The sequence below is a fragment of the Neolamprologus multifasciatus genome, chromosome 13, assembly GCF_963576455.1.
Source record: "Neolamprologus multifasciatus chromosome 13, fNeoMul1.2, whole genome shotgun sequence".
Lineage (NCBI taxonomy): Eukaryota > Metazoa > Chordata > Actinopteri > Cichliformes > Cichlidae > Neolamprologus > Neolamprologus multifasciatus.
In genome coordinates this window covers 26,171,449-26,284,719 of record NC_140451.1, presented here as the reverse complement: position 1 = coordinate 26,284,719, position 113,271 = coordinate 26,171,449, and the positions used below count along the sequence as shown (strand labels likewise).

Here is a 113,271-nt window from a genome sequence, read left to right as displayed (position 1 = left end):
CCAAACCAAATTTCATGCAAACCCATCCAATTCCCAAAGTTATGGAGACATTTTCCTCAAAGTTATAAATGAGAATGTCATATTGGCACTAGAGGAAAATTAATTTCACTACAGTTCAAAAATAAACCTTTAAGTGATATTAAACATGAAGTCGACTGAGCTTATCTTTTAGTGACCCTAAACAAAATCTATACAAATTTAAAGGGATTCCATCCTATACTGGATGAAATATAATAAAAATATTACAGTCTGCACTAAAGTACCAAACTGGTAGATAAGACTACAGCACTTAAATCGCTTTAGTCACTATGTCCCTAAGTCCCTACCAAATATTCTTCCCTGCACTACTCATTAGTTTATCCTCTGTTATCATACTTGACAACCATTTAGTGAAGCATGACAGCTGATTGAGATTTCATGTATAATTACAATAGAGATATTTTCCCCTTGGTCTGACCAGAATACATTCATTAGCAGCAATGAGCTCTCACATAGCTCCATGCTTACCACAGAAGTACTTACATGGCTTTATAGTATATGAAGACAAAATAGCGGTAGCAAACTGCAATAGATCACATAACCTAATCTTTCAGAATTACAGCATTTCTCAAGCTGTCATGATTAATAACCACTCAAAATTTCCTGGTTGTACAAAGTGAGATGATAAGTGATTCTACTGGCTATAAAGACTGACAGCAGATTTTCATCGGGGGGGTTTTTCTTCTTTTTTTGTCAGCACTTCTATCAGCATTCAAAGGACATCTAATCACAAACTGAAATAAATGTTCTGAAGTTGGCACAAAAAAAATAACGATATATGTATAGATACATTTCGAACTTTACATTTCATGACATTTCTCAGTATGTAACATATCTGAAAGCAGAAAGTAGTTAATATGCAAGATTATACAACAAATAAGCCAAATGTGTTCCACTGCCAGTCTGAAACCATTAGATAAGTAAGACAAATCCATGATCCTGTGTGCACAACCACACCTAAGAAAATAGATCATTAGCTTTTTATTCTGTAGCTGCAGTTAATTGTGTAATTTATATGGACCTGGGCTGGATGTATTTTCATAGAAAGAAAAGCTTTGATAGACACTAAATAGATCTTTCAGACTTACAATGAAAAGATCAGGTTTTAATATTACAAGGCTGCAAACATAATGTTCTTCCTCATTTGAAATAGTTCTGTATAAAAGCCACATATACTGTGCAGCACAGCCTACAATAGCTCCACTTATCATTGAGGTGACAGGCACATAATAACATGGCTGTATGGCTAATGGCTCCCACACACTCAGGGCTTAAAATGTATTTCTCTGACTATGTAACTCCTGCCCTCCTCCTTCTCAAACATGATGGGATAATACATCCAACAAAGGCAATGATTCAGGGGTAATGACTTGCGTCAGTGTAGATGGACTTTTTCTTACCCTCCAGCTAAAACCTTTACAAAATTCGTTTTATGCTTTTGTTTGCTGTCAGATATATTTTCATAAGCGCATAGATTTGTAATTTGTTGTGCAGGTAACAACTGTAATTTAAATCTAGCGTCTATACTGATTGTGTTGCTTTTTAAAAATTACATTTCATTTTATTCTGTTTATTTTATTTATTTATTTTCGTTTTTATTTTTCCCAGAGCTGTACCACTAATAATTCTAACACAAATAGATGATATAGATGGGGATTACAGAGTTTTGTTATATCCGATATACTTAATTGTATTTAAATTAAAAATAAATTGTTTGTAATACGTTATTATGTGTTGCTGCCAAAGATCTATAATGTTTGCAAGTGGACTGAAAAGCCACAGGCAGAAGTTCCAAATATCTAATAGCATTCAATTCAGGTTCATCAATATATAAGACCAAATCACAACAGCAGTTGCCACAAAGGGGCTTTAGACTTTAAGGTAAAGACGCTGCAGTATCCTGGAGAAAAAAAGGACAATCTGCCTTTGAACAGAAGAAAAACTCCAGGAAAACCAGGCATAGGAAGCAGCAGCCATCTATCCATTTGAGGTGGGGAGGGGCAAAGAGAAAAACAAATGTGTTTAGGTTTCTGCAGGTTATAGTTTTTGGTTTATTTTTGCACCTTATTTTTCACATTTCTGCATTCAGCCTAATAAAGCTTGCTTGTTGGTAAACTTATCCTGCCTCCACGCTTATGATACATCATCCTCATACCCTGAAGATGCTGATATATTTTTTTCAGGACATGTGTGCAGTTTAATTCACTGGTTTGTGTCATCCAACGTTATAGATAGATATAGTTGGGCATCATCTGCATATTGATAAAAATGTATGTATAAAATACAAAAATACTGGTCCCAGCACAGAACACTGTGGAAGTCTGTGGCTAACTTTCATGTGTGGAAAAAGACTCCCCATTTATATTCACAAAGTGCAGTCTATCAAAAAGATACATTTCAAACCACTGAGGTACATTTCCTTTAATAACAACAGTATTTTCTATTCTGTGTAGCAAAATATTGTAATGAATAGTATTGCAAGATGCACTGAGGTTTAGCAGGATGAATGCACTGTCATAGGCCATAAGAGCTTTCACTAATGCTGTTTCTGTGTTAAAATGCACTCTAATTCATGAAATGTTCAAATAGCTTTGTTTTTCTGTTTTTCAGTAAAAAACAGTAAAATGTCCAAACTTTGTAGATGGCTTATGAGTTCTCTGCCAGTAAGAAATGGTCAGGCAAAAGAGACTTTTCAGGAAGACTGTTATATGATCAGTTTCTTTGCTATATGTCAGGACAACATGCAGAGAGTGATTAAAACAGCAGACCAATAGAGTCTAATGATAAGGTAAATGCAGTGTTGAGGCTGTCATTTTTAACATATATGGTAAAATCACCCACTACAATTATTTTATCAGAACTGAACACTAAAGAAAATAAAGAACCTAAGAACTAGGTGATAGATAACAAAGAAAACACATTTTTTTCAGTTAAGGCGAACAAAGGTAAGAGTAAGGCTTTCAGATGAATTATAACTCTGTCTAGATCTGTTTTTATTACTAAGCTAGAATGAAAGATTACTACCATCCTCCTCGGCCTGTGCTATGAGCATTCTCACAGTTAGCACAGCTTGAGGGTGTTGATTCATTTAAATTAATGTATTAATTCTGTTGCAGCCAGATTTGTTAATGCAAAATGAATCAATACTTTTGATGAATTATTAAATTGTGTGCTAACCAGAGAGTCACCTAATGTTTAATAGTCCACATTTAATTATTTTGATCTTAGTTAAAACTGAAAAAGTTATTTTTTTCCCTATCTTTGTTTCCATAATTATTTTCCATAATTAAAATGTTTTTGATGATAATTCATTTATTTTTAGGCGGTCTTAGAGCAGATATAGTCTCTTGGGGGGTTGCGTTTTGGAGGTTATGGCGGCATTCTGTTGAAATATAAGGTTTTGCAATCTTAAAGACAGTCTTACAGTTGGGCCAGCTACTTGAAAAATGATTGTGTGTGTGCGTTTTGTGAAATTTTATTAATTATCTTGATAATTAATAAGACTGTAAGTCAAACTGTACTTAGAACTTATAAAAAACATATTGAACTCAATATTTTAGCAACTGATCTGGAAGCTTAAAAATTGGAACAAAAACAAATTGATTTATTTTTCAACACCTTTCAATGATTCCATATTCCCTCAACCTATCTTTTCATCAAGTCTAAAGCTTGTAACTCACTTTGTTCTCTAATTTACCCTCTGAAGACTTAATTCCAGGATTGATAATAGATTTTACCATTATTCCAAAGTGATTCCTTCAACTTTATCCACACACATGTGCAAAAGTCCTGAGTTACACCTAGTTACCTCCGCCAAGGAGTTTTGCTAGTGTTTGTGCGGTTGCATGCATGTATGTGTCATGTGTACCGTCAACATATATAAAGTACCATATAAGATTTTAAATATCATATCATTTATGAACTCTGACCTCTCCGCCAAGGTCATGAGATTGATCTTAAGGTTAAGGCTATAATAATGCTATGTGGACGTATTTAGAACAATGCTGCATCCAAATGTCATGTCACAATTGACATCTCTGATCTCATTTTACATTTAATATCTACCTGTCTTTCAAGTTAACTCCAATATGCAAAGGGAATGCAAATTCAAGAGAAAAAGAATGATCTGCCAGGATATTTAGAAAGATACTGCAGTATAATATTATACATTTATAAGTTCAATTTATGCATCAATCACTATCTCTTATCCATTACCTACTCCAAGATGATGTTTGTGTAACCAAAGTAAACATCTGCCGTGCTATCCTTGTCTGATTTTTACTGGTCTATAAAATTTATAACATACATTTAAACAGAATGAAGGAAAGGTAAGTAGGTTTGTGCTCTTAGTATGTGTGACAAAAACTGAATTTGTACATTTCTAAGGAGCCAGAAAGTCTTGGGGAATAGTTGCCCAAGCTTCTCGAAAAAAATTCCAAAGCTATTCTTTCAGTGTTGGCTGCCAGCTGCTACATGCTGATGATGATTTGAGCCAAACATTTGGTTTCATCACTACATAACACCTGTTGCCACTGATTTTCAGTCCAATTCTTTTGCAATTTGGCATGCCTTGGCCTTTCTTTCCTGTAGATGGATCAGCTGAGGGGTCAGATGCATCTTTCAGGTCCTGTGAAAGATATTTGCTCGATTTTTTTTCTGTTTCATAAAGATGTGACATTTATATACTGTTCCTCTGCTCTAAATACTTTTTTAGGCTTGTTTTGTCCACTACTTTTTAAGGACACACTGCACAATAAAAAGATTGGTGTTGAAGTCATTACGTCAAATAATGTATTACATATTGACCGTGCTTTTGTCCTGGCAGCCCCTAACAACAATCTTCCTGCTGCTATTCGCGCCTCTGATTCCATTCATTCATTTAAATCACGATTAAAAACGTACCATTTTTGGTTAATTAGTGCATATTCCCTATATTTTATCCCTATGTTATTTACCTTTTATTGATTTTACACTGTATAAATTCCCCCACCTTATAGGTATGAATACTGAGTGATTAGATCTCCCAATTACACTCAGATGTTTTATTTCGTTTTTTACCTCTATTGCTTGTCTTAATAGCGTTTCTTAATGTTAGTTTATTTATACTCTGTTATGGTCTTACATCTGTTATGTTTTAACCTGTTATTTTGATGTAAAGCACTTTGATGTACCTTTTGGTTTTATATGTGCTATATAAATAAAGCTGTATTGTATTGTATTGTATATTTCTCATTACTATTCTGAAAGGTAATGCAATAAATTAGCTAATTACTTATTGGAGAACATCATTTGTTACACTACTCATTACATTACTTTCATGTTGACTTGATACAAATAGAATGTCCTTAAAAGAAAAGATCAATAATTACTATATAAACATTTCGCTACAGTTCTGCACAACAACACAAATCCTATTCTAACACAAAAATCACCCCAAAGAGAAAAAATGATCACCACAGTCATTCTGCCCTGGTGGCATTTTACATGTTCTTTCTTGCTCATATCCACCACTCAGACGTTGTAGACCACTCCACAATTTTCCTCCTCCTCCTTCAAGCAAACTGAAATCACCAAAGTGCAAAATCCAGTGTCCAAAGACATAATTTGAAAGATCCAGGGTCCAAAGAAATAATTTGAAAGACCTTGAGAAAACCTAGATTCCACAAGACCACTTTAAAATGATATAAGAATTTCAGGATCTTTGGCAGCAATACATTAAGAAATGACGAGTAGTTAAAGAATTTTGCACACTGCTGTATGGTGGTGGCATCACTTCTTTGTCTTTAGTTATCGATTAAGCAGAAAGCTTTTCTGTGCTTGAGCTGCAGATATGCTCTTCACTGATCAAATGATTTTTAAAGCTTTGTTTATGAACATACTGCTTATAGTATGTTCATATGATGTATTTATGACTGTATTGTGTTTTTACCTTGTAAAGCACTTTGTGACACGTCTGTGAAATTTGCCATATAAATAAACTTTACTTACTACTTACTTACTATGCTGCTACCTAACAAAAGCAGCAAACTACAAGAACAAAAAACTTCTGAATCAATATTGTTCACATCAATGTGACAAACATTTTTCTAAAGAACTCAAAAGCTTCTTCCTCAAGTCAAAATTTCACACATTTTTATAACCTGTGAGGCATTAGGATCGAATGAGAAAATGAAAAGACTGTATTCAGACAGAACGGAAACTGTGCCTGAGGTTTATGAAAGTGACAGTGAGAGAAGGACAAAAAAGAGAAACTGCAGGGAAATTATTAAAAAAAACCTCGCATTTCTGGCAAGTTCTAAGGGGAGTCGGAGATTGAGCACAAAGCCCCTTTCTGCTAAGTATGAACAGACCCTGAATCTATCAATTCAGAAAGAATTTGCTGCTACTGAATACAAAGAGGGGAATAGAATACAATAGAAAGTACTGTCTGCCATGGAGGAAAATTAGCTTTATGCACCAATAAAGTGCACAAAGGGAAAAGAGCTGAAAATGCTACCAGTCACAACACCAACAAGGCAAAAGCTGCTGCATTACAGTCTAGAGCAAAAGAGATGACATGGAGAAAATAATTAACTGAAGCAAAGACTCTGAGCTACTTCATGGAGCTTGAACTACAGTTTCCAGGCACAGGTACTTAAATTGCATAGTTATCTTGTTGCAACACAGATCCAATGCACCCTTTCAATCATGGAAACTTATATAAGTTGTCAGTGACGTGTTCTCTTTGCACACTAACCAGAATGTCAGTGATTTAGTAGTTCATCTAGATCATGATACATCACACTTCACAAATTATTGCTCATAAAAAAACAAATGTGATTTGACTTGGACTTTTTGGGGTAAAAACCCATTACAAGATCGTCAGAACTGAGAGGTAACATAGCAGAAATACTTCACTGCAGTTCTTAAGTAGAATGTTTATTTTTCCTTTTATCTTACTTTACTCCCTAAATGTTAACACAAATGTTCTCTCTACTACTTTCTAATCTTACATTTTCAAAACAAGCTTCTAAGTTTTGGTTTAAGACATTTGAGGGGAGTTATTTCCTGGCACTGTAGCCCTTCAAACACCAAACCAACGCCAACCTAAACAAGGGAAAATAACAAATAAAAGACAATCCCATTGGTGTATCCATTGTTGGTGCTTATTGCACACAAAGAGATGAAAGAGGCAAAAACACATGACCTGTGTATTAATTGTACTATACTCAGGTTAAAGATGGGCAGAACTATCTGGAATACCATTTATGGTTCAAATGTCCTCAAGTTTTGGAATATAGTACTTCAACATCCAGCCAGAGCTGCAGAAGAGGAGCAAGGATAAAGGGAGAAATGTTTTTTAAGTGGACGGTAATTTAAAATAAGTCAGCTCAATAAATATCATCAAACACACAAATTATTTCTGTACAGTTTGTCACATAACATGTCTGCTAGCAAAACGTGCAGCTGCTTTATTTCCCAGAGGGAGAAGATAATGTGAGATCATTTAGATAACTCAGAGATGGAGACAGATGTAAGAAAGAAAGGAGAGGAAAGGGTTTACTGACTTTTTTGCTATCTAAAGGTTACATGATGTTGCAAAGTGTAGCGTTACATTAGTTAGTTTGCAACATAGTGCTGGACTGGAGCAAAGAGCTGTGGCAGTCAATGTTTGTAAGTTTGAATAAATTCCAACCGTACTGTAGGAATGGTGTTCTGAATGATGGATGAAGGGGCGGATGACAAACGTCCGCTACATGGTCCTTCAGTTGGATGGGCTAAAAATGCCTTTTATCAAAGGATTTGAATGTGAATGTGATGCATGTAAATGTACAATGCATAATGTGGCTTTTATCATTCATAAAGTCAATGTGCTCGATGGCATGGAAAGGAAAAAGGTCAGGCTACTTAGTGGTCTGTTGCTTGATATGCCTCTGGTTTTCTGAATTGTCAGGTAGTTAACTGCAATCAGATGTTTTCCACATAGAACCGAGTGTCTGAACACATCAATCACCATGCTGCATTTTAATGCCAGAACCCATTTATGAGCACTGGTACTTCCAAAAAGCAGCTGGGCTTGTTGTTGTCATGCAAAATTACTGGCTTCAAAGGTGGCACTGAACCCAGGACATGATGACACATTAGAAACGCTCTTGATTTGATTGCTGATTTCCATTTGGCTGCTGTTTTGAATACTGTTGCTGTGTCACACTGTCACAGCTCACTGGAGGTCTCTTGGAGGGAATTTTAAAATTTGATTCTTACTGTGAACCACAAAAATACTGAAAACTAAAGTTGTCATTATAAGTTGTATTATCTAATTTAAGATTTGACAATAAGCTCATTATACTTTACATACCATTAAGCTTGCACATATTTTTCTAAATCAACACAGTATGTATAAAAGACTCCTGTTGTCCTGTTGTACTGATGTGAATACAGCTGGTAGGTAAACAATACAACTAGTTATCCTACAAGATTTTCTACAGTATGATAGCTGGGATTGGTTCCAGCCCTCCAGCAACAAGTGGAATAAAATGAATAATTGGATGGATCGATGCTTTCTTATTATTAAATGACAAATAGATAGAAATGTTCATCCAGAATACAAGTGGTTTTAGAATCAGAATATCTCAGGTGGAATATGAGTCACAGAGGTGCCATTAATATTATTGCTATCACCTGTGGTTACTTTGGTATGATAAGCCAAATGACTAGAATAGAATAGAATATCCCTCTATTGTCATTGTACATGTACAATTAAATTACAAGCGATTTATGCTAATTGTGCAGGAACAAAATAAGACAGTAGGACTTTCTTGTTGGAGAAATATATAAAATCAAGAGTGATATATACAAAACAAGTGAAAGGCACAAAAGAGAGAACAAAGTGATAGAAAACAGTCCTATTCGGAGCTCTTTGTTAATGCAGACTCACCAGGAGTTCAAATATTTGATATTAGCATGTTGTCTAAATATTCATTAGAGGGAATTCTGTGACTGAACTAGACTTCAGGGGATAAAGTTGGAAGGAAGCAGCAGATCTCTATCAAAAGAGGAAAAACTGGCCTCTCTGTAAATTCAGAATTTTGCCATTTAGTTATCTTTTGTATATTTTTAAACTGGTTAGCAAGCCCATTTCTGCCCTTTTTGGGGGGTGGGGTGGTTGGTCATTTTTTTCATATTCTTTTGTCCTAGCAGCATGTCCACAGAGATGTTTCTAACATATTTCTAACATTTTATTAGTTTTATCATGCATATACTTCTATGAAAACATGTCTTTGTCTCTGTTACAATCTGTGTGTGTATGAGTGTCTGTGGATCCTCTTAGTGATAAACTGTATAAATCACTGTCCCCATTGATTGTCTGGATGTTTGCGTGATAACTCAGACATGCTACAGAGAGCCATAAGAGCCATAAAATCAAGGGGGAAAGATCGTGTATGCCATCAAAGGAACGAGATTTCAAAATGTTCAAATGCAAATGCAATGAATGTATACAAATGTATGTGTATCTAAATGTTTTTAGATTTAGAAAACCTTTGGGGGAAAAGAAAGGAGAGGGTTAAATTATAATGTGCATTTTATTAGGACATTAAAGGTTTGTAATTCTACACTTCTTCTAAATTTACCCATATATGGCAAGTACATACCCGTCATGCGCATATATAGAGCAACACGATGTGTTATGGTCATCTAAATCTTGATATTATTACGGTGTAGTGAACATGAATTTGTAGGTCTCGTATACATTGCTTACTATTTAAGTGTAGGTGTGTGTGTGTGTGTGTGTGTGTGTGTGTGTGTGTGTGTGTGTGTCTCCGTGTGTTAGATGAAAGTATAGGACATCTTGCACTGAACCGTGGCTGTGCCCAAAATGGCTCAAAGGTCAAATTAGTACCATTTGAAAATAATAAGAAATGAGAAAAGCTGTTTGAGCTGTTTGTTTGTGTGTGTGTGTGTGTGTGTGTGTATGTGTGTGTGTGTGTCTCCGTGTGTTAGATGAAAGTATAGGACATCTTGCACTGAACCGTGGCTGTGCCCAAAATGGCTCAAAGGTCAAATTAGTACCATTTGAAAATAATAAGAAATGAGAAAAGCTGTTTGAGCTGTTTGTTTGTGTGTGTGTGTGTGTGTGTGTGTGTGTGTGTGTGTGTGTGTGTGTGTGTGTGTGTGTGTGTGTGTGTATGTGTGTGCGTGTGCACGTGCATGTGCATGTGTGTGTGTGTTTGTAAGGGAACCAAGAAACGTTATCACCTCAGTGTTAATGCAAGATGTTTTATGGCATCCATAAAGCGTCAGCAGATGGCATGATGGCCTCCTCTCCGGCAGTTCACTGTTTACTGTCCTGATGGTTAAAATGGCTTAAACCATAAATGACTAATGATGATGGCTGCATATCTGTGTGTGTGCTTACATGTGTGGATATTTGCTTAGTTAAGTGAATGAGCTGCTGGGCACAGTTTCAGCATTATGACATCATTTGACCTCAGCTAGACAAGAACATCCAAAACTGATTCCCTGGACCGATGACGAAACATCATTTATACACAGCTATAGAAGACTGTGTTCCTCATCAAGAGACTGATGAGGCATGAATTTCAATATATATGTGTAGGTCTATATGGGATTAAAGTAAAATATGTTTCATTGTGTTTATACAGTTGTGGCTGTAGTTACATCCACCCTTACAAATGAGAGATGAAAGCATGTTTTTCAGTCTTTATACAGGGACTACAGCCCCAGTTGGAGACCACTTTGAAAGCTGATTTCGCTGTCTATCTGAATTATGGGTTTGGGTGAACAAAAAGCTTTAGTTGGTACAAATGCATTTCAGGATGTTTCCTTGACAACACAGTCAGAGTTCAGTACCTGTGAGAGGAGTTTAGAGAAGGTTATGCAAAGCAACAGCTTTAATTCAAAAATCAGTGCAGAAAGACAGTGAATCCAGCAGAAAGGCAATATGTAACAGTGTGGTTTGAAAATCAAGAGACAGTATTGACATTTTGGAGAAGTCAAAGGAATCTTAGCACCCCTAAAAGAGGCCTAAGCTTCCTTAGTAGTAACTTTAAGCGTTATTAAATACAATAATGATTATGCTGCATTGCATCATGCAAAATAATAATAATATTTGTAATTAATGATATTAAAGGTACATGAGAGAGCAGGCTCTCATCAGTACAACTGGTTCAATCCTATCTTTAATCTATAACAGATTGTATAAGATGATTGATGTGAACAGCCATTAATCACGGTTCATTGGTTGCTTCCGTGCACTGTGTTGGACACCTGTGTGTAATTACTGTGTGTGAATGTGGTGGCAAATCACTGAATTTCAAGAACTAGTCAGAATAATGTTTTAGCTGCTCTCTTATAATTTTAGCTCTGCATAAAGCTGAGCATCCCCTCTGTCTATTATTTATTCTATATGTTAAATCATTTACCATCCTTCCCAATCAGACACCCTTGTGAAGCAGACTGCCGCTTTGCCATCCACAAAAAAAGAAAAAGATTTCAGAATCGAATGCATATGACGAACATCTTCCCACTCACAAGGCTCTGATTTTTTCTTTGATTTGTTGAACAAGACAAACCCAACATATGAAAGATTATTTTCCTGTGTTCTGATTATTATCTTGAGAGATTATTTCTATATGTTGAACACCAGTGCTACAAAGTAGGACTCCACTTTATTCAGGCGACTTTAGGGTTAAAGGTGGTTCCCTCCTTGTCCTATAAAGGCACCATATTGCCATAATGTTTTATGCTGTAGGCTTTGTAGGTCTGGAGCAAGCTATGTTCCAGATTAGAGATCAGCTGGTATGAAATCACTCCCTGCTGGCCAATCAATTCTCCAAAGAGTAGTGTCACCATTCCTGGAAGAGCCCTCAGATCTCTCTAATACTAAACTACTTTACAGAAGTTACAGACAATCACACTGCTGCTTTACAGATGTGTTGCTTACGGTCTTTATATCTTCATATTATGTTTTTTATCTGCCTTTGTAAAATTAGACACTCTGCTGCCAATTGACATCAAAAATGTAATTAATCAGATGATGCTAACCAGTATTGGTAAAGTTACATGAAAAATGTATCCTGTTACTTTACTGATTACTTAATTAGATAATTTATTACTTAGTAACTTTTTAAAAACATGATACACAACTTGAATACGTAATAGAGCAATAGAGCTTTCAGCCCAATTGTATTTTTTCTGCATAATCCATCATATAAAATGTAATCAAATGAAAAAGTCTCTTTTTAAAAATTGTTTTATTAGTTTTAATCTTTTAACTTTATGCACATTGCATCTAGCAAAAATTAAATTATATGGAAGAAGAAATTTGTTTAACATTTAAACCTATTTTCTGCATATTCCAGCATATTCAATAAAATAATTTTTTGTGTTTACACTCGCTCTTTCAGATTGATGCAAGTAAAACACAGCAAAAAATAAATAAAATCAAACACTCAGCTGCACTGAGTCTTGTTGCTCTTAAATCTATTTTCACCTGTTTAACAGGAGTGGGGCAAGTGGAGGTTTGCCCGGTGCCGCAGCAGTCATGTCAGTGAATTTCACGGTTTGCTAGATGCTTGCTCAGATTTGAAGTATTTTTTTTTTGCTGTAGAAAGAAGCTTTCCTCCCACGCAGAGTACAGCGGACAGTAATGTTTTTGTAACTTTTTAGGGAATCAAACTCAAAGTAATTTCAGTATTTCAAAGCTTTAAACGCAGCATGGTTGCACTCCATATTATCCATATGATCCATTGTTGATCTACACACGTCTGTTGCTGGAATGGACGTCACACGCGCTTACATCATTGTCATGAGACTAACAAACAAAATAACGCAGTAGCACAGCGTGCTTATGGGAAAGCAACAGTAATTAAATTACTTTTTTCAAGTAACGAGTAAAGTAAGGGATTACTATTGCAAAAAAGTAATTGGATTACAGTAGTGCCCATCTCTCATGCTAACACAACTCCTTGCATGTGAATGTGTGGAGGAAGCCCTGGGCTAATTTAATTGATAACCAGCTTGGTGTGACCCTGACTGCTGATGGCAGGATCACTGAATGCAGATAATTGAAAGATACCCTTGCTATGTAAGCTTGTTTCATAGTGTAAGGCCTTGGCCACTAAGAAATCCAGAGCAAAAGATAAAGTAGACCTCTTAAACATTACATATATATGCTGAGTTGCTAGTTTTTGTAGCCTGAAACTTTGAAGAAGCTTAAGTGCTATAATCAAAAGCACCAATTCAGCAATTAATTTCACTATGTAGTCTTGTTTTTCAGTGTCTGTTTCAGGGATGAACTTTGTCAATCAGTCCAACTTCAGCCAATCAAAGTTAAACATAAAGCTCAGTTTAAGTAGGGAGCAGAAACGTCCCTCAGCAGTTGTCCCATTGTCAGTGCTAATTTCAAAGGTTGATAAAACTGTTGCTGTTAAAAGCCCGCCTGAAGCACCCCCTGTGCCAGTAACACACAGACGCTGACTTTCCCTGTGTAAATATAGTTTTGTAATGGGAATATATCACTACAAGCCAAATTCAAAACCGCAATGTCAGAAGTTACATGACACGTGCTCTCACTTGCTTTGTCCCCACCCCAGTGTCTGTTTTAATGATAGGCTGTGAAGCATTAGTGCCAAGGGTGTCAAAGTTCTGCTCGGCTGTCAGAGCTCCTCTGTGAAAGTGTAGATAGATACAAAATGTGGCTGTAATTACAACACTTGTCAATTATGTAGAACAAAGCAAACCCGGGAATGAGAAGAAAATTGAAACACAGAAAGAGGGAAACCCAGCTGAGATGGAAGAGATATTCAGGTAGAAGCTTATACTATTGCTCCTCTTTGTAAACAGCAAATAAGCATTAAATATGTTCCTAAATTAGCAGATAGATTTAAAATATGCACACACAATTTCTGGACTCATTTCTGGATTTACACAGCTTAGTTAAATTAGATGTAAGCAGATGTTTGTAAGTTGTCCAGATTGATTGATTTTGCAGCATGTTTCACAGTATGAAAAAAATGTAATGTCACATGTAAAGACCCAATATCTCATTTAAAAACATGAGGACTTACATGTAAACCCTTAAATATCCGGTTTATAAACACCACTGAGCAGTTCTCACCTTTAAATACAACCTGTCCTCTTCCTCCTTCTTTCTCCATCTCTGAGTGAAGTTAGTTGTTTTTTCTTTTCTCTCCCTGTGAAATACAGCAGCCAGACCTGTAAGCTAGTGACGCACTGTGCGACAAATTGTAGACATAGGCTGTGTGTTTGCTGATGTTTGTTGAGCTGAGAACAGAAATGCTGCATTTGAAATGACCTGCCACTTAATAAAAATTATTCCCTGGGCTCAAAGATTAGTGATGACTACAAGGAAAGTTTCTAAAATAAAATAAAATAAAAAACACGAATTTAAAACCATGGTAATGATAAGTGATTAAAACAAGCATCAGAATCTGGCATGAAAATGCTAATGAAGTTTAAAATAATAATATGGTAAAAATATGTCAGGTGGAATGGAACACATGTTTAAAATATCCAGTAAAAAAAACAAGATACCATCCATATTCTCCTGCTTGTCGACCATTATCCTGTGCTGCCTTCATCACTGATTGACCTCTAACCATCCAAAGATCCAGCCTCTCCTGCAGCAAGTAGCAAGCCTTGCATACTGAAAATGTTTAAAGTTTTTCAAAATAAAGTTTTAAAAGAAAAACAATGTTAAAGCCAGCATGATAACTGGAAGTTCTTTGAGCAACAATTTCACATTTACAAACTGTCCTATCAAAAATAAACAACATGCACTATTGTAATTTATGTATAAATTAAAAATAATTAATTCATCTTTTTCCATTTCTGCCCAAAATAACATATTGAAATATTTAATGTCTATCATTATCACTACAAAATTCACAGGGGGTCGTGTAGCTATATTCTGAGTACACCACATCTCCAACCCCCTCAGCTAAATTGTCAAAAGTAAAGTGCTTAATTTGGAGGCAAATACTTTAAATATCATTAGCCACATATCTTATTTCGAAGTATAACTAACTATATCTAGTTCTGTATCCATATTTACAATAATAATGGGCAGCTTATTTCAAGACAACCTTACTTTTATGCAACCCTAATTTTCATAACTACTGCGAGTATTATTAGCCAAGCTGACATTAGCTGCTAACCTACTGTTAGCTTCTCTTTTAGTGGTTTAAGTTAATAAGTAGAAGAGACACAGTCCTAAATGTACCTTAAGGATTAAAAAAAAAAAGGTTTTTACTTGCAGTCCTACAGTAGTAATGTATTTGATTCAAGATATAGTGTACAAGCATGGATCTGCAAGCCAAAAATGAGGCAAATGAAGGCTAAAATTAGCAGCTGGCGCCCCACTTCTTCTTTGTTGAGGGATAAAATTGAAAGTGCAGACTCCCAGCTTTTGATTCTGAATCATCAGAATCAACAGCATAGTCATATTTTTGGTGGAATCATTGAGACTTCTACCACTCACACACAATTTTCCTGCATGCTTGCATGCCTCTCAAAAGTGACTACACTATCATCAAGAATGTGTCAAAATCTCAGCAACCAAAGCTTAGATTTCTCTAAAATAAAAAAATAATGTCATAGAATAGGAAAATAACCTAAATTTTCATAAAATCTAAAAATCAAAACATTTATATGCTTTTTTAGACATACATGACTTTGGAGATCCACCCAGGGGTGCTGCAGAGCTCGAACCCTCAGCCTTCACTAGCTCACCCATGCGTCCTCCTAATCCAGTTTGTTTGAGGGCTTCTGTTCTTTTTAGATTGTCATAAATCAGATACAAGGGAAAATGTATGCTGAATAACACTATGATGTAGTATTCACTGCCAAATAAATAGGAATGATTTTTTTAGCACAGCGAGGTTATTCAGGCAACATGTGCAGTTTTTCACCATTATTAAACAAGCGAATCATTCACAGTATATTTATATAGTCTTTCTTCTTCGTAAGAACACAATCCTGGGATCTGATGTCTGAAAATGTTGCTGGTGGTCCATGACCTTTCACTGTCCCTGACCCTCAGTAGGGGAAACAAGCGCTTCCAGCCAGGCTAACAGACAGATGGACAGAGACAGCGTAACAGGATTATTTTATGGTGGATGTGGTTCACTGATCTTAATTGTAGTGTACATGGTGTGGCTCACAGCTACATTGCTCCATGTCAATGAGAATTAAAGTTACAGGAGTTCAAAGTAACTTTAATGTTCATCTGCAGTGCCCTCGGCTCCACATGGTTCCACTTTTATCTGCCTGCTAACTCTTCTCAGTCTGCATGGATTCCACTGCAGGCCACAGGTTACTCATTACACTGTTTACTGAGCAGGGCAAACATATTTAGAAAACATTTTCTTATGTTTAACGGCACTTGTGCCCATAAACATAGCACTGACCTTCCACCTGTTTCACTGGAAAAGCTCAATTAAAGGCTTGATGCAGAAAGGACTCAAATTAAAGAAAATCAGGAGAAAACAGAAACTCTGATAATGCATATGTACGTACATACATGTGCATGTGTGTATGTATGCGCCTCTGCATTAAACCTGTTACAAAGAGATACAATATGTCGCACAGCTCCCACTGCTCCGATATTACCTGAAATCACAGAACAACTGGCAATAACAATGGGAATAATTTGTGCATAATCATGCCCTTTGTGAGTTTTTTTAAAATAGGCTCTACTTAGAAACTCCTTTGTTCTGCCAATTTGCATGAAATTACCATGCAAGAATCACTCAGTAATTTGTTGACAACCATTTTGAAATCTCAAATTTGGTATTCTAGCCATCTGGGTTTGGAGCCAGAACCATACGGTGAGTTTTGTGTTTATCAAAGTAATTCATGGGGAGTTTCTTTATTCACAAAGCCCTGCATTTTGACTCTGGTGATTCTAGCTAACTCTCAAGTGGCCACATAAGGAATGTTTTTCACACTCCCACATTACCTTTGTTTTTTTGCCATGAGGGTTGCAACTTTGTTTTAAAGGTAGTTGCAGTATTAGATAAATGCTTGTGTTGAAGATAGTGCAGATGTGACTAAACAAAGAGCCACATCCAATTACGGATACATTTAGGGTACAAAAATTAATTTAGGTTTACATTTTACACTAGATCTGACTATGGATTAGAAACAACTATCCATATCTGACACTTAATCAGGAAAAAAAGGAATTGTTGTCCAGGTTTATCCCAAGACTCAAGTTTATCATATATCTATTAATCTATCTGCTATGGTTGAGATAGATCCTGATTTGCTGAATTGGCTATAATGTATAATGTAAAACTTAACAGAAACACAGCATCTTAGATTGACTGAGGCAGTAAAGCAATAGATTATAAAAGAAACAATTATAGTTTTCACTTCATACAAATACAAATTTAAATTGAAGCATCCTAAAATGGAAAAAGGTGGTAAGAATTGCTTAGCTCTCCAGCAAAACACTTGTGCATTAAAATTGGGCTTGGGATTGCACCCATGCATTTAGATGTGCTTGTGAGGGGCTGGAGAGTCAATCAAACATGACCAATTTATATTTGCCAATCAACCTCCATTTATAACTGTTTATTTCAATGTTATTATTGAAATACGAGCTTGATAAGTCCATTATTCGAGCTGCAGGTAGAAGTGTTTGGTTTTGAATACACAGAATTACAAACTGTAATGCTATAAAGATAATAATAATTTACATCCTCATCTTTGAAAGCCTATTTCCACTTTCAGAAAGTTCAAAATAGATGCTGTTACTGGAGAAAAAGATCATATTTTATCTGAAAGGATTGTGCTAAGAAGAAGTATGTCTTCAGAGGACAAAGCACTCGGACTGGATGTAGAAAGCGTTTCTACTTAAAGGAAATTATGACTGCTGTAAAACATCCTCTCCTGTAGCGCAGCGGCTATTAAGTGTTGGATTCAGTCCATGTTCTATGAAAAGGATGCTTGAAAAGACCGTTGGTGTATGCGGCATGACTCATTCTGGATGGATAGAGAAACATGATGCGAATTCTGTGTTTAGTATTGATCCGGTTTCACCGTGACCAGATTAAAAATATCTCTGGTTGCTGTGTGTTGATAGGGTTTGTATGCTTTTTTTCCCTCACCATTGCTGCTTTTTTGCTGTCGGATTTTAAAACGGTATTATACATGTAATCTGACGTTGGTACCATTTTTTGTGACCACGTTTGTTGTTTGTTCCTACTGACTGAAACGACAAATACAGTAGAGTGTCCACATTTAAAATCTGTTCTGGCCACTCCAACAAAACCGCTGAAAAAGCCTGAGACTGAGTTGCCCAAATAAATGTTCCTTTATACAATAACTGCCATTTTTAAGCACAATGTTTCTCTACGGCCATTCTTCCCACATGAACACATTTAAACAGGACAGCGACCGTTTTATAATTACACAATTAGCTTTACTGAAAAACACCAGCAAACATTTTCATGGACTTATTGCTACTAAAGCTCTTAATTTGAAATTTGACTATACGTTGTAAAAACAGGTTACACAAATTACCTACGGAGGCGATTGTTGTGAGGAGAAAATTTGCACAAGGGCACCAATAATCAAAGATGTTCTGGTGTATGGTAGCATTAATTAGCTAATGAAATGTGTTGCATTTAGAATATGAAATCACAAGCTTTAATGGTGGGGCTAATTAAAGATTTTACACACACTGCCGCGCTTAGTTTATCCTAAACAGCCACCGACTTCACAAAACAATTATGCTTGCAACAGCAAGACATGAAAGGCTATTAGCCCAAGTGACAGTATGTTTAAACATCGTTAGAATGTGAAGGGGTTAAGCTCATTCTAAAGTTAATTTCTTTCTCTTGTTGCTGTCCTCTCTGACTGTCAGCTAATTGTGAGCCAGCAATTATAACACGAGCCATTTTTATCTCATAGTAAATAATTCATCAGCTTACATTATTCAACGAGTCTAATAAGTGCAAAATACTGGTTAAATTAATAATTGAATGGCAATCATTAAAAAGAACACATCTCTCTCTCTCTTTCTCGTTTTTTTCCTGTCTAACTGGTCTAACTTTGCATGACTGCAGGGCATTTAGGCTGCCCGCTCGAGCCGTGCTGTTTGTGTTCTACTTGATGCTGCATTATTCACTATAATGATGTCGATGTATTCTCTGCAAAAGCTTACAATTAACTCCTTTGCACAAGTGCGGAGTACAGAATATGTACATTTTGGATCTTCTTCCTGTGTCATTTGAAAATAATGACAGACACATTCCCTGAGTTAAAATATTCACAAAAATGACACCACAGGTATTTTATTTGCCTGCTAAATATGAAACTATCAACTACCAGATGCCAGAAAATTGGTACATAATGTTTTAAGATAAAAAAGAAAGAAAAGAAAAACAGAGAGAAAGTTTATGTTTTAATATTCTGGGCATTTTTAGATACGCTTTAAAATAGCATCAGTTGGAGTGAGACATAGTTCTGTATGATGCTTTCAACGTTTCACCTGATCTTTTTCCCTTGTAAGGTAACTACTGTTATTCCATTGGCTTATCTCCATAATCTGCTTATTTTATATGTTTATGACAACAAAGGGTGCAGAATAGCCCAAAAACAATTACTTTACACAAAAATAATAAGCCTTTGTTCCTTTTCTGATCTGCAAGTAAGCTAAACTTAGCTGACTGTGATGTAACTGTAATAAGTAAGATCTTTTCTGATGAGCCCAAACAGTGTCTGGCTGTGTCATCCCAGTGTCAGACAGAATGAGTAATTATGAATAATCCTGGCCATGGCCAGCTCATCATCACTGCAGGTGAAAATGTGACGCTGTCTCCAGTTTTGGCTGCTTGGCCCTGCTCCTTTTACCACTCTGTGCGATGACACAGTGTGTCTGACATTAAGATAAGTCGGCAGAAAGAGACAAATAGTAGATGATGAACAGATGCCCACAGGGAGGGTACTGTGGCAGAGTGAGGTTCAGATTAGGTTAAACGTTGAATATATTTGGATGTCAAGCAGTAAGATGTCGTGCAGTAAATGAAAAGCGCTTATCTGAAGAACAGGACAACTGCAGCTAATATAAGCAAAGCCAAAGTACAATGTTAAGCTGTTCAAACTCTTCAAAATTTATCAGGATCTAGATGACATAAAGACCAATGCTTAAGTATACGGTGTGTAAGTAGTACAATTCTCAGCTGATGAGATGATCTTACTGAAGTTATACAGCAGTTAAATCATGCATTAGCTGCAGTATCCACAACACCAGACCAAAATAGGTAAAACAGCAGAGGTTTTCTGCTCCACAAAGAACCGCGCGAGATCGACTGTCAGCAGTGTGATGTAGAATCGAATGAGCTCCAGCACAGATGTTGCCAAAGCACTTGTTTCTCTTCAAAAAGAAAAGAAAAAAGAAGAGGATGGACCCTGAAAAGTGAACAAAACAAATTCAACAAGAGAAGGCTTGTACAGTACTAACTTTAAGTTCCCCTCTTTAGCATATTTTTGACAGAGGTGACACTCACTCTTGTCTCCTGTCTTCACCACCTTTTTTCAAATTTTTTGACTTAGCCTATGATTCATTCGTTCAGACGGGGATGAATGTTATATAACTGTAAGAGACACTATGACTCCTTGGGCTTTAAACAGGGGGACTCTTAACCATAAAACAACTGAAAACTAATACATCTCATCACACAAAAGTGGAGAGCCGCTGATGTGTGTGTTTACTGCTCTGTAGTTTCTCTTTCCTAAATGTTGTCTTTTGTTTCATGCATTTTAAAAACTGAATAATTCTCATTTATCTCTCATTCTTTACTCAGTATATGATTTTCAGCTTATATATTCAACCCCTTTGTCTTCAGCACTTTATGTCTCATTAACTTTGTGTTGCTTTTCTGCTTCTCTGGCTTTTCCTCTTCTTTTTTATGTGGTCTTAAATTACTTTCATTTTTTTAATCTCTCTGTTTTTTTTTCAGGTGTGCAGACCATATCTGCCTGAAAATATATGCTGGCTACCTTTCCAGCTAGCATGTGCTTGCAGTTCTCCTATGCCCTTTCCTTCTTTTCCTCCTCCTTCCTTCATTTCTGTTGCGCTTAAATTGTTCAACCTCTTTATTTCTTTTCTTTTTTGACATCGTCATCGTCATTTTATGAGTCACTACCTTCACCGCTGCCCCTCGCTTCCTTCGTTCTTACAAATTTCTTTTCATTTACTGTATTATCTGAAACTGCCCCCTCCTCTTTACTTCCTTTGATTCATCCTGTCTTTTATACTGCCCTTGCCATTTTGGTCATGACCATGGACTGGCTTTTATAGAGCTTTTCTGCCTTCACTCATGACTGCCACCTGCCTCCTTTTTTTCTTTTTTCAACATTTCCTCCCTATTTATGTCTTTATAATCCCTATGTTCTTTTATAAGTCTATTCATTTCTCCTGCATTATCTCTTCCCCGTGTTTGTGACTCCTTCCTTACAAATAAATAAACTCCTTTCCAGTTTATTTTGCTCACATTAATTTTCCTCCCACATTTTCTCTGCCTTTCAGTTCGCTTACTCTAACTTCTCACTTGGTAACTTTCTGCATTTTTCCCCATTTCCCACTCACTCTGTTTACTCCTTTGTATCTTTGCTCACTCCAACTCTCCAAAATTGAGTCTCCATTATAGTTTTTACAGTACATGTATCTTTTCCTTCTCCGCTCCTTGAAGACAAATGTTGAAGTGCAGTGAATTTCATCAGATTCCTCCTCTCCTCCACCACCTCTTACTAAGCCTCTCTTTTCCTCATTTCCTCTTTCTGGGAACAGTAATGCTTTTTCCTACTCACTGACTCTTCCAGTTCCAATCACCTCCTAAATAACAGCTTTATCAGAAAACCTGTCAAGCTTGTCAGCAGCAAGTAAGAATATTCACACCATTTACTTAAAAGATATCCTCTCTCCAGTTGTTTTTGAGTGCTAGATATCACTTGCTTTCACTGAGGGCTTTTCAGATGAAATGTTACATCTTGCAGGAGATGTCCTCTGTGAGCTTCTGATTGCCTTCATTTCACAAAATAGCTTCTGATATTAGAACAATTTAGCTCTGGGCCTATTAGGTTGAATCAGATAGTCATAATAGATTTGAGTCTGCAATACATTTTAGGATTCTTTTGGAAATAGAAGTTAGTTACTAAACAAAATCACCATGTTATGGATTTAGGAAAAACAAAGCTACAATTGTTGCTTCTGGAGATATCGGTAAAAGGCCAAGTTGCTTACATCAGGCCCTTTTAACTGCATTTAAAAAAAACACCATGGACCAAGCCAGTTGCCGGGCAGGATAAAGTAAAAACTATGAAAAACTGCAGATGTTAAAAAAAAAACAACATTCAGTTTTCACAGTAGGAATTATAGTAAATAATTATCAATTCAAATAAAATAAAATATGCAAAGCGACCCTGAAAGTAGCTTACTGTTAAATCTGCCATTCCAAAAATCACTTAGAGCACAATGCATTTATTTGCTCTTTAATTAACATAGTGTTAGGGTTTGGGGCAGGTCTGGGAAATCTTCGTCTGTTTACTTTTCCCCTCCCTTGTTCTCTCTCTCTCTCACACACACACACACACACACACACACACACACACACACTCTCTTTTCTTAGAGAGAGGTGGGCAGATTATCTGAGCCTCCATCCACAGGCAGAGCTGCCTAATCCTTGGTTGGCTCTCTCACACCTGTGACTCATTGCGCTCATCAGTAAAGTGTATTTAAGTACACACAAAGACTTACCTGAAACCGAATCTCTTTCTTTCACCTCTGAGCCCCAGCCTGCTCACTAGCTATCCCTCTCATCCTTCAACACACTTCACTGACAATTAAGGACTCAAAGTTTAAATTGACTGAGCAATTGCAGCCTTCCTCTGCACTGTCATTTGTTACCTCTCTCCCTCTTCGCAGACTCTCCTTGAACACTTCTTAGCAATCGTTAGGGTAACCACCTGTCCTCTATTCATCTTAATCCTGCGATTAAGATGAATAGAGGATGTGAGCCTGCTCCTTGGGTCTAGTCTCTTTAAAACCATAACACAGCATATGACTTTCTTAGAGGCAAACAAGCTCTAGGGGGAGTATATTCATTCAGTTTCTTACAACACATTGTTGGTGATTAAAAAAAAAATACTGTTAGTATTCACAAAGAGAGCACAGTGACAAGATTGAATGTAAAAGGTGGGACCTCAGAGATTTTTGCAACTGACCCTCCTGCATATGCATTTTTCGGATTTCCTCTCTAAAGGTGCAAAATATATCAATGTATAAGAAATAAAAATAAAATAAAGTACAATAGTATTGCATTTGAATAAAAGTATAGAAATATAGAATACAGAAAAGAATAAGAATCAATAGATGCAATGGTACACTTGTCAGTTTATTTGGGATATTACACTAAGATGTGTCGAAAACATACAAATTATCAAGGCACCTCATCTTAGATTTGCTTTACCTGGAACCAACCAAATGGAGTCACACAATATGAGCAGTAACAAGGTTTCTGTAACGCTTCACTTTTTGGTGTCAGGTTCTTTTCAACAACTGTGGCTGGAATTTCACAGCCTTCGCAGTGGGGTCCACAGTGAAATGGAGTGAAATGGCTGAAGAGCAGAGGGATGACAACACTGACTTTAGACCCTATCTGGAAAATAATCTGGCCTTTAATAGACATCAGGCACAGGTCTCAATATTAGCTCTTCATTCATCCTGACGTTTTAATTGGCTTGATAGCCGATAGCACATGCAGATCTCATGAGATGTGCTTTTCTGATTACAAGCTGCTCCTGTCGTGTTAATAAATTACCCGTAGTTGAATATATCCCTTAGTTTGCAACTTTATCCTACATAGATTTCCAAAGTCTAACCCAGTAAGACGAATGTGGCGGCAGAAATTAGTCTCCTATTGTCTGATTTTGATGTGCTCAAGTGAACTGTAGCCTTAGTTTACTGTTCTTAGCTGACCATTCTCGATAAATCCTATATGGTTGTTCAGGAAAATTCCAGTAGATCATCGGTTTCCTACAAAGCAGTGCCTAATAAAGAGGCTAGTGGATAATTATTTCCAGTTGCGGTTTAATTTTATACAAGTATAGCTTATTATGTCATGTACTGTAAGTGTGACATTTTCTGTACTAAGAATAAGAACTGAGGAGCAGTCTAACTATTCATTTACTTCTTTTCTAGCAAGGAAGGGAATGTTTCCATTACAGATGTTGTAATATTGTAACACTATTGCAGCAATAGTATAAAAAACTAACTTGCTGCTAGTCTGTCGGCAGGGGAAACAAAATATTTTAAGAATTCAGCAACTTGCTTCTTAGTTCACATATTTAAATTAAATAATTTAATTTAATTTAAAAATTAAATGTTCAGTCAAAGACTTTTGCTCACAACACTACTCCATGCTATTTATCTCTATTAGAGGCCTCTGGATTGCAGCCCATCTTGCATCCAAAGCTCAATTAAACCAAATGAGTGAACAAAAACATCTACAGCCAGATCTGAATCTAAGGTGCTTTTCATATGTTTTGTGAGAGATTCCCTGCACTAAGAAGAAGATTAGAAAAAAGCCAGGAAGGATTTGCTGAGAGTTGTTAATTGGTTTGTACTGTTAAAGCCAGGTGCGATGTCACCTCCTGTCTGTGAAAGGAAAGGAGCAGGAGGAGCGAAAGGCAAGGAAGAGGAGGTGTCAGAGAGGGGACAGCAGGGAGCTGGAGTATCGATCCACGTCACGTTAAGATGACCTATAGACAACTCCACTGGGAGAAGCTGTCAGCTCACTGTCTAAGTATATGCCTTCTCTTCCTGTTTGCTGCTAGTTTGGGCTTTTGCTCTCTCTGCCGGTCTCTGACTCCTTTCTTGGGGGTAAATTCAAGGCTCTTTTGAAATTCCTAAAGTGTGAGTCCAAACTATAAATAAATGTATTTGTTCAGCTATTCAAGACCTTCGCCGTTCGCAATGGTTTATTACTTCTGTACTATTGTAGAAACATGATTTTGCGACATAGCAAACTGTAGAATTTTTGCTAAATTGATCTTGACACTGACATGACTAACATATGAAGGGATCGCTAACACTAGCTGCTTGTTTCAAACAGGGCGTGGCATTAGGAGCACAAGGGCTGTGACATCCCAACTCCTCATGTCATGGTCTCAGAGTCCCAGCCATTGCTTTTGACTTTTGGGGGAGACGTATTATCCCGTTTTTGTCTGATATAGTATCCTAACTGTTCAGCAGTCTTGGCTCATCTTTGTTTTTATAATGTGTCAAATATTTATTAGTTGGAGAAAGGTCTGAACTGCATGCAGGCTAGTCCAGTACCTGGACTCTTCTACTACAATGCATATTGTTGTAATAGATGCAGTAGGTGGTTTAGCATTGTCTTGCTAAAATATGCAAGGCCTTCCCTGAAGAAGGCACTGCCTAGATGGGAGCAGATGTTACCATATATACCTTTCAGCACTGATTGTCCATTTCCACATGTGCAAGTGGCCAGTTCCACTGCACACCCATGCAATCACAGAACCAGTGCTGAGTACTGATAACAAGTCTAATGGCCCGTCTCCTCTTTAGTCCAGAGAACCATGTTTTCCAAAAATTCTGAATCATGTTCACTTTTCACTATGGAGCTTTAATTAACCTAAATTGGTTTGCATAATGTTCCTCCAGCTGTTTCTTTTCAGTACCACTGAATTTTCCAGCCTTTTGTGTTATCTTATATTTTTGTTGAAATGGTGGATTTTCTCATTTTAAACATTTGATGTGGTTTTTATGTTCTATTGTGAATAAAATGTGGGTTGCTGAGGTTTACAAGTCTTTGCATTCTGTTTTATTTGCGTTCTAAGTGTACACAGTGTTCCCATTTGAGATTGAGGGTCACTGAATATGAAAAACTCCATGCAATCACCAAGCAATCACCATTTTTTCCCCTTTTTTTTGTGGGATTGAGACTTGACAAGACAGCACTATGTAACATCCTGAGAGCACGCAGAACATTCAGCTGACATGAACCAGCCATCATTCTCATTGACTGCCCATCCTCACCTCATCTTCCTTATGCAGACTTTTCTTGGCTATCACTCTTTTAATCCAGATGAATTGGATTCTGGAACAATAGCCTTCATGTCAAAACAAAAAGTGCTTTAAATGTAACAGACCCTCACAAATCCTTTAAAGACTTTGGAATGAGACTGTGTTTGTTTTAGCTGCAGGATTATCAACCGCAGGACTCCCAGAGCAATGCTTAACTTTCAAACATTAACTTTGATATTGTTATATTTTTGCTTGCATTGTTTTATTTTGCAGTTAAGGATTTAATACTTGGCTGCAATACTGTTTCTTGTGTGTGTAAAAGGGGTTATAAATAAAGTTTTGTTGGGAATTTACTTTTTCTGACACACACAAGCAGACTAAAATCATTATTCTCACACACAGGCATCCAACTTCTGACTCCCTGCCTAGAGGGAGATGGGAGTCTTTGACAGGCAATGTTATACATGTCTAATCTCCAAAGCCAACCTGGGAAAGATGGATGATACTTTTTTTTTTTCCTCTCTCGCTGTGTGTCTTTGTGCTTCTGTCTTTGACCGCCATGCTCCTCCTTCCTCAGCCTGTTTGTACTCAGTGTTTCAAGTCAATGTGTGTGAGCATGTTGTGTGTGTCACCAGTACACCTTAGAGGTCTTTAGATGAAAGTCTGTTCATTGACATTTTAAAGGCCAATTGCCTACCAGTGAAAGAGCTTTCTAAAAAAAACAATTCTACTGTGCTTTGTATATATTAAAAGCATTGCAAACATGCTTTGTAGGCTAAATAGGTGTAATGTACTAATTGCTAAAGTAATGGCTAAGTTACAGTAACAGATTTCTAGATATAGCCAGTGCCAGTCAGTACTCTGTGTTCAAAGATAATATTTGTTGCCACACAGCTCAATACAGATTTTAATCGTCTCAAGAGGAAAAAATGACAGGAGCATTAAAGACTCCCAGTTAAAAAAACTAAGCCTAACTTAACAGTGCACAGACTCTGAAAACCCTTAAAGTTTTTCCTCTCGATTCTGTTTGTAAACAATATATTCTGAATTTTAAAAAATAGTAAAACTTGATTTGAATATTGATTTTCCTCTTAGGTAAAACCCATTTTAAAATGTTTTAAAGAAATTTGGTAGCCAGTACAAACAGGAGGCCATACACCACCAAATAATATACACAGTTACTAAATATTGTCTTCTTTTTTTTCTGCATGCGCTCTGAGATATTTTATACACACCCGCATATGTTTTCACTCGATTGGTTTGATTAGGCTCCTTTTAGAGGGTGTGTGGGCATGTACAAATTGGTCTTTCTCCTGTTGCACCTGTTTGCAATCTTAAGCTATAGACTGTGCCGAGTTCAAAATGACATATGCAAGGGTGGCTCATGACTATCTTGTACATTTTAAAGTCGTCTTAAGAAATAGTTCATAATGCTTTCTGGAGGCACCTAACTGAATGTACAAGCCAGTGTTGTGTTTACGCATATATTACGCATATATTACGCATATATTATTAAATATCCAATTTTAAATGGTATGTTTGGGCACTTTCTTTCTAACAGCCTGTTGCAAAAACATATCATTTGTTGCTATTTTTTTCCGTTGAATATGAAAAATGTCAAAGATACATTAGCACAGGGATAAAAGGGTAGTTTTGATCCAACAAGGTAATTTGCAAAGAGCTATCAGCCAAAAACTTAGTATGTCATGTGATGGCGTGCAGTTTGTCCTGTGTATCTGCAGCAGAGAATAGCATCTGAAATGAATGTCCTTAAATAATAGAAAAATAATCCACCAAAGACCTGGCACAAGTCCTGAGAGATACATCTTGCCCTTCAGTTGATCCATCAGCTGTTCAATGAAGCCTCATTAGGAATGGTCTCAGTGGAAGTATGGCTGTCAAGAAGCTATTCTTAAGGAAGGGAAAGAACAGAAACAATTTTGGGGGCTTGTTAAAATTGTACTGCTTTTGCTTTGTATACTGTATATCAATTCAGTTTAATTCGGTCTCAGTAAATAAAGGTAAACATGATGTAATATATAACCTGAAGAAGAAACGAATGAGAGGCTACATTCAGAGCTCTACTATATGAGCACCCTTTTCACCTAATTCCATTAAAAATGCTTCAAAACATTGTAGAGGTCCAGATGAGCCTTATTAGTTACCAGAAGTAAATCCTAGCAGACAAAGCTAGACTCTTTATGTGCCTGCATAACTGTCAGTCAAATGCAGGTGCACACGTCTTTAAGCTTTAACAGAATATAAATAGGTGTAATAGGTATAAAAAACTACAAGGCTATAAAATAATAATTTTATCTTTAATTTTGAACATGTTAACATAGAAACCTGTGAGGTTTGGCTTGTTTTTGCAGCCAGTTTGAAGTGACTGTTCAGTTCAGTTTAATAGCCTGCTCCGTATAGAAGACAAAATGCTGACCCTTCTGCTCTGACAGGAACCAAATTACCAACATTTACATAGTGAGCAGAGCTTGAGCACGACAAACTTCTCTTACTTTGACTAAAGTTGCGCTGAACTCCAGCAGCACTGTGTTTACCTCAAATATATATATATATATTTTCCCACTCTTCACTCCTCCGCTCTCTTGTACAAAGCCAAGAAAAGTGAGTCACTCTTTTACATAAAACCCTGGTTGAAGCTGTCATTATGGGGCAATTATTATAGAAAAACTTACTGTATGAAAGGCATTGATCCTTTCAACAGCAGGGAGCTCCCATCTCCTGCTGACACACAGCTGGACGGCTGTCCTTTCTTCAGCAGCTTTTTGATTGCAGATCTACGGGGAAAAGGGCTGTAATACTGAGGAAATTATCTTGAATAAGGTGAAATTGAGATGCACACAGGATAATTATCAGTCACTCTGCTGCATGGCAATCATGGCCAAAGGCACGAGGCACTGATTGGTGGCCTGCTGCACATGCTTAGCGACAGCTGTGTGTGTGTGTGTGTGTGTGTGTGTGTGTGTGTGTGTGTGTGTGTGTGTGTGTGTGTGTGTGTGTGTGTGTGCGCTGTAGGTGCTCGCCACATGCTTGCATCATTATACAAATGGCATGCCTGCATGTTCAAATGGATCGAGCATCACTGCTCAGTTTCTGTTTTTAGATGCTCACATACTTGTTGAATGATTTGCACAAACACACTTCAATGAAATGGGAAAGGTTTGGGTTAACAACAACAAAATTACAGTGCATACTGACATAATATGGGTATTAAGGTAAGATTTACAACCAACAGAGTCATGAAGTTTAGATATTCTTTTTCCAGTGACCAATATTTTTTAAACCATGTCTAGATATTTTCTGACTGTCAGAATGTTAAACTATGCATTTTTTCCCAGGAGAGTCCTTCAGATTGCCATTGCAATTCATGCTGTGTGCATCATCGACATCCACCTCCCTTTTCCTGTTCTGTAGACAGCATTTCATTCCTCCCTCTCATCACAGTTTGTTCTCATGCCTTCCTCCTGTCTTTCTACCCACAGCTACTTCAGCTCTCTCCTGCATCTTTTTCTCAGCTTCTCAACATTTTAATTACCGTGTTTTCTCTCCTCTCAATGTGATAATTAATATCAAAAGAGGAAAAACTAAGACTTTTTTGAGTTTTATGTGCAGCCAGCAGACATGCTCATTGGAAAAAAAAAATCTTGTTTGTTTTCTCCTTCTTCTTTCAGACATAAGAGCTTACCAGAAAGCCACAAACATATCATTCATGTTCAAACTCTTCACTGAGTGTCTTTTTGAAACTGAGTGAGATTGCTTGTTAGACTTACACACACAGTTATAAAGAGAGCATAGTCTTTTTGGTAAATAAAGGAATCAAAGATATGATTACGTTATTTACAAATAGAGAGCTGTGCAAAACTCGTGAGCCAACACGGTTTATATTTCGCTAAGAAAAATTGGTGCACCAATTCAATGAAAAATGCAATTATGGCAATTCAGTATACAAGGGAAAAACAGAATGTAGCGTTTGAACAAACCTCAAAGTCAATAACTGGTGTCATCATGTTTATTCTTTAACAACTTACGTCTCTTAGGGAAACTGTATTTAAATTCAAGCAGCCTTAAGGAATACTTCTTGAAGGACATTCCAGAATTCTTCTTTAGATTTTGGATGCCATTTCTTTGGCTCTCTACTAATACAATCCCGCACTGCTTCAATGGTGAACTCCAGGCTCTGGGGAGGCCAATTCATGAGTGATAGTATTTTTATATTTCAGTGTGTTTGGCTTTATTGTCGTGTTGAAAAATTAAGTTGTTGCCAATCAGATGCTTTCAAGATGGCACCCTATATTGCCAACTTGAGTGTGAACTTGAGTGTGACCCCATTCTTTATCCATAGGATTTAATATGATTCCAGCCCACCACTTGCAGCTATAACAGCTTCAAATCTTCTGGGAAGGCTTTCCACAAGTGTGTTTATGGGAATTTTTTTTACCATTCTTCCACAAGCACATTTGTGTGGTCAGAAAGTGACACTGGACAAGAAGCCCTGGTTTACAGTCTCTAATTTATCCCAAAGGTGTTCTATTGGGTTGAGGTCAGGACTGTATGCAGGCCAGTCAAGTTCTTCCACACCAAACTTGCTCGTCTATGTTTTTAAGGACCTTGCTTTGTGCACTGGTCATGCTGGAACAGGAAGAGGTGATCCCCAAATTGTTCCCACAATGTTGGGGACATGAAATTGCCCAAAATGTCTTGGTATGCTGAAACATTATGAGTACCTTTTCCTGGAACTAAGGGACTGAGCTCAACTCCTGAAAAAAAAACAAACAAACAAACCACACCATAATTCTCTTTTCCACCAAACTTTACACATGGCACAATAAAGACAGACAAGAACCATTTTCCAGACTTGTGTGGGAATTCAGATTGCCAGACTGTGAAGCATGATTCATCACTCCAGAAAACACGTCTCCACTGCTTTAGAGTCCAGAGTATTTTACACCACTTGATCCGGCATGTTTTATTATGCTTGGTGATGTAAGGCTAGGATGCTCAGCCATGGAAACCCATACTATGAATCTCTGTATGTACTGTTCTTGAGCGAATCTGAAGGTCACATAATTTGAAGGTCTCTAGTGATTGACTCTGCAAAAAGTTGGCAACCTCTGTGGACTATGTGCCTCATGTAACTAAAAGTTGACAGTGGAATATTTGTAGCAAGGACATTTCATAACTATTCTGAGCTTCATGCAGAGGTGATATCCCACTTTAAATTATTAAAAAGTCTGACTCCTTGTAAGCAAAATATAAAGAAACAAGATCAAAGATCATTACAGGAAGAAAATTAAACTCAATCACTATGAAATGGAAATTCGCTGTATTTTACGATTTTTCAACAGGCAGCGTAAGACACCCCAGTTGTCCTGTAAGAGGTCCTTCAGAATTCCAAGATGGCGGCATCCATCGGGGTGTGCTGTGCCCTCCGCATCACACTTGGAGGTGAATTATTTCGCCCTTTTTTCTGTTTCACAGCTTTTTAAACATAGCCCATTTTATAAAGTGCAGTGTATTTATCGTCTTGATGTTTTTGAATTGTTACTGTTTTGCTCCGGTTTGCTTAGTTGACCCGGAAGAGCCTGTCATCATCACTCACATCGTGAAAATTGCTCACTTCAGCCAAAAACCTGAACTGCATTCACTAACAGCAACATCCAGGGAGTTAAATTGAAGAAATATTCAGCAAATTGTGTTCATTTTTGGGTGGTACTGTGTCTGTGTTGCAAGTTTCGGGTTACGCGTACTTCACCATTGCTCCCTAATCGATTTTGCTATGCCCTAAATATTGATCAAGTAACAGAATGTAATGGTTTAAATGTGAAACTGGTTGTTCTGAGAATTATTTCTGCGAAATAGACTTGAAAGAATAGCTGTGTGCTTCATAAAGTGTCGCCTTTGTTAGGTACACCTTGCAGGTGTATAATCTAGTGTTTGTAGCCTTAAAGCACTTATTTCTAAGCCTGTTTGATTCTGCACTGCTTATTCTATAATTCTTCACCGTACGTTTAATTGTATGGTGTTTTCCAGCTGTTATTTTTATGCATACTTCAACTTTGGTATTTATACTGTTCTTGGGGGTCTTGAAAGGCGCCTACAAATAAAATTTTTATTGTTATTATTTATTATGATAATTTCTGACCATTAAAAAAGAACAAAATGTGATAAATAACGTTTTATCAGTGATTGCCATTGCTGTTTTAACAAGTGTCATTGATGACAAAAAAGAAAGAAAGTGTCAATCTCTTGCCACAAAGTGGCAGCAACATTATATCCAGTGACACAGCAGAGGACAAATATGAGCAGAAACGTAGCCCAGGTAGTGTTTTCTCTGGAAATCCGACGTGAAAGTAGAGTAACTGCTTAACACTTTAGCTTAACAATAACTAAAGTAACTTCACCTTGTAGCTCTTCAGGAGTCTGTACAGTATTGTCACATATAAATAGGGATGGGTATTGATAAGATTTTCACGATTCCGATTCCATTTTCGATTATGTTTAAGGATTCGATTCTTTATCGATTCTCTTATCGATTCTTTTTAAATAAAAGGAGAGCACTAACTTTGTTTTATATCTTCTCTTTGAACAAGATAGAAATTTAGGAGTAACCTGGCCTTACAAACCCAACAGTGAGATCTTAAGAGATCCAGCCTATGGCTCTTCCATGGGGTGTCACAAGGTCCCCAGGGAAAAAAATTGTAAATGTAAAATAATAAAATAAATATTATTCTGTAGCAATAACAAAGTATAACATAAATTATTCTGTAGCAATTACACAAGAATATCCAGTAATGTCCCTGCCTACAAGTAAAAATGTTCACTTACCGAAAATCGGGGGCATCTGCTGTGGCAAATGGGTGCAAGCCTTTTACCACCACAAACTTCGTCACGGCACGGTGACATTCGTCTATCCTGGCCTGGAAGGAGATGCTACCGGTAGACTGCAGCGACAACTGCCAGCGAGCGCCAGCCAGACTGTCTGTCTCTCTCATCATGGTCACCTAAATGCACAGTAATGGCAGGTTTTGTAATAAGGCAGATCGCGCTAACATAATATGCACTGTTAGTTGATTATTTACCTGCCGTATTAACGGGAGAGGACGTGCAAACGTTACCGCTGCTGCTGGGTTGAGATTCACGAGTCCGGAGCGGAATTAAAATCACGACATTCATTTAAGGTCATCGCGTGTTTTGTGAGCAAATGCTTTTGCATATTCGTAGTGTTTCGTCCCTTAAATTAAATATCTACTTTGCAAGTATTGCAAGTTGCCCTGTTGTCATCCGTTCTCGTAAAGTATAACCAAACTTTTGAGCGTTTGTGCCGCTTGTTTCCTGCCAGGTAAGCGACGCTCGGCAACGTGGTGACGTCATTCGGGGCGACTGGAATCGATAAGGGAATCGTTTGCAAAAATGGCAAACAATGCCAAGGAATTGAAACAGTGGGAACCGGGTCTCAGCAAGAACCGGTTTTCGATACCCATCCCTACATATAAAAACTGAAAAAAAAAAGTTTTCTGCATGAGATGATGTGTCCTGGTCAAGCTTTTTAACCATCTGCTTACAGTTCACCTTTTCCACCGTGTAACTGCATCGGTTACACCTTTTGCTCTTACTGTCATATGGCGTTTAACTAGCAAGTGCTCCAAAGATGTTTGAGTTGAGTCATTTGTTCATAACCTGATTGTGCTCAATGGTCTGCTTTTGCCACGAGTGGCAGAACATGTCTGCTGTTTTCACTTTCAGCAGGAACAGTTGTCTCATATGTTTGTAAAGTATTGTGTTTTGCTGAAGTAGCTCCCTTTTTACTAAAAAATTGTGGAGGCTGATGATCTAAGATATGCCTGGACTTGTGTCTTTGCTGTGTATGCTAGGGAAGTAAACCCTTAGCATCATATTATTTATATCATGTGATAATGTACCTAGTGAAATTCTACAACAACTTGGTGGTTTATATATCCTCATTGAATGTATTCTCTTTGGTTATTAGCCCAGCTGTTGACTTGAGTGGACATACTTTCATGACTTTATCTTTGCATGTTGTCATCATGCAAGTAATGCAGTTTTAATAAGATCTGCCTTTCCTTTGGTGTCTTTGGTCTACAGGTGCAGCATCTCTCCGTGCTGTAGGAGGAGTTGTACAGGCGTCTCTCTTGGCAAGTCGAGCCTCAGCTGCGTCTCTGCAAAGACACTCTGCACTTTCACCGCTCCCTCCAACAACATGGCAGCAAACAAGACACGGCAGCTTCTTCAACAAGTGTAAGTTTATAAAATGATGATTTTGTATATGTATACACTGTTTTTTATTTTATTCTATTTATTTATTTATTTATTTATTTTCCGCCTTCGTTGTATATTGGTTTCTCTTCTTCTTACTTTAGCACTTTTGTGGTTCAGCTACCCAATTTCGCTGTGCAAGAAACTGCACAATGACAATAAAAAGCTCTAAGTCTAATTTTGAAAACTCTTCTCCCCAGCCATCATCCTCCCACTATAATATTAAAAGTACACCATAGCATGACTTGCAAAAGCATAGCTGTTTAGAATGTTTTAAGTTGTCTTCTTATATAACACAGGTGATACCATCGGAGCAGAATTACCTTACCTTGCCTGTATCAGCTGAACCTACTTAAAGTTATGTCTAAAAAGATGATGGCCCTGAGTTTCAAAACTTATCAGCTACTCCATTTCAAAAATGAAAACAGTAGCAAAGCACAAGTATAACAAATCCCAAAACAGCAAAAATGAAAAACACAACAGTTCATAAAATGTTTTTCCTTAAGTGTTGTGAGTTAATTGGATCAGTGGAACATATTAACATTATTAACACTTACTCATGGTCAGTCTGAATGGGAGAAAATCTCAGCAGTGACGTTCTTCAGGCTTTGCTTAAAGCCTGTACAACTATCGAGACTGTTACAGGTGATTTCTTGAAACCAAATGTTAATGGGTGTAGGGCTGGGCCATATCATACCGTTCATGGTAATACCAGTATAATGTTGGGCAACGACAAGAAAATGAAATATTGCGATAGAATATGGGTAAAACGCGCATGTACAGTGCCTTTGTTTTCATACGCACATGGCGAAAAAGGCACGGCGGTGACGGAGAATGAGAAGGTTGAATGAAACGGATGAACCAGAATTGTTTTGTAAAAATGCTGCAACTTCAGTGGTGTGGCACTGGTTTGGCTTTTGTCCGTCAGATACACAGCAAAGCACTATTTTTAGTAGAGCATGCCAGCGGACCGTCGTTATTACCGTGTTGATCGGGCGATCGTGGCTCAAGAGTTGGGAGTTCGCCTTGTAATCGGAAGGTTGCCAGTTCGAGCCCTGGCTCGGACAGTCTCGGTCGTTGTGTCCTTGGGCAAGACACCCGTTGCCTACTGGTGGTGGTCAGAGGGCCCGGTGGCGCCAGTGTCCGGCAGCCTCGCCTCTGTCAGTGCGCCCCAGGGTGGCTGTGGCTACAATGTAGCTTGCCATCACCAGTGTGTGAATGGGTGGATGACTGGATATGTAAAGCGCTTTGGGGTCCTTAGGGACTAGTAAAGCGCTATATAAATACAGGCCATTTACCATTTGTTTGGAAAATACGGCACACTTAAAATCAATCCTTTGATCTTTTTGAAAATTGACAGTGTGCCTTATGTTTGGATTCTGGTTGTGTTTACTGACCTCGAAACGATTTTATGTGCTACACGGTGCATTATATATTACTGTATTGCGTGTGTATAAGCTCTTTTTAAGTTTTGTGGATATTATACATGGTTATGCTGAGGATACGTCGGCCAATTTCCACTGGAAATGCCTTTTAGTTAAACTGTCAGCAAGGAATTTGCATTTGCACTGTTACGTTTTTATACAACTTTAATGCAAAAAACTGCTGCTTGTTTAAGTGAAAATACATTAATGGTTTTTTTTGCACTAATAAAGTTGTGGAGTTGTAAAGTATTTTGTCTAGTGTCAATTATATCATCAGTTTTATCGTTAACGCAAATTTTCAAATGTATATCGTGATAAATATTTTTGGTCATATTGCCCTGCTCTAAATGGGTGCATATTATTATAGTGTCAGGATTCATCTGGCCATGTTCAAAGGGATGTTCTCACTGGTAAATGCACGTTAGCAGAGCTTGTTTGGAATTCATGTCAGGACTGATGACAGTGTTTGAAGTGGGCATATATGAAGCTGTCAAAACATCTCTTTTTATCTCCTGCTTTCTCTGCCATGCTTCATCACCCGCTTCATAACTACTCCTTTTTTCAGTCTTAATCATTTACAGTCAATGCCTCAGCATTTCTCGTGTAATTAAGAAAATGTTGTGCCTGTCAACATGTCACACTTTCAGTTTGAATTGTGATTACATGAAAAACACACTGCCAAACAGCCTGTCGCATTACATTGGCTCTGTCCCTGGCTTGTATTTCTCCAGGAAGACTCTTTAAGTATTCGCTTATAAATATTTAATTGGGCTATTTAACTTTTTATTGTGCATGTTGCTTGCTGATTTTCAGATATGTCTGAATCAGTGGATGTACTGCAGATCCTAACTTGGGCCTTGGGTGATGCATTACCACTTTACAGTGATTGCTGTATAGCCACTGCAAATTTATTGGCTTTTAGTTACGGTCCCTGGTGCTCCCTTATGTCACTTACTGGACATCCTTATTTGTGGCTTTTAAAGGGGCACAGCTCCAAGCATTCTCACATTACATTAGTTAGCTCTTACATTGTGAGATTACTGTTTAAAAATTTTATTTGTCAGCTCTGAGAGGACGGACCCAAATTCTGATATGTTTATGATCTTTTGACTCTTAAGTGTTTTGACTCGGTGAGTTGAGCTAAAGTCAAGGTGAAGGTGTGGCAGATGAGTAGTTAAATCTACTCTGCTGGCAGCATTTTTCCTGCTAGCAGAAGAGACACTTGTTTTAATAAGACTGTTTCAGGTGTGTCTTATATTTTAATCTGTTTCAAATTGTTGTCACTGCTAACAGTCCTCTGGTATTAGCTCACTCAGTGAGGTGCTGAAAATAACTATCGTCTTGTTTTGTCTGTCCAACAATTACAGGAAGCCCCAAATACAAATTTACCCCAATGTGAGACCAAGAAAAGCAGTGAATTCTCACATTTGAAAACGTATTTAATATTTTCATTTTTTAATCAAAAGTCATTTAAGTGATTTATCAGCTGTCAAATACTAATCATTTAGTTTTATCTTTCGTGTATGAATCGTTTTAGGTCTCAAGTAATCAGAAAAACAAATCTGTCATTTACTGACAGTGAAATTCTAAAACCTTTAATGCATTTGGAGAAAAAGGCTAGTTTCATACAGCTAATCTGTAGAAAACAAACATTTAAAGCATTTTTTTTACGTTTTCATGTAAGTAAAAGAAAACTTTTAAATATGTGAACCATAAAAGATGTTGATAAAAGACTTTGATAAGAGTGATAAGAACTAAACAAAGGTAAAATCACAGACAGTCTGAAAGATGGTTGTAACTACCGGGACTTCAACCATTGGTTTCTGAAGTCTCTAGATTTTCACCACCATGTTAGTCATAAAAAGACGGATGTGACAAGAGGTGTGGCTTGGACTGTGAAACCGCTTCTTCACTGGCTAACGGCTTGTCAGTCATAACTCAATAACCATCCACAACCATAGATAACCTTTATTCTCAAACATGGTATGACCATTTTTGTTTAATGTGTGTGTGTTTAACTGTGAGTGTGTGTGTGTGTGTTTACAGTAACGGCTGAAGAGCTATGGAGAGGTGTGTTGGCTGAGTCCGGTGCTGGAGCAAGAAAGGGTCGAGGGAAGCGTACCAAACGCAAACTAAGGAGAGATCTGAACCGAGGACAGACCATTGGAGAGGGTGAGACTTCCACTGCGTGCCTTTCTTTAATTCACTTCTTGACAGAAGAGTAAAGCTGGTAAAACACAGAAAATCTAATTCCTATAATTTTCTCTTTAAATAATACAATTGAATTGTCTAAATGATTTCCTTTGTTCTGAAGTGCATAAATTTCTCCTGCTCAGCTGTTAACACAAGCGCTGCCAATCACACGCTGACACTCACGCTGAAGCTAAGAAGCAGCTGATGAGGATGACAAACTAGAATATTCATTACTTAGTGTTAAATTATTAATGCTCTGCAAGAGAGCATCCATCATTTTGGAATCCCACAGAGTTCTCTCAGGTATCGAAGATAATGGGAACAACTATTTGTGCTCGGTGTCCACAGCTGTCAACAGCTGTTTGCATCCACACACTGCAAGTATCATGGCCTTAGATCCTTATATACAAAGAAAATACAAATGTTTGCAAAATAATTAGTACTAATTTCTCTTCCTCTCATTCTTTATTCCTGTAATTGATTTCTTTTTTTCTCTTTTTAACCTCCAGGTCGTGGCGGTTTTCTGTGGCCTGGACTCAACAGTCCAGTGTTGAAGGATGGTGCTTTGCAGAGCATGAGTCGAAGAGGCGAAGCTGAGCAGCAGGAGGTTCAAGCTGAACTAGGTGAAGACACACAAATATCCCATCACACGTCACCGTTATCTGCGCAGAAGCACAAAATGATCACAAACCTGTGCAACTTTATGAATGCACTGACATTTTGCCAGCTATGTTATCCAATATCACAGCTGTCCATCAGTTGTCAGCTTATATTCCACTTCTGAGCGTTAGAAAAGCCAAAGAAAAATCATTTTTCTGGAAAAATAAATTAACTTTTCACGAGCCACCAGGAAGGAGCGGTGGGGTAAATGAGGTCTTAATCTTGAAAAACAGAAGCGCCACTGTTGGGAAATAGAAGCCGCTAATTTGTCTCCGCTGTGATCTCATTTGTTAATAGTAATTACACAGTTAATTTGACATTGACAGATAGCACCTTTGATGTTTATCGTGTTGTGCTCCTTGTAGTCAGCTGTGACCTCTGCAAAAATTCGTCTGTTGTGTTTTTCTGCAGTGCGTCAGAGGGACGAGTGGGAGAGAAGGAGGAAGATGAAGGTGAAGAGGGAGAGAGGTTGGACAGGAAACTCCTGGGGGGGAATCAGCCTGGGGCCGCCTGACCCTGGACCTAATGGAGGTAAATCATACCTAAATGCTCACAAAGTCTTGCTGTTATACCGTTACACTGTTAAAATTAATCAACTATACTCAAAAAGTACTTCAACCAGAAAACCTTTTGTCATCTTAATAATGCTATATAGAGCTATTTATCACTTTGACTCTCAGGTCAATCTGTTGACAGCAAAGGAGAGGTCAGAGGTCAATGATATTTGAAATCGTCCCACAGTACTGTAGTTAATTATGTAGGTATAGTTTTGAGGCTTTTTGTCAATTTTCAACTCTAAATCATTAAGTTGTAGACCGTGGTGGAGGCAAGCCAAATTTTAATGGATTTTTAACATGACCCCACTCATTGCTCTGCACCCATACAAAGTTTTATCAGAACCTTTCGAACTACTGCGTTTACAAGTAAAATGAGCCGTAAATGCTTTCAAAAACATGACCTACTTGGTTTAGTAACAGTGTCCTTCAATTTGCTCCTTGTTGTATTTACAACAGTCTTTAGTGAATCCAGAAAAGTAGCAGAACAAAATACAACCAGCTCGAGCTGACCGTCACAGTGCAGACATCTCCACCTCACTCTCACGGAGTAACAAGAGTCTTGATCATGACACAGCAGGTCTCAGAGGGGCACCTCACTTAGATATACACTGAAAGACACAGCGAGACGTAATGATGACTATAGTGATGGAGAAAGATGAGGTGGATGAAGCAATACAAGTGTAATAAGAGTCATGCTGGGTGTGTATGTGTGCGATAGAGAGAGAGAGCAGAAGGAGGTCAGCATGCTGCTAGAGATGAAAATGGGAATTTGACAAAAGTGTCAAATGGGACAATTTCCTAATTTAGAAAGACATCCCTCTGTTTTCTGCTCTCTCTGTGGCTTTCCTGTTCACTCTTTGTCTTTTTACCCCAGATTTCTTTTCCTATTCCCATTCCTCATCTCTTCCAGTCATTTCTCAATTCATTATTTTCTCTCTTCCATTTCCTTTTCCATCACCCTCTCGGCTTCTCCCGTTCCTCCCACGCTGTTTGCCTTTTCCCCCCTGTTCCTGTACAAGAAACCCAAATGACCACACTGTTACATTGCAATGAACCATGCAGGGCTGTTGGTCCATCACACCTTGAATGGAATGTCTTATAACCACAGCCTTAAAACTCAATTTACAGCACACCACAGCTGTAACCTGTAACCTGATGTGCCACTTCCCAGAAATGTGACTACAAATCACAGTCATGTGGACCATGACAGCAATGATAGGTCCTCGTAATTGGTTAGGACAAGAATAAAGTCTCCGTGAAGCAGCATGCTTGTTCAGAATGCTAACAAAAGCACCAGTATTTTATCACATTTTCTTGGTATAAAGATTGTATATGAAACTTGTTATTTTTAATTCTTTTTACAGATCCAGATGTCAGTCTCATGACACATTTTTGCCCAGGATTCTGTTGTTTTTGTTGTTGCACAATATCTCCCGAATCAGTTGCCTCTCTGGTGCTTTTTGAACTAAAGGAAAAGTGATTATTGTCACGTTTACATTATTTTTACGTAGACTTGGTACCGACTTCGAAGTTATCCTACTAGAAAGAAATCGCATAATGAGTGTCATGAATTGCCGATAGCTTTAAAACATCCTATTGTGATTGTTCTTGAAACAAATTTGCTTTTGCTGATCATTTAGTGGGTTTAAAATCCATCTCCAACCCCTTTTACAGTGGAGCCCATAAGACTTTAACTATTGACAACTAATGATCAATTCAAACTTATGAAAGGTAATTTAAAATCTTTCACGCTAAGTTTGGTCAACATATTCCACAGTGACTGTTGATGTATCCTTGCTAGAAACATAAATGCACTCTTATTTAATAGAAATAAACTAATTTTGTGGAGATTTTTAAACCAAAGAACTCAGTGACAGGATAATTCAAAAAGTAAACCGCTGATGAAAGGTGGGAAAACAAATACATTTATATCTTTTGTATGAATGTCTTAAGTTTGTATCTTATCCTATGTCTGTGATCATCTGATTTTATTTGCTTCACGAGTGATTAACAAAAAATCCAAAATCATTGGAAAATGAATCTCTTTCACTGGCCATACGATGTACATGTGTCATGCATCATAGTCCAATGATCAAAAACTATTTTTAGAGTAAAAACTTAATATGATAATGTAACCAGCTGTTCGGCCAAATGCCGGTGCATATAGAGAGCTTTGCTTAGCCCGTAGCGTTGGGCTCCTGTCCAGTCAACTCTTCATCCGAAACTCTGAGGAACTCTGGCTAATTCCGGCTGATTCACTGATGAAGCAGCTAGCCTCCTGTTCCCAGCCTCATTATATCTTTAAACATTAGTCTTTGCTGGAGTTGAGCTTGTTTACCTCAAACCACAAAGGATGAGGGAACAAGACTCTGCTTGGTTCACATCATCATTAGTTTTATATTTCTCTTCCCTTTCCACTTGCCTCTATGCTAACAAGCCCTCTCACACCTTGACATACACACCTTCCCCCCTGCATGCCCGAACACCTTCTTTCATGCGCTGTACTGACGTTGTTGTTCTCGCGCTTCCAAGGATACACTCGGGGTCTGGTGAATGTGATGTGAAGGGAGCTGGAAATAGATTACTTCTCTCTGATCAGCTTTGGTCTCCTACAGATGTTGGGTCAATATACCAGCTGTGGTGGGGGTGTGTGTGCGTGCGTGTGTCCTCCCCTTGGAGCCTTTGAGTCAGCTCTCCTTTGTTTGTTGTTAATTGGTTAGAAGTGAACGGGGTGCATTTGGGAGAGTAACATCCTTCAAAGGTCACTGACAATGAAAAGTGCAGACCCGTTACGCTGCTGCAAGGGCTTCTGGGTATTTGTTACGCTTGCAAGAGCCTGGTTAATCGGTTTATAGTGTATGTGTGTACGGATGTGTGCGCTTAAATGCATTTGCGTGTTAAAGCTTTGTTATCTAAACTTCTTTCTTTCTTTGTCTTTCTTTCCTCTGTCCACAGAAACCTACGAGGATTTCGATTCACGTGTCATTGAGGTTAGTGTCACTTGTCCCTTTCTGTTTACTGAACGACACACTGTGCTCGACAACGTTTTCGACGATGTTGATTAACAGTTGCGTTTAAATTGTTTCAAAAATGTAAAAAAGGCTGTATTGTTAATAAACGAGGATGATCCCTTGTACAGCATGGTCATCAAATTAACAGTTTTCATCAAGAGAATACGTTTTTGACGGTTTAATTGTTTCACTTCATTTTAATTGCTGGTTTATTACCCTCATCAAGTTAATAAGGACCGTTTCATCTCTCTGCATTAGCTGACTGGACAAAATACAGCTGTACTGATAGCCCCCCAGACTTCTAGGAACTTCTAGCTTATTTTGTTTTATGTGTCATTTTCTAAATAAATCTGACTGTACATTAAAATATTGCAGAAAGCCTCGAAGGGAGCAAACAGTTTTCAAGTATTTCAAAGCAGTGGAAAATCCAGTGTGGTGTGTACACATGGATGGTGATAGGGGCAAATTTGTTGAGCAAGGGTAGCTCCATTTGAGAACTAAGCAGCAGCATTTGAGCAGTTGGACTGGTTTAGCACTCCCTGAAGTCAAGTAGAGTAATATCTAGGTCACGTTTGCTTCATGTATGAAACCAAGCATACGATTACCCCTAAAGCAAAGCTGTTCATTCAAGAGTTTGGTGGGTATAATTGCAGTTTTTTTTTCTTTTAGAATTTCACACAGTATGCAGTTTATTAAGATCTGAATATAATTTGGCACAATTGACCCTTAAAATCCTGAAGACCATTGGGGGTTTTTAGTATTCCTGAAATTGTTTGGCAGTGTAACTTTTATGCTGTCAATATAAGGCAGGGGTGGGGCAACTCCAAGGGCCGGTGCAGGTTTTAGTAACCTCCTCAACATGTCTTGAAGTTCTCCAGAGGCCTAGTAATGAACTAATTTGATTCAGGTGTGTTGACCCAGTGAGATCTAAAACCTGCAGGACACCGGCCCTTGAGGCCTGGAGTTGCCCACTCCTGATTTAAGGGATATTTTAATTGTAAACGAGCTCAGTCTCTCCTAGTTAAGTTATGTAATGACTACTTTTTGAAAATAACAGTAAGCTGGATAAAGAAGAAAATTGGGTCATTTTAGTTTGACCTGACGATGTCACATGCCTCAGTGGAAACATAATAACAAAGAAGAGAGTTACCATCACACTAACGATGGCACTGCGGCTGGATGTCAGGTTCAGATTAGAGCAGCGTTGTGTTTGATATCAGAGGGTTTTGATTGCAGTTTCTCGCCAAAAGAATATCTATGAGACTGCTGATGAGTAGGCAGTCACTAACTAGACTGTAGAAGCTGAACTGGACAAGAAAAAGGTAAGACTAGTACCATTTTGTGTCATTTGTCACATGATAAGAGAACTGTGGAAGGAATGAAGTTGTAATATAATCAGTTGCCTTTTCATTACTGGTATAAAATTTTCAGGCCAAGTTTTCCAACCGTTGAAGTCAACGATCCAATAAACAAACATTCTCCTTTAGTCTTGAGTGTTTTACCCAAGACTGGAGAAAATGAAAGTGGCACCAAGACTTCCTGAAGCTGATGCAAGCCAGAAAAGTGTTATATTGTTTCCATCCAGGTGATAAATAGTATAGGGTTGTGCAATTAATGAGCAGCATGCTAGAGATCCACTGAACTACCTTTATTTCAGTCCAATAATTATAGCTTGAAATTAATAAGCTGCATTTACGTCAAGGCACCTCGAGACTTGACTTTGCTAGAATGTTGCATTCAAATCAGTTTGTAAATTTACTGAATTGGTATTTATTATTAAGATGATAAATTACTGTGGGACCAGAATAGACAAAAGCAAAGACAAAAAGTGCATTTATGTTATTCCCCCAGTTTATTTACATGTGTTTAATTGCAGCGCGATGTGACAGTCATTACTGCATAGCATGCTACTGTCATGGGCTAGTGTCTTGTTCCATGTTTTTCTGTGGGTGCACAACCTCGTACATTAAAAATGGAGCTAATGAGACACTGGTAATGTGAAGATAACAGCAACTGAGTTGAAAGAACCAGTTATGTTAACAGGGGTACAATAGAAGCTTCCCAACAAGCAGTAAAAGTGATGTAATATAGCAAGAGGAAAAGGAGTCTTTCTGTTTCTTTCTGTTGCAGCTTTTGTTCGTTTTATTTCACAAACTAAAGACTGAAAGAAAGAGGCAAACACATAAAACATGGTGGCACACACACTAAAACCCTACTAAATGCTGATGTAGCTGAAAGTACCTGCTTCACTGCTGACGAGTGGTGTAGTAAACATAGAGCAACATAGAGTTAAATGGATTAAATCGTCCTATTGTCAATGACTGATTCCTATTGCCTTACAGCATGTAGTATATCCGTCTCCACTGAGAAGATTAATAGATTTTTAAAACTTGATTACCGCTGATGCTTAAATCTGAATATTTCAGCATGAAAAATATGGCCTAAGGCTACATGTAACTTGTAAAAGATATGAGGATTCATGTTGAAATCTGGTGAACCTGGTAGCTAAGTGACACTTTGCAGTCGTGTGTGCTTCAGGATAAAGAAAAATTGTATTTTGAAGGCAGTGTGTGTGTGTGAGAGAGAGAGAAAGAGAAACAGAATAAAGCTACACTGCATAGACAGTTCATTTAGATTCTGTCTTAGTGAACCTGGAACTTACCTTAATTCAATTAGTGCTAATGGACCCTACTGAACTAATGGGGGTAACGCTACAAGGTCACATGCAGGAAGACCCAGATGTGCAGCAGAGACAGGGGGGTGCACACATGTGGAATATCTGATTTTCATTGAATACCTGTTTGTCTATACCTTAAATATAAGTTATATATTTTATATACTCATATGTATGATTTTTAATTTTTTTTAAATGTGACTGACCAGATGTATCTATTCCATACACACATGTCATTAGATATTGTGTGTGTGTGTGTGTGTGTCTCATTGATAGTCTTCCCTACAGCTCCTGTCTGCATAAATAAAAGTGGTGTCACAGACATTAGGCTTCCCCCTGGAAACCGATGGACGCTTTTATGGTGCCATCGCCTTCTATAAATATACCCTCTGTGCGTGTGTGCGAGAGTGTGAGCGTAAGTGTGCACCACTATAAATCCAGGCCTAATGAAATGAAAAAGGCTTACTGGAATAAAAGGCTCGTCTCCCAAGGACGATCATGCTGGCATGCCATTAGTGAATACATCCAGCAGGAGGGAGGGAAGAGGAGGGAAAGAGAAAAAGTGTAAGAGAAGGAAAAGTTGTGAAAGTTATCTTGAAAAGTCGAAAGGTGAGAAGAGGGGAAACAAAAGGCTGAAGCTGTGTAACAATAATAAAGACTCATTAAATGTAGATAAGAATAAGTACATACTTTTGAATGTAATGGTGAAAAACTTTTAAAGTTTAAAAAAATGTATGTTTGATATTTCACATTTTATTTTAATAATAGAATGTAGATGCATACATTCCACACATATCCTTTTATTGTTATTTTAAGCTTATTGAAATGAACTTACTCCTTGCTGTTTGACAGTATCAGCTCATTTCAGTTGATGTTGATGTTTATGCCAAGAGAAATACTTAGAGATCTACTCATCTCTCCTTCAGTATCTGCTAAGTTATATCTTTGTAGGCGAGTCTTTACCTGTCACACTGTTCATACTGTCTCTTTTGGATTGGATTGGATTTCCAGTACGTGGTGCTTCTGGCAAATTACAGACTGTAAAAATACATAAAGATCTCCTGGCAAGCCAAAAAATAGGTGCAACAAAATTCATCCATAACTTAAAGGTTGATATTTCAGTTTAAGATATCCACATTAAGGATGATAAGAAATGCTTTGTTTAGTTCAGTTATTTAGATGTATTAATCCCAAAGGTCACATAATAGGCATGGTGACAGCAAATTTACACTGTTGTACAAGCTGTACACTGACTACTTTACATTATATCAGTGTGTCATGTCTTCACTGTTCTCCCATGAAAAGATATATAACAAAATAAAATAAAATAAATATTTAAATAAATGTGAGGGGTGTACTCACTTTTGTGAGATACTGTATGCGCTTTATTTATTATCAAAGCAGGCTATTTTTGTAGGCCTACATATTCATTGTTTTAGTCCTGTAACATAATAAATCCAACAAAAATATGGTATTAATATAGGGAAACTAGAAAGTTAAATATTAGATAAATACCAGTTAAATATCAAATAATACTACTGTAGAATGTTTACATGTTGTTTTATTTGTGCTTGTTAGTAATGTGGAAAGGAGACTAGGCTTTATTGCCTTCACTTTTAGGTCCAAATATCTTTTGTGGCTCCATGCAGACCTTTTAGGCAAAAACTGGTCAAAATACGTCTTTTGAAAGCAAAGGTTGCTTTGTCCTATGTTGACTAAAAGTAGTGACAAGCCAGTGCTGAATTATCCCCTGACTGTACAGCTGCCCTCAGCTCATAGGCTCTTTTTAGTACACTATTTTGGTCTTCCTGCTGAAAACTGTACTACTATTGTTCAGTCTATCCACCCTGCCTTATTTTAGCCTGCAGCTCTTATGAAAAGCTCTGAGAAAGCCACTTTCATGTTAAGACTGGGCAGTTAATTTAATTAAATTTTTATTAATAAGGCTGGCTTACAAAAATTCCAAAAAATGAAGATAAAATGATCACTGCTGCCCCCCGCTTCATACTCATCCACCTCCCCAAGCAGTCAAAAAATAATTTGTGCTCGTATGTGAGGACATGCTTTACAGAGAATCATCAAATGAAAAATGTGCACCAAAATGCATCTAAATCATCTAATCCAGTACAATTACACTAAAAACTACAGCTTCAAAAATTCCCATTAAGTTAAAGCACACGGCTCTGGCACACTCAGTGTGATGAAGAATAGAGCTAGGGATGACGGAGAGCTGAGGTAACTGAAAAAAATGGAGAAGAGTCAGAGCGACGCAGACAAAAGTGATGTTCATGGCCTCTCTCCAAGTACAGCACACACTTGGACAAGACTCAGTGATTTCATTAACGGAGATGGAGTGTTGTCAGTGTCAGAAGAGGGTTGCTTTTTTGCTTTTTTGCTTTTTCTTTTTTGCTTTGTACTCCCTGAAGTCAACAACCTTGAAAGTTTTGTTGAAAGTAAACTGAGAGCAGGCTGGATAAACTTTGTAGGAACTTTTAATTGGATTACAGCTGTTTACCACACTGAACTGTCAAGGCATGTATTCATACTAATATCAAAAGTGAAATTCACAATAAAGAAGTCAAAAGCTACTAATGCAGGTTTATTTGTTTCTTAACACTACAACTACCAACATTCTAAACCCCTAGAATCACTGCAACAGTACCAGTCTATTAGCTGTAACTATGACTTTACGAAATAAGTACTTCAAACAAGAACTTTTGGGGTTTTTATTAGATTTACAAAGAGTTTGTGTGATTTCATATTATTTCATTACAGATCATGAAGTTGAAATATGTTTAAGAATCCACAAAGGAACAGCAATAACTAGAGAGTCGATAGAAAGTGAATGATATTTAGCAACTCCAAGGAATTACTGATATAATAACTACTGCTGATGCAAACAGAGAAGGATCCATGATAAAACCTTTAGGCAAATTACCAGGGAGAGTATACTGTTGAAAGTGAAGCAGGTCATTGCCTGTAATATACTATACACCACACAGTTGGCCACAATAAAATAAGAAATGCATTTAAATAAATTAATTGCTGTAAAAGTCGATCAGTGAGTGTTTATTATGTTATCCGAGAGCCTTGTTCAATCTACAACACTACCCATCCTAGCGTGCAGCCTTCCTCAGCATTGACGTTCAACTCCAAAAAACAATCCAATTTGGCTGCTCTGCACCACATTTCACTCTTTATTTGCTCAGGTTAGTTCTCCACTCTCTGGGCTGTGCTCTGTTTGGCTTCTCTACATAGCCAGCAACCTGCTTGCTTCTTTATGTTTCCAGTCACACACTCCCTCACCTACCCGACCCATTCATCTTTCTACCCATTTTCTTCCACTTATCCAATTAAGAATTGTGGTTGACTCTCCCTGCTACCATAGGGTGGGTGGAGGTGGAGTACGCCCTGGACAGGGTGCCAGCCTGTCACAGGGTCAACACAGATAGACAGACAACCATTCATGCTCAACTTCACACCTACAGCCAGTTTAGAATCACCAATAACCAAACCCCACTAGGTGTAAGTCTTTGGACTGTGGGAAGAAGCCAGAATACCCAGAGAGTTTCAGTCAGTTGTGCAATAATTATTCATTTTTTATTTTAACTACACTCCACTATATATTTTCTATTAGTCACATCCAGAGTCATAATTAGCCAAAGCATTGGTGACATCTAGCTACCTCTAGGTTATTATATAGCAGCCTTCATGTACGAATCTCTGTAAACAATACATGTTGCTAGCCAACTGAGCATGCCTTATTGTTGAGCGCAGCATTTCCCATTGATTTCTGTTGGGGTTAATATAACTCTGTTGGCAGTTCCTTTTTATCCCATCTGCTCCAAAATTAACTACATTAGAAAAAAACACATTTTTAGAAAAAGTGGTGAAATGTTAGATGGAGTTTCATATAAATTGAGTGATTTTTAAAATGTAAATTAGTCAAAATGAACCTTTTGGCAATTCTAGCTTTCAAAGTATTTAATAGATTTGTGCTGGTGAAAGTTCAGCACTGTTATTTTCATTTAGAGTTTAATATTTCCACAGAAATGACAGTAAAGAAGATGAGATAATTTTGCATTTCTGCAGGTATTGTTACATTTAAAAATAATAGCTTGCAGTCATACATCACCAAGTTATTTTAAAAGTTAATTTAGAGGAGTTAGATTCTTTTAATTGGGAACACGGTGTTCACTGAAGTTGACCCAGCAACACATAGTTTATTAAAGCTCATTCAAAAGTTGGATGTTGAAGAATCCTTGGGGAACACATTTTTTTTTATCAAATCTAATTTAAAATATTGCCTTCAGTTACTGGATCAATTAATAGATCTCCAAGTGCATTTTAATCTCATGATGGTGGCTTGTATCTGAAGTAGTACATAGTACAAATAAAAATGTTCTACATTAAGGAAATGAATAGGAAAGCAAATTTTTCACTCGCCCTATATGATCAATTTAATTTCCAAAAAATACTTTTACAGTTAAATGTAATTTAGTCCTATTTTCGTCCCTTCAGTCTCACAAGCACAAACATGCATGTCTGAGTCATTTGCATGACTAACACACAGTTCCCTACACTGTTATAAATGTTGTTTTTTTGCTAAGTCTTTAGACAGCAGTTTGTCATCTCATTTGAACACACTTTAGTCCAGAAAGGGATTTTAACTCTTTCCTTTTCTCATTCTCAGTCACAAATATTTGAAAGATTTTTTTAAATTAAACTTTGTGGAGAGGGGCCAAAGAAGAACTTAACACTTGTGCTATAATATTCAAATAGCCATCTACCATAGTGTATGACTGCACTCTCTTTTCACGATTAGTTATTTCATTATGTAAAAGAGCTGATTACCTTTCACACCACTGTTAGAAAAAAAACAGGCCTGTGAATCTAGCGTTTTGCTTCAGATATGGCCATCTGGCTCTCAACATATCACATGTCACAATTACACAAAGAAATCTAGCAGAGTTTAAATTATGCACCAGTATGACTAATTATGGCAATTGTAGCTATGCCTGAGCAAATAAAAGCTGTTAACTATTCACTTGTTGATATCTTTACTCAAGATACTCGAGAAAAAAATGGTGTTTCTATGCAAGAGCAAGTCAGAGAAGGCATTTATAGTCATGCAGTACCTTCTGGTTTCATGTGGTTAAAACTCCTCCCTTGCACTGCAGCATATAGACTGATAGAAATAGGAAAACATGCAGCAACAGATTGAGAAAATAAGAGATTAAACAGAAGTGAGAGCGAGTTCGAAGCATCCTCCCACTGCCATGCTGTTGCTCATCCGGCAGAGAAAAACTCAGCCCATCTGCTCTGCTGTGAACACTCCTCAAAACTACTGCATCTTCACCTCAAATGACAAATGTAAAGCCCAGAACTCAACATCACTGGAGGCTTTTAGACACACTTCTAATTGAAACTGGCTGCGAACAGCCATAAGTCACGCTGAAACTTGAGAGTTAATAACTTGTTGGATTTTGATTTACAGAAACGTGTCATGTGCCATCTGGTCACAGTAAGTAACAGTAACAGTAAGGAAGGATATGTTGCTGCCTCCCTTTAAGACCCGCTGCCACATTGTGCAGAAAAATTGTACATGCATTTATTACGGCATGTACTTTTTGGAGCATTTTGTGTATGCACCTTTGGTTTGTAAAGGCTAGTGCAGGGCAAAAAATATGTGAGGCATGTGGAGGTGTCGTTAAGTCACTGTTTTTGTGCATCCATGTGTCCTTGGGGTTGTCTTTTCATTGTTTTGGTGTTTTCTTCTACTCTGACCCCAATCCTTGTTATGTGGCCCTGCAGTCATATTATAAACCCTTTACTGAAGTGTATGTTGCGTAACTAGCGACGCTCAAGGCGCATCTTGACTTTGAAGTTCCCTCTGCTGGAATTCAGCACTATTTTATCACTTGCGCTCTCTGACAGGGATAAAAGCCTCAAGGTGAACTGTTTTTTGGAGGTGGTGTGGGGTTAGTCCAATGAAAGGGCGCTAGTGCAAGATCTATTCGCAGCTCATAGGAACAACATAAGGAAATGCATACAAGCAGGCAGGAAGTACTATTCATATTTGCAGGGATCAATGTCCTTCATTTCTGTGATGTTTTACCTCTGTTTCACAGTCACAGCTGAAGGTGTTTTGAATGCATTCTGTCAGAAACAAGTTGGTGCTATGTGCTGGCTCCAGTAGACTTCCATTTCAAAGCGTTAGCTTGACTCATAAATACATTTTTTCCACCAGTCATGATGTGCCCTTTAGCTAAATTCACTCTTTCAGTTTGCTGGTGTAGAGAGAGATGGAGAGACTCAGAGAAAGAGAGGTGGAGCATGAGGGGAGGGAGAGAGAAGCCCCTTGATGAGGCAGGCCAGGCAGGTCCTTCACTTGGGATTGAGTTGCATTCACTCGTATTGTAACAACTGTTTTTTTTGTTGCCACTTATCACTGGAGTATGGAATAACATTTACATACTCAGACAATTTCACACTCGATTGGCTTGTTTTTTATTCAGTTTTTAGCTCATAATTATTATGGCTTGTTTTCATTTTGCGTTTTTTTTCACTTGGTGTTTCTTTATGTTGTCTGTGGTTATCTTTATGTGAAATTCTAATACATAATATGTATTATCATGTATATATGTAGTATCATACCTTGATCTTTACCTAGAACAATGATAATCATGTACAGCCAAGTCTATAAGTATTTGTACAGGGTACATAGTCCACCTTTTTGAGAGGCATGAAAGTCAGTGAAGAGTTGACCAGTATTTTGACCACATGAGGTTGGTTCCCTCAGATGAAAGAGCTGGAGTTGATTCCATGTGTTGAACTTTGGTAGTTATTCAGTTATTCAGATCAGCAACACCAAAACACCTTACAAGTGCTATAAGACTAAAAGTGCATGATGACATGAATCATTTCCCAGAATTGTTTAAAGTCAATAACAAGAAGATTCAATTTGCCAGAAAACAGCTGAAAGAACTTGTAGTTCTTGATGAACAAAGTCTTATGACGCATGAAAACATATGAAAACAAGATTAATTTGCACTAGAATGATCGGCTTATGAGCTGAAGAATACCACATCATCTGTCAAATGTGGTATAGGCAGTGTTGTTGCATAGGCAAGTGGAACCTGGGCATTCATGTGTATTGATGATAGCATAAGCATAATAATGACCCAAAGTACACTGCAAAAGCAACCCAAAAGCTTTTCAAGGCAAAGAAATTAGATATTCCTCAATGACTTTCAAGCATGCATTAATTGAAGGCAGCTGTAGTAGGAGACTTTGCAGGGAGGAAACACAGCATTTAGTGATGTCCATGAATTCTAGACTTCAGGCAATCATTTTCTCCAAAGGATTTTTTTCCAATTATATTTGCAAGTTTAATTTTGTGCCTCTGAAAGTGAGGGACTATATATGAAAACTGCAGTAATATCTAAACAGTTAAACTGCCTGAATTAAGCTTAAAATCTGCACTTCAGTCACGTTCAAATTCTTATGCATGTGACTGCCTTAACTCTGAGCCACAAGGTTTGAAGTTCTGGTTCTGGCTCCAACCTGAAAATACTATACTATACACAGGCTGTGGTGGGAAATGCTGTAAATGCATCTGTGCTTAATTGTTGACTCTTTTATTGAACATTTTTCATGTCTGTTTAAAATCAGCTGAATGAATTTTGTCACGATCTTCATTTTTTGTACTATTATTGTTCCCCTCTCATTCACACTCGCACAGAATGAGCAAAGGAAGCTTTAATATTTGATTTTCTGCCTTTACGAGAGAATAAATAAATATTTGATGGGTGTTTTATTGCTGAATGTACAATTGCTTCTTCACTTGTCTTTCCACCTCAGTAATATTTCTGTATTTGTGTGTATCGTTGAGGGAATACTTTTGAAGCAATATCCAACTGTGGAATTGAAGAAATAACCACAGTGTTTCCACATCAATAAGACAGATACTAACACAAGTGCAACATGAACACCACAAACCACTGCCATACATAAGCAGCAAAGTAACACAAAGTGCCGCCAATGCTTAAACCAGTATTGAACTGTCAAAATACATAGATACACAGATTTTTCATATAGACCTTGTGTGTAAGCAGTTGTGTGACCTGTGTGTGTCTTTATGAGAATTGTCTTATAGTCAATATTTAAACCCCTCCAACTCAATACCTGTTATTGGAAATCACATCATAGCTATTATATGCTTAAAGCCACAGGAGTCGTTGTTTTTTCATATAAACAGTGAATTATTGAGTGATTTCAATATGAAAGGGGCGGCTAGTGGTTATGATCCAACAGAGGGTTGCCATATTGCAGCTCTTCAGTATGTTAGCATCTTTTTTTGCTGCAGCAGACCCTTTTTTCAGTCTTAAAGCTTTCCGTAAGCGTTTGATGGACATATTCAGAGACAAGCTGGTGAACACAGTACAGCATTTAGCTAGTAATGAGTCAGATATTTTCCTCCTTTTGAATCCAAAAACAGCTTAAATTCCAGGAACCAGCTCTTAAACTAGACTCTAAAGTACCTGTTGTTCTATTTTTGCAGCTTGTTGTGGAGTTCAGTGGTAAAATGAATCCAGCTTTTAATTTAGAGTCATCCTAAATGAACATTTTATTAATGAAACATACTGTGAAAGGTGCTATGACAAAAAATATTTTCTAATTAGACCAAAAATATTTTCTAATTAGCACTATAATTATCTTAATTAAATTTGCTTAATGAACTAGTCGAGATCGCTGGTTATTCTGTATCACTTTTCACTGTGCCTCTTGGTTTTGAGCTGAATTTATTCCGTGTGCATTTATTGTAGTTCTTCGTGAGGCTTCTTTGAGTGTTGGTACTTTGCACATCTCTTATTAAGACAAAGATGCAGACACATCCGTTTTCAGATGTCACACACACAAATGGATGTTTCATTTTCACACATTCAGGCATTTCATCAGGATTTTTTGAGTCAGATTTTAGAACATTCACAACAGATAGATCTTTCACCATCTAATCATCATTTTTTCTTGTTCTTTGATTTTTAAATGGAAGAATCGCTTAAACTTTGGTGGTCAAAGGTCAAGTTCAGTGTGATCTTACAGAGCATGTTTTTGACTATAATGCGAGTGCATTCACTAATTACAAGATTTCACACCAATGTCTAATAATATCAAGTAACGAAGTGATGACATTTTGTATGAAAAAGGTCAACTTCACTGTGTCGTCATAATGTTCCACAAGAGCTCTCGTCAGGCCATAATTCAGCATCATAACTGACACAGAATAGGAGGCTGTGACGTAATCGCACATTTGATGAGATATTGAATTGGTGACACTAATCCTTGGTCCCCACATATTAGATTCTTTGAATTTGAGAGTTGTCACTACATTTATATCTTGTCTAAACTGCAGCCTTACACGCTGGATCTGATTCTAGTTTCATTTGTTGTTCTCTTTCTGTCCCTTTCCTTCTTTTCCTCCCGCTCTTCTTTCAAACCTCTCTAGTGGATCTATGCTGCCCCCTGGTGTTTCAAAGTCATATTGCCTAGAGTTGATCAGCCTGTGTGGATAGGATATGTGTGTGCCTCTGAGAGAGAGATGGATGACTGCCGCTTTCTTTTACATAACAGATCAATGAAAGTCACTTAAATCTGGGAAGGCATGCGGGTCTGGATTGACCACAAATGCACAACTAATAGCTTTGTTGTGGTGCTATAGCTGCAGCTGTTTTACTCCACGCATTTGTTTTTGTCGGCTCATTAACTTGGCTGTTATTGACTTGAGTGTAAAAGCCAAAATGCATAAAATCAAATGATACTACGCTGAAGTTATACAACAAATGCCTGTTTTCATTCATCTTTTGAGCTTTGGAAGTAAATGTGTGTCATAAAAACAGATGACAGTAGTTGGCTGATTTGTTGTCCTGATATTTGATCTCAGTATATAAATTAATCTCAGTATGTAATTGCAAGAGTTTATAATGAGCAATAACAGTTGTAACATATCATTATGTCATTATTATCTGCCGCTGCTTATCCAGAATGTGGCTGCAGCTGCAGCACACTAAGCAAAAGAGCCAGGTGGACTGATCCTTGGCCACTTGCACCAGGCTAGAACGGATATACAGTCCCTCCAGCATAAAAAGCCTCTCTAGGGAGGTTAGATGCGCAAATGTATTCAGCTGACTTCTTTTAATGCAAAGGAGCAGCATTACTGCTCTCACTCATCACTCCATAGCCCATGTGAGGAAAATTAATTATGACTTTCTGTGATCTCATTCCTTTTTCACTGCCCAGACCTCACAGGTAACGATGGGATGGTAGATGGGCTCATAAATTATGAGATTTGCTTTGCCTCTCAGCTCCCTCTGTCCCACCTAAGGTACTAGAACCGCTTCACTTGAGGTAGAAACTCTCTTCCAGACTGCAGGGTTGTTTGCCAGCAGAGGACTTCAGTTATAGAGTTGCTTATCCTCATTCCAGCTGTTTCATAATGAGCTACAGAAGGCTATACAGCATGCTGGAGCTCACAGCCAGCAGCACCACACTGACTGCAGCACGTCTGCAGAAAAATCTCACATCTTTATTTATGTTTATATTTGCAGTGTGTATGATGTAATAGCTACACTAGAGCTCACGATAGTGTTTGTTTATGATTGTTGTTTTGTAGGTGAAGAGTGTGTTCAACATGACAGCCAAAGAAGGCAGAAAGAGGTCCATCAGCTGCTTGGTCGCAGTGGGAAATGGCAACGGAGCCGCAGGTTTGAATCTCTAAAAAATTAATTAATGAATGAATAAAATCTGGAAGCAACTTATGATAATAAATCCAGTCTATTAAACGTTTTGTTCCTGATAATCATGTTTATTGAAAATGCAAGGTATTATAGTGTGAGGAAGAGAGATAAGAAACTTAATTTAACATGTTTTGAATTCTGTAGACATGACACAGAGCCAAAATTGATTTTGACAGTTATTTTAATTGAGCTTTTCTAAAATGTCTCAGCCTCTGCCGATATGGGGAAGTGAAGGAAATGGGTTTGACACTTTTCATCCTCAAGCAGCAGCAAAAAAAAAGGAAAAACTGCTGACGAAACTCTGCATACTTTCCTGAAGCTCGCCTGCACTTAACCTCTTATTATAGAGTGTGTCAATGCTGCTTTTCGAAAACTTCATCATGTTATTGCTCATTAGCATAAAGACTCACAGTCATTAGTTTAATGACACTGGAAAAGCATCACAAGCTGTGATTTCTTCTAGAGAATCTTGCTTAATTTTTAATGAATCATACTATGATGAATTTTACATTTTGTGTTACACTGAGCTTCACACTCTGCACTCAGAGGTGTTTTAAGACCAATGTTCTTTCCTCCTTCCAGGCTTTGCTTTGGGGAAAGCAGCAGACAGGAACACGGCTCTGAGGAAGGTAAGACCACAAACCGTATATCAGTGTAGCTTCAGATGCCGTTTATAGTTTTGGGACAGCTTAAGGTCACATATCCAGCAAGTGTTTTGTTAAATAACTGTCGACTGAGGATTTCGACTGGTCTTGGCTAAAAAATATCTCCTAAACGAACGATTTTGGAGATGTTACCGCGTCATCTGCTGGACGTCTATCATAGACTTTGTACCAGAAGGTTTTGAAAAGGGTAAGCGACACATGAAAAGATTCAAATTTATGATTGACCTCACACTCTGAAGCCCATTTCACTGAATAAGCATATACAAGTGACATCAGGGGGTGATGATTCTGTCAGTCCAGACAAGTGGCAAACACTCAGTGTGACAGAATCCACATCAGCATATGCAGAAATGTGATGTTAGCATTTTAATGTGAGCATCCAGTCTGTGTGTGTGAAGTGGACCTGTGCACGTAGCTATGTGATATCCCCGTGCTGGTGTCATCATAATGATGTTGGTCCAGGATCAACACTGGAGCTGACCAATCACAGTGTTGTAATATTGTGGTTTTGTAAAGTGGAGGAAAATGGTAAAAATGTCTTTATTCAATTATTCAGTTATTTTCTTCATGAATGTCTGCAAGATAACAAATATATTATCAAGTTAGGCTTGCTGGTGATAGTTTTTTGTTGTAGCATTAGCTAACTTGGCCAAACTTAAACTTAACATGATAGGTACACTGCAAGGTTGATACTGGAACCAACATTGTTATGATGATATAGAAACAAGACCAACACAGGGATATCAGATCTGATTACAACCATATAGTAAACTAGTAAGTAGGGATGGGTATCGTTTAGGTTTTATCCGATACCGGTGCCAAACTGGTACTTTTGAAACGGTGCCGGTGCTTAAACGGTGCTCAAACCGGTGCTTAAAGAATGGAGAACACAAAATTGGTCCAAAAACCTCTCATGTTCAGCTGTTTTTTTTTTTTTTAAAAAAGATAACAATGTTGACCTTTTCTGCAGCTATAGGGCATATATGGTATCACTCTTGGCTGGAAGCAGTGCTTAAACAATGGGGGAAAAAAACACAAACTTTGTCCAAAAACCTCTCATGTTTAACTGTTTTCCACTTTTTCTTTGGTCATTTTAGCCTTTTTGGCCAGGGTGAAGGGAGTATCTGCTATCAATCAAGAAGACAGCCGCATGTAGCTATGATGGTGTTTGCTAGTTCACCTTACATTCATTAATGTAATAACGTGGTTAGCCTACTCAACGTAAATTATACACGAACAACATGAAGCTACTCACGCAGAGAAGAACGGCTGCTGCTGCCATCATCATCCGTCACCACCACACCCGCAGTAGATGCGCTCGGTGTGAGATCTCGCAGCAAGCTATCAAATACGGCGCTTTTTAAAAAAAAAACAAAAAAAAACGCTATGCGTCGCCAGGTGTTTCATCGGATTTGAGGTGTTACCTCCTTTGCATAGTATCAGCTTAAAGCACTTGTTGCAGGCTGCTGAGTTTGCATCTTTTTCTGTGAAGTACAGCCAGACATTTGACCGCTTCGCCTTGAGCATTTTTAATCTGTAGCTCTGCTCTGCTCTAAAAGGGCCCGCCTACTATCCTCGGAAACGTAAAATGATTGGCTAGAATTCAAAGTGTGTGACATCTCAGGAAAAAAAAGCACCGAAATAAAGCACCGAAATGTGCGCTGCTTTTCGGTCTGGTTACTACCGTTTATGTCAGAACCGGTGCCATCATGGCACCGGATACCGGTACCCATCCCTACTAGTAAGTCTCAATAAAATGTTGTTATATTTAAAAAACAACAAAACAAAAATGTGCATTTCCTTTCTTCATTGATATGATCATAGTTCTCACGTTGTAACAGACTGCCTGACCAGACCACGATGCTTCCCAAGAATAATATCTATAATAATAATAATGTATTGCATTTATATAGTGCTTTTCGAGACCCTCAAAGCCAGGGGTGTCCAAACTCCGGCCCGCGGGCCAACTGCGGCCCGCGATCCATTTTTAATTGGCCCGCAAGTAATTTTATAAATAGAATCGAATATGGCCCGCACTTCAACTTTTGCTTGAGTGTATTGCACTTCTTAGTTTTAACACCAGGGGGAGCTACTGTCGATCGAGGCAGTTGCTCCACCAAAAAGGACAATCACAGAAGAAATTTAGCCCAAGTTAGTTACTAAACATGGACAACCAAAGAAGCGAAAGGTAGAAAGTGAATGCAGAAAATTTCAGACATGGTGGGAGAGTGAATATTTCTTCAAAGAATTCAAGGGGAAGTGTGTCTGTTTGATCTGCACTGAAATTATGGCAGTTATGAAAGAGTATAATGTACGACGTCATTATGAAACCAAACATCAGGCCTATGCATCCTACACTGGTGCTGATCGAGAGCAGAAATTAAAGCAAAGGGTATCTCTCCTGCGGGGTCAGCAACAGTAATTTTTTCGTGCTCAAAAGGTCCAGGAAAAGGCTACAATAGCCAGCTATGAGGTCGCCCAACTCATCGCAAGACATGGCAAGCCTTTTTCAGATGGAGACCTCATAAAACACGGCCTCGTTAAAGTCACCGAAATAATGCGCCCGTCAACAACGTCAGCATGTCCAGAAATCCAGTTGTTGAAGACTTGTCAGCCAACATTAAACTGCAACTGTCTGATAAAGCTGTGCTTTTGATCTTTACTCCATCGCATGCGATGAGAGCACTGATGCCACAGACACCGCACAGCTGCTATTTTTTTGCGGGGAGTGGACGAGCACTTTAGGTGAGTAAAAAATATATTCCACAGTACCCGTGTGTTAATGTGCAGGTACACATGCTTCAAATATCAATAATGCGCATCAATTCTGTCACTACCCTGCTTTTGCACACCACTTTCTTATATGCGCTTTTCTTGTTAACACACAGAGTACACACCGCTGTGCACTGCCCACGTACACGCAAAGTCAGCTGATCTCATCTGATGCAGATTTGCTCCTTGATCAAGTGACATTTGTCTGGATTTTTGGCACGAGTGGCGATCAGCACCGCGGCTGGATGTCCCGATTTACATACCCAGCGCAGCTGATACTCACCAGAATAATTTACTAAAATTATATGCACTCCTGTTATTAAGCCCAGTTCAGTCTGTTAATGTTGATAATCGTTTCAAACGAACGTTAATAGGTGTGTTGCTAAGCCTAATAACTTAAATAACAAACTTGAAATGTGCCCGTCCCATTTTCCCCTTTATTGTTTTTTTTCTCTGTGCTGTAAATCTTCTGTCTAAGAAGAAATCTGAGGCTGCTGTTCTGAGAATGATCTACCAAAGCTTTTTCTGAATAAATCAATAAAGATCCATTTATGGAAAGCTGTGATGAAGGCAGTTTTGTCTTTAATTATATTCAACAATATAATATATTCGACCACATGCAAGTGATTTTTCTAACTTTAATACACTAAAGTTAAGGTTATATACCTAATTTCTAGTAAGTGGCCCAGCCCCTCCTATATTTTTATGTATGTGGCCCTCAGTGAAAAAAGTTTGGACACCCCTGCTCAAAGCGCTTTACAATTCCACTATTCATTCACTCTCACACACTGGTGGAGGCAGCTACAGTTGTAGCCACAGCTGCCCTGGGGCAGACTGACAGAGGTGAGGCTGCCATATCGCACCATCGGCCCCTCTGGCCATCACCAGTAGGTGAAGTGTCTTGCCCAAGGACACAACGACCGAGACTGTGCGAGCTGGAGCTCGAACTGGCAACCTTCCGATTACAAGACAAACTGCCAACTCTTGAGCCACGATCGCCCTCTCTAGCTATCTAATCATCTACCATGCAAGTTTTTAACTTTTGACTCGGGAAATAACATTATATTTCAATATTGTTATATTGTTATATTTCAACAGTGTTTTCTGGGTAACTGCTGTTAAAACCTGCAACATAAACAGGTTTTCAAATCAAATCAAGCTTGTTTATATAGCACATTTAAACTCACTTTATTATGGTTATACATTAGATGATTAGGTGAGCTAAATGGCATCTAAAGAGACAAGACTCAAGACTTCCTTTCATGCATTTCATTATGTTTATAATAAGGACTTTACTACACGGCATTTTTCTACTAATAGTATTAATATATTTTCCTATATTAATGTAACTGCTGGATTTCAATCTGTGTGTCTTTTATCATGTAACTCTTATTTGCAGGCCAAGAACAGAGCCATCCACTACTTGTACTATATAGAACGATACAATGACCACACCAGTAAGTGACTTTGAATCTTCGTCCTTTCGTTCTTCCTCTCTTCCTCCATAAAACTGCGGTCTGTTTATTCACATTTTAAATTTCCATCTGTTATTATATGCTTATGTTAACTTATTACATGCCTGTCAGCCTTTGTCTCTGTGCACAGAATCTGATGAACACGATATAGAACAATCAAAATTTCATGCTTCATTCTACTCTGAAAAGGCTATCTGATTATATCCTTAGTTGGAGAAGATTGCTGCATAAATTAATTTGCATATTAACGAGGAAACTCATTTCCTGAAAATTGCTTTTACTTCTTAATGCCACGTATGCAGTATGCAAAGACAAGCATGATGGTGTGAAAAAGTTTAATTTAGTGTAAGTTCTTATGTAAGTATTAGAGGAGCATTGGTGAAGGGTTTAACTGAAGAAGACATGAGTACCAGGAAATTTAGAATTACAACTCCCTCTTCTCCCACTCTTCTCTGCATCACTTTCATTCAACAACTTTATCTCCATGTACTCCTCTGATTCAACACTGTACCCTCCCATTACCTGCTGGTACTCATACAAAGGATATGATCTATAATATTCATTTGTAAAGAAAGGTTTGTGAATTAAAATGCACTGCTTCTACATTTGTAAGACTCAATTTGGCTTCTTTGGCCTTCTTTGGAGAGCAGAGCCTGAGAGATTAATGAGCGTGAGTCATCGGCCTCTGCTGGCCCACCGGAGGAGAAAGTTAGCTTCCAGCTCTGGCCTAAAACCAGAAGAACTGCATGTGTGTCACTGTCAGTGTCTTTGTGTGTGTGTATATCTGTGGTTCTGTATTTCGAACCAGCTTGAATTGGAAACTGAGAAAATGTTTTTAGGCTCATGGAAAGATGATGCTGCCACATGCCAGCTCTCCCTATGTGTCCATCTGCAACCTGACAGTGTGACTCATTTGTTTACTTTCTTGTTTTGAATGTTATAATTGTATCAAAGCTCCAATTATGCCTGGATAAATTGAATTTTCTTTCGCCTTTGTTGCTCCATCGCTCAAGTTTTATTTGCTGCAAGGTTTTAGCCAATCTGTTTGTCTGATACTCAGTGAGCTGCACTGATTTTACAGTGGCTATTGTTTGAATTTGAATTACTTTAAAGGCAGTAGCGAGTTTGGTTGTGTTTGATTTAGGTACGTTTTCACCTTTGTTGTAAGAGAACAAAACATCCTGGGATGATATTACAGTCAACTCCCTCACTCATTTTAACTGGTTTGAACTAGGTTAGACTTTTATTTCAGTGTTTCAGTTACTTAAGTTTAGAAAAGTGTTTCCGATGTGGGAGTTAGCAAGATTTCTTTCTGCTCTGACTTTGTCACTTTGACAGAAAACAGCGGGACCTCTTGCAGCTGCTACAAATCAGCTCTCTCTACATGTGATCTGATTATTTTCCTCATCTACAATGTCCTGTGAAGTGTGTAAAAGCGCTTTAGCGCAAGGACAAGATTTTAACCTGAAGCTATAATATCGGCTTCATTCAGCAGCACACAGTTCCCTCTCAGGGACTGTGTGTCGCTGAATAACTAATTAGCCACAGCTGCTGCAGTGAGCAGGCGATACTGGCATGTGGAAGGACATCTGGTGGGCAGGTAGAGAAACAGGAGACCTGAGGGAGAGCAGGGGAAAAGATGCATGACAAAACACAGGTGCTTTCATTCAGAAATGGCACAAAGCTTGTAAAAAAAAATAATTCAATTTTCTGGCATCATTTTTGTCTGATTATTATGCTTCAGTACAGCAGCTTGTTTTCTCTCTGCTCTGCAGCCAGTTAGTATAATTAAGTTGTTGTTCTTCTCTTCCAATAGTTTACCATGACTTTGATTCCAAGTTTAAGAGGACGACGCTCTGCATGAAAAAACAAAACAAAGGTATATCTCCGTTTCCAAAATGTCCTCTTTTATTGCACGATTTTCTAAAGTCTAAAAGAAAAAACTTTACATTTTCCACCAGCCTTAGTTGCAAGTACAGTTGACCTTTCAGCAGAAAGATACCTGTTTGCACATTCAGCAGCAGTTAAGATATCCGTGGTGTCCTGAAAATGTCTGTCTGCAGGTTACGGTCTGCACTGCCACAGGGCGGTCATCACTCTTTGCAAGCTGATCGGTATAAAAGACATGTATTGCAAAGTAGAGGGATCAGTCAATCTCCTGAACATCACCCGGGCTCTCTTCACCGGATTAGCCAGTCAGGTAAGAAATGTTTGGGGGCGTTTTCACAAATTGGTTTTATGGTTTTGGAAAAGCATACAGGTTTTAGCAGGAACATAAACTTTCATGAAAGCATAAGAGCTCAGATTCTTATTAACTTTCTTAATTTTTTAAAGATCATTTTGGGCATTTTGGCTGTTACTCCACTGTAACAATAGAGAGAAATAGAGCAGTGGCTGCAGCAGGCTTGCAGTAAAGGTCTCTAATGGAACTGGACACTCACTGCTGATGTCATTTGCACCATATCAGGTGGCCTTCTGAATGCTGAACACACAATAGTGACATATTATCACCTTGTAAGTACAGCTAACCTCCCAGCAAATGGATGCCTGTTTAGACAGGGGTTGTATTTGTGTCCACCTGAGTAATGTTACTGCAACATTATCTCCACCTGTAGCTTTTTCTCAGTTTATCCCTGAGGGGAAATATCTGGCTCCTTAATAATTCTGTCCAACTAATCTTATTTTACTTTCAGTTATAATTTGGGGCTTCAGTGGTGATGAAAACAAGACATTTGAGATGAAGCAGTTATTGCATTTATTTTTCCAATAGTTTTCTTGTTATGTCTTCTGTTATAAATCCAGCACATTTTCTAAATGGCTGTTTCACCCGAGCTCTCTCAGTGCAGCTGTAGGTACCATTATTTTGCTCTTGACAGTCTGAACCTAACTTCTCTTTCTTTTGCTATCTCCACTTCACTGGTCTTCGGTCAAAATATATTTAGATTTCAAGCAACTTTTTAACTATAAAAATGTGATGCTTTGAAACTTTATGAAAATAATGTTTAAAAAAATGTCTAAATATTGCTGAAAATACTCATTTGGATTTTATTTCCCAAGTCATTAACTTTGTAGTTCCAAAAACTAAAAGTTTATGGAAAAAGTTTATATTATAGAAGATGCTAAGTTCATAGCCCCAGTAACAGTTTCCATATAAAAATGTCTACCTCTTCTGTTTCTCCGTAGGAAACCCACCAGACTCTGGCTGATAAGAAGCAGCTCCATGTTGTAGAGTTTCAGTCACAGCGTGGCCTTCTGCCCATGGTGGTGGCGAGTCCCAAAGACGGCGCACGACCCAACCCAGAGTCAGAGGATGAGATTCCCAACACCCGGCTGCACTGGGATGACGTACGAGCTGCACAGGGGTTGAAACGCTCGATCTGGGCAGGTGTCAAACGCACCATCTGGTAATGCGTGGGAAGGCTGATGCTTGGATAAGACCAAAGGAGACTTGAGTGGACTGAAGGAAACCAATAGTGTCAAATGGATTATCTGACTTGTTTTTTTCTAGTGTGGAACTTGTTTGATAGAATTTTGGTTTTTGTTAATGTCTCAACATGTGATGGATTCTGTTTGTAAGAGTTTCATTATTTTCTCAACTGAGGACTAAAGTTCAGTGCTTTTTTTCAGTATAACACCAACTTCATTGTCCATATCAAACCTATGATACTGATGCAAAATAGTGACAGTCAATGTTACAGCAGAAGAAATATTTTACATTCTGACTCTTCTTGAGAATTAATTTTGAACTGTTGCAAATTACAACATGTGCTAATAATAAAGTGTAAATCTATTAAAATCATTGGGGGTTTTGTCCTTTTTGCTTTGGATATATTTAGTAATGCATGAAATTCCTGATTAGCTGAGGCTGATGGATACCTCTTATGTTTTACGGCAACAATGGAGCAAAGAAATTGAAAAGTGTTGAACAAAGGTTATATTTTTGTGTCACTTTTGATGTCTGTTGGGCAACAGTGCACAGTAATATATATTAATGATAAAAAAAATGATAATAGTAATAATATTGTAGATTTTTTGTCATATTTTGTGCATGTTCATCACAAAACCTACAATCTAAGTGCCACCCTGTAGTCATAGTAGCAACTTGTCATGTATATCAAAGCCACTCCCTAAAGCATACCTGTCTTTCTTTTCCTTTAAATGGAGTCAATGATTTGCAAAGTTAAAATGGTTATATTCTTAGAACTACAGATATAGGTAGTGATAACCAGGTGATATAAACTGAGCTGCAAAGTTTAAACTAGGGTTAGATTGAACAAAGTAATTCCAGAAATCCTGACTCATTTTGCAAACAGAGGAGTCGCCTACTGCTGGCTGCCATTGTCTCGGTAGTCTGATTTTTTACACAGTTGATGCCTAAATGCAAGTTTAATCTTTTATAAAGCTGAACATTTCACTAGCTGGGACCACATCCTCAGTAACAATGGGGGATGAGGAAGTGTGAACTGGTGCTACGGTTTGGGGAAGGCCTCGAAGGAGACTGGCAACGGCTCCCGTTGTACTAACAGATCTCCATGTGCTAACGAGAAATGAATGAAGGAAAGTAAGAGAGGGGAAAATGGGGGGATGGGGGCATGAAGGAGGAGTGGTCCCACTCCTGAAATTCAGATGATATCTCCACTAAAAAGGTCTGTGCCTCAGAAAGTCAAAATGCTCCAAGGGAGGCTTGAACTCACAACCTCGGCATAGCTCTACAAAGTACTGTCTTATAAGTATCTCACGCAGTCCGATTGCGCTACTGGAGCTTTTGTGCTTGAGATTTTAGTCAAGTCCAGATTCTGACGTCTTCTTACAACTCAATGCTGAGTCACCCAGTGCTGGCTATTAGAAACAAGTCACCGCTGGCTTCACTTTTTTGACCCAAAACCTCAGACGTTACTGAATGTAGCTTCCAGGTTGATAAAGCCACTACATAAGCAGCGACCTTTTTTACATCAGTTTTAGGGGTTATTTTGTTTTGTTGGGGGGAGGGGTATGCAACCAAGATGACAACAGTTCAAAGCTCTCACCGAGTCTTTCTTTAACACTAGTCATGCCTGTTGTTCTTATCGATACCTGGACCTAAAAAAGAGCTCAGACTTCCATCAGAAGAACACACTTGCTCCAGGTGAGGCTTGAACTCACAACCTCGGCATTGCTCTACAGTGTACTGTCTTATAAGTACCGCGCGCTGACCGATTGCGCCACTGGAGCTTTTGTGCTTGAGGTTTTAGTCAAGTCGAGATTCTGACGTCTTCTTACAACTCAATGCTGAGTCACCCAGTGCTGGCTATTAGAAACAAGTCACTGCTGGCTTCACTTTTTTGACCCAAAACCTCAGACGTTACTGGATGTAGCTTCCAGGTTGATAAAGCCAATACATGAGCAGCGACCTTTTTTACATAAGTTTTAGGGGTTATTTTGTTTCGTTTGGTGGGGGGGGGTATGCAACCAAGATGACGACAGTTCAAAGCGAAGCTCTCACCGAGTCTTTCTTTAACACTAGTGATGCTTGTTGCTCTTATCGATACCTGGATCTAAAAAGAGCTCAGACTTCAACCAGAAGAACACATTTGCTCCAGGTGAGGCTTGAACTCACAACCTCGGCATTGCTCTACAGTGTACTGTCTTATAAGTACCGCGCGCTGACCGATTGCGCTACTGGAGCTTGTGTGCTTGAGATTTTAGTCAAGTCTATATTCTGACGTCTTCTTACAACTCAATGCTGAGTCACCCAGTGCTGGCTATTAGAAACAAGTCACCGCTGGCTTCACTTTTTTGACCCAAAACCTCAGACGTTACTGAATGTAGCTTCCAGGTTGATAAAGCCAATACATAAGCAGCGACCTTTTTTACATCAGTTTTAGGGGTTATTTTGTTTCGTTGGGGGGGGGGGGGGGGTGCAACCAAGGTGACAATAGTTCAAAGCTCTCACCGAGTCTTTCTTTAACACTAGTGATGCTTGTTGTTCTTATTGATACCTGGACTTAAAATGAGCTCAGACTTTCATCAGAAGAACACATTTGCTCCAGGTGAGGCTTGAACTCACAACCTCGGCATTGCTCTACAGTGTACTGTCTTATAAGTACCGCACGCTGACCGATTGCGCTACTGGAGCTTGTGTGCTTGAGATTTTAGTCAAGTCTATATTCTGACGTCTTCTTACAACTCAATGCTGAGTCACCCAGTGCTGGCTATTAGAAACAAGTCACCGCTGGCTTCACTTTTTTGACCAAAACCTCAGACGTTACTGAATGTAGCTTCCAGGTTGATAAAGCCAATACATGAGCAGCGACCTTTTTTACATCAGTTTTAGGGGTTATTTTGTTTCGTTGGGGGGGGGGGTGCAACCAAGGTGACAATAGTTCAAAGCTCTCACCGAGTCTTTCTTTAACACTAGTGATGCTTGTTGTTCTTATTGATACCTGGACTTAAAATGAGCTCAGACTTTCATTAGAAGAACACATTTGCTTCAGGTGAGGCTTGAACTCACAACCTCAGCATTGCTCTACAAAGTACAGGCTTATAAGTACCTCAAGCAGTCCGATTGCGCCACTGGAGCTTGTGTGCTTGAGATTTTAGTCAAGTCTAGATTCTGACGTCTTCTTACAACTCAATGCTGAGTCACCCAGTGCTGGCTATTAGAAACAAGTCACCGCTGGCTTCACTTTTTTGACCCAAAACCTCAGACGTTACTGAATGTAGCTTCCAGGTTGATAAAGCCAATACATAAGCAACAACCTTTTTTACATCAGTTTTAGGGGTTATTTTGTTTTGTTTTGGGGGGGGGGGGGGGTATGCAACCCAGGTGACAATAGTTCAAAGCTCTTACAGAGTCTTTCTTTAACACTAGTCATGCCTGTTGTTCTTATTGATACCTGGACCTAAAAAGAGCTCAGACTTCCATCAGAAGCACACATTTGCTCCAGTTGAGGTTTGAATTCCCATCCTCGACATTGCTCTACAATCTACTGTCTTATAAGTACTGCGTGCTGACTAATTGCACCATTGGCGCTTGTGTGCAGCTCATGCTCATCAAGTCAAGACATCCTTACCTCCGGATTCAATGACGATACATTCATGATGCCTAAATGCAAATTTAAACTTTTATATAACTCACTTGTTGTTTTATGTGAAGACAAGTAGTCATTTGATATTTCATTTCTTTTGACCCCCCATGACTAGAGTATTTTAAACACCGTGAAATCTCTTATTCTTCTTTTAATTTTAATGTGCATGGTTTTGCAATAAAAGGAAAACTGGTATTTGAAACATCAAATTATGTTTGATGTTGGTACTGAACATCAGCTCTGAAGAATAAGGATAACAGCAATTAAACCAAACTCCAATGAGTGCAAATGCCTCTCACAAGTAACTCAAAGATTCTTTTGATGTTTTATAGAGAAAATGGAGCACATAACGAAAGAATATAGACGAGTATAGTTCATTTTCTTATTTTAATAATCTTCAGAATACAAAACTATAAAAATTTAATCCAGCAACATTAACTCTGTTCCTCTTATTTTGTCTTTTACTCTTTGCTTTTTAATTTTTTTAATGACATGCATGTATTTGATTTCTTTAATAAATCCAGTTATATTATTAATATTTCAACACAGATAATACAAAGGGAGAAACATAAAATATAAGTATGCATTTAATGTTACTAGCTTTGCATGTTTGTGATGAATTTTATTCTACAATAACAGCATTGACACCATATTCTCTAAACTGTTGAAAAAAATGACCCATTCTTTTTGTGAAGATGTAATCACTGGCTCGACAACATTATTCTGAGGTTTGAGGTTAAAAGAATATGACTTTTGTCTAGTTGATCATTTACTCTTTGAATTTTAAATTGTGTTTATAGAATATAAGTTTTGATTTGTTTACGTCTTTTCTCTGCTTTAAAATCTATAGTTCTCCTTTACAAAGTTGTAACCAATTTCACAATATACTGTGTTATGGGGGGGAAAGGGATGGGATGCAGTTTTTCACTGTGATCTCAGGTATGTGCTGTGTGAGCTTTTGTATGTTAAAGTATTTGGTATTTTGATAATGTTGCAAAGCAAGAAAGTCATGCTCTCACATACAGTGAAGACCAATTCTGACCAATCTAATGTGACTTAAATGCATTATCCAACAGACAAAGACACACGTAGACAGTCAGGGACATAGATGTGCACAGCAGATGGAGTGTACTACTTTCTTGCAGCTCTGCTATTCACTCTTCAGAAATATTTCCATCGGATGGCTGAGAGAATGGCATGGATGAAGTACAGGAGTGTGGCCACGAAGGCGAACACCTAAAACACAAACAAACACAACCAAAGAACATACTTAAAGCCTTTGCATTATTATTGCTGTTTAAGTTTGCTTTTTAATCCAATTTTGGGAAATCCATATTTGCTTTATTGCCAAGAATTACATGGAATTCTAGGTATAAATGCCAGTTAGCTTAGCTTAGCATAATAAGTGAAAGGAAATTCACATGAAGTTTCCACCTCTTTAAGCTAATAATCAGTGTGTGTTCGTAAGTACCCTTGGTTCAACCCATACCAACTAGGTCACTGATTAATGTTGTTCTGCATGTCCTGTTTGAATTGAGCAGACTCACTGGTTTTGGGAATGAGCAGCAGCCTGGTCCATTTTACTGAAATGTCACTGCAACAACTCAAAATGGAACTCTGTATTTTGTGTGGCCCCCACGTGCAGACGCATTTGCTCAAGATCAGCCTTTTTTCATCTGTGACAAGCACAGTGCACCAGTGGTGGACCTGCCAGTTCTAGTGTTCTATGGCAATTGGCACTCGGGTTCCACGGTGCTGGGTGGACACGGTGTTGTAAAGTCTGTTTCTGATTATTTGGTAAGAGATAGTCACACCGGTGACATGCTGGAGGTTGTTTTTTAGGGCTCTGGTAGTGCTCGTTCCTCCTTGCACAAAGGAGCACAAATGCCAGTCCTGCTGATGGTTTGGGGGCCTTCTACGGCCCTGTCCAGCTCTTCCAGGATAATTGCCTGTCTCCTGGAATTTCCTCCATGCTCTTTGACTGTCTCCCAGACTTTGCTGGAAGACAGTAAACCTCTGACTATGGCATGTATTGATGTGCCATGCTGGAGGAATTGTATAGGTATATTTCCTGAGTATTCGAAAGAAGTCAAAATAATTTTGAATAAGTTGATTAATTAAATATATTAAATAAAAATAAATCTGAACAAATATTTTGGACAGCTCTATTGTATTGAGTTATTGTACTTACCACAGCAGAAATGTAAGTCCGGTAGATTTTAAGGTCACCGCCGCCTTTCTTCTCGAGGGTGATGATAGCCAAATCCACCCCTGCACTTAAAAAAAAGAGCGCTGCCAGGCCATGGTAAGCAAAATCCTTCACAAACAGAGATTAAAACATTTTTACAACAAGGTCATAACCCATTAATTTTTCTAAATTTTATTCGCTGTCTGACTATTGTGTCTCTCTTACAGCAGCAGCCCAGTGAGAACTGTTTTTATGACCTCCGGCAGCGAAGATGATCATCCAGAGGAAGGTCATGACGAAGCAGAAAACAGAGACGAACATCACCCACCCCAGAGGGTTCGGTGGGTCCACGTGTGTCGATGCAACTAGAATCCAAACCAAACCACCAAATACCTGCAGAGATGAAGAAGAGAGAGCGTGAATGGAGATGGCACATTGAATTATAACATTTATGAGAACTAATGGGAATCCATCATATTCTTTTTCTGGTGAAGAGTTGGACATATTCAGCAAATAAGAATCTACAGCCAGCACATTTAACCTTAGTTTACCTAAGCTTAGCTCATCTGGGCTTAGGTAAGCAAGAAGACTAGAAACAGTAGCAATGGTAGCAAAATGTGAGCTTTCTAAAAAAGATAAAATATGTAACAAAAAACCCCAAAAAAACCACATCTAACATTAACTTGAATTGAATTAAAAACAACTAAATTAATTCGTTTGCTAATTTATTAAACATTACATGGTAAATTATAAGGAGGCTCTGTAAAAGCCACTTCAATTTTATTTTAAACTTATAACCATAAATATGACCTAAGTGCATAATGCAAAACACATGACATGCTTAAAATAAGTTAATCTTGCATAAAAAGCAACCAGTAATTAAAGACTTTAAAACAGGTGGTCGTGTGGGATTTAAAATATAACATTGTTACTCTAAAAGAGCTTTATCCTGCGCTTACTGTGCAATATGGATTGTTCCTTTAAGCCAAACTTGCCATAGAAAGAGAAATTACATCCATCATTTAAGGATTTCTGTAAATTATCTGACTATGAAAAAGGGCCATAGTGCTCAATAGTTTCAGTGATGTCATTTATTAACTCACAATGTTGGCATTGCTCTGCAGTGTACTGACTTTTAAGTACCACACGCTGACCGATTGTGCCACTGGAGCTTGACTGATGTGGAATTTATAGTCAAGCTAACTCATAACTTGCAGTTATTTCAGATTGTAATCTGAAACCTTAAAAGAACATTCCATGTGTTCATTAAAACCCACAAAAGCCACAACTGGGACATCACAGAACAATGATGTCAACAATTGAAATCCAGGGGAAATCTAAAATTGCTGCTTTTTTCAGTGTTATTTTTGATAAAAAGACTTAGCCAGCAGTTGGTGGAAGCTTTCTGATATTACAACATCATAAATAAAGCAATCACCAAATTAGCTTCAACTTTAATGTACTTCAGAGCATTGCTAAGGTTAGGAGTTCACGCCTTACTGGGAAAATGTTTGTTCCTCTATTCAAACAAAACACCTCAAAAGAAACGTTTTTTCATACAAGGATCAATGTTTCAATTTTGGGCTCATTTAAGACTAGTGGAAAAAAATATCTGAAATACACACTTAAGGGTTTATTTTACCACACTTAATAAACATTGATGGTAATGTTGATTTTCAACAGCCCATTCAAACACTAATCTCTGTCTCTACTGTTTCTGTACATTATCAGTCAAGCTTGCCATCATTAGCTAAGCTTAACGTTCAAATATGATTGTTTTTATTTACCTTTAGTCTAAACTTAATTAAAGTTCCTTCATAAGTCAAGAGCTGTCTTTTAAATGCTAATATCATAACCAGGAAATAAGAACAGGCAACAGTGCATGAATATAAATATCAAAAATATTCATCTGACTCATCGAATATAAAATAGTGGCGTTCAAAGTTTGTCAAAGTACTTTCAACGAAAAGCAAATCAGCTGCAAAGGAAGTCATATGTTGATTATACAAATATTTCTGTTTACATATGTGTGGGTGGAGGAGTTTCAACTTACCCAAGCGTTAACCCAGTTTTTTTCTAATCTCTAATCTCTCTGTAATTTTTTTGAGTTTTTTTTTGTAGCGTTGTTCTCCATCAAGTGTACATTTAACTCAGTTTAAAAAATTGTTGATAAAGGCGCTGTCACTGTATTTTGAATACTATCAGCCCATTCTGAATCATACATCACAAAGCCTAAAAACAGTGCAAACAGCAGTACACTCTCTACATTCAATACAGAGTCCAATGAACAATGTTTTTAGTCTTTTTCACTGAAAAAGATGTGAAAAAGAGTTAAACATGCAACATATTGCAAGTGTAGTAAATCAACAAGTTACCAGTCATGCAACACAAGGACATTTCACTGACAGCTTAAAAAGGGGAGGCAAATGTTATGAGTGTAGTCTCTCTGTTCATTGTGCCAGTAGGTCAAAATAAACAGAGGTATTCATAAATGTATGGACATGGTTGGCAACAAAATTCAGGTAGGATGTGGTATTTTAACAATTCTGAATTGGTACTACATGTGTAAGAAACTGTCATCCAGACTTTTACACCACCAGGAACCTGAACTGTTAAAACAATGCAGAATGTAGCCATGTTTAGGCCAGATTCAAAGCTTACAGTAAATTCAAGGCTCCTCAGGACACACAGCACTTTTGCCGTCTTCTATTGTCCAAATTTGGTGATCCTAGCCTGGGTTCCCACCAAGTATGGTACTCTGCTGCTTGTCACCCGTACTTCACTTCGAGGTTAGGCATTTACAGATGGCTGGGGAAAAAACGGCTATTTGACTTACTGTTGCTTCAGCATGAAAGAGTTCTCTGACATTTATGTTTTTCTGGCCATTCTCTATAAACCCTAGACATTGTTTTGTGGGAAAATAGCAGCAGATTAGCAATTTATGAAATACCCATAGGAGCCCATCTGGTACCAACAACCATACCGCACTCAAAGTCACTTAAATCACCTCTCCCCATACTGACACTCAATTTAAATTTCAGCGGGTCATCTTGACCATATCTGTGCTTAAATCCATTACATTCCACCCAAACAATTGGCTAATTAGTTCGTTAATTGTTAAATGAACTGTACACTTTGGAACGGGTAAAATAACTTGTTAATACAGCAAGTTTTTCCAGTGCAGTTTAGTCATTGGTGAACTGAAACAGTTCATAAAGGGCTTCTTACTGCATTCACATTTTGTGGCAACGTTCGAAACTCATCAGTCTTCAAGATATGAAAATGTTCATGTTTTTAACTGTTCTCATACAATATAACAGCATGACTGGCTGAGCGGAGCCAAAATAAACAAACTAAAACTTTAGTGAGGGTATTAGTTGTGAGAATAAAACATTTTTATCTGTGGAGTTTTGTTTTTTTCAGTTGTTATACGAGTGTCCTTTGTAATCAGTCAGGGTGAAGAAGAGCCAGCTGCATTCTTTCTTATTAACAGAGACACAATATAAGTGAAATGTGAGATGTGAAGAGAGATGATGCTCCTCCCACATGAAGAATTATCTCCACTGACTCTCTGTCTCCAAATCGTGCATTTTTATCCTGAAACAATGTGGCTACTATATGGAGCTATAGGCCCACTGAGATATAGGACCACTAAATGATCAGAAATACCAGCAGCTAATTTAAGTCATAAAATCAGAATTTGTATTTTGGTGAAAAGAAGTTTGAGTTTTGTTCATCCTTAAACTCACACCCAATATATAGCACTGTTACCAATTGTCCTTTATCCTGTAAAAATAGTTTAGGCATCAATTTTAGGCATCATATGAAGTATTTATATGAGCCGAAGGCTTATTTAACTCATATATATATGAACTTGTTGCCATGGCACACCTTAATGAAATAAGGTTTAAGGTTTACTTTAAAATGAGAACTATAAAATTGTAACTGCATCCTGAAGAGAATACTTAATGACCTGAAGATCATAGTCATTGTTGTCTGTCATTGCCCACTTACCAGTTCAGGTATGTAAAATATATCCGGTGCTGTGGTGCATATTCCCAGTCCACTGGGCAGGCTCCCCATGGGCTGAGCAGTTGTTGCAGCCATCTCTGCCTCTTCCTTCTCCCAGTGCTGATTTAACAGTGAGCACCTTGCTCTTTCCTCTGGACTAACGGTGCGGCAGCAGGTGTAAATGACCCTTTTAAGAAAGTCAGGTGAACAGTCAAACCCGTTCTGCTATTGTGGGGGAGAGATCCCTTCCCACAACAGCAAACCAGACACACCCTTCACCTTGCAGCACTGAACGCTGCCTGGAATTTAATGTGAACTGGTGACTTGTGACGGGGCTTTCAAAAAACTAGATGAGAGATCTTGTGGCCGCAGGCTAAGTTGAGTCTACTGATTTAATATCTTTGCTGTTGCTATTGAGTAAAGACACACTTCACTGACTTTTCAGTTCCCACTAACCTATAAACCCTTTCTTTGTGTTAGATAAATGCCTCAAGCCTCTATTTGTATTGCACACAGAGACTAACAGGTTTCTTTTCAAAATATAGATTCTAATGATTGTGGGTTAAGACAGTCTACTTTGATCTCACAGACACAAGGCTTCATTTTGAGCTGCACTAATCAATAATTAATTTCAACAATGGATCAAATGAGCATGTCCAGTGTGGGGGCTGACAGGCCTTGCATCTCCCTTTAGCATTTATAGCACCATGTTTCTAGTTGCTGTTTTGGCTTATGAGCTCAAAGTGTTAGTGTTCTACCTCATTACCTCCCCTGGTATCAGTTTCCAGCAACAGTAGGCAAACACAAAACTTTGTTTGCAACTAGCTGGTGGTGGAGCATTTAACTGCTAACATTGGATATTTTTCTAGGAAATGAGTTTCTGTTACATCAACTCAAAGCAGTCTGGTTGTTCTTCTCTGACCTCTGAAAGATCCCAACAGATCAGCAGTTTCTGAGATACTCAGACCAAGCCATCTGGCGCCAACAGCCCTCAAATTCAGTTAAATAAACCTTTGTCCCCATTTCTGATGCTCAGTGTGAACTTCAGCAGGTCGTGGCCTATAGATACGATCCTCAATGCACTGAGATGCTGCCATGTGACAGATTGATTGGTTATTTATGTTCACCCACAGTTGAACAGGTGTACCTAACAAAGTGGCCAATAACATTATAGCAGTCCCACACAAGGGACCATTTTTAAATAGAGCAAAATGTAATGTTGGATTACAGTGTTAGTTAAATTACAACATCCAGTCTCTTTATCAGGCATCAGTTTACTGCTAATTTCAAAAGCATATTTCCTGATGCTGCGTATTACTGAAACCACTCACCTTACTCTATTTTATTATGTAGGTGAGTGATAAAGGGAGAACAATAAACCAATGGGATGGTTCACTGACTCCTTGTTATATTTTATAAAGGGTACAACTGGTATAAATTTTCTTAGAACATTTACATCTGCATTAAATCTGTATTTTACACCATTTGATTGGACAATCTTCACCACCCCTGTAGTTTAATCAGTCTGACTCATTGCATGACATGCTGTGAGTCTTTGCTAATGTTGACACCCTCAAGAAACAAAACACATAATATTCCAATGTCCAATTCTTTTATTTCACAATGGAAATTCCACGACAAAAGTGTGAAGTGAATCATCTAGACATTTACATCATCAAATTTCAAATTTCAAATTAAAAGGCTGTCAGCAGGAAGCGTTATCTCCTTTACAGAAATGAAGCTCTAATAGTGGTTACACTGCAACGCTACACTGCAGGTAACTACTACATCACTCTATGATTGAAAGAAATAAGACGAGAGCAAAGAAACAATAAAACAAATTAATATATCTATATAAAGAAAACTCAAGTGTTGCTAATCCAAGACAATTTAACATTGTAAACACAGTCACTGCGGAACTATAGACAACAACACATGCATCTGACAATGCCTCTAGTGTCAGTCCAATCATACCCTTGTAGCGGCTCTCACTTTAGCTGAATAAATGGGTAGATCACCATCAAAGTGATCATTATTTTAGCTCGGCCCATCAAGTTGCAACAGATGAAATATAGGGCCCATTCCATTTATCGTTGGCCTTGTCTTCTGTAGGAACCAAAGTCACGATCCTCCCGCTTTTCCTGCTTTAGTTTTATAAATGTTTTTTGTGAGAACAAACTAAAAGTCTAACTGTGTTAAGCTGTAGAAGTAAGTCGTGTGACCAATGTTGGAAATATTTAAACGCTGTGGTGCTGGTTTAGCTCACACGATGAACATGTGACTGTATGCCACAAGTTAAACTCTGTTAAACTCTAGCCTAAGGCTGTATGTCTTTCCCTTTTGTCCCTTCTTCTCTCCACTATCTAATTCAGGCAAAACAGATATATATATATATATATATATATAGATATATAAATATTGAAATTTCAGCTATCATATTAGGTCATGTTACTAGTGTGTTACTAGTATGGTAGATGCAGAAAGATTTGTCTTTAAGCCAGCATCATTGACATGGTTTACTTACAGAAACTGAAGGAAACATCTTTTTTTTTTCTTGAAATGTCTCAGAAATATATTTAAAGAAAATTAGGACAGATCATGAGTTTTAAAAAAATGCATTTGTGTTTTTTTGTGTGTCAGTGTGCAATAAAATTTGTGAGCTGAGCTTTTAAATTGTATACTATTGAAAGTTACAGTGAAAATAAATCAAAAGTTATGATAATATCATTCCTGCTTCTGTTTAGATTAGTAATTTCATTAGTTATTTACACTCATCCATCTTCTTTAAACAACATTTAATTCTGACAACTTGTAATTCTCACTTCTCATGGATGGATTCTAAAAAACAACATTGAAAATTGTGAGGTAGGCTAATGTGATAATGCAATTTTTGTTTGAGTGTGTTTTCCACTTTTTCATGAATTTGATGTTTGGGCATATTGATTCAAAATAAATGCATAAAAAATAATTTTCCTCTCAATGTATTTGTGAAAGCTATGTGATTATTCTTTTTGTTGTTGTTGTTGTTGTTGTTGTTTTTCTCTTGAGTTGGTGACTTGTTTTAGGACCTCTTCCATCGAATGGCAGAGAATATGGCATGGAGGAAGTAGAGAAGAGTGGCCACATAGGACATCACCTAAAAAACAGACAGAAACACAGATGGATGATGGAGATGGTCACTTTGAGGTACAAGACTTTAGAGATTTTAACTTAACTTATAACTTTGATTTGATAACTTTCCTTGTTTTAGCAATTACAATTTGAGACACATATACTTTACTTGCATATTTTCAGTATCTTCCATAATTACATTTTCAATTCCTTGACATAAGAGAAATGTTTACACATCTACATTTGTACTGCTCAACAAATTACATTGTTAAAACATTTTAAAGCTTTGTTCTTTTACAACTACTTTAAAAATTACCAAAAGAGTTGGATAATTTCAGTATGTTGTGCTAAAATTGTCTGGAATTAAGTGAATTTGTCAGAAATACAAGTACAAGATTCGTTATTTCCACTTGTTTTAGTAAATAATGATATAATATTACCTTCAAGCAGTTCATTTATTATATAAGAACTTATCTTATTTCATATGCTGCTCAAAAAATCATAAATAAATAAACAAATTAGGGAACAGGAGTCATTGTAGTACTGACATATTTTTAATCCAAATTAAAAATATGTCAGTACATACTTCTAATTTGGATATCTCATTCTTCAAGATCTGACAGTTCCCTTAATGTTTTGAACAATAAATTTATGTGTTTTACGTACCACTGCAGAAATGTACAGTCGGTATATTTTGAGCAGTTCAGCTGATAGAAATCCTACTCCAATTTTAACTCCTTGTCCAATCCCATAGGTAATATAGGCCAGAGCCACTGATGCACTGAGGAAGAAAACCACCGCCACAAAATGATAGCCTGCATCCTGCAAATTGAAATATACAGAAAAAATAAGAAGAAGGAAATTAAAAAAAAAATAATAATAATAATAATAAATGGAGAAGATACTATAGGGCCTTCGCCCTCTCAGAAAGAGGGAGGGGGAGCAAAAGGGAAAATTTTCAAACAAAGTGGGGACAGGTTGATGGACTGTAAAACTTGTGGGAAAGTATCCCCCAAAACCCCAATTGCCACCCCGTGCTACCTCATTTTTAAGAATATTGCCAGGTAATGACCCTTCTTTAAGATAGGCCCTAAAAAATGTCCTTAATTGTCAGGTTTTCTGCTTATCGCTGCATTTTTAATAGCAACATTCAACAACAGTGTCCATTTTTCCTTAGTGGCAACAACAAACACCAAAGGTTAACTAAGACTGTTTATTGTTTACACGGAGTAAAGACAGTTCAAATTCTCAAAGGCAAGTACCGATTTTACTTTAGTAATAAATTAAATTTTCTTCTTTTTGTTGTGGTATTTTTGCAGTGTTTGATGTCTAATATATTGGTGCACATTTCTCAATGTCTACACTACTGTCACATGAGAAATGGAATTACACCTTTTATTATTTATTTATTATGTCTACGTTTTTATGTAACAAGACATAAAAGAAATCTGGTCCTGAGCAGGTTCTAAAATAATTTAAATATAATCTCAGATGAACAACAACATATTTATTTATCAAAAACTAAGCCTACTTTTAGCCCCAGTAACTTGAAGTCATCGTTTTCTGTATGACTTTATTAGTCTTTCGTATCATTGTGGCGGAATTTCGTCCCACTGTTCTTTTACAACAGCTAATTGTAAAGAACAGTGGGCATTCATTGAGACTGGTATGCATTCCTTTGTCTAAAGTCCAACACATTTCAGTCAGATTAAGGTCTGAACTTTAACTGGTGATTCCAACTCTTGGATTTTTTTGTAGATTTGCTAATGTGTTTGGGATCATTGTCCTGTTATGTGACTCGTTTTCAGCCAAGCCCTAGGGCAGATGGCCTAACATTTGACTCTAGAATACTGGTATACAGAGAAATTCACAGTTGACTCAATGACTGCAGGATACCCAGCTTCTGTGGCTGTGAAATAATCCCAAATCATCATCCTTTCACCACACAAAAAGTGTTTGTTAATGTTGTGTTTGGTTTTTACCAAACACTTCATATCCCGCTAACACATAACAATGCTCCGGAGAAACTTCCAAAATGTCTCTTTTTCCAGAGGTGGCCACACTTGCTGATGATCAATCAATCAATGAATTTTCATTACTACTTGCTCTCTTAATTCCTATAAAAGCATTGCTTTAGAGGAGCATACATTGCCTCTGCATTTTCGCTTAAGTTCTGTTAAATAAAAAAAATAACTTTTTAATATGTCAAGCATTGTTCCTCATCTGTGGTTTGATTTACATAACTGTACGACCTGCTGAGCACAAGATGATTTGGAATTTAAAGAAGGTTTACTTCATCGATCCATTATTAACTATTTATCTAATTAGGCTATTAAGCAGTCAGTGGGAGTGTCTAACCAGTGCTGGCCAGATGCTGCTCTGATTGCCTCCGCAGAGGAAGATGAAGAACCAGAGTGTCGTCATTACGAAGCAGAAGATAGACACAAACATCACCCAGCCCAGAGGGTTATCTGGATCAACTTTAGCCGATGCCACCAGGATCCACACCAAACCACCAAACACCTGCAGGGTCACACAGAGGAGGGGAAAAGAGACAATGATTGATGACATTGCAATGCAGTGGCTTGATTTCCACAGAGAGGGAATTCTACACACCAACTTTGTAAAGTTTTTTATTAGAAATTTATAGTATTGAGTGTAAGCTTTAAGCTATTTTCCAGCCCTCTGAAAGGTTATTCATAGCTTCATGAAAATTGGTACAGTGCCCTTTAAACTAAGGCTTGGTCACACAAACACACACATAATGGCCATGTTGTCACTCTTGGGTGTATTGCCTCAGCCTTTATATCTCCTCCTTTGGCAAACATTATGCTTGAAAGAGTCTTTGGTATTTAGATGGAGCATGAACCTTCCACCATTTGTTCCTTGATAAGAGGCACATTAAAATGCTTCACCATAGGTCACAGATAGTGTGCGCAGGAAAAATATTTTTATTCATTGTCATTTTTTAAACAAGCAACAGAAATTTTTGACTGTTTCATGTTAGGCCATCTTCACAGAGGGACGCCAATGTAGGAAAGCTCAGGTGTAAATAATAACATTTCTACATTTTATTTAGCACATTCAGTTTCAAGGTCCTAAAGGCTTTCTGAGACACACTCCAAGAATAAACTTGTGCTTTCACACTAAAACAGGTGAACAGGTCTGCTATGAAAAATATCTGTTTTTATCCTGTCTTTATATTAAAGGCTTCATCCAGACACTCTTCAAGCCAATCAGCTTCAGACCTTCAAGTATCAGGTGCGCAGGAGCTGAGCAAGAGAAAACAGCAGCTGAGGCTCATTCAGTCGAAACTGGCATCTTGGTGTTCCAGTGAGGACATTTTACACAAGTGCCAAAAACAAAAAAGCCCTTCTGCTTCTCAGTAGCTCAGTAGTATATCATATCTTCTGGGAGATAAAACAAAAGCCTTTTTCAGTTTTATACTTTCTCTCAGATGAGTAATAATTTTTATTATTTTATTAATAGTATATATCCAAAAGAAATTTAGTCAATTTATTTTAGGTGAAGATCTAAAATGAACATTCTCCATCACTTATTTAATCTTCTGATTTTTCAGTTGAAACGCTACTTAAAGGAACTTGAAACAGGTCTGTTTGTATTCAGAACTGCTCGAGTGAATCGATTTGTCTAGCAATCATTTTTATAAATTTAGCTGGACTCAAGTCTAGTTAGGTTAGTTAGGTATAACGTAATAAAAACAATAAGAACTAAAATAATAATCCTTCCCATAAAAAAACAACAAAATCATGTTCAGTCAGCTGTGCAAACACAGAGAGCTCAAATTATGGACAGCCTATTCCTAATCTATGTGTTGTTGTTTTTTTAGTCAGTGCCCATGAAGAACATGCAATGTCCTGGATTAAACACTGTGACAGACAAACATTGCTCTACTCTGCTCATTCATCTCAAATGGTATATTTAAAGTGAGACATGTCTCCGCCAAGTAAAATAAATAAAAATAACTGCATTTACTTCAATTTATGTAGTGCTTTTCTGGTCTTGGTGGCCACTTGAGGTATGTTAGAATGCTTCTTAGCTGTCATTGTTAATTGTTGTTTAAACAATCCACATGACAAAAAAGAGTAAAAAGATGAATAAAGAATACACAACATTCATGATATCATTTTTTTTTAATGCAAAAAAGTTTTGGTTTAATCACTACTTGTGAATCTTATTTGTACAATGTCAGAATATTTTTTTAATTGTCAAATTGTGAAGTAACAACTGCCTGTTTTTTTTTTTTTCTTTAAACCTTTAATAGGCGAAACTCTCTGGCAAAATTTCTGACAGTGAATCATGAAGGAAATGGAGACCAGAGAGTAGCAAACAATAGGTGCTTCTACAAAAATTGTTTTAATATATGGACAAATATTGCATAAGCCTTATCACAACTTATCTCATCTAAAACCACACAGGTAAAACATATCCATTTTACATCCATTCCAGGTAAAAGGGAACGCACCGTGAATATACAAATTTATGCAAAAATATATGAAAAAAAACAGGTGGGTGGGGCTTCTGTACTCGCAGTCAAAGCTTGACTGTTTACTCTGACTGAAAACAACAGGAAAAATGTTTATAATGGAGCATTTAAGTCAGTGTGAAGACTTAATCTGTGACTCAATATTTTCATCAACCTTTTTCCATCTTTAATGTGATAAAATCGTTTGTTCGCACAGAGGTAGGTTTGGATAGATTTAATCCCTTAATAGATGAAATCATTATTTTAAAACTTTGACCAATATTAAAATTAGTTTGATGATCTGAAGCCTTTAAGTGTGAAAAATGCTTTTTTCACACAACAGTATGCACACCTGAATGGGTGGCTGGCTAAACCTAAATTAGGTATACTAGTATTTTTTAGCACCTATATCTGTGGCTGAATCACAGCTGAAATCCACTGTTGTCAGTCTAGACTGAATATAACTGCTGTTTCCATGCCAACAGAGGGTGGTGAAAGCGTTTGAGTGGAGTATACCTTTAAATCAGCTGGACGTGGATCCTACAGCCATGTGGTCTGAGTTTATGGTCTCAGTGATTATTTGAAATAACCAAGCTTCAAGCTGAAAACTAGTGTTGAATATGTTTGTGTGTGATGGTAAGTTAGCTTTGAGGCACAATTCATTTGAATTTCAGTAGTGGGACCACACCTCACACACTCCCCTTTCACTCATATATCGTGAAATGTCCTCCTGCCCTACTTGCAGTTTGTTCTTATTTCTGTGCCCCACCCTCCCAGCTCTCGTCTTATTTCTCACGTCTCACGTAGATACCAAGAGTGCTTTCTGCCCAGAGGGCCCTGAGGCCCTCACCAAATCGGCAACTTTGCTGACTTTGTCCAACATTTTCTGTCAATAAACATTGTCCAGTGAAGTCTGATCCCTGCTAGTGAATTGTAGGTTTAAGGACAATTTCAATTAAAAAATGTTAAAAACATCAACCATCTTTTTCAATTCATTCCTTCACTTTATTGCCATTGCTTGCCTTGTGCAGGTGTTTTTGTTCTCTAGCGTTTCCTTTTTTTTCCTCACAGTCCTTCACAGTACACGGTAATTCCAGGAAAATAACTTGGTTGCCAAAAACTAAGCCAAACTCACCCTCATTTGCCTTTTTTATCCGTTATCAGTTAAATTTACACTGACAACAAGAGTAGGTAAACTTCATCAGTAGATTTCCATTCTTGTGCAGCAGCAAAAATTTCTGGCACAACTTCACCTACTTCCATTGTGCATGGAGAGGATGAGAAACTAACAATGCAGGAGCTCCAGCAACACTTAAAAGTAAATAGGAACAACTTTATTAACTGACCAACGCGTTTTGGCTTGTGGCCTTCATCAGGCTTGTATAATGTTTCATGAAAAGTGAAAGCCATCCAGTGTTCCATGAGGGTTTATGACTACTTTGATATATATAAGGGTTACAGGTGCCTTTCCACGTGTTATGCAGATTTAATCTGTGCGTTGCTTGCATCAAAACAAAACGTAAAGATAAAGTTGGGTTTGGTATTTACAGCTTTAGTGTCATTTTAATGAGGGGCATGCATGCCAAAAAAGGTGACAACTTGTTTGCTTTAATTCTAAAATGTCACAGAATACAAAGTTTTTTCTTTGTGGTTTGAGCAATACAGAGAATGTTTTCAATAACAAAATGTCTCTATATGATATTATAAACAAATAAGAAGTACTAATACCTATCCCTGCACTCTCACATTTAAAGTAATAGCTGTTATGCAGGTCTAAAGATATTGCACAAACCTTTTTCAGGATAAGTTTATGAGATATATATTTTAAAAAATCAGTCCTTCTTCATTAACAGCTCAAAGTTAATACTCAATTTTTTTTCATCTAATTATTTTCTGGATTGAAAAAACATCAAAGCCTAATAATCTTCACTTTTCACTTTTCAATATAATACAGTCCAGTCCATCACCACCTGTTACATCCATGATTGTGATCATAGGGGAAAATCATGGTGAAAGTGAAAGTGAGGATGCCAGTGACAACATAAGTATTGTGCAAATTGCAGAAATATTTTTTTATTCATTTTGAGGATATAAAAGTAGAACTAATGGCTGATTAGTGCAGAGACTGCATCAAAGATGTTTTCTGACAAATAAAATGTTTTTTTTTATATTTAGGGTTTTCCTGTTGCTATGGAAACAAATAATTTTCACCAAAAAAGCTGCTTTTTATTAACTCCAATTAACAGTGGTTCCAGCTGACCAGCAAAACAAGACGAGAAAAATCTTATCAGAATGGAAACTTGCCTCAAAAGAGAAATGAGGAGAAGAAGATTTTACTTTAAATAATGTTGGCCTGGTTGAATAAGGAATGAAATAAGGAAAATGTGTTAAACAAACATATGAAAGAGAATAAAATAAAAGGCTGTCAGTGCAAAAATAAGACATGTCTGAACCACAAAAGAGGGTAAAACTCAACATGGAAAAGTAACACATCCCTTCTAACAACACAAATTACAAAACAAGAAACTCACAAACTCGGGGATGAAGAATATGTCAGGAAAGCTGGTGAAGATCCTTCCGCCTGATGGCAGAGCATCACCTGAGGTGGTGGAAGCCATAGTCCAAAACAGTGTGCAAACACGTATGGGCTGTCTTAGAGAATGAGATGTGTAACCTGTTTCAAGGTGCCTTTAAACACTGTCTTTCTGTCTCGTTTTCCCTCCTGCACCTCCCTCTATTTTTCCTCTACTCCACCTCCCCATCCATTCCTACTGTTCAAACTACCAGTTTGACAGGTGGGTTTCTTTTTGTTTGTGCAACAGGATGATGTATTATGACCCTCTTTGCATGTGTGTGGTTCTCTGTGCAGTTTTTATGCGTGAGCCTCCATTTCCGTGGTATTTGTTGATGGTTCTCTATTAATAATATCAACTTGTTTACATGCACACAAAAAGGGATAGTGAAGCAACTCTAAGCACTTTTCTGGATATAAAAGGAGTTTCAGCTGAACGTTAGAGTAATGCCGGCTTTACTCCAGCTCTCACTGAAATATGATCACTTCATTTTAAAAAAAACACACACACAGTGAAAGACAAATGCAAATAATGAGGCTTCCCAAGCCAGTTGGTGACATGGTTGCTGCTTCCATCTATAATCACTTTATACTTCTAATAAAATTTTTAGCTGTTGTAGGTGATATTAAAATAAACTCTTATCCAGCTAGTCATCATCTGATCAGCCTCAAACCATCAAATGGGTTCCAAAATTTATTCTGCAGTGTCACAACAACAACAAACATACAAACAAGAGAATTCACTGCTTAAGAAGAAAAACCTGTTCTGACCGTCACACAGTATAGGTGGAGGTGGAGGTATAGTATTTGGGCATGATGCTTGGAAGCTCATTGTCAAGTACATTAAACACGACAGTCGATTTACATGTGAGTTGAGGATTTTTTAAGGCTCTGATGCCATTTTATATGACTGACCTGTTAATCATATAGTCACTGACATCTGAGTTAATGTTTGCTTTTGACTTTGTGTCTTAATGTGTTTGTGTAGGATCTGACTGAAGTGCATTCCTCTTAAACTAGTGTCTTTTATTAGCTGTCTGCTGAAACTGCAGAAGTTTAGGTCTAAAAGACTGGGCGAGGGATGCATAGACTGAAGTTTTGTTTGGTGCACATGAGTCTGAACAGGAAAGAGTAGAGACTTAAAGGATCAAACGCGCAGATAGATAAAGAGGTCTGAAATGAAACAAGAGAACAAACATGAGAACAACCAGCGAGAAACAGGGAAGTTGGGAGTGGCAGGAGTTAAATTGATTAATTGTTACGTCATATATTTCCACTTGGCAACATTTCAGCACTTTGGAGTACAGCACTTTTTTCCTCTTCCTCTATTTCTTTTTTCCTTCTAAAACAAAGTAATAGTTAGTTGCTGTAGGATAAGCCTTAGATGTTCATCCAGGTCATCGTAGTCAAAGGAGCTTGCAAAGAAAAGCGTCTGGACTTCTTTAAGTTACTTGAAGACGTTTCACCTCTCATCCGAGAGGCTTCTTCAGTTCTAAGGTCAAATGGTGGAGAGTCCCAGATATAAACCTGGTAGGAGTGTCCCCCCACAGAGGGACAAAAGGACCCCCTGATGATCCTCTAATCGCCTGAGCCAAGGTGTGGAACTGGGTGTGGGTCCCAATCAGCCAGAGTTTCGGGTGAGTTCATTGTGAAACCTGGCCCCACCTTATCATGCGAATTCCTGAGGTCAGATGGCCCAGGGTGTGAGTGGGCGTTAAGGCGTCTGGGAAGGGATCTTATTAGACACCAACTGTCTGTCATCTATAATCCAGTTTTGAGTTCCCTCCCCAGACGCCTTAACGCCCACTCACACCCTGGGCCATTAAGGCTGACCTCAGGAATTCGCATGATAAGGTGGGGCCAGGTTTCACAATGAACTCACCTGAAACTCTGGCTGATTGGGACCCACACCCAGTTCCACACCTTGGCTCAGGCGATTAGAGGATCATCAGGGGGTCCTTTTGTCCCTCTGTGGGGGAAACTCCCACCAGGTTTATATCTGGGACTCCCCACCATTTGACCTTAGAACTGAAGAAGCCTCTCGGATGAGAGGTGAAACGTCTTCAAGTAACTTAAAGAAGTCCAGACGCTTTTCTTTGCAAGCTCCTTTGACAATAAACAGCATATGAATTTAAATTATTACTGCTACACCTGCATCACATGGGTGTTTCCATGGATTTTACTTCCTATCATAGATACATTGATTAACAGTGAATAATCGTTTTGAGTTGTAAAATCTGAAGCCTAAATATATCTGAAGAATTTTAAAAGAATTCTGATACACTGTGTTAGTGATAATTCAGATCAGGGTTGCAGGTGGGCTGGAGCCTAACCCAGCTACCATAGAGCAAAAGGCAGGGTATACCCTGAACAGATCACCAGTCTGCCGCAGGGGTAAGCGACAGACAACCATTCACATATACATTCTCACCTATGGACTATTTAGAATCACAAATTAAGATAACCTGACTAACAGCATATCATTCGAGTGTTGCAGGAAGCTGGCAAGAACCTACACAAGCACAGGGAGAACATGCAAATGCAAAAAGCCCCTGGCCAGATGTTGGATTCAAACCTAGGACCTTCTTGCTATGAGGTAAGAGTGCTGCCTCTTTAGTGCATTCCATTACTGGTAATATGAGTTGTTAAACAAGTCTCTGCCTAAGATTATGTGTAAAAAAAAATTTGTGGAGCATTAAAAAAAAATTGGCATTTTTAAAAAATATAATCAATATGCGATTTAAAGGTGAGTTCAAATCAATCCACACATGAAGTACATGCCAAATTTCAAATTTCTGATCTTCCCAGCCGTCATTACATATTAGAGGCAAATGATAACTTAAGATTGACATTCTACTTCGCATTTTAATATTTGGATATATTAAGCAAAGTTTGCAAAGGATGTACATTTTTGTATCTAAATCCATCCGACTTATTTATAAACTTGTAAAAACGAAGCCTTTGATGATAGCATTATATTGGTGTAGGCAACAGTGTTGGGAAGGTTACTTTTAAAATGTATTCCATTACAGATTACAGAATACATGCCCCATAATGTATTCTGTAACATATTCCGTTACGTTACTCAATGAGAGTAACGTATTCTGAATACTTTGGATTACTTAATATATTATCATGCTGTTTACAACTACATGAATGTACTATTGCTGTGATTTATTACTGTTACTGAAGGTCCGCGGTAAAGGGACCTCTGGCTAATACGGTGGGTTCTGTGTCGGGCTCGTAGCCGAAAAATAGCTTTACTTTGTTGTCTGGGTCAACTTTGCTAGCGAGAGACAGAGAGAGGCGTTGAAAAGCTGCTCCAACGGAACTTATTGTTTTCGGAGGAAAACACGAACACGGTGTACAGTTGAGTCTTAATAGCTTACTTACAACTGGGCTCGTCAGGCACTCTTCTTGGCTGCAACGGTTATTATTATATTTACATGCTTCCAGCTCCCGTTTTTGCTCGATGACAGCTCCTACTTTTCCTTTTTCTCCCTCCCTCGCTCACAGACACATAACGTGTATGGCAGTCCATTCTCCCTGCAGCACGGACTACACTGCCTATGATGCTACATTCTTTAGAGCTATACCGGTAGCATTCTGCCTATTAGCTTAGCACAACAATAACAAAAAGGCCTCTCTCACCCAGGAAACACGCAGAGAGAGAGCGTCACCCTGTAACCATGGCAACCGTAACGCTGCCACCTGGAACAACCGAACGTAGCTGTCAAACAAAACCCAAACAGGCCTGACCCGCCACAATATGAAACAGGGAAGTACCGCCGTGTAATCCATTTATTTCAACAAAGTAACTGTATTCTAAATACCACCTTTTTAAACGGTAACTGTAACGGAATACAGTTACTCATATTTTGTATTTTAAATACGTAACGGCGGTACATGTATTCCGTTACTCCCCAACACTGGTAGGCAATCACATAAAAAGAGCAGTAAGTGATTATTAAAAAGAAGCGGTCCTTAGATGCAACCCTGAGGTACCCCTCTGTGCTGACTAATCATACTTCACACCCTATTGCACAAATAGCTGGGAAAACATATCAATGCATTCTAGGAAAGGTTTGTCCAAAAAAAGATCATGATTGACCAAATCATCAGCGTTTTTCATATGAATAAACACTGCCCCTCATACCTATACATTTGAAGTTAGCAGCATGCAAAAGAGGACAGGTTTAAAATAGTGCTGTCAGCATTAGTCTCGTTAAAATGACGTTGACGTCATAACCGAATTAACGCGCCCTGTCCGTGGGGCTGCACGGTGATAACGCGTTAATGAGCTAACCATGCTAACACGTTGACGTGGTGCAGCACTACGCACTGGGCGATCCGCGCTAACTTGCTAATGGAGATTTGCCACGTTAATGCAGTTATGATGTTAACGTCATTTTAACTACAGGGTGGGCCATTTATATGGATACACCGTAATAACATGGGAATGGTTGGTGATATTAAAGTCCTGTTTGTGGCACATTAGTATATGTGAGGGGGCAAACTCCTCAAGATGGGTGGTGACCATGGTGGCCATTTAGAAGTCGGCCATCTTGGATACAACTTTTGTTTTTCCAATAGGAAGAGAGCCAGGTGACACATCAAACTTACTTGCCTCATCACTGAACAAAATCTTCTGTGTGAACTGAGGGTCCTGTTCCAATTTTTGTTTTGCCCATTCTGCAAATTCTGTGCACCGATCTGGGTCATCCTTGTTGAGATGCTGCAGTAGCTGGAGTTTGTAAGGGTGCCATTTGTGAGTAGCTAATATCCGCCGAGGGGATGTTCGACTAATGCCACTCTCTAGTGACATGCGGCGAGTGCTACGCTGTGGGCTCTTGCTGGGACAGCCACTGATGTTTCTTCATTAGTGACAGTATTCTTGCGTCCACATTTTGGCAAATCCAACACTGAACCAGTTTCACGAAATTTAGCAAGCAGTTTGCTAACTGTAGCATGGGAGATGGGTGGTCTCGTAGGGTGTCTTGCATTGAAATCTGCTGCAATGACCCGGTTACTGCATTCACCAGATATTAACACAATTTCGATCCGCTCCTCACGTGTTAACCTCTTCGACATGTCAATGGCTGTGAACAAAGAGAAACTTGTAAATAACTCATGAAAGAATAAAGATACGTTGAAACCAAGCACACCATTGTTTTTCTTTTGACATTACCAATAAGTTTGATGTGTCACATGGCCCTCTTCCTATTGAAAAAACAAAAGTTGTATCGAAGATGGCCGACTTCTAAATGGCCACCATGATCACCACCCATCTTGAGGAGTTTGCCCCCTCACATATACTAATGTGCCACAAACAGGACTTTAATATCACCAACCATTCCCATGTTATTACGGTGTATCCATATAAATGGCCCACCCTGGAGATTAATGCTGACAGCACTAGTTTAAAATAGAAATAAATGTTTTCATTACTTGGCTCTAAAATGAACCAATACTGCTTCTCAAAACAAGGAGACCTTTCTGAGTACAGCTAGCGGTTCTGTCATGATCCTGGGCCATGTTGGCCCAGCATTCTTAGTTTTCGTATGTTTTGTATTTTGTTCTTTATTTATGCCTTGGTTCCTAGGTGGTTCTGTTAAGATGTTCCCTATTTGTTTTCCCCATGTGACTTTACCCCCTGTGTGCCCATCTGTGTATCGGTGAGTCCTTGTCTCCCCTCCTTGTGTTTTATTCCATGTTTCCCAAGCCCATTATGTCTGTGCCCTCCCCGTGCTCTCTCTCTCTCCTCTTGTCTGCACCTCTGTGTACTTCCTGTTTTACTTTGACAGTCTCCCGTCAGTGTTGTGTTTACTCCTGCCATGTCTCGTTATGATTATCAGTGTCACCTGTGTCCCCCGTGTGCTCCTACTTCCCTCGTTAACCCTCTGTGTATATATCCACGTCTCCCTCAGTTGAGTGTCGCGTTCTCCCTCATTGAGGGCCGTGTGTTTCTCCATATAATACGTTATAGTTTCCAGTTTAGTTTGTATGCTTTTTCTTTCCAGCAATAAAGCTGTGTTTTGAGTTCATTCCTGCATCCGTGAGCTTGCGTGTGGGTCCAACTCCTGCCTGCCACACAGCCCAATCATGACAGGTCCAGGGTCTTGCTGAGCACAGATGATCTTGTATTATTTAATAGATCTTTGTTTTAATTGGAAACTGACAGCCTACAAATTTTCACAAAAACAATAATGTGCCTAATATGCTTTAGAACTTTGTAAGATGAATTTCTGAGTTAAAGATTAGAAATGACTGGAGAAAAAAAAGTGGGTACAATTTCTAATTTCATGTAATCTTAACAGCATACATTTCTCTCACCTCAATAACACATTTTACTTGACTATACTTTGATTTACTACTTTCAAAACTAGTTGTATAACAATGAATTAGAAAAAAAAGCTTTGAAATTAATGTCTGTTTTCCTGTTTAGTGTATTCTGTGATTTCTGTTTAACATGCAATTTCAATATTGGACTGTGAGTCACTCTGAAAGAGTAGCTTTCAAACCTTCCACATGCACATTCCCTCTTTCAGTGACAAATACTTGTTTTGTTCTGCTGATGCTGACACACCCTCTGTCAACCCATTTGTCTGTTAAAGCTAATACGTATAAGGACATGCTCCTGTTTAACAACAAAATATGCGGTCAGGTACACTATCAAGTGAAACTGAAGCAAGGATCTTGTTTGCCATGGTAATGTGATCACCATGGCAAACATTTCTTCATTTATAGAAAATATATTTTATTTAGTTTTATTTGCACAAATAATCCTGCTGAGGGTTAAATAATAACAATAATATTAAATAATATATTAAGTATATGACTAGTATTAAAGTATACGTATTAGTATTATTCACAGAAATGCACCATTATTTAAAGTTTTCTAAATAAATCACTCAAGCCTGAAAGACACTTCACTCAAGGATAAACTAGTGTTGTGTTTACACATAACAATAAACCAATTTTTTAAATAAGCACTTTGCTACTAGCTGCCCATCATAAAAACATATTATTGGTTCCCATTTCTTTCTTGAATTAGAAAAAATTAGAATATAAATATGCTGTTTGACAAGCATAAAATTGTATTTTGACACCAAGGTGATTCCCAAAACACTATTAGCTCAAAAACCTAGCCTCTCATAGCACAGTGTGTCACATGTCCTCAAAAAAACTGAGGAAACTGAGCAAGTGGAGGACAAAAGAAGAAGTGGCAACATGAGAAGCTTGAGAAAAACCAAGGAAACACTACCATATTCAGAACAATAGGTAGGATTTTAAATCCCAACCAAGGGCATGCATCCAGTAAGGGCTCCAGTCTAGGTCCCCCCCATGCTACCCAGGCCTACCTCAAAATATGATTAAGAGACACATAACTGAAGCCATGCTGCCCTTTGCCCATAAGCTGAGGAACCAGGGCACACTGATGAGAAGTGGGCTACTGGAATAAGCTATAAGTGGACAAGGCATGAGAATAGGGAATTGTTGAAGTGCTACTACGCATCTAACCCCAGCAAAAGGTGATACGTGAAAGAGATATGGAACCTATGGATTCCTTGACACCCAACATCTACACTAACATCGAAACGACTAGTACCTCAGTGTTCGAACATTCGGAATAAGCAAGTGCTGCCACAACTAGAGATTCTCCAGGAACAACACAAATGTTACGGCAGAGCAGAGGTATAATCATCCTCACACTCTGACATTGGGTACAAAGCCCTAAAGAACAACTGGCGGTCCCTTTTAACAGCAAGAAACCTCCAGCAGAATCAGGCTCAGGGAGGGGCAGTTATCTGCTGCGACTGGTTTAAGGTGAGGGGAGAGGGACAGTAACACAGAGAATGAAAAATGTGAGTGAACTAGAAACAGTCAGTGCATCATGGCTGTAACAGCCCAAACTTATTGTAGTGTAACCAATGCCGGATTCAGGTTATCCTATATGCTTGCTCAAAAAGGACTGGTATATGAAGAGAAGGATTTTAAATTTGATCCTGGATTTAACAGGGAGCTAATGAATAGAAGCCAACATGAAATATGCTCTCTCTTTCTAGTCCCTGTCAGTACTTTTGCTGCGGCATTTTGTATCCACTGAAGGCTCTTCAGGGAGTTTTTAGGACAGTCTGATAATAATGAATTACAGTAGCCCAGCCTAAAAGTAATTAATGCATGAATTAGCTTTTCAACATCACTCTGAGACAGGATATTTCTAAATTTAGAGATATTGCACAAATGCAAGAAAGCAGTCCTACATATCTGTTCAATACATGAGCAGGTCTTGGCAGAAACACCAGAGGGGCAAAACACCAGCTGCTGGTATATATCCAACCATCATCGGGGTAAAAGCACATTAAAGAACTTAAAACTGCAATCCTTTTCATCTTTGTGCAAATTCATTTAGTCTTCATCTGATTAGTTTGATTTTAACTTGCACAAATATTGCATTTTAGATGTGACTTTGTGGCAAACACAATCTTAGAATAACTGTTGATGTTGTAGCTATCATATTGCAATATAAAACCCCCTCAGTCATTACCACCAGACAAACACACAAGACAGAATAAGCAGACATGAGAGAGACACACCTTGCACTAGATCCTCTATTCTGGATCTAGTTACAGGATACACGCGCACACACACACACTCACATACACATACACAAATACACACAAAGACAATGACAGAAAATGCATTATATTTTGTGTCCTAAGCCTGGACAACAAACCCATTGCACGTCCAGGGACTCAGGACTCCCCCAATACTGTGAACTGTAACCTCGAGGTAACCTCGAGCTGCACCTATACATAGTAAACTTAGCCTGTTTTTTAATTTACACGTTTGCTCTACTAAGCTTCATAGGATTTATTTTATAGCTGTCAAATGACCTGTACCCTCAAACATCATTGAATGCATTACAAACATGTTTTAATCAAAACTGGATGCTAAGATCTAATAACTAGATATGTAGTAAACACTGTGTTCCTGAAAATGCCTGAAGCATTTTAATATCTTTCAGCTCTTTTAGTTGGCTTACTTTCCGTTTGGTTAATGGTCCAAACATCTAAAACTTTTCAGCTGTGTCAAGTTCTTACAAAATGTCCACTGAATGCTACTTGAAACAAAATTAGAAAGAAAGAAAGAAAGAAAGAAAGAAAGAAAGAAAGAAAGGAAACAAATTAAAACTACAGTAAAGATGCAAAACACAAAGGCACACACATATATACATTGTAACCCATTCACCTAGCAATTTTGTGCACAAGCTCTAATTTCAAACAAAAAGTTGTTTAAGCCATTAAAAGATGGTTAGTCTCCATTTAAATTAAGGGAAAACTCTTTGAAAACACGAGATAGACACCAAATAATTATTCCAGCACATCATAAGGTAACACAAAGTTTCCGTTTCCCAAACTGAATCTGTGATCATGATAATTCTAGATCCTCCACTATGAATCTATTTTTTTTCTTTTAATAACCCTGATAGGACATTAAATCTGTGTGTGCATATTCTAGCATTTAACTACTTACTGTGTGAAATCCCCACCACTATCACCTCTTCTACTTCTTCCTCCTTAGACAATAGTCCACCTGGGGCACAAAGAGAACTGGGTGAGAACGTCTCAGTTTTTCCATGTGATAACAATCAGGTCTACAGTTTTACAGTTTTTTCAGTCTGCAGTCCAGTATCATTTATATCTACACAATGATGGTCCGTGTTGAGTGATCTGCAGTGGAGTTAATACATTATCTTCACCTCTATAGTTAGCAAAGTGAGCTCAATATGGCACAGATAAGATTTTTCTTTCCTGTTGACCACAATTTGAAAAAAGGAGCATCTGACGATACACCATGGCTTTCAAACAAAGTCACATTTTACTCTCTTTTTAAACAAACTCTTAATACCATGAGATTTGATAATGATGATTTGCAGCCATTCAGAGCCAGCCTCTACTAATTGGTATATTCAGTCTATTGGTGTCTCTGACACTGCTCCCCCAGCAGAGTATCCTACACTTGCCACAATTGAGTGGTGGATAATCTTAATCACTGCGCTGCAGACTTGAAAAAATCCAAAAGAACCCTTTTCGTATAAAGCCTCTGTGTTGGTTTTCTAGTTTAGCCAGTTGTCCGTGTGGACATCCCAATACTTTTACTCCTCCGCCACATCAAAATCCTGTCCAAGCACAGATACAGGTCATGTAGCCATCTTCTTCCATCTGAAGTCAATCATCATCTCTTTGGTTTTACTCCCATTCAGAAGCATATGATTTATCCCAGACCATTAGTCCCCTGTATTCCTCCTCCTGCTCATCACTTATATATCCAATCACTGAAGAATTATTTCTGTAGGTAGCATGAATCAGAGCTGTATTTAGAAGTATGAGATTACAAGGTGATAAGGGATGGAGATGGCACAGACCCCCCTCTACTGCCCACATACTGCCTTATATACCTGTCCACCACCACGTTTACTGACATTGCCTGTAGTTTCTCTCTCAGTAGCAGCATTTACCAATGTCTAGAATTTCTGTTATTATGAAACCATCATATAACACGAAGAAACATTTGAGCAAACCCAGAAGCTAGATCCTTTTTGCTCACACCCCTGTCAAGTAATTTTCATATATGGAAAAAAGTAGTATATAGCAGCTAGTGACAATTAATTAACACATACAAAGTGTCCACAATAGTTCAATATTGTTTCTCCCCCTGGTACTGTCCTCTTTTCTCTTTGAAGCTAGTGGAATTCTACACAGGTGACACCTTATCACACAGTGAGCACTGGAACGATACTGTACAAACTAGGAATAGAAGCTGGCAAGGCACAGTGGGCGAGTTTAGCAGTGGTTAGTACTTTGCTGTTGTGTTGTGTGTAGATATTTAAGAAAATCACTTTCCCAAGTGCAATATAATGGGAAGCGTATCTGTAACCGGAAGGTCGCCGGTTCGATCCCCGGGTTCTCTGTCCTGGTCGTTGTGTCCTTGGGCAAGACACTTTACCCTACCGCCTACTGATGTTGGCCAGAGAGGCGCGATATGGCAGCCTCGCCTCTGTCAGTCTGCCCCAGGGCAGCTGTGGCTACAACTGTAGCTTGCCTCCACCAGTGTGTGTGTGAATGCGAGAGTGAATGAATAGTGGCATTGTAAAGCGCTTTGGGTGCCTTGAAAAGCACTGTATAAATCCAATCCGTTATTATTATAGATGATCAGACCCATGCTGACTAACTGTATGATATGAGGTTTCGGAAACACCATTAAATGCTACTCTGGATTCTGTTTTCTTTACAGTGTAGCCTCACTACCTCTCTATAGGTACATTGTAAAAGTATTTTCTGTTTAATCTGTAAGACTTAAATTGCATTAAATATTATTTTTATTTTATTATTTTACCGTCTAGATACCATGGGAAAAACACATCTTGCTCATTGCTACTGTCAATCAAGGGATAATCTAAAACCTGTAAATATAATTCAAGACCAAACACTTTTCTGTTCTGGGCTTCACAAAGAGTTTCTTTTCCCTTTGTTTGACACAGCCCTGGGATATCTTACTACTATTACCCTGATGGTAATTCAGTTTTGTTTTGTTTTGTTTTTTCCAAAGCTTATCAACGCTCCGGCCATCAGGGACAGCATACAGCAACCGCAGCAACTGCACCGGAATGTGGAAATACAGGATGTGGAATATGAGTCGCCTGCAAACAGTGCACCAACAAAAGGCTTGGTATGTTTATACACATTCAGAAAGACCACTTTAGGTATTGGGATGGGGACTTGGAGTATCACTTTGGGGGGGATAAAGGCTTTATAGTCAGTGTTCAGTTAAACAAGACTATTTGAAGTTCAAACAGAAGGTTAAAGGTGTGTTAGTTTCAAGGTTAAGATCATGTTAGACGATGAGGGGATGTAATAGGAATTACTAACATGCTGATAGGTGTTTGCACTCTTTGTCATTTTGGAAATATTCTTACTGGCTTTGTTGCTTTTCTTGAGTAGCATGACCTGGCTGATATATTCATGTCTTTAGGGTATAATTTAATTACTGTAGTCAGTTGTCAAATACACATGGAGAAATAAAATATGCCCTTAAGCATCTGTACTCACCAATTAACAGGTTACATCTTATTCCTTTCTTTTTTATTCAGAATGTGTTGGAGGATATGTGTGAAGAGTTTAAAGCAACATTTCCTAACATCTTCATATTACAAAACCAACAGTGTAAATAATATGTATTTTTAAAGGTCTTATCTCATAAATTAAACTCTAATTTTCATATTTTTAAACTTTGAACTGTGAACCATGATTACAGAAGCCTTAAATGCCTTTCAAACAACTTTTTCAGATTTTATTCCCAAAGAAATATGCTTAGTGTGACAATATATCATTTAACATAAAAAAAGTATGTTGAATTGCTGTAATAAATATTGCTTTGGATGTGAAGCCGTAACCGACAGCACCCAAACTGACCCAACCTCCTAGTGCTCCTTGGCTTTTATACCAGGCTATAAAAAGAACACAGCGGGCCAATTATTAACTCCTGTAACCCTACACTACACACCCTCTCAAACAAGCACATACACACAATGATGTTGAAATAATGGGTGGGGCTCAGTACCCAGTGAGATGACAAGGCTGAAAAAGCACCTTTGTGGATGTAAATAAGTAATACGAACACAACTTTTATCATAAAATTTAAATTAAAACATGCCAATAATGTTACCATTACTGGCATTAGTGGCACGCATTGTCCCTTTTTTAATCCTGTAACACATTTTTTATCTTTCGCAAAGATGTGTATGCTCAGTAGTTTAGCAGAAGCAGAAAGGAAGTAAAGCGTGTTGGACATGTGAGTTTTGTCCTGTTTTCAACAAATACAGTGAAAAACCAATGAAGAATTTCCCTATCTTGTCACATGTTTTATCTTAAGTGTATCTAAAATATGATATATTATATATCATCTGTGCCATGGACCAAAACTAAAACTATAATAACTACATGAAAGACTAACTAGGTTATAGTATGTGATATATTGTAATGAAAAACAGCTACTAAAGAGGAAGCTTTCATTCAAATTTCAACCACTGCTGGTTTTGGTCTTCTTCATTAAAATTTACTAGAAAATAATAAACATATAGAATATTGCGAGTTTTAACCTTTAATTATTTTCAAAATATATGTGAAAATTAGGATAATTAACTTCAACCAAATAGCACCTTCAGCCAGAGGGAGATGACGTTATTGTCACCACGCCACACGGAGAAGGTCAAAAGTCAACTCGGTAACATCAAAAGCGAGATGCGTGTGAGCGCCATCAACAAAGACCTCAGGAACTCCTGACTGGACGGTGTTGTTGCGTTGGCTTTTCAGCGTTTCCAGCACTGCATAGATGACTCTTGCGCGTTGTTCCTCAGAGAGCGGGTCCGCCCAACGATAACAGGGCAGCGATGGAGAGTGGAGCAGGAAATACACAGATGACATGTAGACCTTAACAAACTCCAGTTTTAGATATGAGAGGTCCCTCTGTAAACACACAGGGAGAAAGCTTTAGTTCATATTCACGTCTCTGACAGCATCCTCTACAGGTCTGAGCTGGTATTACGCATCCAAAGATGCGCTTCCACCATTTCACAGACTGTTACTGAGTTTAATTAATTAAACCAGGCAATGAATACTTCTTCAAAGCTACCTAACCAAAACATCCTATTTCCTCTTTGTTCCCAAAAAGAAAGCAGATCCCCAACATATCACTTTGTAATGGGATCTGTGTCCCAAAACCCTGTTTCCAAAAGAGTTGTAATAATGCATAAAATGTAAATAAATCCAGAATGTCTGGCCTGCAAATCATACAATCCCTTATATTTGATTAAACATGACAAAAAGACATATTAAAAACCTGGAAGGAAAAAATTATTAAAATTTTTACATGTTTCAAAATAGTTGGTACAGGCCTGATTAATATATTTACAGGTTTGCATATGCTTCCATCCAGACACTGGGGACGCTAGACCAGCGGTCCCCAACCTTTTTTGCGCCACGGACCGGTTTATGCCCGACAATATTTTCACGGACCGGCCTTTAAGGTGTCGCGGATAAATACAACAAAATAAAACTAGTACCGGTACCGAAAAAAAGAAGATTTATTCATAACACAGGTGAAAAGACCGAGGAAAACCAAGTTAACGATAAAAACAATAACAAAATAACGCTGAAAACCGATAAAAACCCTGAAAACCATACATTTCACACCTGAGCCTCAACTCTCGCGGCCCGGTACCAAAAGACTCACGGACCGGTACCGGGGGGTTGGGGACCGCTGCGTTAGACCACCAACACAACTACACTTAAACTTAAACTCAGCAGATATTTAACAGAGAAATACAGTTTCTCAGTCATTTTATAATGACTGTCATTATACTATTTAAGAAAATATGTAGTTCAAATAATTTGCATTCCATTTTTTATATTTACACCGGGCCAAAATGTGTTTGGACACATTGTTGTATAACTACACACCTACACACACGCACCTTTTGTGCTCTGTTCATGTTAGTCTCAGCATCCAGCCAGGCACTCTGGAAGAAACACAGTTATTTGAATATTCAGTTGTCCTTACCATCAAACAAGTGCGATGGGTCATACCACTTAACAAGCTTTAAACTCTCTCTATATATAATCACACATTATTTTTACTATGAGAATATTAAAAATAATCTCACAGAAATCATCTTCAACAAGCAGAATTTCAGCTGTGTTGATAAAGCAACAAAACAAAGGAGCAGTTGTTGAATCTTATTTGAATGACAAATGTGACTTTTCTCACCCTGAGAGCATCTAACAGGTCTGGCTGGTCCAACAACACAGGAAAGGTTGAAAGTATAGGACTGCATATTAGATCTGAAAGAGAGATAATGGCATTAAACCCAGAGCTGTGAATGTGATCGGTTTGGATAAGAACCACTGACAGTGCGAGCTACCTGCATTCTGCATTGTGGGCCTGTCCATCAGCAGTGCGTCTGCGAGCAGATGCCTGTGCAGAACCAGCAGATGGATGCAGTTTAGGCAGTGGAGGAGAGTATCTGGAAGGACACTGAAGAGAAAAAATGTACTTATCACAAACATATACATGCGCGCACATACATGCACACAGGGATATATCTGAGATGAGTCAGGAATGAGTCCAAATAAACAGAGGAAGGCTTTATGGATAAGATATTCTACTGCAGGTGTTCAAGCACAGCGGCAGTCTTTTTTTCACTGATCTTCTAACCTGAGCTGTGTTTGCGTCCGGCTGTTGGCTGATTTCAGCTTAACAACAAGTTTGGGCTGCCGCCTGGCTTGGAGCATCTGCTGGAAAACACCACTTGGAGCTGAAAGGAGAGGAGATACACTGATTAATATAACATAAAAACTATTATTTTGTTTCTATTGTTTTTTTTCCTTATATTATTTTAAGATCAAAATGTACTGAGTCTGCCATTTCTCCTTACATCCTCTAGTGGGTGACGCCTCCACTGCTACATCCTTCTCATATGGAGTGCCACCATTCACAGGCAGTTCATAGGTCCTGTACACAGTAGATTATTCAATTTTTTTCAAATGCGCACTTAATAATGTCACTTTTCACTACTGTATGTGTCTAAAGAAAAGATATTCTGATATATTTTCGCAGCTTTTTCTGCATATGTCCGGATGAGTGTAAAAAAACATTAATATGTACCTGTTCGGCACAGGATTTCCTGCATCATCGGTCAATTTGAGGAAAGCCCAACCACAGCTTAGGTCTCCTCTCTCCCCAGTAGACTAAAACAGAGACACTTTTTCTTTTCTTTCCTTATATACATTTTTGTAATTCGCAAAATTGTATGCACCCTTACGTTTCGTATAAAAGTGACTCCTAATTCAAAGAGGATCCCAAGGTTAGGAGACGCAGAGTTGCAGCGCAGAAAACAGTCTCCATCCAAGAGGGTGGGCAAGATACCGGTCACCTTGAACAGACACACACATGAACGCATGCTAAATTTCACATTTCTCACAATTTCTTTTTTTTTTTCTTTTGCAGAGCCTCAGTACAAAGAGTCTGCAAATCAGTTTGTGTTGTAAGGTTACAAACATAGCAACCTCCTCATACCCTTGGAGAGAAGCTCCAGGTCTTTGGGCTCTTGGCGTTGTAGGCTGCCCTTATTATGTGGATGTTACTCAAAACCTGAAACACAGGAAAACTCATGTTGAAAAAAGCAAGAGAGCGAGGGAATTAGATACAAAGAGTTAAATCTGAAAAAAAAAACCTGCATAAAAATCTTCCTGTTTTATGTCAGAAACGTGTTCTCTGTTGTCTGAGTTGAGCTGAAATGTGACTGTTTCATAAGCTTACACACTTAAAGACACCAATACATGATTCCTGCCACTAAAGTAATCAAGGATATGAATTACTACATCCACACTAGCCCGGTTAAATTTGAAAACAGCATTTGCGTCTGAAAACGCTCCGCGTCACACTATCGTTTTCAGTTGTTTTCACAGAGTTGTTGATCCACTGCCGAAAACGATTATGTTCCAGACCTGCGCATGCATGAAACCAAGACGATTTGACCTGCCTCATTTCTGTCTGTTGCTTATTTACTTTCCGGCTCTTTGAAACGTTGCGACAAAATGTTGAGGAAAAGCACAGAGTTTTTTAAATGGACTAACAATGACGTGGAGTTGTTGCTGCAAGTGAGAATTAAAGAATTTGAAGAAAAGCTATCTGGAGCATGTGCAAACTGATATTAATCTTTAATAGGGCTGTCAAAATTGAGAACAAACAAAACAACTGCTGTATAATGCCCTCCGCTATCATAGTTTAATTGGTCACATGACTGCATCACATGACAAAATGTATCATCAACTTTGAAAAGGTTCGAATGTATCCGCTTTGAAAAGCGTTTTCAGAACGCTGCGTTTTCCTTGACCGAAAATGCTGTCTCAGTGTGGACGGAAGGCCAAAACGGAGAGAAAATGATGCGTTTTCAAATGAAAACGTATTAGTGTGGACGTGGCCTTTGTGTAACACAACAACAGAGGTTGTTTTCACACCTCAGTTTCTCTAAACAGATGCTGCTGTAGTAAATGAAAGAAATTTGTCATCATGACCTCTTTGGGATTGAATTGTAAGACACAAAATTACAGAAAACACTCTGCTATCTCATTGTTCAGAATATCCGGTAATTACAAACAGAAAGTTTTTTTCTAATTCACAGAAAATGTGGACCCACTGAAAAAAATTGAAATCTAGAATCTTTGTAGGGCTTATCCCGGCCCCTAGCCGTAATGTTTGACACCTCTGTTTTACCTAATACACCAAAAGTATTAATAAAATTAATTATACTCTGAAGACATTTGGAGAAATTAAAGAAGTGCAGTAAAAAATTCCAGTACAAAAGAACGTAATAATGTTCGCTCCAACCAAGAAAGAATGGAAGCAAATGTTCTCCTGATTCTGTTTGTAATAACGACAGTGGTATAAGCTTTCTGCACAAGCAAATATGCTAAGACATAAATTCTAGATGTGCAGATAAAGTTGAAGACTACTGTACACCACTTTATACAGCACATTTTAGTCTATTTAGAGTGACGCAAAAAAGAAAAAACTTATAATAATGTAACATATAATGAAGCGTTCAGGATCTTTCTTAGTTCTCTAAATGTTTGTGACTTAGTACCTTTCTTGGTGTGTTGCATAAATTTATGTTGTAAATCTCTCATAATGGTTTTAAATGATTTCTTTTTCATTTTCTGTCATGGACTAGTGTCTAAAATAAAAGTATACAGAGACAACCATGATACCTGAGTTCCGTCAAAGGCGCAGAGGCGGACGTGCCGGCTGAGGACTTGAACACCAACCCCAGGAGTAGGAATCATCCTGCAGCTCCACAAACTGAAACAAACATTTGTGCTGACCTGCCGAGGACGAACCTACACCATAGAAGAATCACACAGTAGGCAGGTTTATGACTATAGTTGCTGGTAAGTGTCAGAAACACAGGGACAAGCTCACCTTGCCAGTGTCTGGGTCCAGGAAGAGGTCTTTAAAGGAGAGCTGTGATTGGCTGAGCTGAGGCTGAATGTAATGACTTCCTCTGTATGTTACACCTAGTAAAGGACACAAAGGGTTACAGCTTTGCCCTGAAAGTCATGTAGCATTGGCTTGTTAGATAAATATTACTATTTACAGTGACAGCTGTTTCTATCAATACAGTAACAATAGGGTAAAAATTGTGCATCTAACTCACCATTCAATCTACTGTACCAATCAGTAATAAAAATAACATCCAGTATAACTCACCCAGTATAAACTCTTAATTGTTGAAGCCTGTGGAGTTATGAACTTGAATAATTTAAAATGTCTTTTAAACCAGCTCCTTTATCTCACAGTGTAAGCTGTTCAAGCTGTTTTAAGTTTTGGGCGTCATCTTAGTTTACAGCCAAATTTCCATTAAGATGCAACAATTTGTATAATTGTTGATTTTTCCAAATATAAATGTGACACATCCTGTGATTCCTGCTTCACTAATGCAAGGATTTGTTATTACCTTGGAATATATTACTTAGAATTTGGGAAATGTAATCCACATATTTTGCTGCTTTATAGAAAAATTATACATTGACAAAGTAATTGGCAGAAGTTGAGTAACTGGCAATGAAAAGTTTTCCCCTAGCCTTATAACAGCCACTTAACCTATAGGATGATGTCAGGCAGCACTAAGGGAGGCAGGTCTGTTCCCCACCAGTGGACCAGCAAGCTCTAGGATTTACTGAATTCTGCCAGTGCTTCCAAAACTGCACAGATCCCCCATTGTGGGCAGAGTTTACTTCATATTAATTTGTGAGTTTATCCAGTCTCCCTCTTTCTCTCTCTCTCTCTCACACACACACACGCTGCATAATGACCTTCCTCCACCAGTAATTTATTGAGAGTTGATGGTCTGAATCCTGAAGGTATAGCACCCATGGCGGAGAGCACATCTGTTGCATCAATCTGTCACAGACACACGATAAAACCATAAAACGTATTTAACACAGCAATAAAGATTGTGAATTCAGTATTTGCTGTTGGGAAAATTTATAGCAGTTTCAGTTCTTGTAGTTATAACTGTAGAGTATAGAAAGTCGCACCTCACTCAGAGCCTTTTTGACTGTAGACCAGTTAGAATGTGAAGCACTGTCAACAACAACAAAAGAAACCAAGAATAATTATATTATTCATTCACACCAGTAAGTAATATTTTTATGTTGCCATTAATCTGGATAAATGTAGTTTTCAAAATTATCTTCCTTTTCAACAAAGTCTCTCAAGTGCAGGGAAACACAGATCCTGGAAGCTTAATGCCATTAAATAAAAATAAAATAAAAAACTTCCAACCTCCATTTATCTGGATCATCACTTAATTCTTCACTATCTTGATTTTCCTCCTCTTCCGACTCCTCCTTGTCATCATCGTCTTCTTTTGAATCATCGTCGTCATCATCATCATCTTCCTCATCAACACTAGAGCCAATCTAACACATTATGGTTACATTTAAAATACAATCAGAAATCATATCCTGTTATGGTCTTGATCTTTTTTGTCAGTCTATACTAATATTAAAAACACTATGAATAAAGAAAACTGCTGCAGGCTGCATTTTAATGTTCTCAGTAATGTTTTATAATTCCTTCAGCTAAACACTTGTCTAAATGAAAATTCATAATGTTGGACTTGCTATCGTTGCATTTTGTACCTTCAGGAAGGTTTTTGGAACCACTCCTCTGCTGCCTTTAGTGTTCTGAGCCAGCCACCATCCATCTGCTGTCTTCCTGATAATCCTCAACACCTCCCCCTTCTGAAACAACAGGCCACAGAACACCATGTAAGTTCACATAACTCACACATTTATAACAAACAGATGAGCTCAAACGTAGTTCATCACAGACGTGTCTAAAATTCAGATGTGAGGATAAACCTATCTTCCTAATCTGTTAAGTACTTGATTAAAAATTAACCGGCAATGGAATAAGATTCATTAACACAAAGGGATATCAAATTGGATAAGTGGAAAAAGATGGATGGATGGATGGATGGATGGACATAACGATTAATAAAGCTTATAAATTACACTACAGTGCACTAGACTACATGCCAATGTCTACCAGACACATCATAGAAATGTTTAAAATTAAAAAGGTATATAGTTTTCAGAATTATGTAAATTACATTTGTTACTTAATTCAGGCCTGCAAGACTTGAAGAAGAAGATTTGGATGGCTAGAGCGCCCTCTTCTGTTGAAACTAAATATTATACAATATCGCTTTTAACATGCAAGGGGAAAGAATCCAAGCTCTAAACGTCCTAAATATATTGCTGACATCAAGGCTGTTTGTGTTTTACCCGAACAGACAGATCTCCTTCCTGCTCTCCTTTGAAATCACTGAGGACCATGTAGATGCGAGCATCTGACTGAGATGGCGGTTTCAAATCTCGCCTCTCATCACCGCCAGTGTTGTTATCATTTTCTACATGCTCTTCTTCATTGTCGTTACTGTCTTCGTCATCGTCTTCTTCAGCACTATTTTCACTATCTTCCTTTGAAACATTACTGTGGACCAGGGAATAATTAAGTGAAAAAAGGTATTCTTGGGTCAGATTTGTCATTCAATTGTCATTGTATCTGTCAGATAAACTGATGCTTTGCAATGAAGCATGCAGATTAAATTATTGTGGGGAAGTCAAGGCCCCTGCAGCAAGGACTATAAAGTACATACACAGATCAACAACAAAAAAACTCTACCATCCCAGTTTTCCTTCTTTGCAATTAGCACACATTTCACTGACCCTGCTTCCGTGCTAGGTCCTGGTGGCGACAGCTCCAGAGAGAGAGTTTTTAGACGCTCCACGATGTTTTGCACTCGTCGCTCCTCTTCCTGTTTCCTCTGATCATAATTGCCCACTGGAGCCAGCTCATCATCCTGAAAGATCAAGCACTAGCTTATGATGGCTAATTAGCTACACTGCTGTCAACCATGCAACATTTTCCGCAAAGATAAATTAATATATCGATTTGCTGCTGTAAGTAATGACAACTGCCTTAATAAAAACAACTAATATTAGTCAAGTAATATCACTGATTGCTTCCAATTGTTGGCATCGAAAGATTATATTAAATCTGTGTACAATAATAGTATTTGAAAAGGTTGAAAAGTTTCTTAAAGATTAGAAAACTAACCTTGCTCAGTTTCTTCAGTGTCCTTAGTGTCTCCTCTGCTGACATTTGCAGTTTTTGGCATCTGTTTGCAAGTAGATATCAAATTTTCAAGCATTCCATAAAGTAGGTGATCGGGGCATGTGGTAGAGAGGGTCATCATGCTGAAATATCCTTGGGCAGACTGATAGCGAACTCACTGATGTACCCATTGCAGTGTGAGTACGTTTGTAATTGTTAGAAAATGCTGATACAATCCTGTATGGATTTGTGCGTTACTGGGTGAGTGACACTTTTAGCAGAAAACTCTTTGAGTGCTCAGCTGAGTAGAAAGGTGCTATATAACTACACACAAGGATTTCAATGTTGAAACAGGTGAGGGTGCGCATCTTAAGAGTGAGGAAGGGCACTGCTGGTGCTCTGCCACAGTTGGTTACCTTCGAAAGGCCTCTTCAGTGGATCCAGCCTGGCTCTGGGCATCCTTCTCCAGACTGTCAACCTGTGAAAGTGTTTATATCAATGTACAGTTAAGCGTTTATATTGATGACTATGTCGGTTTTTATTGTGGTTTACATTGCTAACTCACAGCAGTGCATCATAATGAATTGTTACGAACAGATGCTAATCAATATTTATGCTAGCGCATGCCACGTCGGTAAAGGGCTTATAAGATAAAAGTGTTTAGAGAAACAGTCGAGTTCAAGCCTCGGGATCACATCATTTCGAAAAAGCTCTGGTGGTACATCTGGTGGTAACTGTATAACGTTCAGTCCGAACAGTTTGGTGCAGTCGCACCTAAGTTTAAAGCGTCGTTCTTGAACTGACCTGTTTTTTTATTTCATCCACTTCTCTCTGGGCTAGCTGCAAAGGTCCTCTTCTTTTTAGTGGCATTTATACACTTTTTAGGGTCACACGGTACGTGTGTTAGCTGATCTCCTAGCTTGCTAACTGACGCTAGGCTTCCAACAGTTGCTAAGCAACTGACTTCTTCGATTTTTTTTAAAATTGTCAATGTAATTTCCGTGCTTATTGTGGGTTTGTTTTAGTCAGCATATTTCGCTTATGTAATATATTTTTAAATATTCGTAAATGAATTAACGCGATATTAATACAAAGACTATGTTTTCTGTTTTTTCCGCAATTATTGGCAGTTTACAAGCTTACATCAAGCTACCGCCGCCTACTGGTCTGGATATTTTCTCACGATTCCTTGAAAAATTACTGACGTTACTGCGACTTCATAATGTTGGAGTTGTTTGTGTTTAATGCGCATTTAATTCAGATTCAGTGCCATAAGCGTAAAAATTGATCGGTCTAAAGCCAAATTTTGGATCAAAAGGCAAAACTACCATTATTGATTGCAATCATATATGAATCCAAATACCCTCTAAATTATGATGTAATACATTTCTATTTCCTCTAATACTAGTTTTTAAATTCTAGATGTTTGATGCTTTTACAGGTTTTATGTCCAAAAAAGATAACAAAAAATATTACTGATATTTTTACTTCTCTTCCAAATCGAGCGTGACCCCCCCCCCCCCCCCCCCAAATAATCCTCAGCTTTTGACTGATCGAATCCATCCAGCACCACATCTACAACTTTGGTCAATACGCCCTGTAAAATTATATCACTCTTTCAAAGGACACTTGCAATGCACAGTTGTGTAAGTGCTTTCAGAAAGACCTACAGGGGGCGTACGTTACGTCCTTTGCCTTGCGTGTTACCTTCACTACCACTTGTAATTTTCTTTCCCCAAATTTCAAATGTATAATTTCAAAACATACCACCACTGTAACAGCGTTGGGGGGTTTGTTTTATAAAAAAAAGTTTAAATGTCGCTTATGAGCCCATTTAAGATGTCGTTCGGCAAGCGTCCTCGCTAAATTGCCCCCGATTTTCTATGTTACGACCCTTTGAGTGGCAGTGAAGGCAGCAAACACTGTTCGTTATGTCATTTATCAACCATGGCTGCACCCGTCGCTCTTATTCAAGGTGCGAGCAGAGGACTGGGCTTTGGATTCTGCAAATATATACTTAAAAATAAATCACTCGCTACTGTTGTAGCAACATGTCGAAACCCGGACGGGGCTGCAGAATTGCGGAGCCTGGCCGGCCAACACCCGGGCCGACTGATGGTCCTCAAACTGGACGTGAACCACGAGGAGGACATCCGCGGAGCTGCAGAGAGGGTTAAGGAGAGCTTCGGTCGGCTGGATCTAGTCGTCAACTCCTCGGCAATGCTTCACCCTTCGGGGAAAGGAGAGACCAGCTTGAGGGATGTTTCTGCACAGGTGGACCTTTGTTTTAGTGTGAGAAGCCACATTTCCGTAAAAACTGGAGTAAAAGTTAGTTGAACTCACTGTCGTGAGTCAAACTGTTGCCTGTGTAGAAAATACATGCACAGAACTAGTGCAAAAAACTTGGTGAGACACCATCATCATAGAGGCATTTGATTTCCCCCTATAATGGTACATACATTGGACTTTTTCTAACAATCTGTGGTGGTCCTTAAACTGTGCTGGTGGTGTCTGTGTCCAGCAAGAGAGTCTAAAATCGGCAACACCAAATTCATTAAATTCTTAACCTAAATAAGTAACTTTTTTCCCATTTTCAGGGTATCATTTCCACTTTAACGACCAATACAGTGGGTCCCCTAGTCATGGCCAAGTATTTCTCCCCCCTCCTTCTTAAGGGCAGTGGTGGATTTGGTCAGCAGCCTGCAGAGAAAGCCAAACAGCACAGCGGGATCATTGTTAACATCACAGCGAAAGTGGGATCAATTGGAGACAATGGTATCTGGTGGTTCCAAAACACTTTGTGCATACATGTCATGTAGGCAGTGGCAGTTCCAGACCAGATTTACCGGTGGGACCAGTGTTTTGTTTTTTAATCGGGGCACAGAACAAAAAAAAAAAGATTTTTTAAATGTATTAAGCACATACTGTACAGGATTGACGGTCTCTGTTTCTGATCCCTCGTTCTTTGCATCCTCTCCAGCTAACTCCTCTGTCTCTCTTTCATCCCCTCATGATCTTCATCCTCTCTCTCTACACTGTTCTTTGTTAACAGGGGCAAAACCCACCAGCTAAACGGCTCCAAATTTAAAAGAGCAAGCGTGCAGCACCCTAAACAGTTCATGTTGAACACCTCAGCAATTAAGTTCCAGTTACCATGCCACTGCATATCACCATAAGAAATCAATTAATTATTATCTCTTGAGCACAGAGGCCAGAGCTAATTCTACGGGGGCTCTGGCCCCTGTTGGCCCCTGTCTAAAACCACCTATGCATGTAGGCAGCACCACTTTTGTCACTTAGCTGAAGGACAGAGCATGGTTACAAAGCAGATATTTCTCTTTTGTTATAATGTGCATGCATGCACAGTGGTAAAATGTTCATCTCTACCACTTTTTTCTCAGGTCTTGGAGGTTGGTACAGCTACAGAATGTCTAAAGCAGCTCTTAACATGGCCACTAGGAATTTGTCTATAGAGCTGGGCCGCAGTCGACCCAAGGTAAGTGTTTTCATACATGCTGCATTAATGTCTTGATGCATGCTCAATCATCCAAAAAGTTGATTCTATTCATCTGGTTGTCAAAGGAGCTTGCAAAGAAAAGCGGACAGTTGGTGTCGTAAACCACCACCTCTGTTCAAAGATGGTCGCTCACAGTGGACATAGATGGCTTCTTTCACTCCTCTTTCAAGCCATCTATGTCCACTGTGAGCGACCATCTTTGAACAGAGGTGGTGGTTTACGACACCAACTGTCTGCCATCTATAATCCAGTTTTGAGTTCCCTCCCCAGACGCCTTAACGCCCACTCACATCCTGGGCCATCTGACCTCAGGAATTCGCATGATAAAGTGGGGCCAGGTTTCACAATGAGCTCACCCAAAACCCTGGCTGATTGGAACCCACACCCAGTTTCACACCTTGGCTCAGGCGATTAGAGGATCATAAGGGGGTCCTTTTGTCCCTCTGTGGGGGGATACTCCCACTAGGTTTAAATCTGGGACTCCCCACCATTTGACCTTAGAACTGAAGAAGCTTCTCGGATGAGCGGTGAAACGTCTTCAAGCAACTTAAAGAAGTCCAGACGCTTTTCTTTGCAAGCTCCTTTGACTACGATGATCTGGATGACTGAGAACCTTCACAGACATATTCATCTGGTTGTTTGTTTGGTTGGTGTTTTCAGTGGGAGAAACATTTCGTCATTCGTCCAAGTGACTTCCACCCTTATGTGTCGGGAGTATCAGAATAGCTGAGACGCATTTTCTCTTAAGACTGGGTCTCTGTTGGTTTCAAACCCCAAGACACACTGTGCCAAAAATTGGTCCACCCCAAAGATCTGGTCCGCTGGCACAAATAGAGTAATATAGTGTACGCTGTTAAGTGCCAGGAGGATTGCCTGGATTTATACATCGGGGAAACCAAACAACCTCTGGCTAAACGGATGGCACAGCACACAAGAGCTAACTTGTCAGGCCAGGACTCCGCAGTCTGTTCACACCTACAGGCCGTGAGATACTCTTTCATTGATGAGGATGTACACATCCTGGACAGGGAGGAGCTCTGGTTTGAGCAGGGAGTCAAGGATTTACATAAAAAGGGAAAAAACATCTCTGAGCCTAAGGTCTAAGATGCTTGTTACTGGTGTTTGTATCTTTCTTTTAGAGCATGGATTAGGGCATGCCCTTGTAGATCCCATAGCCCATAATGATGTGTTGTTTTTTCCAGGTTGTTTGTGTGTCCCTACATCCAGGAACAGTGAACACAGACCTCTCCAGGCCTTATCACCGGAATGTGCCACAAGACAAGCTGTTCAGCGCTGAACACTCTGTGAACTGTCTAATGAGCATCGTTGACACACTAAATATAGAAAAGACTGGAAAAGCGTACAGCTGGGATGGAACCGAACTTCCGTGGTAGAATTTCTAAGAGATGAATTTCACCACTTCTGGTCTTAATGGTGAATTTCTGAGCAGCGTTGAGACAATGTGGAGATGAGCTGGACTTCATGCTATTGCCGTACAAGACATTCGTGCTCAAGTGACAGTTCAGATGGTCAATGAAAAACCTCTTTTACTACCTCATAATTATCCAAAGTGCTTAAATCATCTGTAGCACATACAGCTTTTGTGTGAAGCCATTATTGACAATGTATCTGGTTTTGATATTTCATACAAGTCTCATGTAGTTTAGCACTGCTCATTTTGATGGTAAAAATCATGTAATATCTCACTAATCTTGACGTCTTTCCCCAATTCAGTAATATTATCAGGTGGTTTGTATTAAAGGTGTATAAATTATCTGACTGTTTAAAGTTTGTGGTTGCATTACACACACAGGCAGTCATTTTAGAAACAAGTGCTGTGGACATGCAGTATGTTTTAAGAAAAAAAGATTGCATGGGTGGAGTTATTCTACATGCAAATGTTGCACAAAGACTAACTCCTAAAGATAAAATAATAAAATCCTTTACATAGGATCTGTAAGATTTTTTTCATCCACATTAAGTCTGAAACTGATTGTGATAAAAATGAATCCCTAAGAATCTGACTCTTTATGAGATATAAAGATGAAGCTATTTGGCAACTTGAAAAACACTGGACTGCAGCAGTCATGGCTCAGTCTGTTACAATCTTCCACCAGAGGTGTAGTCACAAAACAATTAGTGCTTTCACCACCTCATATATTCAGAAAAAGTTAATTTAATATGTAATAATAATAATGGATTGCATTTATATAGCGCTTTTCTAGGCAAGTGCTTTACAATTCCACTATTCATTCACTCTCACACACTAGTGGAGGCAAGCTACAGTTGTAGCCACAGCTGCCCTGGGGCAGACTGACAGAACATTCTGGTTACAGATGAGCTTCCCAATCCCCTGAGCCACGGTCGCCCCCGTAATCATAAGTAATCATAAGAAATCATAAGAAAATAAATACAACTCCAATAATGTAAATAGATTACTGCATCTGTAGGCTTTTGGTTTTGTAAGTTGCTTTTTAAAACAAGATTTACACTTTAAATAAAAGATTTTACTACATATAAGATAATATTCATAGTTACACGGTTACTTCTATGACTTGGTGGGTCAGTTTTACTGTCAATTATAAAGCATGTGTCTTTTTGTTTAATTGTTGTTGGTCAATAATTGTCAGTCAACCTATGTTTAACAAGTAGTAGTGAAGTCAACCACACGTCATCACTGAGGTAGAGGTTTCAGTGTTTTTGCACGGAGGATGGTTTTTATTTAGAGCATGTAAAATTACATTAAGGATCAGCTCTGAGCCCCTTCTTGTTTACAGTGGTGATGGACAGGTTGACAGATGAGGTCAGGCTGGCGTCTCCATGGACTGTAATGTTTGTAGACAATGTCAGAGTAGGGAGCAGGTGAACAGGAAGATGAGAGATGAGGAATTTAAGTAGGGGCCCAAAACATTTCTGTAAAGCTGCAACTTTCCAGTTTCTACATAAACCTGGTACATTTCTTCAGATTTAGAACTTTTGATTAAGTGCCGATTTAAAATATTTGCTTTGCTAAATAAATCCTGTTTTATAATAAGATTATAGGCAGTTAAATTACTATATTTGTTAAGCTAGTGTGATTTCAACAGAAGTTTTGAAACAACACTGAATCTTTGCCAAAGGCTACATTCAGACCACATATATTTTTGTTTATGTAACTTTGTGGGTTAGAGGTCCACCACAGTCAGAGGAAAAAACCCAGATTTATAAACTGTATAACAGGGAGCATGACACCAACTGGAACAGTTTTAATATTTTAAATAGACTGCCTTAGTAGATAAAACTGATTGTTTCCCTTTTCTGTGAACATTTACTGTGAGAGAAAAAAATCTGATGAACCACATTCAGGTCAGTATGTTATGGACACATGGACATAAGAAGAGTAGAGGAGAGCCTTAAGGCATAGTGGGTTGCAACTAATTGGCTGGGTAATGACTGAACTCAATCCTGTTAAGAGATTTTTATATAAGGTTGACCGGATTCCTACCAAGTCTTGGTTACTCGGATGTCTTTTAAACCCATACTACAACAATATGGTGCGGCCAGTAAAATAATATACCTAACAGTTATTGCATGGTATATGGTGTTTTTTTGTTTGCTTCCTTTTGTTTTTGGTCCATATCAGTCCATGTTACATTATGTCACTTGTAGTTTCCACGGTGGGTTTGCTCATTTTATTTTTGCTTTTGTTGTTTACAAATGTGTAATTTTACTTTAGTTTGTATTTTTGGCGTTAGTTTTCTTCTTTTTGGTTATTATAATTTGTTTAGTTTTAATGAATCATTGTAAGCTCAGTATAACCAAAGCACCATTTAACCAGAAGATGGCAGCAGTACAAGACTCCATCAATTTGGGGGGTAAAACAGTTTGGCTTTATCTTAAACTAGTTGGCCACATAATGGGAATTTTGAGATATGCTTGTTTATTGTGGCATGGTGGTCTCAATTATAGTGTAACTATAGTATTTCAAAGAGTGAAAAAGGGACTGCTATAACCAGTGTTGGGGAGTAACGGAATACATGTTCCGCCGTTACGTATTTAAAATACAAAATATGAGTAACTGTATTCCCTTACAGTTACCGCAATTTAAATATTATATTGTACGAACGTGTTATAACGTTCATGTTATAACGTGAAAAGTTTATTGTTCTAACAAGATACTTTTCCTGTTTGTACAATATACTATCATGTTTGTACAATATACCTTTCACGTTTGAACAACATAATATCACGTTATTACAATATACATAATTATCACGTTCGTACAATATAAATATTATATCACGTTCGTGCAATATAAATATTATATTGCACGAACGTGATAATTATGTATATTGTAATAACGTGATATTATGTTGTTCAAACGTGAAAAGTATATTGTACAAACATGATAGTATATTCTACAAACAGGAAAAGTATCTTGTTAGAACAATAAACTTTT

The 113,271-nt window shown here is 38.2% G+C and overlaps 5 protein-coding genes and 3 non-coding genes across 10 annotated transcripts; 2 read left to right on the top strand and 6 right to left on the bottom strand.

Moving 5' to 3' along the window:
- Positions 1-31,473: 31,473 nt before the first annotated feature.
- Positions 31,474-64,434, top strand: mrps5 (mitochondrial ribosomal protein S5). Its single transcript, XM_085183441.1, has 12 exons — positions 31,474-31,579; positions 34,238-34,390; positions 37,879-38,004; positions 38,535-38,648; positions 39,097-39,216; positions 42,198-42,232; positions 55,600-55,690; positions 56,306-56,352; positions 60,560-60,617; positions 62,452-62,514; positions 62,699-62,835; positions 63,819-64,434. The coding sequence occupies exons 1-12, from the start codon at positions 31,531-31,533 to the stop codon at positions 64,041-64,043; spliced, it is 1,218 nt and encodes a 405-aa protein (XP_085039567.1). The 5' UTR covers positions 31,474-31,530; the 3' UTR covers positions 64,044-64,434.
- A 1,318-nt stretch (positions 64,435-65,752) lies between these two features.
- On the bottom strand, positions 65,753-65,846 carry trnai-uau (transfer RNA isoleucine (anticodon UAU)). The gene is made up of 2 exons: positions 65,809-65,846; positions 65,753-65,788 (listed from the first exon to the last, which is right to left on the bottom strand). It is a non-coding gene; the product is annotated as a tRNA-Ile (tRNA).
- A 360-nt stretch (positions 65,847-66,206) lies between these two features.
- trnai-uau (transfer RNA isoleucine (anticodon UAU)) lies at positions 66,207-66,300 on the bottom strand. The gene is made up of 2 exons: positions 66,263-66,300; positions 66,207-66,242 (listed from the first exon to the last, which is right to left on the bottom strand). It is a non-coding gene; the product is annotated as a tRNA-Ile (tRNA).
- Positions 66,301-66,656: 356 nt separating this feature from the next.
- Positions 66,657-66,750, bottom strand: trnai-uau (transfer RNA isoleucine (anticodon UAU)). Its single transcript has 2 exons — positions 66,713-66,750; positions 66,657-66,692 (listed from the first exon to the last, which is right to left on the bottom strand). It is a non-coding gene; the product is annotated as a tRNA-Ile (tRNA).
- Positions 66,751-67,558: 808 nt separating this feature from the next.
- LOC146505676 (myelin and lymphocyte protein-like) lies at positions 67,559-76,321 on the bottom strand. Its single transcript, XM_085183444.1, has 4 exons — positions 73,905-76,321; positions 70,116-70,283; positions 69,894-70,019; positions 67,559-68,938 (listed from the first exon to the last, which is right to left on the bottom strand). Exons 1-4 carry the CDS (start codon positions 73,995-73,997, stop codon positions 68,864-68,866), a joined length of 462 nt encoding a protein of 153 aa, XP_085039570.1. The 5' UTR covers positions 73,998-76,321; the 3' UTR covers positions 67,559-68,863.
- A 600-nt stretch (positions 76,322-76,921) lies between these two features.
- Positions 76,922-85,451, bottom strand: LOC146505675 (myelin and lymphocyte protein-like). Its single transcript, XM_085183443.1, has 4 exons — positions 84,030-85,451; positions 79,371-79,535; positions 77,679-77,834; positions 76,922-77,037 (listed from the first exon to the last, which is right to left on the bottom strand). The coding sequence occupies exons 1-4, from the start codon at positions 84,114-84,116 to the stop codon at positions 76,963-76,965; spliced, it is 483 nt and encodes a 160-aa protein (XP_085039569.1). The 5' UTR covers positions 84,117-85,451; the 3' UTR covers positions 76,922-76,962.
- nphp1 (nephronophthisis 1) lies at positions 79,502-106,304 on the bottom strand. Of its 3 annotated transcripts, XM_085183429.1 has the most exons (22): positions 106,121-106,304; positions 105,733-105,794; positions 105,320-105,380; positions 104,929-105,062; positions 104,485-104,692; positions 103,837-103,938; positions 103,478-103,614; positions 103,231-103,276; positions 103,006-103,093; positions 102,113-102,207; positions 101,902-102,030; positions 100,208-100,282; positions 99,954-100,064; positions 99,797-99,879; positions 99,567-99,643; positions 99,347-99,446; positions 99,054-99,166; positions 98,900-98,973; positions 98,607-98,651; positions 97,402-97,599; positions 93,608-93,667; positions 79,502-79,535 (listed from the first exon to the last, which is right to left on the bottom strand). In XM_085183429.1, exons 1-21 carry the CDS (start codon positions 106,184-106,186, stop codon positions 93,638-93,640), a joined length of 2,034 nt encoding a protein of 677 aa, XP_085039555.1. In that variant the 5' UTR covers positions 106,187-106,304; the 3' UTR covers positions 79,502-79,535; positions 93,608-93,637. The 3 variants fall into 3 exon arrangements, with proteins under 3 accessions (XP_085039555.1, XP_085039553.1, XP_085039556.1); XM_085183427.1 differs by lacking the exons at positions 79,502-79,535; positions 93,608-93,667 and having other exon boundaries at positions 97,219-97,599; XM_085183430.1 differs by lacking the exons at positions 79,502-79,535; positions 93,608-93,667 and having other exon boundaries at positions 97,447-97,599; positions 98,593-98,651.
- A 423-nt stretch (positions 106,305-106,727) lies between these two features.
- Positions 106,728-110,882, top strand: LOC146505673 (uncharacterized). Its single transcript, XM_085183442.1, has 4 exons — positions 106,728-107,590; positions 107,914-108,091; positions 108,718-108,812; positions 110,036-110,882. Exons 1-4 carry the CDS (start codon positions 107,264-107,266, stop codon positions 110,225-110,227), a joined length of 792 nt encoding a protein of 263 aa, XP_085039568.1. The 5' UTR covers positions 106,728-107,263; the 3' UTR covers positions 110,228-110,882.
- The last annotated feature ends 2,389 nt before the right edge of the window (positions 110,883-113,271 follow it).

Excerpts from the sequence above, each read along its gene's own strand:
- mrps5 (XM_085183441.1), top strand. The coding sequence starts at position 31,531 with ATGGCGGCATCCATCGGGGTGTGCTGTGCCCTCCGCATCACACTTGGA. Across the intron at positions 34,391-37,878 it reads CGGCAGCTTCTTCAACAAGT|TAACGGCTGAAGAGCTATGG; the intron begins GTAAGTTTATAA and ends GTGTGTTTACAG. Across the intron at positions 62,836-63,818 it reads TCACCGGATTAGCCAGTCAG|GAAACCCACCAGACTCTGGC; the intron begins GTAAGAAATGTT and ends GTTTCTCCGTAG.
- LOC146505676 (XM_085183444.1), bottom strand. The coding sequence starts at position 73,997 with ATGGCTGCAACAACTGCTCAGCCCATGGGGAGCCTGCCCAGTGGACTG. Across the intron at positions 70,020-70,115 it reads GTTCTCACTGGGCTGCTGCT|GATTTTGCTTACCATGGCCT; the intron begins GTAAGAGAGACA and ends CTGTTTGTGAAG. Across the intron at positions 68,939-69,893 it reads GGACTTACATTTCTGCTGTG|GTGTTCGCCTTCGTGGCCAC; the intron begins GTAAGTACAATA and ends TTTGTGTTTTAG.
- LOC146505675 (XM_085183443.1), bottom strand. The coding sequence starts at position 84,116 with ATGGCTTCCACCACCTCAGGTGATGCTCTGCCATCAGGCGGAAGGATC. Across the intron at positions 77,835-79,370 it reads GCAGCATCTGGCCAGCACTG|GATGCAGGCTATCATTTTGT; the intron begins GTTAGACACTCC and ends TTCAATTTGCAG. Across the intron at positions 77,038-77,678 it reads GACTGTACATTTCTGCAGTG|GTGATGTCCTATGTGGCCAC; the intron begins GTACGTAAAACA and ends TCTGTTTTTTAG.
- nphp1 (XM_085183427.1), bottom strand. The coding sequence starts at position 106,186 with ATGCCACTAAAAAGAAGAGGACCTTTGCAGCTAGCCCAGAGAGAAGTG. Across the intron at positions 103,094-103,230 it reads TCAAAAAGGCTCTGAGTGAG|ATTGATGCAACAGATGTGCT; the intron begins GTGCGACTTTCT and ends TGTCTGTGACAG. Across the intron at positions 98,652-98,899 it reads ACCTGTTAGATGCTCTCAGG|AGTGCCTGGCTGGATGCTGA; the intron begins GTGAGAAAAGTC and ends TGTTTCTTCCAG.
- LOC146505673 (XM_085183442.1), top strand. The coding sequence starts at position 107,264 with ATGGCTGCACCCGTCGCTCTTATTCAAGGTGCGAGCAGAGGACTGGGC. Across the intron at positions 107,591-107,913 it reads TGAGGGATGTTTCTGCACAG|GGTATCATTTCCACTTTAAC; the intron begins GTGGACCTTTGT and ends TCCCATTTTCAG. Across the intron at positions 108,813-110,035 it reads TGGGCCGCAGTCGACCCAAG|GTTGTTTGTGTGTCCCTACA; the intron begins GTAAGTGTTTTC and ends TGTTTTTTCCAG.